Source organism: Leuresthes tenuis, unplaced genomic scaffold (genome assembly GCF_036924035.1).
Source record: "Leuresthes tenuis unplaced genomic scaffold, fLeuTen1.0.hap1 SCAF_18, whole genome shotgun sequence".
Taxonomy (NCBI): domain Eukaryota; kingdom Metazoa; phylum Chordata; class Actinopteri; order Atheriniformes; family Atherinopsidae; genus Leuresthes; species Leuresthes tenuis.
Genome location: NW_027325372.1, coordinates 26,237,203 through 26,381,381, shown reverse-complemented (window position 1 = coordinate 26,381,381; position 144,179 = coordinate 26,237,203). Strand labels below are relative to the sequence as shown.

The window sequence follows — 144,179 nt, the reverse complement described above, 5'->3', positions numbered from 1 at the left end:
TAGAAATGAGTTATTTTACGCGTGATTTTGCTACTGAGAGTGCATCTGCTTGTGCACATGGAAATATTTCAGACCATTTGGTAAAAACATCTGTTGTCACTGAGCAGAATCGTTTCCCTTAACATTAATTTAGTTCAATGAAATCTACACAATAATGAAATAATGAAATCCAAACAAATATGTTGAAAAAGATACACTGGCTTAGGGAATTATCTTCGTTTTGGTCTTAGATTGCCCTGTGGAATGTATTTTGCACATATTTGACCTGCTAGACAAAACTTTATTCATTTATTTATTCTAAAAAAAAAAATTCAATAATAAGTAAAACCATATGCTGTAAAAACCTTGTTCATTATTGCTTCCATCCCTCCTGTTGAGACATGACATGGTCCGTGGCTCAATACTGCAGCATATTTAAACAAATTCTTTGGCAGTATGGTTTTCCTTCCGGTCATTCATACGAGTCTATTGTAGATGGCAATTGAATAACATCTAATAATGCTAAAATATTTGTAGTTTATACATTTAGCTGTGGATGTCAACATACCTGTTTTTCCAATGCTGTGTTAACACATGTACAGTTGAGAAGGCATACTGACTGTCAGTGTAAACGTTAACAACCTTTTTGTTATTTAATTTACAAGCTTCAGTTAAAGCTACCAATTCGACTGCTTGAACAGAGTAATTTTTTGGTAGTGGTTGTTTTAAGAAAACTTCAGTTTCTGTTACTACTGCAAATCCTGTAGCATTTGTGCCATCAGGGTTTTTTGCTTGACCTGTTGAATAAATATAGTTATTTCTGCATTTTCATAACGTATATCAGTTAAGTCTGGCCTGGGTAAAACACTGATGGTTATTTCTGACATGCAATCATGAGGCTTTCCATCTGTGGGGTAGGTAGCAGTGTGGATGGATTAAGTGTAGCACATCTCTCGACAACAAGGTGTGGCTGTGAAAGAAGAACTGTTATGTAGGAGAGATGTCTGGTAAAGATATTTTGTTAAGTAACCATATCACAGCCACTGCATGAGGTACCTTAAGTGTTAATGGGTGAAATAACACCATTATTGTTGATGCCTGCACTGCCAATGGCTTCTGGCCATTGATTCAAAAGTACGATCTCGTCCCTTTTTCCCCCTTTCAGTGGACACTGGCCCCTAATTACCGCAATTCAGCAGGGGGTCTTTCATTAGGAGTACTGGACTCCCCCGTGCACGGTTTCAGCTCCGACCCTGGAAAGCGGAAAAAACGTTGAGATCTGGTTTGAGGACCCAATTGTTGAGAAAAGTCTCTCAATGAGACTCAGAGTTGCTGGAGTCAGTTAATGCAAATGTTTAATCTTGCAGCAAGTTCAAGAATGTGTGTGTGTATGGGTGTATGTGTGCGAACGTGTGTGAGTTTGTGTGTGTGAGAGTTTAAAGAACCTGTTATCCACATGCCGGTCTTAAGTAGTATGGCACAGGTCCAGCCTGTCTCATCTTTTTTGGAAGGTCCAGCGCTCGGCCGTAACCCTTCTGTCTGTTTGGACTCTCACATACATTCGGTTAATCATAGAAAAACGAGAACAAAACTTTTTAGCCCCTTAAATTCATAAAACAGACATGGTGCAGTTATTTCCATTCTAGAAAATAAGAGTAATCACCACCATTCCTATAAATTCTGGATATTCTAACAATCTGAATCTTTTTTAAATGTTCGATGAAGCCCTTTGCTGTTCTGTTTAGAGACTCAGCTGATCATAAACCAAGTTTTGCTCTTGAACCAAGCTTCTAAACTCTTCACCTTTTTCATTTCTCAGTTAGTATTCACTTTAAAACTGATTAAAAGAAAAATTAAATGAATGCCTATCAACAAATATGGGATCTAAACTCTAGTGCTTTCTCTAAAATAATTTCCTTTCTCAATTCAGAAATGTGTGTGTGTAAGTCACAACACCCGTGACACCAAAATGGCTTTCTTTTCTCTTTTCTCTACACTCTGCACTGTGAGCACACACACCAAATCAGAAAGGCTTTTTTCTCTCTTTTCTACATTATGGACTGTGGGGACACAAAACCGCTCTCTCTCTTTTTTTTTTTTGATTGTGTGCCAGGGAGTTGTCTCACGTATTAGATTATGCTTAAGATACGAATGGGTTTATCAGTCACATCAGAATCCATACATACTGATCCTCCCGTAATAAAATGGTCGGATCTTATCAAACACACTTTGTTTCTTGTGACAAGTCAGCGAAACAGCGTATACACGTCAAGACACTGAATCAAGTTTGCCACAAGAACTCATAAGTTTGGCAGTATTGCTCTGCCGTCAGCAATCATACACCCATTTTATTTTCATGAGACATGTGCAGGCACCTGTTCATCTACTGTTCTATCACTATGAATTAGTTTATCTATTATCAATAAGGATACTTCTACAACTACTATCAAAGTATGTCCAGACTTCTTATGTTGTCAGTTCCTATATATGAATAAGTGGGTTGCTACTGAAAAGCATTAAGCATGTCACACAGCCCAAACATATAACATTTCAGGACACACCACACAGTTAACAACCACAGTGAAGCGTGTCAAAGCCCAAACATGTAACATTCAACAGGACACTTACACAACACATTCAAATCAAACAGTCAGACAACATACAAGAACATATACCCCAGCCGGCATTGCTCCCTGCCTATTTTCCTACAACTCACTATGTGTGCGCACACCTTTATTCACAAACTCTTCAACTTATACTCTTTTACCGAAGCTGCTACAGCTCGATTGGCCAAATACCCTTAGATCCTATTTCGGTGAATTTGACATCTGCCTTGTATGTAACAGATTAGCGGTTTAGCAGTTTAAATTTAGTTTGAGTGAAGGAATTCATTTTATAGCAAAATCCGAAATCGTGAAGAACTCATGAAAGTAAGCTTATTCTCGGATTCCTGAAACTTTAGATTTGCTCTTTCTTTTACTGCAAAGTACAACGTTGAGCAGCACTAATGAGTTGTTTCTATTTTTGGCAGGCTTTACCTTTGCGGATGAAGCCCTTTCTGTCTGTGCAAAAGAAATCTTGTTACTGTGCAGAGTGACTTCTCTGAGTAGAGTCGCCTTACTTGTTGCGACTGTGCCGATGTTCGAAGCTGGAGTGCAAAGTTGTTGCTTGAATGGTGCTCGCTGGAGCGTGTGGTAGTGTAAAGTTATACCATTTAAAAGGGCTGAAGAGTGCTCAGTGCAGCGGGTGGGCGGAGGTGCAAAGTGACACTATGGCCATAAAAAGAACACCGCTACAAGTGCGCATTGTGCCAGGAAGGGCCCTCGGACGTGAACCAGTGGACAGTTATCGCTTCTCTGCCTTTTGGCTAAGATCAAGTGTAGTATCTGTTCTTATCAGTTTAATGTCTGATATGTCCTCTATGCGAGACTACATATTAAATGGATTTTTATCAATAGGAGTTGAAAAAGGAGCTTGCTCCGTTCACTCCAAGCATCGACCCGGTACTGCAGTGCCGCTGGGAACGGTGCGCTCTCCTCTGCTCTTGTGAAAAAGCAAACAGCGGTGCAGGATGGAAGTTTCAGGGAGCCTAAGATGAAACTTTCTTTTAATCTGCTGATAAAAGAGAGTGAATGCGAAGAAGACTTTAACACGGCTCTGGGAGCGAGCCGAGTGCGGGCTAACCAGGAGAATTGCTTGAAAGAAACGCGACACCGAATGAGCGGTCAGAACAAAGCCTCAATACGGTGTTCCTGTGGTGTTTTTATAAAATGCGGTGTAAAAAAAGGTGTGAATGCCCCATAGAAAACTAAAAGGTGGAGCGGAAGTGTTCGGCTGCAAGAAGGTGTGAATGTCCGACTATATTTGGTGAAAAGCAGGTGAAGCAAGGTCTGAATGCCCAATCTTACATTATCAAAAGCGAGATCAGAGGTGTTTGGCGGCAAGAAAACGGGTAAGGTGTGAATGACCGACTAAATATCAACCACAGTGGGGGCGGAGGTCTTCGGATGCAAGTAGGTGTGAATATCCCACCATACAAGTATGGTGGAGAGGAAGCTGTGAATGGCCGACCATAGTTTGCAAAAAGCGGGTGAGAAAAGGTGCGAATGTCCAACCATACATGATCAAAACAGGGAGCGGAGGTGTTTGGCTGCGACAAGGTGTGAATGTCCACCCATAATTAATGAAAAGCGGGCAACAAGTAGGTTTGAATGCCCAACCATACATCAACAAAAGCAGGAGTGGATGTGTTTGGCTAGAAGAAGGTTTGAATGTCCGAGCATAGTTTGTAAAAAGCGGGTAAGAAAAGGTGCGAATGCCCGACAAAGTATGATCAAAAGAGGGAGTGGAGGTTTTCGGCTACAAGAAGGTTTGAATGTACGACCATAGTTTGTAAAAAGCGGGTAAGAAAAGGTGCGAATGCCCGAACATACACCATCAAAAGAGGGAGCGGAGGTGTTCCGCTGAAAGACGGTGTGAATGTCCGACCATAGTTGGTAAAAAGCGGGTAAGAAAAAGTTCGAATGCCCGAATATATACCATCAAAAGCGGAAGCGGAGGTGTTCGGCTGTAAGAAGTTGTGAACGTCCGACCAAAGTTTGTAAAAAGCAGTTAAGAAAAGGTTCGAATATCCAACCAAACATAATAAAAAGTGGGAGCAGAGCTGTTCGACTGCAAGTAGGTGTGAATGTCCAGCCATAATTCCCTAAAAATGGGTAAGAAAAGGTGCGAATGCCCAACCATACATCATCAAAAGAAGAAGTGGATGTGTTCTGCTACAAGAAGGTTTGAATGTCCGACCATAGTTTGTAAAAAGTGGGTAAGAAAAAGTTCGAATGCCCGAACATACACCATCAAAAGAGGGAGCGGAGGTGTTCCGCTGTAAGACGGTGTGAATGTCCGACCATAATTGGTAAAAAGCGGGTAAGAAAAGGTTAAAATACCCGACTGTACACAATCAATAGCGGGAGCGGAGTTGTTCAGCTACAAGAAGGTGTGAAAGTCCGACCATGGTTTGTAAAACGCGGGTAAGACAAGGTGCGAATGCCCGACAATGTATGATCAAAAGAGGGAGCGGAGGTGTTCGGCTGCAAGGTCTGAATTTCCAACCGTAATTTGTAAACACCGTTGAAGAAAAGCCTCGAAAGCCCGACTATACACCATCAAAAGCGGGAACAGAGGTGTTCAGCTGCACAAAATCAGGTTTTTGCAAATTATGATCTGACATTCACACATGCTTTTGATGATGTATGGTTGGGCATTCGCACCTTTTCTTACCCGCTTTTTACCAATTATGGTCGGATATTCACACCTTCTTACAGCGGAAAACCTCCGCTCCCTTTTTTGATCATTTATGGTCTGGCAATACTACCTTTTCGTACCCGTTTTTGACTAATTATGGCTGGACATTCACAGCTTCTTGCAGCCGAACACCTCTTCTCCCGCTTTTGATGATGAATGGTCCGGCATTCTTACCTTTTCTAACACATTTTTCAGCAATTATTGTCGGTCATTCACACCTTTCTCATCAGCTTTTTGCAAATTATGATCTGACATTCACACCTACTTGCAGCCGAACAACTCGGCTTCCGCTTTTGATGGTGTATATTTTGGCATTCGAACCTTTTCTTACCCGCTTTTTACCAACTATGGTCGGACATTCACACCTTCTTACAGCGGAACACCTCCGCTCCCTCTTTTGATGGTGTATGTTCTGGCATTCGAACCTTTTCTTACCCACTTTTTACAAACTATGCTCGGACATTCACACCTTCTTACAGCGAAACACCTCCGCTCCCTCTTTTGATTGTGTATGTACGGGCATTCGAACCTTTTCTTACCCGCCTTTTACAAACTATGGTCGGACATTCAAACGTTCTTGTGGCCGAACACATCCACTTCTGCTTTTGATGATGTATAGTTGGGCATTCACACCTTTTCTTACCCATTTTTCAGTAATTATTGGTGGACTTTCACACCTTCTTGTAGCCGAACAACTCCGCTTCCGCTATTGATTGTGTACAGTCGGGTTTTTTAACCTTTTCTTACCCGCTTTTTACCAACTATGGTCGGACATTCGCAGCATCTTACAGCGGAACACCTCCGCTCCCACTTTTGATGGTGTATGTTCGGGCATTCGAACTTTTTCTTACCCACTTTTTACAAACTATGGTCGGACATTCAAACCTTCTTGTAGCAGAACACATCCACTTCTTCTTTTGATGATGTATGGTTGGGCATTCGCACCTTTTCTTACCCATTTTTCAGGAATTATGGGTGGACATTCACACCTACTTGCAGTCGAACAGCTCTGCTCCCACTTTTGATTATGTTTGGTTGGATATTCGAACCTTTTCTTAACTGCTTTTTACAAACTTTGGTCGGACGTTCACAACTTCTTACAGCCGAACACCTCCGCTTCCCCTTTTGATGGTATATATTCGGGCATTCGAACCTTTTCTTACCCGCTTTTTACCAACTATGTTAGGACATTCACACCGTCTTTCAGCGGAACACCTCCGCTCCCTCTTTTGATGGTGTATGTTCAGGCATTCGCACCTTTTCTTACCCGCTTTTTACAAACTATGCTCGGACATTCAAACCTTCTTGTAGCCAAACACATCCACTCTTGCTTTTGTTGATGTATGGTTGGGCATTCGAACCTACTTGTTGCCCGCTTTTCATTAATTATGGGTGGACATTCACACCTTGTCGCAGCCAAACACCTCCGCTCCCTGTTTTGATCATGTATGGTTGGACATTCGCACCTTTTCTCACCCGCTTTTTGCAAACTATGGTCGGCCATTCACAGCTTCCTCTCCACCATACTTGTATGGTGGGATATTCACACCCACTTGCATCCGAAGACCTCCGCCCCCACTTTTGTTGATATTTAGTCGGTCATTCACCCCTTACCCGTTTTCTTGCCGCCAAACACCTCTGATCTCGCTTTTGATTATGTAAGATTGGGCATTCGAACCTTGCTTTTCCTGCTTTTCACCAACTATATATATAACATTCACACCTTCTTGCAGCCGAACACTTCCGCTCCACCTTTTAGGTATCTATCACACCTTTTTTTTTCACCGCATTTTATAGATTATGGTTGGAAATTCTCGACCACTCATCCGAAGACCTCTCCTCCCGCTTTTGTTAATATATTTGAACTTTAGTCAGACATTCACATCTACTTGCAGCCGAACACCACCTCTCTAGCTTTTGATGATGTATGGTCCAGCATTCTTACCGTTTCTAACACATTTTTCAGCAATTATGGTAGGACATTCACACCTTCTTGCAGCTGAACACCTCCTCTCCCACTTATGATCATGTGTGGATTGATTTTCGAAAATTTTCTTTCATGTTTTCTAGCAATTAAAAATGGACATTTAGACCTTCTTGCAGCTGAACACCTCCGCTCCCGATTTTGATCATACATTGTCAGGCATTCGCACCTTGTCTTACCCGCTTTTTACAAAATTTAGTCGAACATTCACACCTTTTTGCAGCCGAACACAGTTTTTTGCAGCCGAATTTGGGCATTCGAACCTTTTCATACCCACTTTTTACCAACTATGGTCGGACATTCACACCGTCTTACAGCGGAACACCTCCGCTCCCTCTTTTGATGGTGTATGTTCGGGCATTCGAACCTTTTCTTACCCGCTTTTTACAAACTATGCTCGGACATTCAAACCTTATTGTAGCCGAACACATCCACTCCTGCTTTTGATGATGTATGGTTGGGCATTCGAACCTACTTGTTGCCCGCTTTTCATTAATTATGGGTGGACATTCACACCTTGTCGCAGCCAAACACCTCCGCTCCCTGTTTTGATCATGTATGGTTGGACATTCGCACCTTTTCTCACCCGCTTTTTGCAAACTATGGTCGGCCATTCACAGCTTCCTCTCCACCATACTTGTATGGTGGGATATTCACACCCACTTGCATCCGAAGACCTCCGCCCCCACTTTTGTTGATATTTAGCCGATCATTCGCACCTTACCCGCTTTTGGCAAACTATGGCCTTCTTGCAGCCAAAAACCTCTGATCTCGCTTTTGATGATGTAAGGTTGGGCATTCAGACCTTGCTTCACCTGCTTTTCACCAAATATAGTCGGACATTCACACCTTCTTGCAGCCGAACACTTCCGCTCCACCTTTTAGTTTTCTATGGGGCATTCACACCTTTTTTTACACCGCATTTTATAAAAACACCACAGGAACACCGTATTGAGGCTTTGTTCTGACCGCTCATTCGGTGTCGCGTTTCTTTCAAGCAATTCTCCTGGTTAGCCCGCACTCGGCTCGCTCCCAGAGCCGTGTTAAAGTCTGCTTCGCATTCACTCTCTTTTCTCAGCAGATTAAAAGAAACTTCCATCCTGCACCGCTGTTTGCTTTTTCACAAGAGCAGAGGAGAGCGCACCGTTCCCAGCGGCACTGCAGTACCGGGTCGATGCTTGGAGTGAACGGAGCAAGCTCCTTTTTCAACTCCTATTGATAAAAATCCATTTAATATGTAGTCCTTGCATAGACATATCACATATTAAACTGATAAGTACAGATACTACACTTGATCTTAGCCAAAAGGCTAGAACCAGAATCATTCTTCAGGAATCCGAAAATAAGCTCTATTTTATGAGTTATGCACGAATTCGGATTCTCCTATAAAACGAATTCCTTAACTCAAACCAAGTTAAGACTGCTTTGTCCTTCATATTTATTCATGTCTAATCAAGTTTCAACGATAAACAACGTTGTACTTTGTAGAATGAGAAAGAACTTCTTCAGCAATAAGCATCTCTCGACATATGACGAAGTACAGATTTTGCTATAAAATGAATTCCTTCTATCAGCCTGACTTAAAACTGTTTGTCCTCCTTATTTATCCACTTCAAATCAAGTTTCAACAAATAAAAAAATGTTGTAGTTTGAGAAAGTACAACTTAATCTTCAGCAATCAGTATAAAAAGAGGTGCAAATGCCAACCATACATACCTAAAAGGTGGTAATCGAGCTGTAGCAGCTTCGGTAAAAGAGTATAAGTTGAAGAGTTTGTGAATAAAGGTGTGCGCACACATAGTGTGCTGTACGAAAATAGGCAGGGAGCAATGCCGGCTGGGGTATATGTTCTTGTATGTTGTCTGACTGTTTGATTTGAATGTGTTGTGTAAGTGTCCTGTTGAATGTTACATGTTTGGGCTTTGACACGCTTCACTGTGGTTGTTAACTGTGTGGTGTGTCCTGAAATGTTATATGTTTGGGCTGTGTGACATGCTTAATGCTTGTCAGTAGCTACCCACTTATTCATATATAGCAACTGACAACATAAGAAGTCCGGACATACTTTGATAGTAGTTGTAGAAGTATCCTTATTGATAATAGATCACTAATTCATAGTGATAGAACAGTAGATGAACCGGTGCTTGCACATGTCTCACGAAAATAAAATGGGTGTATCATTGCTGATGGCAGAGCAATACTGCCAAACTTATGAGTTCTTGTGGCAAACTTGATTCAGTGTCTTGACGTGTATACGCTGTTTCGCTGACTTGATTGTCACAAGAAACAAAGTGTGTTTGATAAGATCCGACCATTTTATTACGGGAGGATCAGTATGTATGGATTCTGATGTGACTGATAAACCCATTCGTATCTTAAGCATAATCTAATACATGAGACAACGCCCTGGCACACGATAAAAAAAAAAAAGAGAGAGAGCGGTTTTGTGTCCCCACAGTCCATAATGTAGAAAAGAGAGAAAAAAGCCTTTCTGATTTGGTGTGTGTGCTCATAGTGCAGAGTGTAGAGAAAAGAAAGCCGTTTTGGTGTCACGGGTGTTGTGACTTACACACACACATTTCTAAATTGAGAAAGGAAATTATTTTAGAGGAAGCACTAGAGTTTAGATCCCACATTTGTTGATAGGCATTCATTTATTTCTTCACTTCTGATGAAGTTTCAACAATAAACAACAAACTTTGTATTATGAGAAAGAACCAGAATCATTCTTCAGGAATCCGAAAATAAGCTCTATTTTATGAGTTATGCACGAATTCGGATTCTCCTATAAAACGAATTCCTTAACTCAAACCAAGTTAAGACTGCTTTGTCCTTCATATTTATTCATGTCTAATCAAGTTTCAACGATAAACAACGTTGTACTTTGTAGAATGAGAAAGAACTTCTTCAGCAATAAGCATCTCTCGACATATGACGAAGTACAGATTTTGCTATAAAATGAATTCCTTCTATCAGCCTGACTTAAAACTGTTTGTCCTCCTTATTTATCCACTTCAAATCAAGTTTCAACAAATAAAAAAATGTTGTAGTTTGAGAAAGTACAACTTAATCTTCAGCAATCAGTATAAAAAGAGGTGCAAATGCCAACCATACATACCTAAAAGGTGGAGCGGAAGTATTCAGCTGCAAGTAGGTGTGAATGTTCGACTATAATTTGTAAAAAGCGGGTAAGAAAAGGTTCGAATGCCCGACTATATATTAACAAAAGCGGGAGGAGAGGTCTTCGGATGAGAGTGGGTGAGAATTTCCAACCATAATCTATAAAATACGGTGAAAAAAAATATGTGAATGCCTCATAGAACACTAAAAGCGGAAGTGTTCGGCTGCAAGAAGGTGTGAATGTCCGACTATATTTGGTGAAAAGCAGGTGAAGCAAGGTCTGAATGCCCAACCTTACATCATCAAAAGCGAGATCAGAGGTGTTTGGCTGCAAGAAGGCCATAGTTTTCCAAAAGCGGGTAAGGTGCGAATGTCCGACTAAATATCAATAAAATTTTGGGCGGAGGTCTTCGGATGCAAGTGGGTGTGAATATTCCACCATACAAGTATGGTGGAGAGGAAGCTGTGAATAGCCGACCATAGTTTGGAAAAAGCGGGTAAGAAAAGGTTTGAATGCCCGAACATACACCATCAAAAGAGGGAGCGGAGGTGTTCCGCTGTACGAAGGTGTGAATGTCCGACCATAGTTGGTAAAAAGCGGGTAAGAAAAGGTTAAAATACCCGACTGTACACAATCAATAGCGGGAGCGGAGTTGTTCGGCTACAAGAAGGTGTGAAAGTCCGACCATGGTTTGTAAAAAGCGGGTAAGAAAAGGTGCGAATGTCCGACAATGTATGATCAAAAGAGAGAGCGGAGGTTTTCGGATACAAGAAGGTTTGAATGTCCCACCATAGTTTGTAAAAAGCGGGTAAGAAAAGGTTCGAATGCCCGACTATACACCATCAAAAGCGGGAGCAGAGGTGTTCCGCTGTAAGACGGTGTGAATGTCCGACCATAGTTGGTAAAAAGTGGGTAAGAAAAGGTTAAAATACCCGACTATACACAATCAATAGCGGGAGCGGAGTTGTTCGGCTACAAGAAGGTGTGAAAGTCCGACCATGGTTTGTAAAAACCGGGAAGAAAAGGCTCGAAAGCCCGACTATACACCATCAAAAAGAAGGTTTGAATGTCCATCAATAATTGCTTTAAAACAAGAAAGTAAATTTTCGAATATCAAACCGCACATGATCATAAGCGGGAGAGGAGGTGTTCGGCTGCAAGAAGGTGTGAATGTCTACCCATAATTCATGAAAAATGGGTAAAACAAAGGTGCGAATGCCTAACAATACATTATCAAAAGCAGGTGTGAATGTCAGATCATAATTTAAAATACATCATATCACGTAGTAAAGTTTTGCATGCTATTTCCGTCCTAGAGCAAAGATATTTCTCTCAGAATATAGGAACTTATGTTCATCAGTAGTGACGTCAGGGGAGTTTGATTGTCCTCCAAAGTTAAGTGGAAACCACGTTTACTGTATGTCTGCATCAGGCCAGGTTGTGAAGGAGAAAATGACAATGCCCATTGCGTGTTGTCACTCCTGATGAGCTCTCCTTCAAACACTCATTTTTGTTATCAGAGTTGTGTCCCATTAACCTGATGGGCTGTGATCTCATGTGTAAATTAGGCATTATTTTAACTTCTACACCAGAGGGTGTTAAGGTTATGTTACAGCCTGACAAAGTTTTCACAGCAGTGCAGTTTGATTCATCGGCACTTACATATGCTTATGAGTGGAAACTTCCCAGCTCTCCTTTTTCACAACAACTAGTGGAAGAAGCAAAAGCGTTAGTTTCACCCCTTTCTGATTTCATGCAACCTACTGATTTGCACTGCACATCACACATTTCTTTGGGGCCTGACAATGACTATGAGAAGAAGTGAAAAAATATGTGCGCCTACTTTATTGGCTGTGTCGCTCACTCCAGAGCACTTCGATTTTTTTAATGTTTGTGGTACTCGCCCTCACATTTCCTTGGCCAAACGTACACACAGGCAGTGACAAGGTGTGGGAGAGTTTGTTGCTACATGTCAGAAAGAAATGGAGTGGACCGTTTCACCTGCTGATCCAAATTTTATGTTTTCTGAACGATTGTCAGCATACAAAAAAACATTTTTGAGTACAATGCATTGTCAAAGAACTGTGGACTTAATTCCTACCACAGAATCACATTTTGAAGCATGTTTTTTATCTGAAACAGATTTGTCTTCGATACCCATGTTGGCTGAAGTGCCCAATGATCTTTGGGCTAAGAGCAAATATGATGTGGGGTTGATAAAAGGCTGTGAACCAGTAATTGTCACCCCTAAATCAGACTTTTGTCCATGTAAAAAACAATACCCTTTTAAGCCTGAAGCAATTAAAGGGATTAAACCTGTTTTTCAATATTTTCAGAAAACAGGCGTTATTGTTCCTTTTGAAAATTCACCTGTGCTTACTCCATTGTTTCCTGTTAAAAAGATTAAAGATGCTGGCCAGCCAGATGAATGGCGTTTTGTACAGGACCTCCAAGCGGTGAATGCTGCAGTTCAGCCACATGCTCCTACTGTGCCCAACCCACACACTATTTTGTCTCAAATTACATCAGATGCACAGTTTTTCTCAGTGGTTGACTTGTCGCCAGTGCACCCTGATAGCCCATTTTGGTTTGCTTTTTAGTTTGAAGGGAGATCTTGGACTTTTACCCGGTTATGCCAGGGGTACTGTGAAAGTCCCACTATTTACAATGCTGCCCTCAAAGCTAGTCTGGATTAACTTCAATCAACCACAGGCTCTGCTCTTTTGCAGTATGTGGATGACATCCTTTTATGTAGTCCATCTAAACAACAGTGTGAAAAAGACAGTGAATCTGTTGAAACATCTTCATTCTTATGGCCATAAAGCCAGCCTTTCTAATTTACAGTTTGTACAGGACGAAGTCACCTTTTTGGGTCATGTGATTTCTAAGGATGGGCGCTCACTTTCTCCTAAACGTGTTGCTGCAGTTCAGATCATTCCTAAACCGGTTACTAAAAAACAGCTTATGTCATTCTTAGGTATAACATCTTACTGCAGGAACTTTATTCCTAACTACTCTTTTCTCGAAGCTCTCTTAGGTGCTCTTATCCATGGTAAAGGCCTCCAGTCAGCTGATCGTGTTCCATGGACTCCTGAGGCTGAATCAGCCTTTAGTCAGCTTAAGCTGGCTCTTCAAACAGCACCAACACTTGGCATTCCAGATCCTCATAAACCTTTCATACAGGCAGTTGATGAGAAGCATGACATCTGTTCTTATGCAGGAACATGGGGCAGGCAAAGGCCAGTGGCTCATTTCTCAGCAAAACTGGACTCTGTGGCTGCAGGCCTGCCTGGTTGTCTTCGTGTTGTTGCAGCTGCAGAGAAAGCTGTCCTGGCCTCCCAAGATATTGTGGGCTACGCTAATTTGACTGTTTTGGTTCCTCATGCTGTTGCCATTATTCTTCTCGAGCAGAAAACTTCACATCTTTCAACTGCTCGTTGGCTCAGATACACCTCTGTGATATGCCAAATGTCACTGTTAAACGTTGTACTGTTCTGAATCCTGCTACTTTGCTTCCGACTCCTGAGGATGGGGAGCCTCATGACTGTGAAGCTGTTTTGGAACAAGTTTGTACACCCCGACCTGTCTTTTAGAGACTCCTCTTCCAAACTCTGACATGATTCTTTTTGTAGATGGATCAGCTTTGCGTGATCCAGCCACAGGTACTAACTGTGTTTGGTTTGCAGTATGTTCTTCACATGACACTTTGTTGTCTGGTTCTCTTCCTAAACATTTCTCTGCTCAAACTACTGAGCTTATTGCACTTACTGAAGCTTGTAAGTTGGCAGCTGGTAAGTCTGTCACTATTTACACAGATTCCAGATATGCTTTTGGTGTTGTTCATGACTTTGGTGCGCTGTGGAAACACAGGCATTTCCTTAAATCAGATGGTAAAACTATTCTGAACTCCAAGCAGGTTTCTGATCTTCTTGATGTGATCCTTTTGCCTACAGCAATCTCGGTCTGTAAGTGTGCGGCTCACACTAACTCAGACGATCCTGTTGCTTGTGGCAATGCCAGAGCTGATGCTGCAGCTAAGCAAGCAGCTAAATCTTTTCCTGTTTTCGCTTCCCTCTCTTTGCAGGCAGAAGACTCCCTCACAGATCTCCATGCTTTGCAAACTTTTGCCTCTGCAGATGAAATTTGGTCCTCTGGACGCATTTGGTCCTCTGTGGGTGCAACTCATATGGATGGTGTTTGGATGGGACCTGATGGTAAACCCTGTCTACCTAAACATTTTTTTCCTCATTTTTCAAAATTGACACATGGGTTGGACCATGTGTCAAAAGGGGGGATGCTGAATGCACTCACTGCTCAGTGGTTCACAAAAGGGTTCAGTTCATATGCGCAAAAATACTGTCAGTCATGTATGGTTTGTGCCACACATAATGTAGGAAAGGCATTACACACATCGCAAGTTGCACACCCTCCACCAGAGAAACCTTTTGAACATTTGATGATGGATTTTGTTGAACTCACACCAGCTGAAGGAAAGAAATATGCACTAGTAATAGTGGACGTGTTTAGTAAATGGGTTGAAGTTTTCCCTGCAAAACATGCAAACAGTAATGCAGTGACTAAAGCACTGCTAAACAGAAATCATTCCTAGATGGGGCATTCCAGAGAAGATCAGCAGTGATAATGGCACACATTTTGTAAACACTGCATTGACTGAGGTTGGTAAATTCCTGGGAATAACCTTGCGCACACACTGTGCTTATCATCCACAGAGTGGAGGTGCTGTGGAAAGAGAAAATGGTACATTAAAGTCCAAGTTAGCCAAATGTTGTGAAGAAACAGGTCTGCCATGGACAAAAGTATTACCTATTGTGCTTACCTACATGAGAATGAGAATCAGAGCTCAAGTGAATCTCAGCCCATTTGAAATTTTATTTGGCAGACCTCCTAACCTGGGATTGGGACCTGTAACCAGACCCCTCCCTTCCACAACTGTTTGTGATGATGCTATGTTGTCTTACTGTCGAAACCTTTCCACTGTTCTATCTCAAGTTTCACAGACAGTAAAAGCAGCCCTTCCAGCCACAGAAAACACACCACTCCAACCAGATGACAGGTGGTGAAGGAACTTCGCAGGAAACATTGGAAGTCCAAACGTTGGCAAGGCCCGTTCCAGGTACTACTGGTCACTCATACAGCTGTTAAAGTTGCAGAGAGAGCAACCTGGATTCATGCCAGTCACTGTAAGAAGGTACCAGAACCAGTAGATGACTTCCACCCTGACATACATCAGCCTAACCAACACGCCCGGAAGGACAAAGATAAGAGTCAGCAGTAAAAGCTGTACTCCACCGGTGTGTTAAGTGCTAGTAACCTCTGACACCGAAGATTGAAACATCCTTACTGAGACCTGCGATGAAGGTGATCATACACATGCTGTGAACCATGGCAGAAACTGTTTGTTGTTTGTACTTTCTTATTTGTAACCAGCATGTGCACATTGTACACATTCGTCCTGTACAAACTGTAACTTAGAAAGGCTGGCTTTATGGCCATAAGAATGAAGATGTTTCAACAGATTCACTGTCTTTTTCACACTGTTGTTTAGATGGACTACATAAAAGGATGTCATCCACATACTGCAAAAGAGCAGAGCCTGTGGTTGATTGAAGTTAATCCAGACTAGCTTTGAGGGCAGCATTGTAAATAGTGGGACTTTCACAGTACCCCTGGCATAACCGGGTAAAAGTCCAAGATCTCCCTTCAAACTAAAAAGCAAACCAAAATGGGCTATCAGGGTGCACTGGCGACAAGTCAACCACTGAGAAAAACTGTGCATCTGATGTAATTTGAGACAAAATAGTGTGTGGGTTGGGCACAGTAGGAGCATGTGGCTGAACTGCAGCATTCACCGCTTGGAGGTCCTGTACAAAACGCCATTCATCTGGCTGGCCAGCATCTTTAATCTTTTTAACAGGAAACAATGGAGTAAGCACAGGTGAATTTTCAAAAGGAACAATAACGCCTGTTTTCTGAAAATATTGAAAAACAGGTTTAATCCCTTTAATTGCTTCAGGCTTAAAAGGGTATTGTTTTTTACATGGACAAAAGTCTGATTTAGGGGTGACAATTACTGGTTCACAGCCTTTTATCAACCCCACATCATATTTGCTCTTAGCCCAAAGATCATTGGGCACTTCAGCCAACATGGGTATCGAAGACAAATCTGTTTCAGATAAAAAACATGCTTCAAAATGTGATTCTGTGGTAGGAATTAAGTCCACAGTTCTTTGACAATGCATTGTACTCAAAAATGTTTATTTGTATGCTGACAATCGTTCAGAAAACATCAAATTTGGATCAGCAGGTGAAACGGTCCACTCCATTTCTTTCTGACATGTAGCAACAAACTCTCCCACACCTTGTCACTGCCAGTGTGTACGTTTGGCCAAGGAAATGTGAGGGCGAGTACCACAAACATTAAAAAATCGAAGTGCTCTGGAGTGAGCGACACAGCCAATAAAGTAGGCGCACATATTTTTTCATTTCTTCTCATAGCCCCAAAGAAATGTGTGATGTGCAGTGCAAATCAGTAGGTTGCATGAAATCAGAAAGGGGTGAAACTAACGCTTTTGCTTCTTCCACTAGTTGTTGTGAAAAAGGAGAGCTGGGAAGTTTCCACTCATAAGCATATGTAAGTGCCGATGAATCAAACTGCACTGCTGTGAAAACTTTGTCAGGCTGTAACATAACCTTAACACCCTCTGGTGTAGAAGTTAAAATAATGCCTAATTTACACATGAGATCACAGCCCATCAGGTTAATGGGACACAACTCTGATAACAAAAATGAGTGTTTGAAGGAGAGCTCATCGGGAGTGACAACACGCAATGGGCATTGTCATTTTCTCCTTCACAACCTGGCCTGATGCAGACATACAGTAAACGTGGTTTCCACTTAACTTTGGAGGACAATCAAACTCCCCTGACGTCACTACTGATGAACATAATTTCCTATATTCTGAGAGAAATATCTTTGCTCTAGGACGGAAATAGCATGCAAAACTTTACTACGTGAATCACAGTCGGCAAGCGTTTCTTCACTACACAGAGCAGGAAAAATGTGTGAGTGTGTTTGTGCTATCACCCATTAGTGGAGGCTCCGCTGCCGCGTGACGTCCAGAACCTGCCTCCCACCCTCAGTCAGCCTTTTGCCCAATTTCATCACTTTTCAGCTGTCCAGTCTGGCCACAGTAAAAACAAATATTCGGATCATAGCTCTGGCGTGGCCCATTTCGACCTCCACTCCCACACGTCCACGTCTTCGACTTCGGCCTCGTCCTCTGTTTACACACACTGCGGAATACATGGTCATGGCTGCCAAATGCAGCTCCTTTTCACACTTGTCCCTTTTGGTTGTCTTACGCGTCTCAACTTGGTTATGAGCATGGCGAGCATATCGGCGAACGTCAGCCAAACGAGGACCCTCACACCATCCCACGTAAATGTTCTTTACTTCAGTGGCGACATCTGGCATGAGGCCTTTAATTATTGCATCGCAAACTGTGGCCTTCTCTCAGCCAAACACCTCTGATCTCGCTTTTCATGATGTAAGTTCCTGCGTATGCTGCCGCTTACCTGGATGACGTCATCATCCATAGCAACAGCTGGGCGGAGCATGTTCAGCAGATGGCGGCAGTGCTGGAGTCACTGCGGCAGGCGGGGCTCACGGCCAACCCAAAGAAGTGTGCAGTTGGATGGAGGGAGGTACGGTATCTGGGGTACCACTTGGGCGGCGGACAGGTGCGTCCACAGGTAGACAAGACAGCAGCGATTGCAGCCTGCCCAAAACCTAAGATCAAGAAAGAGGTGAGGCGGTTTTTGGGGCTGGCCGGATATTACCGGCGATTTATTCCCAACTTCGCGAAAAGGTGCCTCTGATCCGGTCCGGTGGACGAAGCAGTGCCAGGTGTCACTTGAGAGGGTAAAGCAGACCCTCTGTGGGGAGCCTCTTCTCCACACACCTAACTCCTCTCTCCCATTTGTCCTGCAGACTGATGCATCGGGAAGGGGGTCGGGGGCTGTTCTTTCCCAGCAGGTGCGGGGCGTTGACCGCCCAGTGCTTTACATCAGCCAGAAACTATCCGAGAGGGAGACCAGATACACTAACACTAACTTTATGAATAGTGCTGAAAATTAGGTAAATCTAATCCACCACTGTCCTTGGTCTTCTGTAAGGTTTTTAAACTAATACGTGGTGGTTTGTTTTTCCACAGAAATTTGGAGATGCATGAACCTAGTGACTTAAACCAAGTAGCAGATGGTTTTATGGGGATCATTGAGAACAAATAGTTACCTTTTGGTAGTATCATCATTTTAATGGTTGTAACTCTCCCCATAAGTGATATAGGTAAGGACTTCAAACGAGAGAGATCGTCCTCTACTGTCTTTAATAATTGCACATAATTTAGCTTTGTTAGCTCTGAGAGCCTGGAGGAAATGTTTATGCCTAAATATCTAATATTTCCTGACTGTAAAGTGATCGCAGGTATATTCTGGTCCCTATAGTTAATGGGCAGAACTGTGGTCTTAGACCAATTGATAGAGTAGTCAGAAAGTGCTGAGAATTTATTTATGAGTGTGATCGTGTGAGTGAGAGACGTCTGTGAGTTCTGAAGGAAAAGTAATACATCATCAGCATAAAGACTTATTTTATGCTCAATATTTTGGGGTTGGATGCCTTTAATATTTCTATCTTGTCTGATAGCAGCTGCTAAAGGTTCGATGAAAATAGCAAAAAGTGAGGGCGAAAGTGGGCAACCCTGTCTTGTACCTCTCTGCAGACTGAAGCTTGGAGAAGTTTGATCATTTGTCCTGACACTTGCACTTGGGGAGTCAGTTATTTTCTTTTGAGGAGATAAGAGGCTTTAATAATAATATCTTGCAAGAGAGAACAACACAGTACAGAATACAGAGTTGCTCTGACCACTGAAGCAAAAACACACAGTTATATTGCCCACTCATCACGTCATCTGTTTTTGGGTATAGTTGATTGTTCTTCTAACTTTCCTCCCCAACCATTAGTTGAGGTTACCCAGACACACTCGTAAATACCAGCCTAACCCTGTCCCCCCTAAAGTGCAGCTATCTCATAATAACAAGCCCACCATTGTAAAGAGGAATTTAAGAAAACAGGGCAGGGTGGTACCTTGCAGCTCAGTCATTTGCAGGTTATACACAGTAACACTCAATACAATGCATATAAGAATTATTTTCCATTACATTCCTCCCTTTTGATTATAATAATACCATTATATTAATCAACCCAAAAGAAACAAGGAAAATAATAACTTTATCTGTAAAACATCAGCCTGCATTTGCACACAACGTGAGTTTAAAATGCAGGCATCATAGTGATAAAGGGTCCAATGATAAACAATCAAAACATGAACAATTAAATATGATTATCTTCATGCCTATCTAAGTCAACGTCACTAGAGGAAAAATTTTGAAAGCAAAAAAGTTCTTTGAGTCATTTGAATCATTTGGTGAGATACATACAATGAGGCCTTTCACACAGGGAAAAATACAGCAGCCCTGTATTATTGCTTCCTGTGAAATCAAGATACAATGTGCACATGCTGGTTACAAATAAGAAAATACAAACAACAAACAGTTTCTTCCATGGTTCACAGCATGTGTATGATCATCTTCATCGCAGGTCTCAGTAAGGATGTTTCAATCTTCGGTGTCAGAGGTTACTAGCACTTAACACACCGGTGGAGTACAGCTTTTACTGCTGACTCTTATCTTTGTCCTTCCGGGCGTGTTGGTTAGGCTGATGTATGTCAGGGTGGAAGTCATCTACTGGTTCTGGTACCTTCTTACAGTGACTGGCATGAATCCACGTTGCCGAACACAACCTCTCTCGCTTTTGATGATGTATGGACCGGCATTCTTACCTTTTCTAACACATTTTTCAGCAATTATGGTCGGAGATTCACACCTACTCACAGCCGAACAACTCCGCTCCCGCATTTGATGGTGTATAGTCGGGCATTCTCACCCTTTCTCATCAGCATTTTGCAAATTATGATCTGACATTCACACCTACTTGCAGTCGAACAGCTCTGCTCCCTCTTTTGATTATGTTTGGTTGGATATTCGAACCTTTTCTTAACTTCTTTTTACATATTTTGGTTGGACGTTCAAACCTTCTTGTAGCCGAACACTTCCACTCCTGCTTTTGATGATGTATGGTTGGGCATTCACACCTTTTTTTTGCCCATTTTTCAGGAATTATGGGTTGACATTCACACCTTGCAGCTGAACACCTCCTATCCCACTTATGATCATGTGCGGTTTGATTTTCGAAAAGTTTCTTTCATGTTTTCTAGCAATTATTGATGGACATGTAGACCTTCTTGCAGCTGAACACCTCCGCTCCCGCTTTTGATCATACATTGTCAGGCATTCGCACCTTGTCTTACCCACTTTTTACAAACTTTAGTCGAACAGTCACACCTTTTTGCAGCCGAACACCACCTCTCCCGCTTTTGATGATGTATGGTCCAGCATTCTTACCTTTTCTAACACATTCTTCAGCAATTATGGTCGGACATTCACACCTACTCAGAGCCGAACACCTCCGCTCCCGCATTTGATGGTGTATAGTCGGGCATTCTCACCCTTTCTCATCAGCTTTTTACAAATTATGATCTGACATTCACACCTGCTTTTGATAATGTATTGTTAGGCATTCGCACCTTTTTTTTACCCATTTTTCATGAATTATGGGTAGACATTCACACCTTCTTGCAGCCGAACACCTCCTCTCCCGCTTATGATCATGTGCGGTTTGATATTCGAAAATTTACTTTCTTGTTTTAAAGCAATTATTGATGGACATTCAAACCTTCTTTTTGATGGTGTATAGTCGGGCTTTCGAGCCTTTTCTTCCCGGTTTTTACAAACCATGGTCGGACTTTCACACCTTCTTGTAGCCGAACAACTCCGCTCCCGCTATTGATTGTGTACAGTCGGGTATTTTAACCTTTTCTTACCCGCTTTTTACCAACTATGGTTGGACATTCACACCGTCTTACAGCGGAACACCTCTGCTCCCGCTTTTGATGGTGTATAGTCGGGCATTCGAACCTTTTCTTACCCGCTTTTTACAAACTATGGTGGGACATTCAAACCTTCTTGTATCCGAAAACCTCCGCTCTCTCTTTTGATCATACATTGTCGGACATTCGCACCTTTTCTTACCCGCTTTTTACAAACCATGGTCGGACTTTCACACCTTCTTGTAGCCGAACAACTCCGCTCCCGCTATTGATTGTGTACAGTCGGGTATTTTAACCTTTTCTTACCCGCTTTTTACCAACTATGGTCGGACATTCACACCTTCGTACAGCGGAACACCTCCGCTCCCTCTTTTGATGGTGTATGTTCGGGCATTCAAACCTTTTCTTACCCGCTTTTTCCAAACTATGGTCGGCTATTCACAGCTTCCTCTCCACCATACTTGTATGGTGGAATATTCACACCCACTTGCATCCGAAGACCTCCGCCCCAAATTTTGTTGATATTTAGTCGGACATTCGCACCTTACCCGCTTTTGGAAAACTATGGCCTTCTTGCAGCCAAACACCTCTGATCTCGCTTTTGATGATGTAAGGTTGGGCATTCAGACCTTGCTTCACCTGCTTTTCACCAAATATAGTCGGACATTCACACCTTCTTGCAGCCGAACACTTCCGCTTTTAGTGTTCTATGAGGCATTCACATATTTTTTTTCACCGTATTTTATAGATTATGGTTGGAAATTCTCACCCACTCTCATCCGAAGACCTCTCCTCCCGCTTTTGTTAATATATAGTTGGGCATTCGAACCTTTTCTTACCCGCTTTTTACAAATTATAGTCGAACATTCACACCTACTTGCAGCTGAATACTTCCGCTCCACCTTTTAGGTATGTATGGTTGGCATTTGCACCTCTTTTTATACTGATTGCTGAAGATTAAGTTGTACTTTCTCAAACTACAACATTTTTTTATTTGTTGAAACTTGATTTGAAGTGGATAAATAAGGAGGACAAACAGTTTTAAGTCAGGCTGATAGAAGGAATTCATTTTATAGCAAAATCTGTACTTCGTCATATGTCGAGAGATGCTTATTGCTGAAGAAGTTCTTTCTCATTCTACAAAGTACAACGTTGTTTATCGTTGAAACTTGATTAGACATGAATAAATATGAAGGACAAAGCAGTCTTAACTTGGTTTGAGTTAAGGAATTCGTTTTATAGGAGAATCCGAATTCGTGCATAACTCATAAAATAGAGCTTATTTTCGGATTCCTGAAGAATGATTCTGGTTCTTTCTCATAATACAAAGTTTGTTGTTTATTGTTGAAACTTCATCAGAAGTGAAGAAATAAATGAATGCCTATCAACAAATGTGGGATCTAAACTCTAGTGTTTCCTCTAAAATAATTTCCTTTCTCAATTTAGAAATGTGTGTGTGTAAGTCACAACACCCGTGACACCAAAACGGCTTTCTTTTCTCTACACTCTGCACTATGAGCACACACACCAAATCAGAAAGGCTTTTTTCTCTCTTTTCTACATTATGGACTGTGGGGACACAAAACCGCTCTCTCTCTTTTTTTTTTTTATCGTGTGCCAGGGCGTTGTCTCATGTATTAGATTATGCTTAAGATACGAATGGGTTTATCAGTCACATCAGAATCCATACATACTGATCCTCCCGTAATAAAATGGTCGGATCTTATCAAACACACTTTGTTTCTTGTGACAATCAAGTCAGCGAAACAGCGTATACACGTCAAGACACTTAATCAAGTTTGCCACAAGAACTCATAAGTTTGGCAGTATTGCTCTGCCATCAGCAATGATACACCCATTTTATTTTCGTGAGACATGTGCAAGCACCTGTTCATCTACTGTTCTATCACTATGAATTAGTGATCTATTATCAATAAGGATACTTCTACAACTACTATCAAAGTATGTCCGGACTTCTTATGTTGTCAGTTGCTATATATGAATAAGTGGGTAGCTACTGACAAGCATTAAGCATGTCACACATCCCAAACATATAACATTTCAGGACACTTACACAACACATTCAAATCAAACAGTCAGACAACATACAAGAACATATACCCCAGCCGGCATTGCTCCCTGCCTATTTTCGTACAGCACACTATGTGTGCGCACACCTTTATTCACAAACTCTTCAACTTATACTCTTTTACCGAAGCTGCTACAGCTCGATTACCACCTTTTAGGTATGTATGGTTGGCATTTGCACCTCTTTTTATACTGATTGCTGAAGATTAAGTTGTACTTTCTCAAACTACAACATTTTTTTATTTGTTGAAACTTGATTTGAAGTGGATAAATAAGGAGGACAAACAGTTTTAAGTCAGGCTGATAGAAGGAATTCATTTTATAGCAAAATCTGTACTTCGTCATATGTCGAGAGATGCTTATTGCTGAAGAAGTTCTTTCTCATTCTACAAAGTACAACGTTGTTTATCGTTGAAACTTGATTAGACATGAATAAATATGAAGGACAAAGCAGTCTTAACTTGGTTTGAGTTAAGGAATTCGTTTTATAGGAGAATCCGAATTCGTGCATAACTCATAAAATAGAGCTTATTTTCGGATTCCTGAAGAATGATTCTGGTTCTTTCTCATAATACAAAGTTTGTTGTTTATTGTTGAAACTTCATCAGAAGTGAAGAAATAAATGAATGCCTATCAACAAATTGACCTTCTGTTGACCTTCGGGGAGGTGAGTATCTTCACTAGACTCACCTGTCTGCTCTTCCTCCTCATTTAGCGTAGCTCCACCCTCTGCCTGTGAATTCTCACAGACTTCAACACTGAGTGGTGAGGCCTCTACAGGCCCCTCCCCTTTTTGCTCCTCACTTCCAATCCAAGCTTTTGGCGGGAAGTTTGAATTTATTGGGTCAACCTCTTCACTTTGTTCACCAACTGCCACCTTTGGTCCTTCTCTTTGTTGGCTTGACTGTGGCTTTACCGTCTTTAATTTGTTTGCAAAAGATTTAGGGCAATCTCTGAAGAGGTGATTTAATTCTCCACAGAGATTACATTTCCTGCCATTTGGACACTCTCCAAAAGTTTGCCCAATTTCTCTGCTCTTCCCACATAACACCTTGGTACAAGCCTCAACCAGGTGCCCATGCTCACCACACTTGCGGCAGAACTTGGGCTGCCCCTGGTAGTGGATGTAACCTCGGTTTTCAAGGTGGCCAGAGTGTCGCCCACCCGCTGCACTGAGCACTCTTCAGCCCTTTTAAATGGTATAACTTTGCACTCCCGCACGCTCCAGCAAGCACCATTCAAGCAACAACTTTGCACTCCAGCTTCGAACATCGGCACAGTCGCAACAAGTAAGGCGACTCTACTCAGAGAAGTCACTCTGCACAGTAAGAAGATTTCTTTTGCACAGACAGAAAGGGCTTCACCCGCAAAGGTAAAGCCTGCCAAAAATAGAAACAACTCATTAGTGCTGCTCTCCACAGAAATCTTTAGTAAAAGGCGAAAGACTTGTACGTTATGAAGAGAAACCAGAGTACGATTATCCATCACTGCGGGAGCAGGGCAACAGGCTAGTTGGCATAGCCACCTTACCCATGGTGAGCTTTGCTTGGTTGAGACGCTTGCTCCCCCCCCTTGCTCCTCGGCTGACCAAGTAGGAACATAATTTGTAAAAAGTGGGTAAGAAAAGGTTCGAATGCCCGACTAAATATTAACAAAAGCGGGAGGAGAGGTCTTCGGATGAGAGTGGAATTTCCTACCATACAAGTATGGTGGAGAGGAAGCTGTGATTGGCCGACAATAGTAAAAAGCAGGTGAAAAAAGGTGCGAATGTCAAAACATACATGATCAAAACAGGGAGCGGAGGTGTTTGGCTGCGACAAGGTGTGAATGTCCACCCATAATTAATGAAAAACGGGCAACAAGTAGGTTCAAATGCCCAACCATACATCATCAAAAGCAGGAGTGGATGTGTTCGGCTTCAAGAAGGTATGAATGTCCATCAATAATTGCTATAAAACATGAAAGAAAATTTTCGAATGTCAAACCGCACATAATCATAAGCGGGAGAGGAGGTGTTCGCTGACTTGATTGTCACAAGAAACAAAGTGTGTTTGATAAGATCCGACCATTTTATTACGGGAGGATCAGTATGTATGGATTCTGATGTGACTGATAAACCCATTCGTATCTTAAGCATAATCTAATACGTGAGACAACGCCCTGGCACACAATCAAAAAAAAAAAGAGAGAGCGGTTTTGTGTCCCCACAGTCCATAATGTAGAAAAGAGAGAAAAAAGCCTTTCTGATTTGGTGTGTGTGCTCATAGTGCAGAGTGTAGAGAAAAGAGAGAAAAGAAAGCCGTTTTGGTGTCACGGGTGTTGTGACTTACACACACACATTTCTGAATTGAGAAAAGAAATTATTTTAGAGGAAGCAGTAGAGTTTAGATCCCACATTTGTTGATAGGCATTCATTTATTTCTTCACTTCTGATGAAGTTTCAACAATAAACAACAAACTTTGTATTATGAGAAAGAACCAGACTCATTCTTCAGGAATCCGAAAATAAGCACGAATTCGGATTCTCCTATAAAACGAATTAATTAACTCAAACCAAGTTAAGACTGCTTTGTCCTTCATATTTATTCATGTCTAATCAAGTTTCAATGATAAACAACGTTGTACTTTGTAGAATGAGAAAGAACTTCTTCAGCAATAAGCATCTCTCGACATATGACGAAATACAGATTTTGCTATAAAATTAATTTCTTCTATCAGCGTGACTTAAAACTGTTTGTCCTCCTTATTTATCCACTTCAAATCAAGTTTCAACAATTAAAAAAAAATTGTAGTTTGAGAAAGAACAACTTAATCTTCAGCAATCAGTATAAAAAGAGGGTAACAAAAGGTGCAAATGCCAACCATACATCACTAAAAGGTGGAGCGGAAGTATTCAGCTGCAAGTAGGTGTGAATGTTCGACCATAATTTGTAAAAAGTGGGTAAGAAAAGGTTCGAATGCCCGACTAAATATTAACAAAAGCGGGAGGAGAGGTCTTCGGATGAGAGTGGGTGAGAATTTCCTACCATACAAGTATGGTGGAGAGGAAGCTGTGATTGGCCGACAATAGTAAAAAGCAGGTGAGAAAAGGTGCGAATGTCAAAACATACATGATCAAAACAGGGAGCGGAGGTGTTTGGCTGCGACAAGGTGTGAATGTCCACCCATAATTAATGAAAAACGGGCAACAAGTAGGTTCGAATGCCCAACCATACATCATCAAAAGCAGGAGTGGAAGTGTTCGGCTTCAAGAAGGTATGAATGTCCATCAATAATTGCTATAAAACATGAAAGAAAATTTTCGAATCCGCTGCAAGAAGGTGTGAATATCCACCCATAATTACTGAAAAATGGGTAAGAAAAGGTACGAATGCCCAACCATACATCATCAAAAGCAGGAGTGGATGTGTTCGGCTACAAGAAGGTTTGACTGTCCGACCATAGTTTGTAAAAAGCGGGTAAGAACAGGTTTGTATAACCGACTGTACACAATCAAAAGAGGGAGCGGAGTTGTTCAGCTACAAGAAGGTGTGAAAGTCCGACCATGGTTTGTAAAAAGCGGGTAAGAAAAGGTTCGTATGCCCGAATATACACCATCAAATGCGGGAGCGGAGGTGTTCGGCTGTGAGTAGGTGTGAATCTCCAACCATAATTGCTGAAAAATGTGTTAGAAAAGGTAAAAATGCCGGTCCATACATCATCAAAAGCGGGAGAGGTGGTGTTCGGCCGCAAGTAGGTGTGAATGTCCAGCCATAATTACTCACAAACGGGTAAGAAAAGGTAGTATTGCCAGACCATATATGATCAAAACAGGGAGCGGAGGTGGTTAAGCTGCAAGAAGGTGTTAATGTCCGACTAAAGTTTGTAAAAAGCGGGTAAGAAAAGGTGCGAATGCCCGACAATGTATGATCAAAAGAGGGAGCGGAGGTTTTCGGCTGAAAGAAGGTCTGAATGTCCAACCATAATTTGTAAAAACCGGGGAAGAAAAGGCTTGAAAGCCCGACTATACACCATCAAAAGCTGGAGCGGAGGTGTTCAGCTGCAAGAAGGTCTGAATGTCCATCAATAATTGCTAGAAAACATGAAAGAGAATTTTCGAATATCAAACCGCACATGATAATAAGCGGGAGAGGAGGTGTTCATATGCAAGAAGGTGTGAATGTCCACCCATAATTACTGAAAAATGGGTAAGAAAAGGTGCGAATTCCCAACCATACATCATCAAATGCACGAGTGGATGTGTTCGGCTACAAGATGGTTTGAATGTCCGACCATAGTTTGTAAAAAGCGGGTAAGAAAAGGTTTGAATGCCCAAACATACACCATCAAAAGAGGGAGCGGAGGTGTTCCGCTGTAAGAAGGTGTGAATGTCCGACCATAGTTGGTAAAAAGCGGGTAAGAAAAGGTTAAAATACCCGACTGTACACAATCAATAGCGGGAGCGGAGTTGTTCGGCTACTAAAAGGTGTGAAAGTCCGACCCTGGTTTTAAAAAGCGGGTAAGAAAAGGTTCGAATGCCCGAACATACATCATCAAAAGAGGTAGCGGAGGTGTTCCGCTGTAAGACGGTGTGAATGTCCGATCATAGTTGGTAAAAAGCGGGTAAGAAAAGGTTAAAATACCCGACTGTACACAATCAAAAGAGGGAGCGGAGTTGTTCAGCTAAGAGAAGGTGTGAAAGTCCAACCATGGTTTGTAAAAAGCGGGTAAGAAAAGGTTCGTATGCCCGAATATACACTATCAAAACCGGAAGCGTAGGTGTTCGGCTGCAAGAAGGTGTGAACGTCCGACCAAAGTTTGTGAAAAAGCAGTTAAGAAAAGGTTCGAATATCTAACCAAACATAATCAAAAGCGGGAGCAGAGCTGTTCGACTGCAAGTAGGTGTGAATGTCAGAGAATAATTTGCAAAAAGCTGATGAGAAAGGGTGAGAAATCCCGACTATACACCATCAAATGCGGTAGCGGAGTTGTTCGGCTGTGAGTAGGTGTGATTCTCCAACCATAATTGCTGAAAAATGTGTTAGAAAAGGTAAGAATGCCGGTCCATACATCATCAAAAGCGGAAGAGGTGGTGTTCGGCTGCAAGTAGGTGTGAATGTCCATTAATAATTGCTTTAAAACATGAAAGAAAATTTTCGAATATCAAACCTTACATGATCATTAGCGGGAGAGGAGGTGTTCAGCTGCAAGAAGGTGTGAATATCCACCCATAATTACTGAAAAATGGGTAGGAAAAGATGCGATTGTCCAACCATAAATCATCAAAAGCAGGAGTGGAGTTGTTCAGCTACAAGAAGGTATGAAAGTCCAACCATGGTTTGTAAAAAGCGGGTAAGAGAAGGTTCGAATACCCGAATATATACCATCAAAAGCGGAAGCGGAGGTGTTCGGCTGCAAGAAGGTGTGAACGTCCGACCAAAGTTTGTAAAAAGCAGTTAAGAAAAGGTTTGAATATCCAACCGAACATAATCAAAAGCGGGAGCAGAGCTGTTCGACTGCAAGTAGGTGTGAATGTCAGATCATAATTGCTGAAAAATGTGATAGAAAAGACTAGAATGCCGGACAATACATCATCAAAAGCGGGAGAGGTGGTTTTTCGGCTGCAAGTAGGTGTGAATGTCCAGCCATAATTACTCACAAACGGGGGAAGAAAAGGTAGTATTTCCAGACCACACATGATCAAAACAGGGAATGGAGGTGGTTCAGCTGCAAGGTGTGAATGTCTGACTAAAGTTTGTAAAAACCGTGTAAGACAAGGGGCGAATGCCCGATAATGTATGATCAAAAGAGGGAGCGGAGGTTTATGGCTGCAAGGTCTGAATGTCCAACCACAATTTGTAAAAATCGGGGAAGAAAAGGCTCGAAAGCCCGACTATACACCATCAAAAGCGGGAGCAGAGGTGTTCAGGTGCAAGAAGGTCTGAATGTCCGACCAAAAATTACTGAAAAATGGGTAAGAAAAGGTGCGAATGCCAAATCATACATCATCAAAAGCAGGAGCGGGTGTGTTCGGCTACAAGAAGGTTTGAATGTCCAACCATAGTAAGTAATAGGCGGGTAAGAAAAGGCTCGAATGCCCGACTATATACCATCAAAAGCGGAAGCGGAGGTGTTCGGCTGCAAGACGGTGTAAACGTCCGACCAAAGTTTGTAAAAAGCAGTTAAGAAAATGTTCGAATATCCAACCAAACATAATCAAAAGCGGGAGCAGAGCTGTTCGACTGCAAGTAGGTGTGAATATCAGATCATAATTTGCAAAAAGCTGTTGAGAAAGGGTGAGAATGCCCAACTATACACTATCAAATGTGGGAGCGGAGGTGTTCGTCTGTGAGTAGGTGTGAATATCCGACCATAATTGCTGAAAAATGTGTTGGAAAAGGTAAGAATGCCGGACCATATATCATCAAAAGCGGGAGAGGTTGTGTTCGGCTGCAAGTAGGTGTGAATGTCCAGCCATAATTACTCACAAACGGGTAAGAAAAGGTACTATTGCCAGACCATATATGATCAAAACAGGGAGCGGAGGTGGTTCAGCTGCAAGAAGGTTTGAATGTCCGACTAAAGTTTGTAAAAAGCGGGTAAGACAAGGTGTGAATGCCCGACAATGTATGATCAAAAGAGGAGCGGAGGTTTTCGGCTGCAAGAAGGTCTGAATGTCCACCCATAATTACTGAAAAATGGGTAAGAAAAGGTGCGAAAGCCCAACCGCACATGATCATAAGTGGATGAGAAGGTGTTCGACTGCAAGTAGGTGTGAATGTAAGATCATAATTTGTAAAAAGCGGGTAAGAAAAGGTAAGAATGCCCAACCATAAATTATCAAAAGCGGCAGCAGAGTTTCGGCTGGTATTTATCAATGTCTAGATAGATTTCAACAAAAAACAACGTTGTACTTTGCAATAAAAGAAAGAGCAAATCAAAAGGTTTAGGAATCCGAGAATAAGCTTATTTTCATGAGTTCTGCACGATTTCGGATTTTATGTATAAAATGAATTCATTCACTCAAACCAAGTTAAAACTGCTTTTTCCTTCATATTTATCAATGTCTAGATCGACTTCAACAAAGAACAACATTGTATTTTGCAGTAGAAGAAAGAGCAAAACTGAAGGATCAGGAATCCGAGAATAAGCTTCTTTTCATACGTTCTGCATGATTTGGGATTTTATGTATAAAATGAATTCCTTCACTCAAACTAAGTTAACACTGCTTTGTCCTTCATATGTACCCATTTCTACATATATTTCAAGCATAAACTTCCTCATACTACCCTGAATGAGAAATAGCCACACTTGTGATTAAGCCATACGCCCCTTTTGAGGAGTTCTGCATGATTTGGGATTTTATCTATAAAATCAATTCCTTCACTCAAACTATGTTAAAACGGCTTTTACCTTCATATTTATCAATGTCTCGATAGATTTAAACAAAAAAACAACGTTGTACTTTGCAGTAAAAGAAAGAGCCAATCAAAAGTTTTAGGAATCCGAGAATAAGCTTTTTTTCATGAGTTCTGCACGATTTCGGATTTTATGTATAAAATGAATTCATTCACTCAAACCAAGTTAAAACTGCTTTTTCATTCATATTTATCAATGTCTAGATCGACTTCAACAAAGAACAACATTGTATTTTGCAGTAGAAGAAAGAGCAAAACTGAATGATCAGTACAACGTTGTTTTTTTGTTTAAATCTTTCTAGACATGGTTAATATGAAGGACAAATCAGTTTTAACATAGTTTGAGTGAAGTAATGCATTTTATAAGCAAAATCCCAAATCATGCAGAACTCACGAAAAGCTTTTTCTCGCTTTTCACTGCTTTTTACAAACTTTGGTCGGACGTTCACACCTTCTTGCATCCGAACACCTCCGCTTCCGCTTTTGATGATGTATATTCGGGCATTCGAACCTTTTATTACCCGCTTTTTACAAAACATTGTCGGACTTTCACACCTTCTTGCAGCCGAACACCACCTCTACCGCTTTTGATGATGTATGGTTCAGTATTCTTACCTCTTCTAACACATTTCAGCAATTATGGTTGGACATTCACACCTACTCACAGCTGGACACCTCCGCTCCCGCTTTTGATCATACAATGTCGGGACATCGCTCCTTGTCTTACCAGCTTTTTACAAATTTTAGTCGAACATTCACACCTTCTTGCAGCTGAACACCTCCGCTCCCGCTTTTGATGATGTATAGTCGGGCTTTCGAGACTTTTCTTACCCGGTTTTTACAAATTATGGTTGGACATTCAGTTGGACCTACTTGCAGTCGAACAGCTCTGCTCCTGCTTTTGATTATGTTTGGTTGGGCATTCGAACCTTTTCTTAACTGCTTTTTACAAACCATGGTCGGACTTTCACACCTTCTTGTAGCCGAACAACTCCGCTCCCGCTATTGATTGTGTACAGTCGGGTATTTTAACCTTTTCTTACCCGCTTTTTACCAACTATGGTCGGACATTCACACCGTCTTACAGCGGAACACCTCTGCTCCCGCTTTTGATGGTGTATAGTCGGGCATTCGAACCTTTTCTTACCCGCTTTTTACAAACTATGGTGGGACATTCAAACCTTCTTGTATCCGAAAACCTCCGCTCTCTCTTTTGATCATACATTGTCGGACATTCGCACCTTTTCTTACCCGCTTTTTACAAACCATGGTCGGACTTTCACATCTTCTTGTAGCCGAACACATCCGCTCCCGCTATTGATTGTGTACAGTCGGGTATTTTAACCTTTTCTTACCCGCTTTTTACCAAGTATGGTCGGACATTCACACCTTCGTACAGCGGAACACCTCCGCTCCCTCTTTTGATGGTGTATGTTCGGGCATTCAAACCTTTTCTTACCCGCTTTTTCCAAACTATGGTCGACTATTCACAGCTTCCTCTCCACCATACTTGTAAGTCACAACACCCGTGACACCAAAACGGCTTTCTTTTCTCTACACTCTGCACTATGAGCACACACACCAAATCAGAAAGGCTTTTTTCTCTCTTTTCTACATTATGGACTGTGGGGACACAAAACCGCTCTCTCTCTTTTTTTTTTTTATCGTGTGCCAGGGCGTTGTCTCATGTATTAGATTATGCTTAAGATACGAATGGGTTTATCAGTCACATCAGAATCCATACATACTGATCCTCCCGTAATAAAATGGTCGGATCTTATCAAACACACTTTGTTTCTTGTGACAATCAAGTCAGCGAAACAGCGTATACACGTCAAGACACTGAATCAAGTTTGCCACAAGAACTCATAAGTTTGGCAGTATTGCTCTGCCATCAGCAATGATACACCCATTTTATTTTCGTGAGACATGTGCAAGCACCTGTTCATCTACTGTTCTATCACTATGAATTAGTGATCTATTATCAATAAGGATACTTCTACAACTACTATCAAAGTATGTCCGGACTTCTTATGTTGTCAGTTGCTATATATGAATAAGTGGGTAGCTACTGACAAGCATTAAGCATGTCACACAGCCCAAACATATAACATTTCAGGACACACCACACAGTTAACAACCACAGTGAAGCGTGTCAAAGCCCAAACATGTAACATTCAACAGGACACTTACACAACACATTCAAATCAAACAGTCAGACAACATACAAGAACATATACCCCAGCCGGCATTGCTCCCTGCCTATTTTCGTACAGCACACTATGTGTGCGCACACCTTTATTCACAAACTCTTCAACTTATACTCTTTTACCGAAGCTGCTACAGCTCGATTACCACCTTTTAGGTATGTATGGTTGGCATTTGCACCTCTTTTTATACTGATTGCTGAAGATTAAGTTGTACTTTCTCAAACTACAACATTTTTTTATTTGTTGAAACTTGATTTGAAGTGGATAAATAAGGAGGACAAACAGTTTTAAGTCAGGCTGATAGAAGGAATTCATTTTATAGCAAAATCTGTACTTCGTCATATGTCGAGAGATGCTTATTGCTGAAGAAGTTCTTTCTCATTCTACAAAGTACAACGTTGTTTATCGTTGAAACTTGATTAGACATGAATAAATATGAAGGACAAAGCAGTCTTAACTTGGTTTGAGTTAAGGAATTCGTTTTATAGGAGAATCCGAATTCGTGCATAACTCATAAAATAGAGCTTATTTTCGGATTCCTGAAGAATGATTCTGGTTCTTTCTCATAATACAAAGTTTGTTGTTTATTGTTGAAACTTCATCAGAAGTGAAGAAATAAATGAATGCCTATCAACAAATTGACCTTCTGTTGACCTTCGGGGAGGTGAGTATCTTCACTAGACTCACCTGTCTGCTCTTCCTCCTCATTTAGCGTAGCTCCACCCTCTGCCTGTGAATTCTCACAGACTTCAACACTGAGTGGTGAGGCCTCTACAGGCCCCTCCCCTTTTTGCTCCTCACTTCCAATCCAAGCTTTTGGCGGGAAGTTTGAATTTATTGGGTCAACCTCTTCACTTTGTTCACCAACTGCCACCTTTGGTCCTTCTCTTTGTTGGCTTGACTGTGGCTTTACCGTCTTTAATTTGTTTGCAAAAGATTTAGGGCAATCTCTGAAGAGGTGATTTAATTCTCCACAGAGATTACATTTCCTGCCATTTGGACACTCTCCAAAAGTTTGCCCAATTTCTCTGCTCTTCCCACATAACACCTTGGTACAAGCCTCAACCAGGTGCCCATGCTCACCACACTTGCGGCAGAACTTGGGCTGCCCCTGGTAGTGGATGTAACCTCGGTTTTCAAGGTGGCCAGAGTGTCGCCCAACCGCTGCACTGAGCACTCTTCAGCCCTTTTAAATGGTATAACTTTGCACTCCCGCACGCTCCAGCAAGCACCATTCAAGCAACAACTTTGCACTCCAGCTTCGAACATCGGCACAGTCGCAACAAGTAAGGCGACTCTACTCAGAGAAGTCACTCTGCACAGTAAGAAGATTTCTTTTGCACAGACAGAAAGGGCTTCACCCGCAAAGGTAAAGCCTGCCAAAAATAGAAACAACTCATTAGTGCTGCTCTCCACAGAAATCTTTAGTAAAAGGCGAAAGACTTGTACGTTATGAAGAGAAACCAGAGTACGATTATCCATCACTGCGGGAGCAGGGCATCAGGCTAGTTGGCATAGCCACCTTACCCATGGTGAGCTTTGCTTGGTTGAGACGCTTGCTCCCCCCCCTTGCTCCTCGGCTGACCAAGTAGGAACATAATTTGTAAAAAGTGGGTAAGAAAAGGTTCGAATGCCCGACTAAATATTAACAAAAGCGGGAGGAGAGGTCTTCGGATGAGAGTGGAATTTCCTACCATACAAGTATGGTGGAGAGGAAGCTGTGATTGGCCGACAATAGTAAAAAGCAGGTGAGAAAAGGTGCGAATGTCAAAACATACATGATCAAAACAGGGAGCGGAGGTGTTTGGCTGCGACAAGGTGTGAATGTCCACCCATAATTAATGAAAAACGGGCAACAAGTAGGTTCAAATGCCCAACCATACATCATCAAAAGCAGGAGTGGATGTGTTCGGCTTCAAGAAGGTATGAATGTCCATCAATAATTGCTATAAAACATGAAAGAAAATTTTCGAATGTCAAACCGCACATAATCATAAGCGGGAGAGGAGGTGTTCGCTGACTTGATTGTCACAAGAAACAAAGTGTGTTTGATAAGATCCGACCATTTTATTACGGGAGGATCAGTATGTATGGATTCTGATGTGACTGATAAACCCATTCGTATCTTAAGCATAATCTAATACGTGAGACAACGCCCTGGCACACAATCAAAAAAAAAAAGAGAGAGCGGTTTTGTGTCCCCACAGTCCATAATGTAGAAAAGAGAGAAAAAAGCCTTTCTGATTTGGTGTGTGTGCTCATAGTGCAGAGTGTAGAGAAAAGAGAGAAAAGAAAGCCGTTTTGGTGTCACGGGTGTTGTGACTTACACACACACATTTCTGAATTGAGAAAAGAAATTATTTTAGAGGAAGCAGTAGAGTTTAGATCCCACATTTGTTGATAGGCATTCATTTATTTCTTCACTTCTGATGAAGTTTCAACAATAAACAACAAACTTTGTATTATGAGAAAGAACCAGACTCATTCTTCAGGAATCCGAAAATAAGCACGAATTCGGATTCTCCTATAAAACGAATTAATTAACTCAAACCAAGTTAAGACTGCTTTGTCCTTCATATTTATTCATGTCTAATCAAGTTTCAATGATAAACAACGTTGTACTTTGTAGAATGAGAAAGAACTTCTTCAGCAATAAGCATCTCTCGACATATGACGAAATACAGATTTTGCTATAAAATTAATTTCTTCTATCAGCGTGACTTAAAACTGTTTGTCCTCCTTATTTATCCACTTCAAATCAAGTTTCAACAATTAAAAAAAAATTGTAGTTTGAGAAAGAACAACTTAATCTTCAGCAATCAGTATAAAAAGAGGGTAACAAAAGGTGCAAATGCCAACCATACATCACTAAAAGGTGGAGCGGAAGTATTCAGCTGCAAGTAGGTGTGAATGTTCGACCATAATTTGTAAAAAGTGGGTAAGAAAAGGTTCGAATGCCCGACTAAATATTAACAAAAGCGGGAGGAGAGGTCTTCGGATGAGAGTGGGTGAGAATTTCCTACCATACAAGTATGGTGGAGAGGAAGCTGTGATTGGCCGACAATAGTAAAAAGCAGGTGAGAAAAGGTGCGAATGTCAAAACATACATGATCAAAACAGGGAGCGGAGGTGTTTGGCTGCGACAAGGTGTGAATGTCCACCCATAATTAATGAAAAACGGGCAACAAGTAGGTTCGAATGCCCAACCATACATCATCAAAAGCAGGAGTGGAAGTGTTCGGCTTCAAGAAGGTATGAATGTCCATCAATAATTGCTATAAAACATGAAAGAAAATTTTCGAATCCGCTGCAAGAAGGTGTGAATATCCACCCATAATTACTGAAAAATGGGTAAGAAAAGGTGCGAATGCCCAACCATACATCATCAAAAGCAGGAGTGGATGTGTTCGGCTACAAGAAGGTTTGACTGTCCGACCATAGTTTGTAAAAAGCGGGTAAGAACAGGTTTGTATAACCGACTGTACACAATCAAAAGAGGGAGCGGAGTTGTTCAGCTACAAGAAGGTGTGAAAGTCCGACCATGGTTTGTAAAAAGCGGGTAAGAAAAGGTTCGTATGCCCGAATATACACCATCAAATGCGGGAGCGGAGGTGTTCGGCTGTGAGTAGGTGTGAATCTCCAACCATAATTGCTGAAAAATGTGTTAGAAAAGGTAAAAATGCCGGTCCATACATCATCAAAAGCGGGAGAGGTGGTGTTCGGCCGCAAGTAGGTGTGAATGTCCAGCCATAATTACTCACAAACGGGTAAGAAAAGGTAGTATTGCCAGACCATATATGATCAAAACAGGGAGCGGAGGTGGTTAAGCTGCAAGAAGGTGTTAATGTCCGACTAAAGTTTGTAAAAAGCGGGTAAGAAAAGGTGCGAATGCCCGACAATGTATGATCAAAAGAGGGAGCGGAGGTTTTCGGCTGAAAGAAGGTCTGAATGTCCAACCATAATTTGTAAAAACCGGGGAAGAAAAGGCTCGAAAGCCCGACTATACACCATCAAAAGCTGGAGCGGAGGTGTTCAGCTGCAAGAAGGTCTGAATGTCCATCAATAATTGCTAGAAAACATGAAAGAGAATTTTCGAATATCAAACCGCACATGATAATAAGCGGGAGAGGAGGTGTTCATATGCAAGAAGGTGTGAATGTCCACCCATAATTACTGAAAAATGGGTAAGAAAAGGTGCGAATTCCCAACCATACATCATCAAATGCACGAGTGGATGTGTTCGGCTACAAGATGGTTTGAATGTCCGACCATAGTTTGTAAAAAGCGGGTAAGAAAAGGTTTGAATGCCCAAACATACACCATCAAAAGAGGGAGCGGAGGTGTTCCGCTGTAAGAAGGTGTGAATGTCCGACCATAGTTGGTAAAAAGCGGGTAAGAAAAGGTTAAAATACCCGACTGTACACAATCAATAGCGGGAGCGGAGTTGTTCGGCTACTAAAAGGTGTGAAAGTCCGACCCTGGTTTTAAAAAGCGGGTAAGAAAAGGTTCGAATGCCCGAACATACATCATCAAAAGAGGTAGCGGAGGTGTTCCGCTGTAAGACGGTGTGAATGTCCGATCATAGTTGGTAAAAAGCGGGTAAGAAAAGGTTAAAATACCCGACTGTACACAATCAAAAGAGGGAGCGGAGTTGTTCAGCTAAGAGAAGGTGTGAAAGTCCAACCATGGTTTGTAAAAAGCGGGTAAGAAAAGGTTCGTATGCCCGAATATACACTATCAAAACCGGAAGCGTAGGTGTTCGGCTGCAAGAAGGTGTGAACGTCCGACCAAAGTTTGTGAAAAAGCAGTTAAGAAAAGGTTCGAATATCTAACCAAACATAATCAAAAGCGGGAGCAGAGCTGTTCGACTGCAAGTAGGTGTGAATGTCAGAGAATAATTTGCAAAAAGCTGATGAGAAAGGGTGAGAAATCCCGACTATACACCATCAAATGCGGTAGCGGAGTTGTTCGGCTGTGAGTAGGTGTGATTCTCCAACCATAATTGCTGAAAAATGTGTTAGAAAAGGTAAGAATGCCGGTCCATACATCATCAAAAGCGGGAGAGGTGGTGTTCGGCTGCAAGTAGGTGTGAATGTCCATTAATAATTGCTTTAAAACATGAAAGAAAATTTTCGAATATCAAACCTTACATGATCATTAGCGGGAGAGGAGGTGTTCAGCTGCAAGAAGGTGTGAATATCCACCCATAATTACTGAAAAATGGGTAGGAAAAGATGCGATTGTCCAACCATAAATCATCAAAAGCAGGAGTGGAGTTGTTCAGCTACAAGGAGGTATGAAAGTCCAACCATGGTTTGTAAAAAGCGGGTAAGAGAAGGTTCGAATACCCGAATATATACCATCAAAAGCGGAAGCGGAGGTGTTCGGCTGCAAGAAGGTGTGAACGTCCGACCAAAGTTTGTAAAAAGCAGTTAAGAAAAGGTTTGAATATCCAACCGAACATAATCAAAAGCGGGAGCAGAGCTGTTCGACTGCAAGTAGGTGTGAATGTCAGATCATAATTGCTGAAAAATGTGATAGAAAAGACTAGAATGCCGGACAATACATCATCAAAAGCGGGAGAGGTGGTTTTTCGGCTGCAAGTAGGTGTGAATGTCCAGCCATAATTACTCACAAACGGGGGAAGAAAAGGTAGTATTTCCAGACCACACATGATCAAAACAGGGAATGGAGGTGGTTCAGCTGCAAGGTGTGAATGTCTGACTAAAGTTTGTAAAAACCGTGTAAGACAAGGGGCGAATGCCCGACAATGTATGATCAAAAGAGGGAGCGGAGGTTTATGGCTGCAAGGTCTGAATGTCCAACCACAATTTGTAAAAATCGGGGAAAAAAAGGCTCGAAAGCCCGACTATACACCATCAAAAGCGGGAGCAGAGGTGTTCAGGTGCAAGAAGGTCTGAATGTCCGACCAAAAATTACTGAAAAATGGGTAAGAAAAGGTGCGAATGCCAAATCATACATCATCAAAAGCAGGAGCGGGTGTGTTCGGCTACAAGAAGGTTTGAATGTCCAACCATAGTAAGTAATAGGCGGGTAAGAAAAGGCTCGAATGCCCGACTATATACCATCAAAAGCGGAAGCGGAGGTGTTCGGCTGCAAGACGGTGTGAACGTCCGACCAAAGTTTGTAAAAAGCAGTTAAGAAAATGTTCGAATATCCAACCAAACATAATCAAAAGCGGGAGCAGAGCTGTTCGACTGCAAGTAGGTGTGAATATCAGATCATAATTTGCAAAAAGCTGTTGAGAAAGGGTGAGAATGCCCAACTATACACTATCAAATGTGGGAGCGGAGGTGTTCGTCTGTGAGTAGGTGTGAATATCCGACCATAATTGCTGAAAAATGTGTTGGAAAAGGTAAGAATGCCGGACCATATATCATCAAAAGCGGGAGAGGTTGTGTTCGGCTGCAAGTAGGTGTGAATGTCCAGCCATAATTACTCACAAACGTGTAAGAAAAGGTACTATTGCCAGATCATATATGATCAAAACAGGGAGCGGAGGTGGTTCAGCTGCAAGAAGGTTTGAATGTCCGACTAAAGTTTGTAAAAAGCGGGTAAGACAAGGTGTGAATGCCCGACAATGTATGATCAAAAGAGGAGCGGAGGTTTTCGGCTGCAAGAAGGTCTGAATGTCCACCCATAATTACTGAAAAATGGGTAAGAAAAGGTGCGAAAGCCCAACCGCACATGATCATAAGTGGATGAGAAGGTGTTCGACTGCAAGTAGGTGTGAATGTAAGATCATAATTTGTAAAAAGCGGGTAAGAAAAGGTAAGAATGCCCAACCATAAATTATCAAAAGCGGCAGCAGAGTTTCGGCTGGTATTTATCAATGTCTAGATAGATTTCAACAAAAAACAACGTTGTACTTTGCAATAAAAGAAAGAGCAAATCAAAAGGTTTAGGAATCCGAGAATAAGCTTATTTTCATGAGTTCTGCACGATTTCGGATTTTATGTATAAAATGAATTCATTCACTCAAACCAAGTTAAAACTGCTTTTTCCTTCATATTTATCAATGTCTAGATCGACTTCAACAAAGAACAACATTGTATTTTGCAGTAGAAGAAAGAGCAAAACTGAAGGATCAGGAATCCGAGAATAAGCTTCTTTTCATACGTTCTGCATGATTTGGGATTTTATGTATAAAATGAATTCCTTCACTCAAACTAAGTTAACACTGCTTTGTCCTTCATATGTACCCATTTCTACATATATTTCAAGCATAAACTTCCTCATACTACCCTGAATGAGAAATAGCCACACTTGTGATTAAGCCATACGCCCCTTTTGAGGAGTTCTGCATGATTTGGGATTTTATCTATAAAATCAATTCCTTCACTCAAACTATGTTAAAACGGCTTTTACCTTCATATTTATCAATGTCTCGATAGATTTAAACAAAAAAACAACGTTGTACTTTGCAGTAAAAGAAAGAGCCAATCAAAAGTTTTAGGAATCCGAGAATAAGCTTTTTTTCATGAGTTCTGCACGATTTCGGATTTTATGTATAAAATGAATTCATTCACTCAAACCAAGTTAAAACTGCTTTTTCATTCATATTTATCAATGTCTAGATCGACTTCAACAAAGAACAACATTGTATTTTGCAGTAGAAGAAAGAGCAAAACTGAAGGATCAGGAATCCGAGAATAAGCTTATTTTCTTATGGGCAAGTGGGAACTGCTTTGTCCTTCATATTTATCAATGTGTAGATGGATTTCAACTTCTTCTACTGCAAAGTCCAATGTTTTTCTTTGTTGAAGTCGATCTAGACATTGATGAATATGGAAGGACAAAGCAGTTTTAACTTGGTTTGAGCAAAGCAATTAATTTTATAGCAAAATCCGAAATCGTGCAGAACTCATGAAAGCAGGCTTATACTCGGATTCCTGAAACTTTAGATTTGCTCTTTCTTTTACTGCAAAGTACAACGTTGTTTTTTTGTTTAAATCTTTCTAGACATGGTTAATATGAAGGACAAATCAGTTTTAACATAGTTTGAGTGAAGTAATGCATTTTATAAGCAAAATCCCAAATCATGCAGAACTCACGAAAAGCTTTTTCTCGCTTTTCACTGCTTTTTACAAACTTTGGTCGGACGTTCACACCTTCTTGCATCCGAACACCTCCGCTTCCGCTTTTGATGATGTATATTCGGGCATTCGAACCTTTTATTACCCGCTTTTTACAAAACATTGTCGGACTTTCACACCTTCTTGCAGCCGAACACCACCTCTACCGCTTTTGATGATGTATGGTTCAGTATTCTTACCTCTTCTAACACATTTCAGCAATTATGGTCGGACATTCACACCTTCTTGCAGCTGAACACCTCCGCTCCCGCTTTTGATGATGTATAGTCGGGCTTTCGAGACTTTTCTTACCCGGTTTTTACAAATTATGGTTGGACATTCAGTTGGACCTACTTGCAGTCGAACAGCTCTGCTCCTGCTTTTGATTATGTTTGGTTGGGCATTCGAACCTTTTCTTAACTGCTTTTTACAAACCATGGTCGGACTTTCACACCTTCTTGTAGCCGAACACCTCTGCTCCCGCTTTTGATGGTGTATAGTCGGGCATTCGAACCTTTTCTTACCCGCTTTTTACAAACTATGGTGGGACATTCAAACCTTCTTGTATCCGAAAACCTCCGCTCTCTCTTTTGATCATACATTGTCGGACATTCGCACCTTTTCTTACCCGCTTTTTACAAACCATGGTCGGACTTTCACATCTTCTTGTAGCCGAACACATCCGCTCCCGCTATTGATTGTGTACAGTCGGGTATTTTAACCTTTTCTTACCCGCTTTTTACCAAGTATGGTCGGACATTCACACCTTCGTACAGCGGAACACCTCCGCTCCCTCTTTTGATGGTGTATGTTCGGGCATTCAAACCTTTTCTTACCCGCTTTTTCCAAACTATGGTCGACTATTCACAGCTTCCTCTCCACCATACTTGTATGGTGGGATATTCACACCCCCTTGCATCCGAAGACCTCCGCCCCAAATTTTGTTGATATTTAGTCGGACATTCGCACCTTACCCGCTTTTGGCAAACTATGGCCTTCTTGCAGCCAAACACCTCTGATCTCGCTTTTGATGATGTAAGGTTGGGCATTCAGACCTTGCTTCACCTGCTTTTCACCAAATATAGTCGGACATTCACACCTTCTTGCAGCCGAACACTTCCGCTCCACCTTTTAGTGTTCTATCAAACCTTTTTTTCACCGCATTTTATACATTATGGTCGGAAATTTTCAACCACTCTCATCCGAAGACCTCTCCTCCCGCTTTTGTTAATATATTTGAACTTTAGTTTGACATTCAAACCTTCTTGCAGCTGAACCACCTCCGCTCCCTGTTTTGATCATATATGGTCTGGCTACTACCTTTTCTTACACGTTTGTGAGTAATTATGGCTGGACATTCACACCTACTTGCAGTCGAACACAACCTCTCTCGCTTTTGATGATGTATGGACCGGCATTTTTACCTTTTCTAACACATTTTTCAGCAATTATGGTCGGAGATTCACACCTACTCACAGCCGAACAACTCCGCTCCCGCATTTGATGATGTATAGTCGGGCATTCTCACCCTTTCTCATCAGCTTTTTGCAAATTATGATCTGACATTCACACCTACTTGCAGTCGAACAGCTCTGCTCCCGCTTTTGATTATGTTTGGTTGGATATTCGAACCTTTTCTTAACTTCTTTTTACATATTTTGGTTGGACGTTCACACCTTCTTGTAGCCGAACACTTCCACTCCTGCTTTTGATGATGTATGGTTGGGCATTCACACCTTTTTTTTGCCCATTTTTCAGGAATTATGGGTGGACATTCACACCTTGCAGCTGAACACCTCCTATCCCACTTATGATCATGTGCGGTTTGATTTTCGAAAAGTTTCTTTCATGTTTTCTAGCAATTATTGATGGACATGTAGACCTTCTTGCAGCTGAACACCTCCGCTCCCGCTTTTGATCATACATTGTCAGGCATTCGCACCTTGTCTTACCCACTTTTTACAAACTTTAGTCGAACAGTCACACCTTTTTGCAGCCGAACACCACCTCTCCCGCTTTTGATGATGTATGGTCCAGCATTCTTACCTTTTCTAACACATTCTTCAGCAATTATGGTCGGACATTCACACCTACTCAGAGCCGAACACCTCCGCTCCCGCATTTGATGGTGTATAGTCGGGCATTCTCACCCTTTCTCATCAGCTTTTTACAAATTATGATCTGACATTCACACCTGCTTTTGATAATGTATTGTTAGGCATTCGCACCTTTTTTTTTTACCCATTTTTCATGAATTATGGGTGGACATTCACACCTTCTTGCAGCCGATCATGTGCGGTTTGATATTCGAAAATTTACTTTCTTGTTTTAAAGCAATTATTGATGGACATTCAAACCTTCTTTTTGATGGTGTATAGTCGGGCTTTCGAGCCTTTTCTTCCCGGTTTTTACAAACCATGGTCGGACTTTCACACCTTCTTGTAGCCGAACAACTCCGCTCCCGCTATTGATTGTGTACAGTCGGGTATTTTAACCTTTTCTTACCCGCTTTTTACCAACTATGGTCGGACATTCACACCGTCTTACAGCGGAACACCTCTGCTCCCGCTTTTGATGGTGTATAGTCGGGCATTCGAACCTTTTCTTACCCGCTTTTTACAAACTATGGTGGGACATTCAAACCTTCTTGTATCCGAAAACCTCCGCTCTCTCTTTTGATCATACATTGTCGGACATTCGCACCTTTTCTTACCCGCTTTTTACAAACCATGGTCGGACTTTCACATCTTCTTGTAGCCGAACACATCCGCTCCCGCTATTGATTGTGTACAGTCGGGTATTTTAACCTTTTCTTACCCGCTTTTTACCAAGTATGGTCGGACATTCACACCTTCGTACAGCGGAACACCTCCGCTCCCTCTTTTGATGGTGTATGTTCGGGCATTCAAACCTTTTCTTACCCGCTTTTTCCAAACTATGGTCGACTATTCACAGCTTCCTCTCCACCATACTTGTATGGTGGGATATTCACACCCACTTGCATCCGAAGACCTCCGCCCCAAATTTTGTTGATATTTAGTCGGACATTCGCACCTTACCCGCTTTTGGCAAACTATGGCCTTCTTGCAGCCAAACACCTCTGATCTCGCTTTTGATGATGTAAGGTTGGGCATTCAGACCTTGCTTCACCTGCTTTTCACCAAATATAGTCGGACATTCACACCTTCTTGCAGCCGAACACTTCCGCTCCACCTTTTAGTGTTCTATCACACCTTTTTTTCACCGCATTTTATACATTATGGTCGGAAATTTTCAACCACTCTCATCCGAAGACCTCTCCTCCCGCTTTTGTTAATATATTTGAACTTTAGTTTGACATTCAAACCTTCTTGCAGCTGAACCACCTCCGCTCCCTGTTTTGATCATATATGGTCTGGCTACTACCTTTTCTTACACGTTTGTGAGTAATTATGGCTGGACATTCACACCTACTTGCAGTCGAACACAACCTCTCTCGCTTTTGATGATGTATGGACCGGCATTTTTACCTTTTCTAACACATTTTTCAGCAATTATGGTCGGAGATTCACACCTACTCACAGCCGAACAACTCCGCTCCCGCATTTGATGATGTATAGTCGGGCATTCTCACCCTTTCTCATCAGCTTTTTGCAAATTATGATCTGACATTCACACCTACTTGCAGTCGAACAGCTCTGCTCCCGCTTTTGATTATGTTTGGTTGGATATTCGAACCTTTTCTTAACTTCTTTTTACATATTTTGGTTGGACGTTCACACCTTCTTGTAGCCGAACACTTCCACTCCTGCTTTTGATGATGTATGGTTGGGCATTCACACCTTTTTTTTGCCCATTTTTCAGGAATTATGGGTGGACATTCACACCTTGCAGCTGAACACCTCCTATCCCACTTATGATCATGTGCGGTTTGATTTTCGAAAAGTTTCTTTCATGTTTTCTAGCAATTATTGATGGACATGTAGACCTTCTTGCAGCTGAACACCTCCGCTCCCGCTTTTGATCATACATTGTCAGGCATTCGCACCTTGTCTTACCCACTTTTTACAAACTTTAGTCGAACAGTCACACCTTTTTGCAGCCGAACACCACCTCTCCCGCTTTTGATGATGTATGGTCCAGCATTCTTACCTTTTCTAACACATTCTTCAGCAATTATGGTCGGACATTCACACCTACTCAGAGCCGAACACCTCCGCTCCCGCATTTGATGGTGTATAGTCGGGCATTCTCACCCTTTCTCATCAGCTTTTTACAAATTATGATCTGACATTCACACCTGCTTTTGATAATGTATTGTTAGGCATTCGCACCTTTTTTTTTTACCCATTTTTCATGAATTATGGGTGGACATTCACACCTTCTTGCAGCCGAACACCTCCTCTCCCGCTTATGATCATGTACGGTTTGATATTCGAAAATTTACTTTCTTGTTTTAAAGCAATTATTGATGGACATTCAAACCTTCTTTTTGATGGTGTATAGTCGGGCTTTCGAGCCTTTTCTTCCCGGTTTTTACAAACCATGGTCGGACTTTCACACCTTCTTGTAGCCGAACAACTCCGCTCCCGCTATTGATTGTGTACAGTCGGGTATTTTAACCTTTTCTTACCCGCTTTTTACCAACTATGGTCGGACATTCACACCGTCTTACAGCGGAACACCTCTGCTCCCGCTTTTGATGGTGTATAGTCGGGCATTCGAACCTTGTCTTACCCGCTTTTTACAAACTATGGTGGGACATTCAAACCTTCTTGTATCCGAAAACCTCCGCTCTCTCTTTTGATCATACATTGTCGGACATTCGCACCTTTTCTTACCCGCTTTTTACAAACCATGGTCGGACTTTCACATCTTCTTGTAGCCGAACACATCCGCTCCCGCTATTGATTGTGTACAGTCGGGTATTTTAACCTTTTCTTACCCGCTTTTTACCAAGTATGGTCGGACATTCACACCTTCGTACAGCGGAACACCTCCGCTCCCTCTTTTGATGGTGTATGTTCGGGCAGTCAAACCTTTTCTTACCCGCTTTTTCCAAACTATGGTCGGCTATTCACAGCTTCCTCTCCACCATACTTGTATGGTGGGATATTCACACCCACTTGCATCCGAAGACCTCCGCCCCAAATTTTGTTGATATTTAGTCGGACATTCGCACCTTACCCGCTTTTGGCAAACTATGGCCTTCTTGCAGCCAAACACCTCTGATCTCGCTTTTGATGATGTAAGGTTGGGCATTCAGACCTTGCTTCACCTGCTTTTCACCAAATATAGTCGGACATTCACACCTTCTTGCAGCCGAACACTTCCACTCCACCTTTTAGTGTTCTATCACACCTTTTTTTCACCGCATTTTATACATTATGGTCGGAAATTTTCAACCACTCTCATCCGAAGACCTCTCCTCCCGCTTTTGTTAATATATTTGAACTTTAGTTTGACATTCAAACCTTCTTGCAGCTGAACCACCTCCGCTCCCTGTTTTGATCATATATGGTCTGGCTACTACCTTTTCTTACACGTTTGTGAGTAATTATGGCTGGACATTCACACCTACTTGCAGTCGAACACAACCTCTCTCGCTTTTGATGATGTATGGACCGGCATTTTTACCTTTTCTAACACATTTTTCAGCAATTATGGTCGGAGATTCACACCTACTCACAGCCGAACAACTCCGCTCCCGCATTTGATGATGTATAGTCGGGCATTCTCACCCTTTCTCATCAGCTTTTTGCAAATTATGATCTGACATTCACACCTACTTGCAGTCGAACAGCTCTGCTCCCGCTTTTGATTATGTTTGGTTGGATATTCGAACCTTTTCTTAACTTCTTTTTACATATTTTGGTTGGACGTTCACACCTTCTTGTAGCCGAACACTTCCACTCCTGCTTTTGATGATGTATGGTTGGGCATTCACACCTTTTTTTTGCCCATTTTTCAGGAATTATGGGTGGACATTCACACCTTGCAGCTGAACACCTCCTATCCCACTTATGATCATGTGCGGTTTGATTTTCGAAAAGTTTCTTTCATGTTTTCTAGCAATTATTGATGGACATGTAGACCTTCTTGCAGCTGAACACCTCCGCTCCCGCTTTTGATCATACATTGTCAGGCATTCGCACCTTGTCTTACCCACTTTTTACAAACTTTAGTCGAACAGTCACACCTTTTTGCAGCCGAACACCACCTCTCCCGCTTTTGATGATGTATGGTCCAGCATTCTTACCTTTTCTAACACATTCTTCAGCAATTATGGTCGGACATTCACACCTACTCAGAGCCGAACACCTCCGCTCCCGCATTTGATGGTGTATAGTCGGGCATTCTCACCCTTTCTCATCAGCTTTTTACAAATTATGATCTGACATTCACACCTGCTTTTGATAATGTATTGTTAGGCATTCGCACCTTTTTTTTTTACCCATTTTTCATGAATTATGGGTGGACATTCACACCTTCTTGCAGCCGAACACCTCCTCTCCCGCTTATGATCATGTACGGTTTGATATTCGAAAATTTACTTTCTTGTTTTAAAGCAATTATTGATGGACATTCAAACCTTCTTTTTGATGGTGTATAGTCGGGCTTTCGAGCCTTTTCTTCCCGGTTTTTACAAACCATGGTCGGACTTTCACACCTTCTTGTAGCCGAACAACTCCGCTCCCGCTATTGATTGTGTACAGTCGGGTATTTTAACCTTTTCTTACCCGCTTTTTACCAACTATGGTCGGACATTCACACCGTCTTACAGCGGAACACCTCTGCTCCCGCTTTTGATGGTGTATAGTCGGGCATTCGAACCTTTTCTTACCCGCTTTTTACAAACTATGGTGGGACATTCAAACCTTCTTGTATCCGAAAACCTCCGCTCTCTCTTTTGATCATACATTGTCGGACATTCGCACCTTTTCTTACCCGCTTTTTACAAACCATGGTCGGACTTTCACATCTTCTTGTAGCCGAACACATCCGCTCCCGCTATTGATTGTGTACAGTCGGGTATTTTAACCTTTTCTTACCCGCTTTTTACCAAGTATGGTCGGACATTCACACCTTCGTACAGCGGAACACCTCCGCTCCCTCTTTTGATGGTGTATGTTCGGGCAGTCAAACCTTTTCTTACCCGCTTTTTCCAAACTATGGTCGGCTATTCACAGCTTCCTCTCCACCATACTTGTATGGTGGGATATTCACACCCACTTGCATCCGAAGACCTCCGCCCCAAATTTTGTTGATATTTAGTCGGACATTCGCACCTTACCCGCTTTTGGCAAACTATGGCCTTCTTGCAGCCAAACACCTCTGATCTCGCTTTTGATGATGTAAGGTTGGGCATTCAGACCTTGCTTCACCTGCTTTTCACCAAATATAGTCGGACATTCACACCTTCTTGCAGCCGAACACTTCCGCTCCACCTTTTAGTGTTCTATCACACCTTTTTTTCACCGCATTTTATACATTATGGTCGGAAATTTTCAACCACTCTCATCCGAAGACCTCTCCTCCCGCTTTTGTTAATATATTTGAACTTTAGTTTGACATTCAAACCTTCTTGTAGCCGAACAACTCCGCTCCCGCTATTGATTGTGTACAGTCGGGTATTTTAACCTTTTCTTACCCGCTTTTTACCAACTATGGTCGGACATTCACACCGTCTTACAGCGGAACACCTCTGCTCCCGCTTTTGATGGTGTATAGTCGGGCATTCGAACCTTTTCTTACCCGCTTTTTACAAACTATGGTGGGACATTCAAACCTTCTTGTATCCGAAAATCTCCGCTCTCTCTTTTGATCATACATTGTCGGACATTCGCACCTTTTCTTACCCGCTTTTTACAAACCATGGTCGGACTTTCACATCTTCTTGTAGCCGAACACATCCGCTCCCGCTATTGATTGTGTACAGTCGGGTATTTTAACCTTTTCTTACCCGCTTTTTACCAAGTATGGTCGGACATTCACACCTTCGTACAGCGGAACACCTCCGCTCCCTCTTTTGATGGTGTATGTTCGGGCATTCAAACCTTTTCTTACCCGCTTTTTCCAAACTATGGTCGACTATTCACAGCTTCCTCTCCACCATACTTGTATGGTGGGATATTCACACCCACTTGCATCCGAAGACCTCCGCCCCAAATTTTGTTGATATTTAGTCCGACATTCGCACCTTACCCGCTTTTGGCAAACTATGGCCTTCTTGCAGCCAAACACCTCTGATCTCGCTTTTGATGATGTAAGGTTGGGCATTCAGACCTTGCTTCACCTGCTTTTCACCAAATATAGTCGGACATTCACACCTTCTTGCAGCCGAACACTTCCGCTCCACCTTTTAGTGTTCTATCACACCTTTTTTTCACCGCATTTTATACATTATGGTCGGAAATTTTCAACCACTCTCATCCGAAGACCTCTCCTCCCGCTTTTGTTAATATATTTGAACTTTAGTTTGACATTCAAACCTTCTTGCAGCTGAACCACCTCCGCTCCCTGTTTTGATCATATATGGTCTGGCTACTACCTTTTCTTACACGTTTGTGAGTAATTATGGCTGGACATTCACACCTACTTGCAGTCAAACACAACCTCTCTCGCTTTTGATGATGTATGGACCGGCATTTTTACCTTTTCTAACACATTTTTCAGCAATTATGGTCGGAGATTCACACCTACTCACAGCCGAACAACTCCGCTCCCGCATTTGATGATATATAGTCGGGCATTCTCACCCTTTCTCATCAGCTTTTTGCAAATTATGATCTGACATTCACACCTACTTGCAGTCGAACAGCTCTGCTCCCGCTTTTGATTATGTTTGGTTGGATATTCGAACCTTTTCTTAACTTCTTTTTACATATTTTGGTTGGACGTTCACACCTTCTTGTAGCCGAACACTTCCACTCCTGCTTTTGATGATGTATGGTTGGGCATTCACACCTTTTTTTTGCCCATTTTTCAGGAATTATGGGTGGACATTCACACCTTGCAGCTGAACACCTCCTATCCCACTTATGATCATGTGCGGTTTGATTTTCGAAAAGTTTCTTTCATGTTTTCTAGCAATTATTGATGGACATGTAGACCTTCTTGCAGCTGAACACCTCCGCTCCCGCTTTTGATCATACATTGTCAGGCATTCGCACCTTGTCTTACCCACTTTTTACAAACTTTAGTCGAACAGTCACACCTTTTTGCAGCCGAACACCACCTCTCCCGCTTTTGATGATGTATGGTCCAGCATTCTTACCTTTTCTAACACATTCTTCAGCAATTATGGTCGGACATTCACACCTACTCAGAGCCGAACACCTCCGCTCCCGCATTTGATGGTGTATAGTCGGGCATTCTCACCCTTTCTCATCAGCTTTTTACAAATTATGATCTGACATTCACACCTGCTTTTTATAATGTATTGTTAGGCATTCGCACCTTTTTTTTTTACCCATTTTTCATGAATTATGGGTGGACATTCACACCTTCTTGCAGCCGAACACCTCCTCTCCCGCTTATGATCATGTGCGGTTTGATATTCGAAAATTTACTTTCTTGTTTTAAAGCAATTATTGATGGACATTCAAACCTTCTTTTTGATGGTGTATAGTCGGGCTTTCGAGCCTTTTCTTCCCGGTTTTTACAAACCATGGTCGGACTTTCACACCTTCTTGTAGCCGAACAACTCCGCTCCCGCTATTGATTGTGTACAGTCGGGTATTTTAACCTTTTCTTACCCGCTTTTTACCAACTATGGTCGGACATTCACACCGTCTTACAGCGGAACACCTCTGCTCCCGCTTTTGATGGTGTATAGTCGGGCATTCGAACCTTTTCTTACCCGCTTTTTACAAACTATGGTGGGACATTCAAACCTTCTTGTATCCGAAAACCTCCGCTCTCTCTTTTGATCATACATTGTCGGACATTCGCACCTTTTCTTACCCGCTCTTTACAAACCATGGTCGGACTTTCACATCTTCTTGTAGCCGAACACATCCGCTCCCGCTATTGATTGTGTACAGTCGGGTATTTTAACCTTTTCTTACCCGCTTTTTACCAAGTATGGTCGGACATTCACACCTTCGTACAGCGGAACACCTCCGCTCCCTCTTTTGATGGTGTATGTTCGGGCAGTCAAACCTTTTCTTACCCGCTTTTTCCAAACTATGGTCGGCTATTCACAGCTTCCTCTCCACCATACTTGTATGGTGGGATATTCACACCCACTTGCATCCGAAGACCTCCGCCCCAAATTTTGTTGATATTTAGTCGGACATTCGCACCTTACCCGCTTTTGGCAAACTATAGCCTTCTTGCAGCCAAACACCTCTGATCTCGCTTTTGATGATGTAAGGTTGGGCATTCAGACCTTGCTTCACCTGCTTTTCACCAAATATAGTCGGACATTCACACCTTCTTGCAGCCGAACACTTCCGCTCCACCTTTTAGTGTTCTATCACACCTTTTTTTCACCGCATTTTATACATTATGGTCGGAAATTTTCAACCACTCTCATCCGAAGACCTCTCCTCCCGCTTTTGTTAATATATTTGAACTTTAGTTTGACATTCAAACCTTCTTGTAGCCGAACAACTCCGCTCCCGCTATTGATTGTGTACAGTCGGGTATTTTAACCTTTTCTTACCCGCTTTTTACCAACTATGGTCGGACATTCACACCGTCTTACAGCGGAACACCTCTGCTCCCGCTTTTGATGGTGTATAGTCGGGCATTCGAACCTTTTCTTACCCGCTTTTTACAAACTATGGTGGGACATTCAAACCTTCTTGTATCCGAAAACCTCCGCTCTCTCTTTTGATCATACATTGTCGGACATTCGCACCTTTTCTTACCCGCTTTTTACAAACCATGGTCGGACTTTCACATCTTCTTGTAGCCGAACACATCCGCTCCCGCTATTGATTGTGTACAGTCGGGTATTTTAACCTTTTCTTACCCGCTTTTTACCAAGTATGGTTGGACATTCACACCTTCGTACAGCGGAACACCTCCGCTCCCTCTTTTGATGGTGTATGTTCGGGCATTCAAACCTTTTCTTACCCGCTTTTTCCAAACTATGGTCGACTATTCACAGCTTCCTCTCCACCATACTTGTATGGTGGGATATTCACACCCACTTGCATCCGAAGACCTCCGCCCCAAATTTTGTTGATATTTAGTCGGACATTCGCACCTTACCCGCTTTTGGCAAACTATGGCCTTCTTGCAGCCAAACACCTCTGATCTCGCTTTTGATGATGTAAGGTTGGGCATTCAGACCTTGCTTCACCTGCTTTTCACCAAATATAGTCGGACATTCACACCTTCTTGCAGCCGAACACTTCCGCTCCACCTTTTAGTGTTCTATCACACCTTTTTTTCACCGCATTTTATACATTATGGTCGGAAATTTTCAACCACTCTCATCCGAAGACCTCTCCTCCCGCTTTTGTTAATATATTTGAACTTTAGTTTGACATTCAAACCTTCTTGCAGCTGAACCACCTCCGCTCCCTGTTTTGATCATATATGGTCTGGCAACTACCTTTTCTTACACGTTTGTGAGTAATTATGGCTGGACATTCACACCTACTTGCAGTCGAACACAACCTCTCTCGCTTTTGATGATGTATGGACCGGCATTTTTACCTTTTCTAACACATTTTTCAGCAATTATGGTCGGAGATTCACACCTACTCACAGCCGAACAACTCCGCTCCCGCATTTGATGATGTATAGTCGGGCATTCTCACCCTTTCTCATCAGCTTTTTGCAAATTATGATCTGACATTCACACCTACTTGCAGTCGAACAGCTCTGCTCCCGCTTTTGATTATGTTTGGTTGGATATTCGAACCTTTTCTTAACTTCTTTTTACATATTTTGGTTGGACGTTCACACCTTCTTGTAGCCGAACACTTCCACTCCTGCTTTTGATGATGTATGGTTGGGCATTCACACCTTTTTTTTGCCCATTTTTCAGGAATTATGGGTGGACATTCACACCTTGCAGCTGAACACCTCCTATCCCACTTATGATCATATGCGGTTTGATTTTCGAAAAGTTTCTTTCATGTTTTCTAGCAATTATTGATGGACATGTAGACCTTCTTGCAGCTGAACACCTCCGCTCCTGCTTTTGATCATACATTGTCAGGCATTCGCACCTTGTCTTACCCACTTTTTACAAACTTTAGTCGAACAGTCACACCTTTTTGCAGCCGAACACCACCTCTCCCGCTTTTGATGATGTATGGTCCAGCATTCTTACCTTTTCTAACACATTCTTCAGCAATTATGGTCGGACATTCACACCTACTCAGAGCCGAACACCTCCGCTCCCGCATTTGATGGTGTATAGTCGGGCATTCTCACCCTTTCTCATCAGCTTTTTACAAATTATGATCTGACATTCACACCTGCTTTTGATAATGTATTGTTAGGCATTCGCACCTTTTTTTTTTACCCATTTTTCATGAATTATGGGTGGACATTCACACCTTCTTGCAGCCGAACACCTCCTCTCCCGCTTATGATCATGTGCGGTTTGATATTCGAAAATTTACTTTCTTGTTTTAAAGCAATTATTGATGGACATTCAAACCTTCTTTTTGATGGTGTATAGTCGGGCTTTCGAGCCTTTTCTTCCCGGTTTTTACAAACCATGGTCGGACTTTCACACCTTCTTGTAGCCGAACAACTCCGCTCCCGCTATTGATTGTGTACAGTCGGGTATTTTAACCTTTTCTTACCCGCTTTTTACCAACTATGGTCGGACATTCACACCGTCTTACAGCGGAACACCTCTGCTCCCGCTTTTGATGGTGTATAGTCGGGCATTCGAACCTTTTCTTACCCGCTTTTTACAAACTATGGTGGGACATTCAAACCTTCTTGTATCCGAAAACCTCCGCTCTCTCTTTTGATCATACATTGTCGGACATTCGCACCTTTTCTTACCCGCTTTTTACAAACCATGGTCGGACTTTCACATCTTCTTGTAGCCGAACACATCCGCTCCCGCTATTGATTGTGTACAGTCGGGTATTTTAACCTTTTCTTACCCGCGTTTTACCAAGTATGGTCGGACATTCACACCTTCGTACAGCGGAACACCTCCGCTCCCTCTTTTGATGGTGTATGTTCGGGCAGTCAAACCTTTTCTTACCCGCTTTTTCCAAACTATGGTCGGCTATTCACAGCTTCCTCTCCACCATACTTGTATGGTGGGATATTCACACCCACTTGCATCCGAAGACCTCCGCCCCAAATTTTGTTGATATTTAGTCGGACATTCGCACCTTACCCGCTTTTGGCAAACTATGGCCTTCTTGCAGCCAAACACCTCTGATCTCGCTTTTGATGATGTAAGGTTGGGCATTCAGACCTTGCTTCACCTGCTTTTCACCAAATATAGTCGGACATTCACACCTTCTTGCAGCCGAACACTTCCGCTTTTAGTGTTCTATGAGGCATTCACATATTTTTTTTCACCGTATTTTATAGATTATGGTTGGAAATTCTCACCCACTCTCATCCGAAGACCTCTCCTCCCGCTTTTGTTAATATATAGTCGGGCATTCGAACTTTTTCTTACCTGCTTTTTACAAATTATGGTCGAACATTCACACCTACTTGCAGCTGAATACTTCCGCTCCACCTTTTAGGTATGTTTGGTTGGCATTTGCACCTCTTTTTATACTGATTGCTGAAGATTAAGTTGTTCTTTCTCAAACTACAAATTTTTTTTAATTGTTGAAACTTGATTTGAAGTGGATAAATAAGGAGGACAAACAGTTTTAAGCCAGGCTGATAGAAGGAATTAATTTTATAGCAAAATCTGTATTTTGTCATATGTCGAGAGATGCTTATTGCTGAAGAAGTTCTTTCTCATTCTACAAAGTACAACGTTGTTTATCGTTGAAACTTGATTAGACATGAATAAATATGAAGGACAAAGCAGTCTTAACTTGGTTTGAGTTAATGAATTCGTTTTATAGGAGAATCCGAATTCGTGCATAACTCATAAAATAGAGCTTATTTTCGGATTCCTGAAGAATGAGTCTGGTTCTTTCTCATAATACAAAGTTTGTTGTTTATTGTTGAAACTTCATCAGAAGTGAAGAAATAAATGAATGCCTATCAACAAATGTGGGATCTAAACTCTAGTGCTTCCTCTAAAATAATTTCCTTTCTCAATTTAGAAATGTGTGTGTGTAAGTCACAACACCCGTGACACCAAAACGGCTTTCTTTTCTCTACACTCTGCACTATGAGCACACACACCAAATCAGAAAGGCTTTTTTCTCTCTTTTCTACATTATGGACTGTGGGGACACAAAACCGCTCTCTCTCTTTTTTTTTTTTTATCGTGTGCCAGGGCGTTGTCTCACGTATTAGATTATGCTTAAGATACGACTGGGTTTATCAGTCACATCAGAATCCATACATACTGATCCTCCCGTAATAAAATGGTCGGATCTTATCAAACACACTTTGTTTCTTGTGACAATCAAGTCAGCGAAACAGCGTATACACGTCAAGACACTGAATCAAGTTTGCCACAAGAACTCATAAGTTTGGCAGTATTGCTCTGCCGTCAGCAATCATACACCCATTTTATTTTCGTGAGACATGTGCAAGCACCTGTTCATCTACTGTTCTATCAATATGAATTAGTGATCTATTATCAATAAGGATACTTCTACAACTACTATCAAAGTATGTCCGGACTTCTTATGTTGTCAGTTGCTATATATGAATAAGTGGGTAGCTACTGACAAGCATTAAACATGTCACACAGCCCAAACATATAACATTTCAGGACACACCACACAGTTAACAACCACAGTGAAGCGTGTCAAAGCCCAAACATATAACATTCAACAGGACACTTACACAACACATTCAAATCAAACAGTCAGACAACATACAAGAACATATACCCCAGCCGGCATTGCTCCCTGCCTATTTTCGTACAGCACACTATGTGTGCGCACACCTTTATTCACAAACTCTTCAACTTATACTCTTTTACCGAAGCTGCTACAGCTCGATTGGCCGAATACCCTTTGATCCTATTTCGGTGAATTTGACATCTGCCTTACATATAACAGATTAGCGGTTTAGCAGTTTTAATTTAGTATGAGTGAAGGAATTCATTTTATAGCAAAATCCGAAATCGTGAAGAACTCATGAAAGTAAGCTTATTCTCGGATTCCTGAAACTTTAGATTTGCTCTTTCTTTTACTGCAAAGTACAACGTTGTTTTTTTTGTTTAAATCTTTCTAGACATGGTAAATATTAAGGACAAAGCAGTTTTCACATAGTTTGAGTGAAGGAATTAATTTTATGGATAAAATCCCAAGAGTCTGCTGAGAAAAGAGAGTGAATGCGAAGTAGACTTTAACACGGCTATGGGAGCGAGCCGAGTGTGGGCTAACCGGGAGAATTGCTTGAAAGAAACGCGACACCGAATGAGCGATCAGAACAAAGCCTCAATACGGGATTCTCGTGGTGTTTTTGTTGCTGCCTTGTCTTTTGCACAGAGTAAAAGACAAGGCAGCCATCGAATAGGGCCCGATTGTTCCTAGTTGGTCAGCCGAGGAGCAAGGGGGGGGGGGCAAGCGTCTCAACCAAGCAAAGCTCACCATGGGGAAGGTGGCTATGCCAACAAGCCTGATGCCCTGCTCCCGCAGTGACGGATAATCGTACTCTGGTTTCTCTTCATAACGTACAAGTCTTTCGCCTTTTACTAAAGATTTCTGTGGAGAGCAGCACTAATGAGTTGTTTCTATTTTTGGCAGGCTTTACCTTTGCGGGTGAAGCCCTTTCTGTCTGTGCAAAAGAAATCTTCTTACTGTGCAGAGTGACTTCTCTGAGTAGAGTCGCCTTACTTGTTGCGACTGTGCCGATGTTCGAAGCTGGAGTGCAAAGTTGTTGCTTGAATGGTGCTTGCTGGAGCGTGCGGGAGTGCAAAGTTATACCATTTAAAAGGGCTGAAGAGTGCTCAGTGCAGCGGGTGGGCGACACTCTGGCCACCTTGAAAACCGAGGTTACATCCACTACCAGGGGCAGCCCAAGTTCTGCCGCAAGTGTGGTGAGCATGGGCACCTGGTTGAGGCTTGTACCAAGGTGTTATGTGGGAAGAGCAGAGAAATTGGGCAAACTTTTGGAGAGTGTCCAAATGGCAGGAAATGTAATCTCTGTGGAGAATTAAATCACCTCTTCAGAGATTGCCCTAAATCTTTTGCCAACAAATTAAAGACGGTAAAGCCACAGTCAAGCCAACAAAGAGAAGGACCAAAGGTGGCAGTTGGTGAACAAAGTGAAGAGGTTGACCCAATAAATTCAAACTTCCCGCCAAAAGCTTGGATTGGAAGTGAGGAGCAAAAAGGGGAGGGGCCTGTAGAGGCCTCACCACTCAGTGTTGAAGTCTGTGAGAATTCACAGGCAGAGGGTGGAGCTACGCTAAATGAGGAGGAAGAGCAGACAGGTGAGTCTAGTGAAGATACTCACCTCTCCGAAGGTCAACAGCCGAAGAGGACGGCATCTGAGCCTCTGATTCCCCAGTGGTATCAGAGAAGAGGGGAAGGGTTAGGTCCCTTTCAGACAGTTCTTCAGTGGAAGAACCTAGAGTCTTCCCCTCCGACTCACCAAATGAGGTCTCCTTTTTAACTTCAGCTCTGCAATCAACCCCCAGGGACTCAAAGTTAAATGCAACATTGCGTCAGAGGCCAACACCGAGAGTCCGAAAAGGAAATATAGATCACCCTACTCACTTTTCACCTAAAGAAATGAAGGAAGAGCTAGTTTCCCAAGAAATAACCTGTGTGTAATTTGTTTTGATAACTTAGAAAAACGAAAATGACATACCTACTTTCCTTTATGCTTTTAATGGTTCTCACCTTCTCAACACTAAATGTGAGAAGTGTGAAATCAAAGACAAGAGCCCAGAGTATTTTATCCTTCTTAGACTCCATTAAATCAGATGTGTTTTTAATACAAGAATGTGGACTACCTTTTTTAAAAAACCATAGACAATGGGAGGAAATGTGGCCCCATTTATCGATATGGAGTGGCTCAAATCAAAATAAAAATGATGGTGTGGACATTCTAATTAAAAATCCGCATGTTCTGGTGAAAGGTAGCACAGTGGTGAGAGACGGACGGGCACTTTTAGCACACTTGAATTTTATGGGGCAAAAATATTTATGGTTTCAATGGAAAAAATGAAAGGTATGACCTTTTAGAAGATATACAGCTTTACATGCTAGGGCAAGTACCTTTAGTTGTAGGAGGGGATTTTAACTGTATCTTGAGCAGGAAAGATAGAAAAAGAGCAGGGGTAGATTTTAAAGTGGATAAGACTTCGATTTTACTTCAGGGCATATGCAGGGATTTTAAGCTTACTGACTGTTTTAAAACCATGCATCCCAGAGAGGAGGGCTTCACCTGGTTTAGTCATGATGGCACCAGAGCCTCTCGCATTGATTATTTCTTTACTAGAGATTGCCCACCCACTGATGTTAGATTAACCCCTGTTTTCTTTTCAGACCACCTTATGCTCTCCTGCACCCTTTCACCCCCTTCTGGTGTGACGGTAGGAAGTGGTCTGTGGAAACTCAACTGTTCCCTGTTGGAGGATGAAATCATAGTCAGTCAGTACAGGGAATGTTATAAAGAGTGGCAGACCCTTCAAGACCTCTACGAAACACATGCACAATGGTGGGAAATGGTGAAGGAAACGACCCAGACTTTTTTTAAACAGCAAGGTAAACGTAAAAAAAGGAAAGAGAATAGATGTATGATGGGACTACATAAACGCTTACAGCGCTACTTTAAACTAAATCAGTGTGGCATAGACTTTAAAGAAGAAATCAAAGATGTCAAAAAGGAAATGTCAGTTTTAGCAGAAATAAAGAGTAAAGGAATTTTTGTAAGAAGCAGGGAGCAGGAAATTGAGGAAGGTGAAAAAGAAAGAAAGTTATAAATAAAAAGGAGTGTATTCAAAATCTAAAAAGAGAAGATGGGTTTTTAACAAAATCCACACAAGAGATGATTGAAACTGTACATACCTTTTATAGTAACATGTACAAAGAGAAACCAGTGCACTTGGAAACATCGGCAGAAATCTTAAAATTCGTTGACAAAACCGTAAAAGAGAATGCACACTTGACACAGAATTTTACTGCTTTAGAGTTAAAAAAAATGCCTAACAGGTTTTAAGAGAAGTCGAGCTCCGGGTTTAGACGGGCTTCCTGCAGAATTCTATCTGACCTATTGGGACCTTTTATCATCAGACATTTTAGATGTTTTTAAAGATTTTGAAAAACTCGACCGACTGCCTGACAGTTTTAGAGTGGGAATAGTGACTCTACTTTATAAAAAAAAATGATAAGACTGACCTAAAGAATTGGAGGCCCATCACACTTTTAAACTTTGACTGTAAACTTTTTAGCAAGGTTTTAGCGACACGGATGTCCTCTGTTTTAGAGGAGGTAATTCACCCAGACCAAGCTTGTGCCATCTCAGGGAGACAACTCACCGACAGCCTCGTACTGATTCGAGACATCATTGATTACGCTAGAGACAGAAACACCCGGCTTGTCATCTTAAATTTAGACTTTGAAAAAGCATTTGATCGGGTCTCGCATCAATATCTCTTTCAGGTGTTGCAGCCATCGAAAAGGGCCCGATTGTTCCTACTTGCTGAGCTTTGCTTGGTTGAGACGCTTGCCCCCCTACCCCCCCCCCCCCCCCCCTGCTCCTCGGCTGACCAAGTAGAAACAATCTATTCGATGGCTGCCTTGTCTTTTACTCTGTGCAAAAGACAAGGCAGCCACAAACACCACGGGAACACCGTATTGAGGCTTTGTTCTGACCACTCATTCGGTGTCGCGTTTCTTTCAAGCAATTCTCCCGGTTAGCCCGCACTCGGCTCGCTCCCAGAGCCGTGTTAAAGTCCACTTCGCATTCACTCTCTTTTCTCAGCAGATTAAAAGAAAGTTTCATCTTGGGCTCCCTGAAACTTCCATCCTGCACCGCTGTTTGCTTTTTCACAAGAGCAGAGGAGAGCGCACCGTTCCCAGCGGCACTGCAGTACCGGGTCGAGGCTTGGAGTGAACGGAGCAAGCTTCTTTTTCAACTCCTATTCTTAAAAATCCATTTAATATGTTGTCCTCGTATAGAGGACATATTAAACTGATAAGAACGGATACTACACTTGATCTTAGCCAAAAGGCCGAGAAGCGATAACTGTCCACTGTTTCAGGTCCGAGGGCCCTTGCTGGCACAATGCGCACTTGTAGCAGTGTTCTTTTTATGGCCATAGGTGGCCAGAGTGTCACGTTGCACCTCCGCCCACCCGCTGCACTGAGCACTCTTCAGCCCTTTTAAATGGTATAACTTTGCACTCCCGCATGCTCCAGCAAGCACCATTCAAGCAACAACTTTGCACTCCAGCTTCGAACATCGGCACAGTCGCAACAAGTAAGGCGACTCTACTCAGAGAAGTCACTCTGCAAAGTAGCAAGATTTCTTTTGCACAGACAGAAAGGGCTTCACCCGCAAAGGTAAAGCCTGCCAATAATAGAAACAACTCATTAGTTCTGCTCTCCACGGAAGTCTTTAGTAAAAGGCGAAAGACTTGTATGTTATGAAGAGAAACCAGAGTACGATTATCCGTCACTGCGGGAGCAGGGCATCAGGCTAGTTGGTATAGCCACCTTCCCCATGGTGAGCTTTGCTTGGTTGAGACGCTTGCCCCCCCCCCCCTTGCTCCTCGGCTGACCAAGTAGGAACAATCGGGCCCTATTCGATGGCTGCCTTGTCTTTTACTCTATGCAAAAGACAAGGCAGCAACAAAAACACCACGAGAATCCCGTATTGAGGCTTTGTTCTGACCTCTCATTCGGTGTCGCGTTTCTTTCAAGCAATTCTCCCGGTTAGCCGACACTCGGCTCGCTCCCATAGCCGTGTTAAAGTCTACTTCGCATTCACTCTCTTTTCTCTGCAGACTCTTGGGATTTTATCTATAAAATTAATTCCTTCACTCAAACTATGTGAAAACTGCTTTGTCGTTCATATTTACCATGTCTAGAAAGATTTAAACAAAAAAAACAACTTTGTACTTTGCAGTAAAAGAAAGAGCAAATCTAAAGTTTCAGGAATCCGAGAATAAGCTTACTTTCATGAGTGCTTCACGATTTCGGATTTTGCTATAAAATGAATTCCTTCACTCAAACTAAATTAAAACTGCTAAACCGCTAATCTGTTACATGTAAGGCAGATGTCAAATTCACCGAAATAGGATCTAAGGGTATTCGGCCAATCGAGCTGTAGCAGCTTCGGTAAAAGAGTATAAGTTGAAGAGTTTGTGAATAAAGGTGTGCGCACACATAGTGAGCTGTACGAAAATAGGCAGGGAGCAATGCCGGCTGGGGTATATGTTCTTGTATGTTGTCTGACTGTTTGATTTGAATGTGTTGTGTAAGTGTCCTGTTGAATGTTACATGTTTGGGCTTTGACACGCTTCACTGTGGTTGTTAACTGTGTGGTGTGTCCTGAAATGTTATATGTTTGGGCTGTGTGACATGCTTAATGCTTGTCAGTAGCTACCCACTTATTCATATATAGCAACTGACAACATAAGAAGTCTGGACATACTTTGATAGTAGTTGTAGAAGTATCCTTATTGATAATAGATAAACTAATTCATAGTGATAGAACAGTAGATGAACAGGTGCCTGCACGTCTCACGAAAATAAAATGGGTGTATGATTGCTGACGGCAGAGCAATACTGCCAAACTTATGAGTTCTTGTGGCAAACTTGATTCAGTGTCTTGACATGTATACGCTGTTTCGCTGACTTGATTGTCACAAGAAACAAAGTGTGTTTGATAAGATCCGACCATTTTATTACGGGAGGATCAGTATGTATGGATTCTGATGTGACTGATAAACCCATTCGTATCTTAAGCATAATCTAATACGTGAGACAACGCCCTGGCACACAATCAAAAAAAAAAAGAGAGAGCGGTTTTGTGTCCCCACAGTCCATAATGTAGAAAAGAGAGAAAAAAGCCTTTCTGATTTGGTGTGTGTGCTCATAGTGCAGAGTGTAGAGAAAAGAGAGAAAAGAAAGCCGTTTTGGTGTCACGGGTGTTGTGACTTACACACACACATTTCTGAATTGAGAAAAGAAATTATTTTAGAGGAAACAGTAGAGTTTAGATCCCACATTTGTTGATAGGCATTCATTTATTTCTTCACTTCTGATGAAGTTTCAACAATAAACAACAAACTTTGTATTATGAGAAAGAACCAGACTCATTCTTCAGGAATCCGAAAATAAGCACGAATTCGGATTCTCCTATAAAACGAATTAATTAACTCAAACCAAGTTAAGACTGCTTTGTCCTTCATATTTATTCATGTCTAATCAAGTTTCAACGATAAACAACGTTGTACTTTGTAGAATGAGAAAGAACTTCTTCAGCAATAAGCATCTCTCGACATATGACGAAATACAGATTTTGCTATAAAATTAATTTCTTCTATCAGCGTGACTTAAAACTGTTTGTCCTCCTTATTTATCCACTTCAAATCAAGTTTCAACAATTAAAAAAAAATTGTAGTTTGAGAAAGAACAACTTAATCTTCAGCAATCAGTATAAAAAGAGGGTAACAAAAGGTGCAAATGCCAACCATACATCACTAAAAGGTGGAGCGGAAGTATTCAGAAAACTAAGTTAACACTGCTTTGTCCTTCATATGTACCCATTTCTACATATATTTCAAGCATAAACTTCCTCATACTACCCTGAATGAGAAAGAGCCACACTTGTGATTAAGCCATAAGCCCCTTTTGAGGAGTTCTGCATGATTTGGGATTTTATCTATAAAATCAATTCCTTCACTCAAACTATGTTAAAACGGCTTTTACCTTCATATTTATCAATGTCTCGATAGATTTAAACAAAAAAACAACATTGTATTTTGCAGTAGAAGAAAGAGCAAAACTGAAGGATCAGGAATCCGAGAATAAGCTTATTTTCTTATGGGAACTGCTTTGTCCTTCATATTTATCAATGTGTAGATTGATTTCAACTTCTTCTACTGCAAAGTCCAATGTTTTTCTTTGTTGAAGTCGATCTAGACATTGATGAATATGGAAGGACAAAGCAGTTTTAACTTGGTTTGAGCAAAGCAATTCATTTTATAGCAAAATCCGAAATCGCGCAGAACTCATGAAAGCAGGCTTATACTCGGATTCCTGAAACTTTAGAGTTGCTCTTTCTTTTACTGCAAAGTACAACGTTGTTTTTTTGTTTAAATCTTTCTAGACATGGTAAATATGAAGGACAAATCAGTTTTAACATAGTTTGAGTGAAGTAATGCATTTTATAAGCAAAATCCCAAATCATGCAGAACTCACGAAAAGCTTTTTCTCGCTTTTCACTGCTTTTTACAAACTTTGGTCGGACGTTCACACCTTCTTGCATCCGAACACCTCCGCTTCCGTTTTTGATTATGTAATTTCGGGAATTCGAACCTTTTATTACCCGCTTTTTACAAACCATTGTCGGACTTTCACACCTTCTTGCAGCCGAACACCACCTCTCCCGCTTTTGATGATGTATGGTCCAGTATTCTTACCTTTTCTAACACATTTTTCAGCAATTATGGTCGGACATTCACATCTACTCACAGCTGGACACCTCCGCTCCCGCTTTTGATCATACAATGTCGGGACATCGCTCCTTGTCTTACCAGCTTTTTACAAACTTTAGTCGAACATTCAAACCTTCTTGCAGCTGAACACCTCCGCTCCCGCTTTTGATGATGTATAGTCGGGCTTTCGAGCCTTTTCTTACCTGGTTTTTACAAATTATGGTTGGACATTCAGACCTTGCAGCCGAACACCTCCGCTCTCTCTTTTGATCATACATTGTTGGGCATTCGCACCTTGTCTTACCCGCTTTTTACAAACTATAGTCAGACATTAACACCTTGCAGCTGAACCTCCGCTCCCTGTTTTGATCATGTATGGTCTGGCAATACTACCTTTTCTTCCCCCGTTTGTGAGTAATTATGGCTGGACATTCACACCTACTTGCAGTCGAACAGCTCTGCTCCCGCTTTTGATTATGTTTGGTTGGATATTCGAACCTTTTCTTACCCGCTTTTTACCAACTATGGTCGGACATTCACACCGTCTTACAGCGGAACACCTCCGCTCCCGCTTTTTATGGTGTATAGTCGGGCATTCGAACCTTTTCTTACCCGCTATTTACAAACTATGGTAGGACATTCAAACCTTCGTGTATCCGAAAACCTCCGCTCTCTCTTTTGATCATACATTGTCGGAGATTCGCACCTTTTCTTACCCGCTTTTTACAAAACATGGTCGGACTGTCACACCTTCTTGTAGCCGAACACATCCGCTCCCGCTATTGATTGTGTACAGTCGGGTATTTTAACCTTTTCTTACCCGCTTTTTACCAAGTATGGTCGGACATTCACACCTTCGTACAGCGGAACACCTCCGCTCCCTCTTTTGATGGTGTATGTTCGGGCATTCAAACCTTTTCTTACCCGCTTTTTCCAAACTATGGTCAGCTATTCACAGCTTCCTCTCCACCATACTTGTATGGTGGGATATTCACACCCACTTGCATCCGAAAACCTCCGCCCCAAATTTTGTTGATATTCAGTCGGACATTCGCACCTTACCCGCTTTTGGCAAACTATGGCCTTCTTGCAGCCTAACAACTCTGATCTTGCTTTTGATGATGTAAGGTTGGGCATTCAGACCTTGCTTCACCTGCTTTTCACCAAATATAGTCGGACATTCACACCTTCTTGCAGCCGAACACTTCCGCTCCACCTTTTAGTGTTCTATCACACCTTTTTTTTCACCGCATTTTATACATTATGGTTGGAAATTTTCAACCCCTTTCATCCGAAGACCTCTCCTCCCGCTTTTGTTAATATATTTGAACTTTAGTTTGACATTCAAACCTTCTTGCAGCTGAACCACCTCCGCTCCCTGTTTTGATCATATATGGTCTGGCAATACTACCTTTTCTTACCCGTTTGTGAGTAATTATGGCTGGACATTCACACCTACTTGCAGCCGAACACAACCTCTCTCGCTTTTGATGATGTATGGACCGGCATTTTTACCTTTTCTAACACATTTTTCAGCAATTATGGTCGGAGATTCACACCTACTCACAGCCGAACAACTCCGCTCCCGCATTTGATGATGTATAGTCGGGCATTCTCACCCTTTCTCATCAGCTTTTTGCAAATTATGATCTGACATTCACACCTACTTGCAGTCGAACAGCTCTGCTCCCGCTTTTGATTATGTTTGGTTGGATATTCGAACCTTTTCTTAACTTCTTTTTACATATTTTGGTTGGACGTTCACACCTTCTTGTAGCCAAACACTTCCACTCCTGCTTTTGATGATGTATGGTTGGGCATTCACACCTTTTTTGTGCCCATTTTTCAGGAATTATGGGTGGACATTCACACCTTGCAGCTGAACACCTCCTATCCCACTTATGATCATTTGCGGTTTGATTTTCGAAAAGTTTCTTTCATGTTTTCTAGCAATTATTAATGGACATGTAGACCTTCTTGCAGCTGAACACCTCCGCTCCCGCTTTTGATCATACATTGTCAGGCATTCGCACCTTGTCTTACCCACTTTTTACAAACTTTAGTCGAACAGTCACACCTTTTTGCAGCCGAACACCACCTCTACCGCTTTTGATGATGTATGGTCCAGCATTCTTACCTTTTCCAACACATTCTTCAGCAATTATGGTCGGATATTCACACCTACTCAGAGCCGAACACCTCCGCTCCCGCAGTTGATGGTCTATAGTCGGGCATTCTACAGCGGAAAAGACTCATTCTTATGTTTGGTTAGATATTCAAACCTTTTCTTAACTGCTTTTTACAAACTTTGGTCGGACGTTCACAGTATCTTGCAGCCGAACACCTCCGCTTCCGCTTTTGATGGTGTATATTCGGGTAATTTAACCTTTTCTTACCCGCTTTTTACCATCTATGGTCGGACATTCACACCGTCTTACAGCGGAACAACTCCGCTCCCTCTTTTGATGATGTATGGTTAGGCATTCGCACCTTTTCTTACCCATTTTTCAGTAATTATGGGTAGACATTCACACCTTCTTGCAGCTGAAATCCTCCTCTCCTGCTTATGATCATGTGCAGTTTGATATTTGAAAATTTTCTTTCATGTTTTCTAGCAATTATTGATGGACATTCAGACCGTCTTGAAGCTGAACACCTCCGCTCCCACTTTTGATGGTGTATAGTCGGGCTTTCGAGCCTTTTCTTCCCCGGTTTTTACAAATTATGGTTGGACATTCAGACCTTCTTGCAGCCGAAAACCTCCACTCCCTCTTTTGATCATACATTGTCGGGCATTCGCACCTTTTCTTACCCGCTTTTTACAAACCATGGTCGGACTTTCACACCTTCTTGTAGCCGAACAACTCTGCTCCCGCTATTGATTGTGTACAGTCGGGTATTTTAACCTTTTCTTACCCGCTTTTTACCAACTATTGTTGGACATTCACACCGTCTTACAGCGGAACACCTCCGCTCCCTCTTTTGATGGTGTATGTTCGGGCACTCGAACCTTTTCTTACCCGCTTTTTACAAACTATGGTCAGACATTCAAACCTTCTTGTAGCCGAACACATCCACTCCTGCTTTTGATCACGGGTATTCAAACCTACTTGTTGCCCGATTTTCATTAATTATGGGTGGACATACACACCTTGTCGCAGCCAAACACCTCCGCTCCCTGTTTTGATCATGTATGATTGGACATTCGCACCTTTTCTCACCCGCTTTTTACTATGGTCGGCCATTCACAGCTTCCTCTCCACCATACTTGTATGGTGGGATATTCACACCCACTTGCATCCGAAGACATCCGCCCCCACTTTTGTTGATATTTAGTCGGTCATTCGCAGCTTACCCGCTTTTGGCAAACTATGGCCTTCTTGCAGCCAAACACCTCTGATCTCGTTTTTGATGATGTAAGGTTGGGCATTCAGACCTTGCTTCACCTGCTTTTCACCAAATATAGTCGAACAGTCACACCTTCTTGCAGCCGAACACTTCTGCTCCACCTTTTAGTGTTCTATGGGGTATTCACACCTTTTTTTTCACCGCATTTTATTGATTATGGTTGGAAATTCTCACCCACTCTTATCCGAAGACCTCTCCTCCTGCTTTTGTTAATATATAGTCGAGCATTCAAACGTTTTCTTACCCGCTTTTTACAAATTATGGTCGAACATTCACACCTACTTGCAGCCGAACACCTCCGCTCCCGCTTTTGATGGTGTATAGTCGGGCTTTCGAGCCTTTTCTTCCCCGGTTTTTACAAATTATGGTTGTACATTCAGACCTTGCAGCCGAAAACCTCCGCTCCCTCATTTGATCATACATTGTCAGGCATTCGCACCTTGTCATACCCGCTTTTTATAAACTTTAGTCAGACATTCACACCTTGCAGCTGAACCACCTCCGCTCCCTGTTTTGATAATGTATGGTCTGGCAATACTACCTTTTCTCACCGGTTTGTGAGTAATTATGGCTGGACATTCACACCTACTTGCAGCGGAACACCACTTTTACCGCTTTTGATGATGTATGGTCCGGCATTCTTGTCTTTTCTAACACATTTTTCAGCAATTATGGTTTGACATTCACACCTACTCACAGCCGAACACTTCCGCTCCCGCATTTGATGGTGTATAGTCGGGCATTCTCACCCTTTCTCATCAGCTTTTTGCAAATTATGATCTGACATTCACACCTACTTGCAGTCGAACAGCTCTGCTCCCGCTTTTGATTATGTTTGGTTGGATATTCGAAACTTTTCTTCACTGCTTTTTACAAACTTTGGTCGGACGTTCACACCTTCTCTCAGCCGAACACCTCCGCTTCCGCTTTTGATGGTATATATTCGGGCATTCAAACCTTTTCTTACCCGCTTTTTACAAACCATGGTCGGACTTTCACACCTTCTTGTAGCCGAACAACTCCGCTCCCGCTATTGATTGTGTAGAGTCGGGTATTTTAACCTTTTCTTACCCGCTTTTTACCAACTATTGTTGGACATTCACACCGTCTTACAGCGGAACACCTCCGCTCCCTCTTTTGATGGTGTATGTTCGGGAATTCGAACCTTTTCTTACCGGCATTTTACGAACTATGGTCGGACATTCAAACCTTCTTTTAGCCGAACACATCCACTCCTGCTTTTGATGATGTATGGTTGAGCATTCGCACCTTTTCTTACCCATTTTTTACAAACTATGGTCGGACATTCACACCTTCTTGCAGCTGAACACCTCCTCTCCCGCTTATGATGATGTGTGGTTTGATATTCGAAAATTTTCTTTCATGTTTTCTAGCAATTATTGATGGACATTCAGACCTTCTTGCAGCTGAACACCTCCGCTCCCGCTTTTGATGATGTATAGTCGGGCTTTCGAGCCTTTTCTTCCCCGGTTTTTACAAAATTATTGTTGGACATTCAGACCTTCTTGCAGCCGAAAACCTCCGCTCCCTCTTTTGATCATACATTGTCGGGCATTCGCACCTTCTCTTACCCGCTTTTTACAAACCAGGGTCGGACTTTCACACCTTTTAGTAGCCGAACAACTCCGCTCCCGCTATTTATTGTGTACAGTCGGGTATTTTCACCTTTTCTTACCCGCTTTTTACCAACTATGGTCAGACATTCACACCTTCTTACAGTGGAACACCTCCGCTTCCTCTTTTGATGGTGTATGTTCGGGCATTCGAACCTTTTCTTACCCGCTTTTTACAAACTATGGTCGGACATTAAAACCTTCTTGTAGCCGAACACATCCACTCCTGCTTTTGATGATGTATGGTTGGGCATTCGTACCTTTTCTTACCCATTTTGCAGTAATTATGGGTGGACATTCACACCTTTTTGCATTTTAACACCTCCTCTCCCGCTTATGATCATGTGCGGTTTGATATTCGAAAATTCTCTTCCATGTTTTCTAGCAATTATTGATGGACATTCAGACCTTCTTGCAGCTGAACACCTCCGCTCTAGCTGTTGATGGTGTATAGTCGGGCTTTCGAGCCTTTTCTTCCCCGATTTTTACAAATTATGGATGGACATTCAGACCTTCTTTCAGCCGAAAACCTCCACTCCCTCTTTTGATCATACATTGTCGGGCATTCGCACCTTTTCTTACCCGCTTTTTACAATTCATGGTCGGACTTTCACACCTTTTAGTAGCGGAACAACTCTGCTCCCGCTATTGATTGTGTACAATAGGGTATTTTAACCTTTTCTTACCTGCTTTTTGCCAATTATGGTTGGACATTCACACCTTCTTACAGCGGAACACCTCCACTCCCTCCTTTGATGGTGTATGTTCGGGCATTCAAACCTTTTCTTACCCGCTTTTTACAAACTATGGTCAGACATTCAAACCTTCTTGTAGCCGAACACATCCACTCCTGCTTTTGATGATGGGTATTCAAACCTACTTGTTGCCCGCTTTTCATTAATTATGGGTGGACATACACACCTTGTTGCAGCCAAACACCTCCGCTCCCTGTTAGGATCATGTATGGTTGGGCATTCGTACCTTTTCTTACCCATTTTGCAGTAATTATGGGTGGACATTCACACCTTCTTGCATTTGAACACCTCCTCTCCCGCTTATGATCATGTGCGGTTTGATATTCGAAAATTCTCTTCCATGTTTTCTAGCAATTATTGATGGACATTCAGACCTTCTTGCAGCTGAACACCTCCGCTCCAGCTGTTGATGGTGTATAGTCGGGCTTTCGAGCCTTTTCTTCCCAGATTTTTACAAAATATGGATGGACATTCAGACCTTGTTTCAGCCGAAAACCTCCGCTCCCTCTTTTGATCATACATTGTCGGGCATTCGCACCTTTTCTTACCCGCTTTTTACAAACCATGGTCGGACTTTCACACCTTTTAGTAGCGGAACAACTCTGCTCCCGCTATTGATTGTGTACAATCGGGTATTTTAACCTTTTCTTACCTGCTTTTTGCCAACTATGGTCGGACATTCACACCTGCTTACAGCGGAACACCTCCGCTCCCTCCTTTGATGGTGCATGTTCGGGCATTCGAACCTTTTCTTACCCGCTTTTTACAAACTATGGTCAGACATTCAAACCTTCTTGTAGCCGAACACATCCACTCCTGCTTTTGATGATGGGTATTCAAACCTACTTGTTGCCCGCTTTTCATTAATTATGGGTGGACATACACACCTTGTCGCAGCCAAACACCTCCGCTCCCTGTTTTGATCATGTATGATTGGACATTCGCACCTTTTCTCACCCGCTTTTTACTATGGTCGGCCATTCACAGCTTCCTCTCCACCATACTTGTATGGTGGGATATTCACACCCACTTGCACCCGAAGACATCCGCCCCCACTTTTGTTGATATTTAGTCGGTCATTCGCAGCTTACCCGCTTTTGGCAAACTATGGCCTTCTTGCAGCCAAACACCTCTGATCTCGTTTTTGATGATGTAAGGTTGGGCATTCAGACCTTGCTTCACCTGCTTTTCACCAAATATAGTCGAACAGTCACACCTTCTTGCAGCCGAACACTTCTGCTCCACCTTTTAGTTTTCTATGGGGTATTCACACCTTTTTTTTCACCGCATTTTATTGATTATGGTTGGAAATTCTCACCCACTCTTATCCGAAGACCTCTCCTCCTGCTTTTGTTAATATATAGTCGAGCATTCAAACCTTTTCTTACCCGCTTTTTACAAATTATGGTCGAACATTCACACCTACTTGCAGCCGAACACCTCCGCTCCCGCTTTTGATGGTGTATAGTCGGGCTTTCGAGCCTTTTCTTCCCCGGTTTTTACAAATTATGGTTGTACATTCAGACCTTGCAGCCGAAAACCTCCGCTCCCTCATTTGATCATACATTGTCAGGCATTCGCACCTTGTCTTACCCGCTTTTTATAAACTTTAGTCAGACATTCACACCTTGCAGCTGAACCACCTCCGCTCCCTGTTTTGATAATGTATGGTCTGGCAATACTACCTTTTCTTACCGGTTTGTGAGTAATTATGGCTGGACATTCACACCTACTTGCAGCCGAACACCACTTTTGCCGCTTTTGATGATGTATGGTCCGGCATTCTTGTCTTTTCTAACACATTTTTCAGCAATTATGGTTTGACATTCACACCTACTCACAGCTGAACACTTCCGCTCCCGCATTTGATGGTGTATAGTCGGGCATTCTCACCCTTTCTCATCAGCTTTTTGCAAATTATGATCTGACATTCACACCTACTTGCAGTCGAACAGCTCTGCTCCCGCTTTTGATTATGTTTGGTTGGATATTCGAAACTTTTCTTCACTGCTTTTTACAAACTTTGGTCGGACGTTCACACCTTCTCTCAGCCGAACACCTCCGCTTCCGCTATTGATTGTGTACAGTCGGGTATTTTAACCTTTTCTTACCCGCTTTTTACCAACTATTGTTGGACATTCACACCGTCTTACAGCGGAACACCTCCGCTCCCTCTTTTGATGGTGTATGTTCGGGCATTCGAACCTTTTCTTACCGGCATTTTACGAACTATGGTCGGACATTCAAACCTTCTTTTAGCCGAACACATCCACTCCTGCTTTTGATGATGTATGGTTGAGCATTCGCACCTTTTCTTACCCATTTTTTACAAACTATGGTCGGACATTCACACCTTCTTGCAGCTGAACACCTCCTCTCCCGCTTATGATGATGTGTGGTTTGATATTCGAAAATTTTCTTTCATGTTTTCTAGCAATTATTGATGGACATTCAGACCTTCTTGCAGCTGAACACCTCCGCTCCCGCTTTTGATGATGTATAGTCGGGCTTTCGAGCCTTTTCTTCCCCGGTTTTTACAAAATTATTGTTGGACATTCAGACCTTCTTGCAGCGGAACACCTCCGCTCCCTCCTTTGATGGTGTATGTTCGGGCATTCAAACCTTTTCTTACCCGCTTTTTACAAACTATGGTCAGACATTCACACCTTCTTGCAGCCGAACACTTCCGCTCTACCTTTTAGTGTTCTATGGGGTATTCACACCTTTTTTTTCACCGCATTTTATAGATTATGGTTGTAAATTCTCACCCACTCTTATCCGAAGACCTCTCCTCCTGCTTTGGTTAATATATAGTCGGGCATTCGAACCTTTTCTTACCCGCTTTTTACAAATTATGGTCGAACATTCACACCTACTTGCAGCCGAACACCTCCGCTCCCGCTTTTGATGGTGTATAGTCGGGCTTTCGAGCCTTTTCTTCCCCGGTTTTTACAAATTATGGTTGGACATTCAGACCTTGCAGTCGAAAACCTCCGCTCCCTCTTTTGATCATACATTGTCAGGCATTCGCACCTACTTGCAGCCGAATACTTCCGCTCCACCTTTTAGTGATGTATGGTTGGCATTTGCACCTTTTCTTACCCTTTCTTACCCTACTGATTGCTTAAGATTAAGTTGTTTTTTCTCAAACTACAACATTTTTTTAATTGTTGAAACTTGATTTGAAGTGGATAGATAAGGAGGAAAAACAGTTTTAAGTCAGGCTGATAGAAGGAATTCATTTTATAGCAAAATCTGTATTTCGTCATATGTCGAGAGATGCTTATTGCTGAAGAAGTACAAAGTACAACGTTGTTTATCGTTGAAACTTGATTACACATGAATAAATATGAAGGACAAAGCAGTCTTAACTTGGTTAGAGTTAAGGAATTCGTTTTATAGGAGAATCCGAATTCGTGCATAACTCGTAAAATAGAGCTTATTTTCGGATTCCTGAAGAATGAGTCTGGTTCTTTCTCATAATACAAAGTTTGTTGTTTATTGTTGAAACTTCATCAGAAGTGAAGAAATAAATGAATGCCTATCAACAAATGTGGGATCTAAACTCTAGTGCTTCCTCTAAAATAATTTCCTTTCTCAATTCAGAAATGTGTGTGTGTAAGTCACAACACCCGTGACACCAAAACGGCTTTCTTTTCTCTACACTCTGCACTATGAGCACACACACCAAATCAGAAAGGCTTTTTTCTCTCTTTTCTACATTATGGACTGTGGGGACACAAAACCGCTCTCTCTTTTTTTTTTTGATTGTGTGCCAGGGCGTTGTCTCACGTATTAGATTATGCTTACGATACGAATGGGTTTATCAGTCACATCAGAATCCATACATACTGATCCTCCCGTAATAAAATGGTCGGATCTTATCAAACACACTTTGTTTCTTGTGACAATCAAGTCAGCGAAACAGCGTATACACGTCAAGACACTGAATCAAGTTTGCCACAAGAACTCATAAGTTTGGCAGTATTGCTCTGCCGTCAGCAATCATACACCCATTTTATTTTCGTGAGACATGTGCAGGCACCTGTTCATCTACTGTTCTATCACTATGAATTAGTTTATCTATTATTAATAAGGATACTTCTACAACTACTATCAAAGTATGTCCAGACTTCTTATGTTGTCAGTTGCTATATATGAATAAGTGGGTAGCTACTGACAAGCATTAAGCATGTCACACAGCCCAAACATATAACATTTCAGGACACACCACACAGTTAACAACCACAGTGAAGTGTCAAAGCCCAAACATGTAACATTCAACAGTACACTTACACAACACATTCAAATCAAACAGTCAGACAACATACAAGAACATATACCCCAGCCGGCATTGCTCCCTGCCTATTTTCCTACAGCTCACTATGTGTGCGCACACCTTTATTCACAAACTCTTCAACTTATACTCTTTTACCAAAGCTGCTACAGCTCGATTGGCCGAATACCCTTAGATCCTATTTCGGTGAATTTGACATCTGCCTTACATGTAACAGATTAGCGGTTTAGCAGTTTTAATTTAGTTTGAGTGAAGGAATTCATTTTATAGCAAAATCCGAAATCGTGAAGAACTCATGAAAGTAAGCTTATTCTCGGATTCCTGAAACTTTAGATTTGCTCTTTCTTTTACTGCAAAGTACAACGTTGTTTTTTTTTTTGTTTAAATCTTTCTAGACATGGTAAATATGAAGGACAAAGCAGTTTTAACATAGTTTGAGTGAAGGAATTCATTTTATAGATAAAATCCCAAGAGTCTGCTGAGAAAAGAGAGTGAATGCGAAGTAGACTTTAACACGGCTCTGGGAGCGAGCCGAGTGTGGGCTGACCGGGAGAATTGCTTGAAAGAAACGCGACACCGAATGAGCGGTCAGAACAAAGCCTCAATACGGTGTTCCCGTGGTGTTTTTGTTGCTGCCTTGTCGATTGCACAGGGGCAAGCGTTTCAACCAAGCAACGCTCACCATGGGGAAGGTGGCTATGGCAACTAGCCTGATGCCCTGCTCCCGCAGTGACGGATAATCGTACTCTGGTTTCTCTTCATAACATACAAGTCTTTCGCCTTTCACTAAAGACTTTCGTGGAGAGCAGCACTAATGAGTTGTTTCTATTTTTGGCAGGCTTTACCTTTGCGGGTGAAGCCCTTTCTGTCTGTGCAAAAGAAATCTTGTTACTGTGCAGAGTAGAGTAGAGTCGCCTTACTTGTTGCGATTGTGCCGATGTTCGAAGCTGGAGTGCAAAGTTGTTGCTTGAATGGTGCTTGCTGGAGCATGCGGGAGTGCAAAGTTATACCATTTAAAAGGGCTGAAGAGTGCTCAGTGCAGCGGGTGGGCGGAGGTGCAACGTGACACTCTGGCCACCTATGGCCATAAAAAGAACACTGCTACAAGTGCGCATTGTGCCAGCAAGGGCCCTCGGACCTGAAACAGTGGACAGTTATCGCTTCTCGGCCTTTTGGCTAAGATCAAGTGTAGTATCTGTTCTTATCAGTTTAATATGTCCTCTATACGAGGACTACATATTAAATGGATTTTTAAGAATAGGAGTTGAAAAAGAAGCTTGCTCCGTTCACTCCAAGCATCGACCCGGTACTGCAGTGCCGCTGGGAACGGTGCGCTCTTCTCTGCTCTTGTGAAAAAGCAAACAGCGGTGCAGGATGGAAGTTTCAGGGAGCCCAAGATGAAACTTTCTTTTAATCTGCTGAGAAAAGAGAGTGAATGCGAAGTAGACTTTAACACAGCTCTGGGAGCGAGCCGAGTGTGGGCTAACCGGGAGAATTGCTTGAAAGAAACGCGACACCGAATGAGTGGTCAGAACAAAGCCTCAATACGGTGTTCCCGTGGTGTTTGTGGCTGCCTTGTCTTTTGCACAGAGTAAAAGACAAGGCAGCCATCGAATAGGGCCCGATTGTTCCTACTTGGTCAGCCGAGGAGCAAGGGGGGGGAGCAAGCGTCTCAACCAAGCAAATCTCACCAAGTAGGAACAATCGGGCCCTATTCGATGGCTGCAACACCTGAAAGAGATATTGATGCGAGACCCGATCAAAAGCTTTTTCAAAGTCTAAATTTAAGATGACAAGCCGGGTGTTTCTGTCTCTAGCGTAATCAATGATGTCTCGAATCAGTACGAGGCTGTCGGTGAGTTGTCTCTCTGAGATGGCACAAGCCTGGTCTGGGTGAATTACCTCCTCTAAAACAGAGGACATCCGTGTCGTTAAAACCTTGCTAAAAAGTTTACAGTCAAAGTTTAAAAGTGTGATGGGCCTCCAATTCTTTAGGTCAGTCTTATCATTTTTATCAGAAGTGAAGAAATAAATGAATGCCTATCAACAAATGTGGGATCTAAACTCTAGTGCTTCCTCTAAAATAATTTCCTTTCACAATTTAGAAATGTGACAACACCCGTGACACCAAAACGGCTTTCTTTTCTCTACACTCTGCACTATGAGCACACACACCAAATCAGAAAGGCTTTTTTCTCTCTTTTCTACATTATGGACTGTGGGGACACAAAACCGCTCTCTCTTTTTTTTTTTGATTGTGTGCCAGGGCGTTGTCTCACGTATTAGATTATGCTTACGATACGAATGGGTTTATCAGTCACTTCAGAATCCAGACATACTGATCCTCCCGTAATAAAATGGTCGGATCTTATCAAACACACTTTGTTTCTTGTGACAATCAAGTCAGCGAAACAGCGTATACACGTCAAGACACTGAATCAAGTTTGCCACAAGAACTCATAAGTTTGGCAGTATTGCTCTGCCGTCAGCAATCATACACCCATTTTATTTTCGTGAGACATGTGCAGGCACCTGTTCATCTACTGTTCTATCACTATGAATTAGTTTATCTATTATTAATAAGGATACTTCTACAACTACTATCAAAGTATGTCCAGACTTCTTATGTTGTCAGTTGCTATATATGAATAAGTGGGTAGCTACTGACAAGCATTAAGCATGTCACACAGCCCAAACATATAACATTTCAGGACACACCACACAGTTAACAACCACAGTGAAGTGTCAAAGCCCAAACATGTAACATTCAACAGGACACTTACACAACACATTCAAATCAAACAGTCAGACAACATACAAGAACATATACCCCAGCCGGCATTGCTCCCTGCCTATTTTCCTACAGCTCACTATGTGTGCGCACACCTTTATTCACAAACTCTTCAACTTATACTCTTTTACCAAAGCTGCTACAGCTCGATTGGCCGAATACCCTTAGATCCTATTTCGGTGAATTTGACATCTGCCTTACATGTAACAGATTAGCGGTTTAGCAGTTTTAATTTAGTTTGAGTGAAGGAATTCATTTTATAGCAAAATCCGAAATCGTGAAGAACTCATGAAAGTAAGCTTATTCTCGGATTCCTGAAACTTTAGATTTGCTCTTTCTTTTACTGCCAAGTACAACGTTGTTTTTTTTTTGTTTAAATCTTTCTAGACATGGTAAATATGAAGGACAAAGCAGTTTTAACATAGTTTGAGTGAAGGAATTCATTTTATAGATAAAATCCCAAGAGTCTGCTGAGAAAAGAGAGTGAATGCGAAGTAGACTTTAACACGGCTCTGGGAGCGAGCCGAGTGTGGGCTAACCAGGAGAATTGCTTGAAAGAAACGCGACACCGAATGAGCGGTCAGAACAAAGCCTCAATACGGTGTTCCCGTGGTGTTTTTGTTGCTGCCTTGTCGATTGCACAGGGGCAAGCGTTTCAACCAAGCAACGCTCACCATGAGGAAGGTGGCTATGGCAACTAGCCTGATGCCCTGCTCCCGCAGTGACGGATAATCGTACTCTGGTTTCTCTTCATAACATACAAGTCTTTCGCCTTTTACTAAAGACTTTCGTGGAGAGCAGCACTAATGAGTTGTTTCTATTTTTGGCAGGCTTTACCTTTGCGGGTGAAGCCCTTTCTGTCTGTGCAAAAGAAATCTTGTTACTGTGCAGAGTGACTTCTCTGAGTAGAGTCGCCTTACTTGTTGCGATTGTGCCGATGTTCGAAGCTGGAGTGCAAAGTTGTTGCTTGAATGGTGCTTGCTGGAGCATGCGGGAGTGCAAAGTTATACCATTTAAAAGGGCTGAAGAGTGCTCAGTGCAGCGGGTGGGCGGAGGTGCAACGTGACACTCTGGCCACCTATGGCCATAAAAAGAACACTGCTACAAGTGCGCATTGTGCCAGCAAGGGCCCTCGGACCTGAAACAGTGGACAGTTATCGCTTCTCGGCCTTTTGGCTAAGATCAAGTGTAGTATCTGTTCTTATCAGTTTAATATGTCCTCTATACGAGGACTACATATTAAATGGATTTTTAAGAATAGGAGTTGAAAAAGAAGCTTGCTCCGTTCACTCCAAGCATCGACCCGGTACTGCAGTGCCGCTGGGAACGGTGCGCTCTTCTCTGCTCTTGTGAAAAAGCAAACAGCGGTGCAGGATGGAAGTTTCAGGGAGCCCAAGATGAAACTTTCTTTTAATCTGCTGAGAAAAGAGAGTGAATGCGAAGTAGACTTTAACACAGCTCTGGGAGCGAGCCGAGTGTGGGCTAACCGGGAGAATTGCTTGAAAGAAACGCGACACCGAATGAGTGGTCAGAACAAAGCCTCAATACGGTGTTCCCGTGGTGTTTGTGGCTGCCTTGTCTTTTGCACAGAGTAAAAGACAAGGCAGCCATCGAATAGGGCCCGATTGTTCCTACTTGGTCAGCCGAGGAGCAAGGGGGGGGAGCAAGCGTCTCAACCAAGCAAATCTCACCAAGTAGGAACAATCGGGCCCTATTCGATGGCTGCAACACCTGAAAGAGATATTGATGCGAGACCCGATCAAAAGCTTTTTCAAAGTCTAAATTTAAGATGACAAGCCTGGTGTTTCTGTCTCTAGCGTAATCAATGATGTCTCGAATCAGTACGAGGCTGTCGGTGAGTTGTCTCTCTGAGATGGCACAAGCCTGGTCTGGGTGAATTACCTCCTCTAAAACAGAGGACATCCGTGTCGTTAAAACCTTGCTAAAAAGTTTACAGTCAAAGTTTAAAAGTGTGATGGGCCTCCAATTCTTTAGGTCAGTCTTATCATTTTTATCAGAAGTGAAGAAATAAATGAATGCCTATCAACAAATGTGGGATCTAAACTCTAGTGCTTCCTCTAAAATAATTTCCTTTCACAATTTAGAAATGTGTGTGTGTAAGTCACAACACCCGTGACACCAAAACGGCTTTCTTTTCTCTACACTCTGCACTATGAGCACACACACCAAATCAGAAAGGCTTTTTTCTCTCTTTTCTACATTATGGACTGTGGGGACACAAAACCGCTCTCTCTTTTTTTTTTTGATTGTGTGCCAGGGCGTTGTCTCACGTATTAGATTATGCTTACGATACGAATGGGTTTATCAGTCACATCAGAATCCATACATACTGATCCTCCCGTAATAAAATGGTCGGATCTTATCAAACACACTTTGTTTCTTGTGACAATCAAGTCAGCGAAACAGCGTATACACGTCAAGACACTGAATCAAGTTTGCCACAAGAACTCATAGGTTTGGCAGTATTGCTCTGCTGTCAGCAATCATACACCCATTTTATTTTCGTGAGACATGTGCAGGCACCTGTTCATCTACTGTTCTATCACTATGAATTAGTTTATCTATTATTAATAAGGATACTTCTACAACTACTATCAAAGTATGTCCAGACTTCTTATGTTGTCAGTTGCTATATATGAATAAGTGGGTAGCTACTGACAAGCATTAAGCATGTCACACAGCCCAAACATATAACATTTCAGGACACACCACACAGTTAACAACCACAGTGAAGTGTCAAAGCCCAAACATGTAACATTCAACAGGACACTTACACAACACATTCAAATCAAACAGTCAGACAACATACAAGAACATATACCCCAGCCGGCATTGCTCCCTGCCTATTTTCCTACAGCTCACTATGTGTGCGCACACCTTTATTCACAAACTCTTCAACTTATACTCTTTTACCAAAGCTGCTACAGCTCGATTGGCCGAATACCCTTAGATCCTATTTCGGTGAATTTGACATCTGCCTTACATGTAACAGATTAGCGGTTTAGCAGTTTTAATTTAGTTTGAGTGAAGGAATTCATTTTATAGCAAAATCCGAAATCGTGAAGAACTCATGAAAGTAAGCTTATTCTCGGATTCCTGAAACTTTAGATTTGCTCTTTCTTTTACTGCCAAGTACAACGTTGTTTTTTTTTTGTTTAAATCTTTCTAGACATGGTAAATATGAAGGACAAAGCAGTTTTAACATAGTTTGAGTGAAGGAATTCATTTTATGGATAAAATCCCAAGAGTCTGCTGAGAAAAGAGAGTGAATGCGAAGTAGACTTTAACACGGCTCTGGGAGCGAGCCGAGTGTGGGCTAACCAGGAGAATTGCTTGAAAGAAACGCGACACCGAATGAGCGGTCAGAACAAAGCCTCAATACGGTGTTCCCGTGGTGTTTTTGTTGCTGCCTTGTCGATTGCACAGGGGCAAGCGTTTCAACCAAGCAACGCTCACCATGGGGAAGGTGGCTATGGCAACTAGCCTGATGCCCTGCTCCCGCAGTGACGGATAATCGTACTCTGGTTTCTCTTCATAACATACAAGTCTTTCGCCTTTTACTAAAGACTTTCGTGGAGAGCAGCACTAATGAGTTGTTTCTATTTTTGGCAGGCTTTACCTTTGCGGGTGAAGCCCTTTCTGTCTGTGCAAAAGAAATCTTGTTACTGTGCAGAGTGACTTCTCTGAGTAGAGTCGCCTTACTTGTTGCGATTGTGCCGATGTTCGAAGCTGGAGTGCAAAGTTGTTGCTTGAATGGTGCTTGCTGGAGCATGCGGGAGTGCAAAGTTATACCATTTAAAAGGGCTGAAGAGTGCTCAGTGCAGCGGGTGGGCGGAGGTGCAACGTGACACTCTGGCCACCTATGGCCATAAAAAGAACACTGCTACAAGTGCGCATTGTGCCAGCAAGGGCCCTCGGACCTGAAACAGTGGACAGTTATCGCTTCTCGGCCTTTTGGCTAAGATCAAGTGTAGTATCTGTTCTTATCAGTTTAATATGTCCTCTATACGAGGACTACATATTAAATGGATTTTTAAGAATAGGAGTTGAAAAAGAAGCTTGCTCCGTTCACTCCAAGCATCGACCCGGTAGTGCAGTGCCGCTGGGAACGGTGCGCTCTTCTCTGCTCTTGTGAAAAAGCAAACAGCGGTGCAGGATGGAAGTTTCAGGGAGCCCAAGATGAAACTTTCTTTTAATCTGCTGAGAAAAGAGAGTGAATGCGAAGTAGACTTTAACACAGCTCTGGGAGCGAGCCGAGTGTGGGCTAACCGGGAGAATTGCTTGAAAGAAACGCGACACCGAATGAGTGGTCAGAACAAAGCCTCAATACGGTGTTCCCGTGGTGTTTGTGGCTGCCTTGTCTTTTGCACAGAGTAAAAGACAAGGCAGCCATCGAATAGGGCCCGATTGTTCCTACTTGGTCAGCCGAGGAGCAAGGGGGGGGAGCAAGCGTCTCAACCAAGCAAATCTCACCAAGTAGGAACAATCGGGCCCTATTCGATGGCTGCAACACCTGAAAGAGATATTGATGCGAGACCCGATCAAAAGCTTTTTCAAAGTCTAAATTTAAGATGACAAGCCGGGTGTTTCTGTCTCTAGCGTAATCAATGATGTCTCGAATCAGTACGAGGCTGTCGGTGAGTTGTCTCTCTGAGATGGCACAAGCCTGGTCTGGGTGAATTACCTCCTCTAAAACAGAGGACATCCGTGTCGTTAAAACCTTGCTAAAAAGTTTACAGTCAAAGTTTAAAAGTGTGATGGGCCTCCAATTCTTTAGGTCAGTCTTATCATTTTTATCAGAAGTGAAGAAATAAATGAATGCCTATCAACAAATGTGGGATCTAAACTCTAGTGCTTCCTCTAAAATAATTTCCTTTCACAATTTAGAAATGTGTGTGTGTAAGTCACAACACCCGTGACACCAAAACGGCTTTCTTTTCTCTACACTCTGCACTATGAGCACACACACCAAATCAGAAAGGCTTTTTTCTCTCTTTTCTACATTATGGACTGTGGGGACACAAAACCGCTCTCTCTTTTTTTTTTGATTGTGTGCCAGGGCGTTGTCTCACGTATTAGATTATGCTTACGATACGAATGGGTTTATCAGTCACATCAGAATCCATACATACTGATCCTCCCGTAATAAAATGGTCGGATCTTATCAAACACACTTTGTTTCTTGTGACAATCAAGTCAGCGAAACAGCGTATACACGTCAAGACACTGAATCAAGTTTGCCACAAGAACTCATAGGTTTGGCAGTATTGCTCTGCTGTCAGCAATCATACACCCATTTTATTTTCGTGAGACATGTGCAGGCACCTGTTCATCTACTGTTCTATCACTATGAATTAGTTTATCTATTATTAATAAGGATACTTCTACAACTACTATCAAAGTATGTCCAGACTTCTTATGTTGTCAGTTGCTATATATGAATAAGTGGGTAGCTACTGACAAGCATTAAGCATGTCACACAGCCCAAACATATAACATTTCAGGACACACCACACAGTTAACAACCACAGTGAAGTGTCAAAGCCCAAACATGTAACATTCAACAGGACACTTACACAACACATTCAAATCAAACAGTCAGACAACATACAAGAACATATACCCCAGCCGGCATTGCTCCCTGCCTATTTTCCTACAGCTCACTATGTGTGCGCACACCTTTATTCACAAACTCTTCAACTTATACTCTTTTACCAAAGCTGCTACAGCTCGATTGGCCGAATACCCTTAGATCCTATTTCGGTGAATTTGACATCTGCCTTACATGTAACAGATTAGCGGTTTAGCAGTTTTAATTTAGTTTGAGTGAAGGAATTCATTTTATAGCAAAATCCGAAATCGTGAAGAACTCATGAAAGTAAGCTTATTCTCGGATTCCTGAAACTTTAGATTTGCTCTTTCTTTTACTGCCAAGTACAACGTTGTTTTTTTTTTGTTTAAATCTTTCTAGACATGGTAAATATGAACGACAAAGCAGTTTTAACATAGTTTGAGTGAAGGAATTAATTTTATAGATAAAATCCCAAGAGTCTGCTGAGAAAAGAGAGTGAATGCGAAGTAGACTTTAACACGGCTCTGGGAGCGAGCCGAGTGTGGGCTAACCAGGAGAATTGCTTGAAAGAAACGCGACACCGAATGAGCGGTCAGAACAAAGCCTCAATACGGTGTTCCCGTGGTGTTTTTGTTGCTGCCTTGTCGATTGCACAGGGGCAAGCGTTTCAACCAAGCAACGCTCACCATGGGGAAGGTGGCTATGGCAACTAGCCTGATGCCCTGCTCCCGCAGTGACGGATAATCGTACTCTGGTTTCTCTTCATAACATACAAGTCTTTCGCCTTTTACTAAAGACTTTCGTGGAGAGCAGCACTAATGAGTTGTTTCTATTTTTGGCAGGCTTTACCTTTGTGGGTGAAGCCCTTTCTGTCTGTGCAAAAGAAATCTTGTTACTGTGCAGAGTGACTTCTCTGAGTAGAGTCGCCTTACTTGTTGCGATTGTGCCGATGTTCGAAGCTGGAGTGCAAAGTTGTTGCTGTGATGGTAATTTTTATGTCTCAGGACTGACAGACCCTCCAATCCACATTAACCATTTGTATCACCCAGACACGCTAATTGTTTTAAACTATTTACTTCTTAATTAACACTCAGACAAGATAATTGTTTTAACCTCCTGTTTATCATCAAGACTGCATCCTGCCCCCCTCTGGAGATGTTGTTACACATCTAAAGGTATAAATACTCTGGATTCCTTTTGTTTGTATCTTTTCATACCATTGCTGCTGAATGGTGTGGACTGATCTTTTTCCTTGCAACGAAGAATAAAAACTTAGCCGGCCGGCAGAAAAAGTAAGTCTCTCTATTTCATTGCTCATCAGAAGTATTAGGAAGGAAGCGATTGAAAACTTCCATAACAGTTTGGCGTTGTATGACAGGACCCCGTGAGCAGCCGTTCAGGACGAGGCACGGAAAGCGACAGGCCATCCTGGAGAAATAGATTATTTCCAGCCTCCAAACCTCAATTAATTTGTGAGACGGGAGGGCTAACCGGTAACACGTCCTGAGTCGCTGCCACCGGGGTTCCAAGAACAGAGTTCAGCGAAGCTCGTCTGGTGAGTTTTGAAATATTGACTTAATACATTGTCTTTCAAATTTGGGTTTTAATTAGGCACATTTGAGTTTTTTCATGGTCTCCACAGTTGGCCAGCTTTTTGCCACTTGTAGCGTTGAGACGAAGTGGCCATGCTTTTTGTTACTTGTAGCAGTTTAAATAAGACGAAGTAATGTTACGGTGCTTGGATAAACAAGTAACGGGGCTTCTTTTTATTTTCTTTATTTCTATTCTTTCTCTTTTAAAACGAACACGTAATAATTCCGTTTGTTGCTTGTATCCTTTGGACAAAGAAAAAGAAGAAAAGAAAACACAAAAGGAAGGGGTTTTTTGCTGTTTGTGGCCAAAATACGAAACAGTTAGCATTTGTGACTTGGCATTTGAAAAAAGCACCCAGTACAGAGACGTCTGGACTGGATTTGTCGTACGGCCTCCCCATCCCCATTCGGCATGGGGAGATTTTCCGTTGAGGTGGTTGAGCCTCCGGAGGGGCCCATCGTGGAAATCATGAAAAAGAGATTTGGGGATAAAAGCTTAAAATATTAAAATTTATGGACAAATGAGCTCAGATTCCCAATAGGGGGGTCCCTTAGTTTAAAAGAAAAAAAAAAAAACTAAGAAAAACGGAAAAACTAGAAGAGAAACTGATTTTTAAAAAAAATAATAAAAATGTTGCTTTCTAAAATCTGTCCCAGTAACCTGACAGGCAGGAACTGGATGTGTAAATGATAATCCCAACCCCAGTTGTCTTCCACACCTCGAACATGACATATGCATCTGCAACCACTAACAACCTTCCCTGAGTTTGTTTCAGCAAAAAACATCATTTTAACAGACTTCATGACCAAAGAGGACCTGCAGTGTACCTCCCATCTGTCACCAGAATCTGACGAATCGTACGAGGAAAGCTGGTTAAGGGAGAGGTTTGACAAACTAACACTGACACACATTTCTTTGGACAGAACATAAATGCACTGTGTCAGTCTCTCTCACACCAGCTCAACGTAACATGTACACCATGGACTACTCAGTCCCACACATCCCACTAGAAAAGCACACATCGGATAGCTGGGAAGATTTGAGCCCAGTTATGAAATTGTGTAAGCCTACAGCCGAAAGGCAACAAACATCTGATAGATCTATTATTTTTTCACCTTCACTGACATCTTTTGTGCACACACAAAGAACAGTCAACAGTAAGTATGATGTTAACCTTGTCAAAAATTGTGAAAATGTTGTCATCATTCTAAAATCAGACTTTAAACCTTGCAAGGCTCAATACTCACTTAAACAAAAAGCCATTGTTAATATACCACCATTCTTTGAGTCTCTTAAGGCAGCAGGAGTAATTGTTCCACGTAACGATTCTCCAATACGCACGCCTTTGTTTCCTGTCATAAAATCAGAGGCAAAGATCAACCAACAGACTGGCGCTATATTCAGGATCTGCAAGCAGGTGATGCAACCAACTAATGCAAAATTCTTTTCAGTGGTCAACCTTTCAGACACCTCCAGTGTTCCAGGTCACCCAGGAAGCTAATTCTGGTTTGCTTTCAAATTCAATAGGAGGGACTACACATTCACACGTCTGTGCCAAGGATACTGTGAAAGTCCCACCATTTGCATTGAAGCTCTCAGACAGTCTTGAACCCTTTGTTCTCTCCCCAGGCACTGCTTTGATGACCTCATGATCTGCAGTCTGACCAATGAGCAGTGTGAAGCCAACACAGTCAAATCCTTGAAACATCTGGCTAAAACTGGTCACAAAGCCAGCTTGTCTAAACTTCAATTTGTCTTCTTAGGTCATGTCATCACTTCTGAAAGGAAGACTCTTTCACCAAAAAGAGTTGATGCAATTCAGAACCTTCCAAAACCCATCACAATTTTCTTGCTATGTGCTCTTACTGTAGACAGTTAATTTCTAACTATGCCATTCTTGAAGCTCCACTCACCTCCCTCATTCATGGCAAAGGCCTGCAAGCAAAACATAAGATCAAATGGACTCCTGAAGCAGAACAATCTTTCACAGAACTAAAACTTGCCTTACAAAGCACTCAAACATTGGGCCTGCCTGACCCTACCAGACCGTTCACTCAATCAGTAGATGGAAAAGATGGATGTATGACTTCTGTTTTGTTGCAGGATCATGGAAATAAGCTGCGGCCTGTAGCTTATTTTTCTTCAAAACTGGACCCCGTGGTTGCAGATCCCAAGATATATTCAGATATGTGGCGGCAGCTGAAAAGGCAGTTATGGCCTCCAGAGACATTGTGGGCTATTCTGATGTGTCCATGATTTTACTTGAACAAAAGACTTCTTACCTCTCCACAGCACGATGGCAACGATACAACAAAACACTTTTAGAAATGTCTAACATCACTGTCAAACACCCTGTGTTAAAACCTGCCACTCTCCTCCCCACACCAGATGACAGAACACAACATAACTGTTGCTGTCCCCCAACCGGTTTGCTTGCCAAGAAACAACATTAACAAACCCTCATTTGGTTCTCTTTGCAGATGGATCAGCTTCACGTGACCCACAAACGGGTCACAACAGAGTTGGTTTTACTGTTGTCACTAATCATGAAATTCTTCTCCCCAGCTCACTCCCTCCTCACCATTCTACACAGGTGGCAGAACTGATAGCTTTGACAGAGGCATGCAGACTAGCTAACAACAAAGCAGTAACCATCTAATCTGATTTCAGACACATGTTTGGGTTGTCCAAGATTTTGACACTCTGTGGAAACACAGACAATTCCTAAAATCTAACGGCAAACCCATTCTCCATCATGACAAAGTCACAGCTCTTCTTGATGCCATTTTATTCCAAAAAGTCAATCTCTGTTTGTAAACGCTTTGCTCACACTAACAACACAGGTCCTGTCTCTCAAGGAAATGCAAGAGTGGATGCTGCTGAAAAAGAAGCTACACTCCTACCCACTAAAAATTGATCCCTGTCACCATTTCCACCTCTTTCACAACGGTGCAATCTTTTGCCACACCACAGGAAGATGTGTGGCGAGGAACCGATAATAAGCCTTGTCTACCTAAACATTTTTTCCCTCATTTCGCGAAATTGACACATGGATTGGACCATGTGTCAAAAGGGGGGATGATGGATGCCATAACCCAGCACTGGTTCACCAAAGAATTTTCAGTTCATACAGCAGAAGATCAGTCAACCGCGTATGGTTTGTGCAACGCATAAAAGGTAAAACCAAAGCAGTCACACACATCGCTCACCCATCACCAGACAGACCATTCGAACACTTAATGATGGATTTCATAGAACTGTCACCAGCAGAAGGAAAGAAACGCTGCTTAGTAATAGTTGACGTGGTCAAAATAGATTGAAGTATTTCCAGCAAAACACCAGAGTAGCCAAGTGGTAGCAAAGGCTCTGCTAACAGAGATTACTCCCCATCTGGGAACTACAACTACACCAAAACTGAGCAGCGATAATGGCTCTCACTTTGTCAATTCTGCAATAACCCAAATTAGTGAATTTCTTATCATTAACCTCAGACAACATTGTGTATAACACCCTGCCAGTAGAGACGTTGTCAAACGAGAAAATGGCACTCTGAAATCAAAATTTCAATTTTGGCAGACCTCCATCTCTGGGAGTAAAACCTGTAACCAGGCCACTCCCCTCCACTGGCCTATGTGAGAATATATGCTAAAATATTGCAAAAACTTATTCTCTCCCTCTCTCTCTCTGCAGACTTCCAACCTGGGTGGTGAGAAACGACTTCAGAAAGGAGCACTGGAATTCCAAACGGTGACGAGATCCATTCTGACAACGCATACCATTGCGAAGATAGTCGAGAGGGCAACGTGGGTTCACGCCATCCACTGCAGGAAGATCCCCGAGCCAACGGAGGAGCCCAGCTGCCAACGTGATCGACGCGAGGACGGACGGTGACGGACGACACGAGGACGCACAGAGGACGGACGGTGACGGACGACACGAGGACGAGCAGAGGCCAAAGACGACGGACGGTGCAAGGACGCACAGACGCCAAAGAGGACGACCCGTGGAATTGGCCCTGTGGATTCAACAAACACCAACCAGACGTGTTCCACCAAACTCCACCATGCATCACCTGATTCTGATGCTGTCATGTTTGGCACAGCTGATGGAGGCTTACACCTACAAACCTGCCAGGACTGTCACTTTGACAGAAGGTCAAAGTGCAACATTCACCTGCCTCGTTTACCCTGAAATTTGGCGATCAGGACGGGTTCAGGCATATTATGCCAAGTATGACAAATACCTATGCAGAGACCCCTGCGGCCCACACGATTGGCACTTGATCGTTGCCACCACTGACAAAACCATTGCTCCAAACAGAAATCCCCGCTTCACAATAACAAAACTTCCAAATTCCAACGGAGCCCAGATTACCATCTCTGATGTCAAACCCACTGATGCAGGCACGTATTGGTGTGGAATTGAATATCCAAGCTCGGATATGTACAGACAACTCACAGTCATAGTCAATGGGCCACCAGACCCACATGACGCCCTACTTAACATGCTGTCAGATGTGAACACGGTCATGTTGACCTCTGGAATTGAAGACAACCACTCCGACGAATATGAGAACATTACCAACATTATCAAACACATGAAAGATGCCATTCAACTCCCTCCTGTAATAAATGACTCATGGTTCCCTTGGCTGAAATCTTTGGGCCAAGGATGGCCAGCATGGTTTTTAACAATAATCCCATATGTAATGATTTTCCTTTTGCTCGGCACCTTAATTCCATGTGTATTGAAAAGGCTGTCTAACGTGCTCATGAAAGAGATGACTCATTCCTCCACATATGTTCAGGTGAACGCCAATAATGCTGATCAAAATCCAACCTCTCCTCATATTCCTGACCCCGATATTTTACCCCAGCTAAGACTCTAACTTTGATAACAGTCTGTAAAATTTTATTTCATTTTGTTTTTTTGGGTTGTTTTTTTGTTTGCTTTGTTTTGTTAGTCTTTTCTCTGCTCTAATCAACTACCACAATGATACATTTTCAAATAGCGTACCGGATACTTAAGTATTCTCTTGCATTTAGTTTTCATCCATTTTATTTTTCTTAAGTTTGTTTTCTGTTAGTGATTAATTAATAATCAAAAGGGAGAATTGTGATGGTAATTTTTATGTCTCAGGACTGACAGACCCTCCAATCCACATTAACCATTTGTATCACCCAGACACGCTAATTGTTTTAAACTATTTACTTCTTAATTAACACTCAGACAAGATAATTGTTTTAACCTCCTGTTTATCATCAAGACTGCATCCTGCCCCCCTCTGGAGATGTTGTTACACATCTAAAGGTATAAATACTCTGGATTCCTTTTGTTTGTATCTTTTCATACCATTGCTGCTGAATGGTGTGGACTGATCTTTTTCCTTGCAACGAAGAATAAAAACTTAGCCGGCCGGCAGAAAAAGTAAGTCTCTCTATTTCATTGCTCATCAGAAGTATTAGGAAGGAAGCGATTGAAAACTTCCATAACATTGCTTGAATGGTGCTTGCTGGAGCATGCGGGAGTGCAAAGTTATACCATTTAAAAGGGCTGAAGAGTGCTCAGTGCAGCGGGTGGGCGGAGGTGCAACGTGACACTCTGGCCACCTATGGCCATAAAAAGAACACTGCTACAAGTGCGCATTGTGCCAGCAAGGGCCCTCGGACCTGAAACAGTGGACAGTTATCGCTTCTCGGCCTTTTGGCTAAGATCAAGTGTAGTATCTGTTCTTATCAGTTTAATATGTCCTCTATACGAGGACTACATATTAAATGGATTTTTAAGAATAGGAGTTGAAAAAGAAGCTTGCTCCGTTCACTCCAAGCATCGACCCGGTACTGCAGTGCCGCTGGGAACGGTGCGCTCTTCTCTGCTCTTGTGAAAAAGCAAACAGCGGTGCAGGATGGAAGTTTCAGGGAGCCCAAGATGAAACTTTCTTTTAATCTGCTGAGAAAAGAGAGTGAATGCGAAGTAGACTTTAACACAGCTCTGGGAGCGAGCCGAGTGTGGGCTAACCGGGAGAATTGCTTGAAAGAAACGCGACACCGAATGAGTGGTCAGAACAAAGCCTCAATACGGTGTTCCCGTGGTGTTTGTGGCTGCCTTGTCTTTTGCACAGAGTAAAAGACAAGGCAGCCATCGAATAGGGCCCGATTGTTCCTACTTGGTCAGCCGAGGAGCAAGGGGGGGGAGCAAGCGTCTCAACCAAGCAAATCTCACCAAGTAGGAACAATCGGGCCCTATTCGATGGCTGCAACACCTGAAAGAGATATTGATGCGAGACCCGATCAAAAGCTTTTTCAAAGTCTAAATTTAAGATGACAAGCCGGGTGTTTCTGTCTCTAGCGTAATCAATGATGTCTCGAATCAGTACGAGGCTGTCGGTGAGTTGTCTCTCTGAGATGGCACAAGCCTGGTCTGGGTGAATTACCTCCTCTAAAACAGAGGACATCCGTGTCGTTAAAACCTTGCTAAAAAGTTTACAGTCAAAGTTTAAAAGTGTGATGGGCCTCCAATTCTTTAGGTCAGTCTTATCATTTTTATCAGAAGTGAAGAAATAAATGAATGCCTATCAACAAATGTGGGATCTAAACTCTAGTGCTTCCTCTAAAATAATTTCCTTTCACAATTTAGAAATGTGTGTGTGTAAGTCACAACACCCGTGACACCAAAACGGCTTTCTTTTCTCTACACTCTGCACTATGAGCACACACACCAAATCAGAAAGGCTTTTTTCTTTCTTTTCTACATTATGGACTGTGGGGACACAAAACCGCTCTCTCTTTTTTTTTTTATCGTGTGCCAGGGCGTTGTCTCACGTATTAGATTGTGCTTAAGATACGAATGGGTTTATCAGTCACATCAGAATCCATACATACTGATCCTCCCGTAATAAAATGGTCGGATCTTATCAAACACACTTTGTTTCTTGTGACAATCAAGTCAGCGAAACAGCATATACACGTCAAGACACTGAATCAAGTTTGCCACAAGAACTCATAAGTTTGGCAGTATTGCTCTGCCATCAGCAATGATACACCCATTTTATTTTCGTGAGACATGTGCAGGCACCTGTTCATCTACTGTTCTATCACTATGAATTAGTTTATCTATTATCAATAAGGATACTTCTACAACTACTCTATCAAAGTATGTCCGGACTTCTTACGTTGTCAGTTGCTATATATGAATAAGTGGGTAGCTACTGACAAGCATTAAGCATGTCACACAGCCCAAACATATAACATTTCAGGACACACCACACAGTTAACAACCACAGTGAAGCGTGTCTAAGCCCAAACATGTAACATTCAACAGGACACTTACACAACACATTCAAATCAAACAGTCAGACAACATACAAGAACATATACGCCAGCCGGCATTGCTCCCTGCCTATTTTCCTACAGCTCACTATGTGTGCGCACACCTTTATTCACAAACTCTTCAACTTATACTCTTTTACCGAAGCTGCTATAGCTCGATTGGCCGAATACCGAATAATCCTAATTCGGTGAATTTGACATCTGCCTTACATGTAACAGATTAGCGGTTTAGCAGTTTTAATTTAGTTTGAGTGAAGGAATTCATTTTATAGCAAAATCCGAAATCGTGAAGAACTCATGAAAGTAAGCTTATTCTCGGATTCCTGAAACTTTAGATTTGCTATTTCTTTTACTGCAAAGTACAACGTTGGTTTTTTTGTTTAAATCTTTCAAGACATGGTAAATATGAAGGACAAAGCAGTTTTAACATAGTTTGAGTGAATTTATTCATTTTATTGATAAAATCCCAAGAGTCTGCTGAGAAAAGAGAGTGAATGCGAAGTAGACTTTAACACGGCTCTGGGAGCGAGCCGAGTGCGGGCTAACCGGGAGAATTGCTTGAAAGAAACGCGACACCGAATGAGCGGTCAGAACAAAGCCTCAATACGGGATTCTCGTGGTGTTTTTGTTGCTGCCTTGTCTTTTGCACAGAGTAAAAGACAAGGCAGCCATCGAATAGGGCCCGATTGTTCCTACTTGGTCAGCCGAGGAGCAAGGGGGGGAGCAAGCGTCTCAACCAAGCAAAGCTCACCATGGGGAAGGTGGCTATGGCAACTAGCCTGATGCCCTGCTCCCGCAGTGACGGATAATCGTACTCTGGTTTCTCTTCATAACATACAAGTCTTTCGCCTTTTACTAAAGACTTCCGTGGAGAGCAGCACTAATGAGTTGTTTCTATTATTGGCAGGCTTTACCTTTGCGGGTGAAGCCCTTTCTGTCTGTGCAAAAGAAATCTTGCTACTTTGCAGAGTGACTTCTCTGAGTAGAGTCGCCTTACTTGTTGCGACTGTGCCGATGTTCGAAGCTGGAGTGCAAAGTTGTTGCTTGAATGGTGCTTGCTGGAGCATGCGGGAGTGCAAAGTTATACCATTTAAAAGGGCTGAAGAGTGCTCAGTGCAGCGGGTGGGCGGAGGTGCAACGTGACACTCTGGCCACCTATGGCCATAAAAAGAACACTGCTACAAGTGCGCATTGTGCCAGCAAGGGCCCTCGGACCTGAAACAGTGGACAGTTATCGCTTCTCGGCCTTTTGGCTAATATCAAGTGTAGTATCTGTTCTTATCAGTTTAATATGTCCTCTATACGAGGACAACATATTAAATGGATTTTTAAGAATAGGAGTTGAAAAAGAAGCTTGCTCCGTTCACTCCAAGCCTCGACCCGGTACTGCAGTGCCGCTGGGAACGGTGCGCTCTCCTCTGCTCTTGTGAAAAAGCAAACAGCGGTGCAGGATGGAAGTTTCAGGGAGCCCAAGATGAAACTTTCTTTTAATCTGCTGAGAAAAGAGAGTGAATGCGAAGTGGACTTTAACACGGCTCTGGGAGCGAGCCGAGTGCGGGCTAACCGGGAGAATTGCTTGAAAGAAACGCGACACCGAATGAGTGGTCAGAACAAAGCCTCAATACGGTGTTCCCGTGGTGTTTGTGGCTGCCTTGTCTTTTTCACAGAGTAAAAGACAAGGCAGCCATCGAATAGATTGTTTCTACTTGGTCAGCCGAGGAGCAGGGGGGGGGGGGGGGGGGGCAAGCGTCTCAACCAAGCAAAGCTCACCAAGTAGGAACAATCGGGCCCTTTTCGATGGCTGCAACACCTGAAAGAGATATTGATGCGAGACCCAATCAAATGCTTTTTCAAAGTCTAAATTTAAGATGACAAGCCGGGTGTTTCTGTCTCTAGCGTAATCAATGATGTCTCGAATCAGTACGAGGCTGTCGGTGAGTTGTCTCCCTGAGATGGCACAAGCTTGGTCTGGGTGAATTACCTCCTCTAAAACAGAGGACATCCGTGTCGCTAAAACCTTGCTAAAAAGTTTACAGTCAAAGTTTAAAAGTGTGATTGGCCTCCAATTCTTTAGGTCAGTCTTATAATTTTTTTTATAAAGTAGAGTCACTATTCCCACTCTAAAACTGTCAGGCAGTCGGTCGAGTTTTTCAAAATCTTTAAAAACATCTAAAATGTCTGATGATAAAAGGTCCCAATAGGTCAGATAGAATTCTGCAGGAAGCCCGTCTAAACCCGGAGCTCGACTTCTCTTAAAACCTGTTAGGCATTTTTTTAACTCTAAAGCAGTAAAATTCTGTGTCAAGTGTGCATTCTCTTTTACGGTTTTGTCAACGAATTTTAAGATTTCTGCCGATGTTTCCAAGTGCACTGGTTTCTCTTTGTACATGTTACTATAAAAGGTATGTACAGTTTCAATCATCTCTTGTGTGGATTTTGTTAAAAACCCATCTTCTCTTTTTAGATTTTGATTACACTCCTTTTTATTTATAACTTTCTTTCTTTTTCACCTTCCTCAATTTCCTGCTCCCTGCTTCTTACAAAAATTCCTTTACTCTTTATTTCTGCTAAAACTGACATTTCCTTTTTGACATCTTTGATTTCTTCTTTAAAGTCTATGCCACACTGATTTAGTTTAAAGTAGCGCTGTAAGCGTTTATGTAGTCCCATCATACATCTATTCTCTTTCCTTTTTTTACGTTTACCTTGCTGTTTAAAAAAAGTCTGGGTCGTTTCCTTCACCATTTCCCACCATTGTGCATGTGTTTCGTAGAGGTCTTGAAGGGTCTGCCACTCTTTATAACATTCCCTGTACTGACTGACTATGATTTCATCCTCCAACAGGGAACAGTTGAGTTTCCACAGACCACTTCCTACCGTCACACCAGAAGGGGGTGAAAGGGTGCAGGAGAGCATAAGGTGGTCTGAAAAGAAAACAGGGGTTAATCTAACATCAGTGGGTGGGCAATCTCTAGTAAAGAAATAATCAATGCGAGAGGCTCTGGTGCCATCATGACTAAACCAGGTGAAGCCCTCCTCTCTGGGATGCATGGTTTTAAAACAGTCAGTAAGCTTAAAATCCCTGCATATGCCCTGAAGTAAAATCGAAGTCTTATCCACTTTAAAATCTACCCCTGCTCTTTTTCTATCTTTCCTGCTCAAGATACAGTTAAAATCCCCTCCTACAACTAAAGGTACTTGCCCTAGCATGTAAAGCTGTATATCTTCTAAAAGGTCATACCTTTCATTTTTTCCATTGAAACCATAAATATTTAAGAGGTTAAAGTCTTGCCCCATAAAATTCAAGTGTGCTAAAAGTGCCCGTCCGTCTCTCACCACTGTGCTACCTTTCACCAGAACATGCGGATTTTTAATTAGAATGGCCACACCATCATTTTTATTTTGATTTGAGCCACTCCATATCGATAAATGGGGCCACATTTCCTCCCATTGTCTATGGTTTTTTAAAAAAGGTAGTCCACATTCTTGTATTAAAAACACATCTGATTTAATGGAGTCTAAGAAGGATAAAATACTCTGGGCTCTTGTCTTTGATTTCACACTTCTCACATTTAGTGTTGAGAAGGTGAGAACCATTAAAAGCATAAAGGAAAGTAGGTATGTCATTTTCGTTTTTCTAAGTTATCAAAACAAATTACACACAGGTTATTTCTTGGGAAACTAGCTCTTCCTTCATTTCTTTAGGTGAAAAGTGAGTAGGGTGATCTATATTTCCTTTTCGGACTCTCGGTGTTGGCCTCTGACGCAATGTTGCATTTAACTTTGAGTCCCTGGGGGTTGATTGCAGAGCTGAAGTTAAAAAGGAGACCTCATTTCGTGAGTCGGAGGGGAAGACTCTAGGTTCTTCCACTGAAGAACTGTCTGAAAGGGACCTAACCCTTCCCCTCTTCTCTGATACCACTGGGGAATCAGAGGCTCAGATGCCGTCCTCTTCGGCTGTTGACCTTCGGGGAGGTGAGTATCTTCACTAGACTCACCTGTCTGCTCTTCCTCCTCATTTAGCGTAGCTCCACCCTCTGCCTGTGAATTCTCACAGACTTCAACACTGAGTGGTGAGGCCTCTACAGGCCCCTCCCCTTTTTGCTCCTCACTTCCAATCCAAGCTTTTGGCGGGAAGTTTGAATTTATTGGGTCAACCTCTTCACTTTGTTCACCAACTGCCACCTTTGGTCCTTCTCTTTGTTGGCTTGACTGTGGCTTTACCGTCTTTAATTTGTTGGCAAAAGATTTAGGGCAATCTCTGAAGAGGTGATTTAATTCTCCACAGAGATTACATTTCCTGCCATTTGGACACTCTCCAAAAGTTTGCCCAATTTCTCTGCTCTTCCCACATAACACCTTGGCACAAGCCTCAACCAGGTGCCCATGCTCACCACACTTGCGGCAGTACTTGGGCTGCCCCTGGTAGTGGATGTAACCTCGGTTTTCAAGGTGGCCAGAGTGTCGCCCACCCGCTGCACTGAGCACTCTTCAGCCCTTTTAAATGGTATAACTTTGCACTCCCGCACGCTCCAGCAAGCACCATTCAAGCAACAACTTTGCACTCCAGCTTCGAACATCGGCACAGTCGCAACAAGTAAGGCGATTCTACTCAGAGAAGTCACTCTGCACAGTAAGAATATTTCTTTTGCACAGACAGAAAGGGCTTCACCCGCAAAGGTAAAGCCTGCCAAAAATAGAAACAACTCATTAGTGCTGCTCTCCACAGAAATCTTTAGTAAAAGGCGAAAGACTTGTACGTTATGAAGAGAAACCAGAGTACGATTATCCGTCACTGCGGGAGCAGGGCATCAGGCTAGTTGGCATAGCCACCTTCCCCATGGTGAGCTTTGCTTGGTTGAGACGCTTGCCCCCCCCCCTCTTGCTCCTCGGCTGACCAAGTAGGAACAATCGGGCCCTATTCGATGGCTGCCTTGTCTTTTACTCTGTGCAAAAGACAAGGCAGCAACAAAAACACCACGAGAATCCCGTATTGAGGCTTTATTCTGATCGCTCATTCGGTGTCGCGTTTCTTTCAAGCAATTCTCCCGGTTAGCCCACACTCGGCTCGCTCCCATAGCCGTGTTAAAGTCTACTTTGCATTCACTCTCTTTTCTCAGCAGACTCTTGGGATTTTATCTATAAAATGAATTCCTTCACTCAAACTATGTGAAAACTGCTTTGTCCTTAATATTTACCATGTCTAGAAAGATTTAAACAAAAAAAACAACTCAAACTAAATTAAAACTGCTAAACCGCTAATCTGTTATATGTAAGGCAGATGTCAAATTCACCGAAATAGGATCAAAGGGTATTTGGCCAATCGAGCTGTAGCAGCTTCGGTAAAAGAGTATAAGTTGAAGAGTTTGTGAATAAAGGTGTGCGCACACATAGTGTGCTGTACGAAAATAGGCAGGGAGCAATGCCGGCTGGGGTATATGTTCTTGTATGTTGTCTGACTGTTTGATTTGAATGTGTTGTGTAAGTGTCCTGTTGAATGTTACATGTTTGGGCTTTGACACGCTTCACTGTGGTTGTTAACTGTGTGGTGTGTCCTGAAATGTTATATGTTTGGGCTGTGTGACATGCTTAATGCTTGTCAGTAGCTACCCACTTATTCATATATAGCAACTGACAACATAAGAAGTCCGGACATACTTTGATAGTAGTTGTAGAAGTATCCTTATTGATAATAGATCACTAATTCATAGTGATAGAACAGTAGATGAACAGGTGCTTGCACATGTCTCACGAAAATAAAATGGGTGTATGATTGCTGACGGCAGAGCAATACTGCCAAACTTATGAGTTCTTGTGGCAAACTTGATTCAGTGTCTTGACGTGTATACGCTGTTTCGCTGACTTGATTGTCACAAGAAACAAAGTGTGTTTGATAAGATCCGACCATTTTATTACGGGAGGATCAGTATGTATGGATTCTGATGTGACTGATAAACCCATTCATATCTTAAGCATAATCTAATATGTGAGACAACGCCCTGGCACACGATAAAAAAAAAAAAAGAGAGAGAGCGGTTTTGTGTCCCCACAGTCCATAATGTAGAAAAGAGAGAAAAAAGCCTTTCTGATTTGGTGTGTGTGCTCATAGTGCAGAGTGTAGAGAAAAGAAAGCCGTTTTGGTGTCACGGGTGTTGTGACTTACACACACACATTTCTAAATTGAGAAAGGAAATTATTTTAGAGGAAGCACTAGAGTTTAGATCCCACATTTGTTGATAGGCATTCATTTATTTCTTCACTTCTGATGAAGTTTCAACAATAAACAACAAACTTTGTATTATGAGAAAGAACCAGAATCATTCTTCAGGAATCCGAAAATAAGCTCTATTTTATGGGTTATGCACGAATTCGGATTCTCCTATAAAACAAATTCATTAACTCAAACCAAGTTAAGACTGCTTTGTCCTTCATATTTATTCATGTCTAATCAAGTTTCAACGATAAACAACGTTGTACTTTGTAGAATGAGAAAGAACTTCTTCAGCAATAAGCATCTCTAGACATATGACGAAATACAGATTTTGCTATAAAATTAATTCCTTCTATCAGCCTGACTTAAAACTTTTTGTCCTCCTTATTTATCCACTTCAAATCAAGTTTCAACAATTAAAAAAAATTTGTAGTTTGAGAAAGAACAACTTAATCTTCAGCAATCAGTATTAAAAAGAGGTGCAAATGCCAACCATACATACCTAAAAGGTGGAGCGGAAGTATTCAGCTGCAAGTAGGTGTGAATGTTCGACCATAATTTGTAAAAAGCGGGTAAGAAAAGGTTCGAATGCCCGACTATATATTAACAAAAGCGGGAGGAGAGGTCTTCGGATGAGAGTGGGTGAGAATTTCCAACCATAATCTATAAAATACGGTGAAAAAAAATATGTGAATGCCTCATAGAACACTAAAAGCGGAAGTGTTCGGCTGCAAGAAGGTGTGAATGTCCGACTATATTTGGTGAAAAGCAGGTGAAGCAAGGTCTGAATGCCCAACCTTACATTATCAAAAGCGAGATCAGAGTTGTTTGGCTGCAAGAAGGCCATAGTTTGCCAAAAGCGGGTAAGGTGCGAATGTCCGACTAAATATCAACAAAAGTGGGGGCGGAGGTTTTCGGATGCAAGTGGGTGTGAATGTCCGACTATATTTGGTGAAAAGCAGGTGAAGCAAGGTCTGAATGCCCAACCTTAAATCATCAAAAGCGAGATCAGAGGTGTTGGGCTGCAAGAAGGCCATAGTTTGCCAAAAGCGGGTAAGGTGCGAATGACCAACTAAATATCAACAAAAGTGGGGGCGGAGGTCTTCGGATGCAGGTGGGTGTGAATATCCCACCATACAAGTATGGTGGAGAGGAAGCTGTGAATGGCCGACCATAGTAAAAGGCGGGTGAGAGAAGGTGCGAATGTCAAACCATACATAATCAAAACAGGGAGCGGAGGTGTTCTGCTGTAAGAAGGTGTGAATGTCCAACCATAGTTGGTAAAAAGCGGGTAAGAAAAGGTTAAAATACCCGACTGTACACAATCAATAGCGGGAGCGGAGTTGTTCGGCTACTAAAAGGTGTGAAAGTCCGACCATGGTTTGTAAAAAGCGGGTAAGAAAAGGTGCGAATGCCCGACAATGTATGATCAAAAGAGGGAGTGGAGGTTTTCGGCTGCAAGAAGGTCTGAATGTCCAACCATAATTTGTAAAAACCGGGGAAGAAAAGGCTCGAAAGCCCGACTATACACCATCAAAAGTGGGAGCGGAGGTGTTCAGCTGCAAGACGGTCTGAATGTCCATCAATAATTAATAGAAAACATGAAAGAAAATTTTCGAATATCAAACTGCACATGATCATAAGCGGGAGAGGAGGTGTTCAGCTGCAAGAAGGTGTGAATGTCTACCCATAATTACTGAAAAATGGGTAAGAAAAGGTGCGAATGCCTAACCATACATCATCAAAAGAGGGAGCGGAGGTGTTCCGTTGTAAGACGGTGTGAATGTCCGACCATAGATGGTAAAAAGCGGGTAAGAAAAGGTTAAATTACCCGACTGTACACAATCAAAAGAGGGAGCGGAGTTGTTCAGCTAAGAGAAGGTGTGAAAGTCCGACCTTGGTTTGTAAAAAGCGGGTAAGAAAAGGTTCGTATGCCCGAATATACACCATCAAAAGCGGAAGCGGAGGTGTTCGGCTGCAAGATATTGTGAACGTCCGACCAAAGTTTGTAAAAAGCAGTTAAGAAAAGGTTCGAATATCTAACCAAACATAATCAAAAGCGGGAGCAGAGCTTTTCGACTGGAAGTAGGTGTGAATGTCAGATCATAATTTGCAAAAAGCTGATGAGAAAGGGTGAGAATGCCCGACTATACACCATCAAATGCGGTAGCGGAGTTGTTCGGCTGTGAGTAGGTGTGAATCTCCAACCATAATTGCTGAAAAATGTGTTAGAAAAGGTAAAAATGCCGGTCCATACATCATCAAAAGCGAGAGAGGTTGTGTTCGGCTGCAAGTAGGTGTGAATGTCCAGCCATAATTACTCACAAACGGGTAAGAAAAGGTAGTATTGCCAGACCATATATGATCAAAACAGGGAGCGGAGGTGGTTCAGCTGCAAGAAGGTTTGAATGTCCGACTAAAGTTCAAATATATTAACAAAAGCAGGAGGAGAGGTCTTCGGATGAGAGTGGTTGAAAATTTCCGACCATAATGTATAAAATGCGGTGAAAAAAAGGTGTGATAGAAGACTAAAAGGTGGAGCGGAAGTGTTCGGCTGCAAGAAGGTGTGAATGTCCGACTATATTTGGTGAAAAGCAGGTGAAGCAAGGTCTGAATGCCCAACCTTACATCATCAAAAGCGAGATCAGAGGTGTTTGGCTGCAAGAAGGCCATAGTTTGCCAAAAGCAGGTAAGGTGCGAATGTCCGACTAAATATCAACAAAATTTGGGGCGGAGGTCTTCGGATGCAAGTGGGTGTGAATATCCCACCATACAAGTATGGTGGAGAGGAAGCTGTGAATAGCCGACCATGGTTTGGAAAAAGCGGGTAAGAAAAGGTTTGAATGCCCGAACATACACCATCAAAAGAGGGAGCGGAGGTGTTCCGCTGTACGAAGGTGTGAATGTCCGACCATACTTGGTAAAAAGCGGGTAAGAAAAGGTTAAAATACCCGACTGTACACAATCAATAGCGGGAGCGGATGTGTTCGGCTACAAGAAGATGTGAAAGTCCGACCATGGTTTGTAAAAAGCGGGTAAGAAAAGGTGCGAATGTCAGACAATGTATGATCAAAAGAGAGAGCGGAGGTTTTCGGATACAAGAAGGTTTGAATGTCCCACCATAGTTGGTAAAAAGCGGGTAAGAAAAGCTTCGAATGCCCGACTATACACCATCAAAAGCGGGAGCAGAGGTGTTCCGCTGTAAGACGGTGTGAATATCCGACCATAGTTGGTAAAAAGCGGGTAAGAAAAGGTTAAAATACCCGACTGTACACAATCAAAAGCGGGAGCGGAGTTGTTCGGCTACAAGAAGGTGTGAAAGTCCGACCATGGTTTGTAAAAACCGGGAAGAAAAGGCTCCCAAAGCCCGACTATACACCATCAAAAAGAAGGTTTGAATGTCCATCAATAATTGCTTTAAAACAAGAAAGTAAATTTTCGAATATCAAACCGCACATGATCATAAGCGGGAGAGGAGGTGTTCGGCTGCAAGAAGTTGTGAATGTCAACCCATAATTCATGAAAAATGGGTAAAAAAAAAGGTGCGAATGCCTAACAATACATTATCAAAAGCAGGTGTGAATGTCAGATCATAATTTGTAAAAAGCTGATGAGAAAGGGTGAGAATGCCCGACTATACACCATCAAATGCGGGAGCGGAGGTGTTCGGCTCTGAGTAGGTGTGAATGTCCGACCATAATTGCTGAAGAATGTGTTAGAAAAGATAAGAATGCTGGACCATACATCATCAAAAGCGGGAGAGGTGGTGTTCGGCTGCAAAAAGGTGTGACTGTTCGACTAAAGTTTGTAAAAAGTGGGTATAACAAGGTGCGAATGCCTGACAATGTATGATCAAAAGCGGGAGCGGAGGTGTTCAGCTGCAAGAAGGTCTACATGTCCATCAATAATTGCTAGAAAACATGAAAGAAACTTTTCGAAAATCAAACCGCACATGATCATAAGTGGGATAGGAGGTGTTCAGCTACAAGGTGTGAATGTCCACCCATAATTCCTGAAAAATGGGCAAAAAAAAGGTGTGAATGCCCAACCATACATCATCAAAAGCAGGAGTGGAAGTGTTCGGCTACAAGAAGGTGTGAACGTCCAACCAAAATATGTAAAAAGAAGTTAAGAAAAGGTTCGAATATCCAACCAAACATAATCAAAAGCGGGAGCAGAGGTGTTCGACTGCAAGTAGGTGTGAATGTCAGATCATAATTTGCAAAAAGCTGATGAGAAAGGGTGAGAATGCCCGACTATACATCATCAAATGCGGGAGCGGAGTTGTTCGGCTGTGAGTAAGTGTGAATCTCCGACCATAATTGCTGAAAAATGTGTTAGAAAAGGTAAAAATGCCGGTCCATACATCATCAAAAGCGAGAGAGGTTGTGTTCGACTGTAAGTAGGTGTGAATGTCCAGCCATAATTACTCACAAACGGGTAAGAAAAGGTAGTAGCCAGACCATATATGATCAAAACAGGGAGCGGAGGTGGTTCAGCTGCAAGAAGGTTTGAATGTCAAACTAAAGTTCAAATATATTAACAAAAGCGGGAGAAGAGGTCTTCGGATGAGAGTGGTTGAAAATTTTCAACCATAATGTATAAAATGTTGTGAAAAAAAAGGTGTGATAGAACACTAAAAGGTGGAGCGGAAGTGTTCGGCTGCAAGAAGGTGTGAATAACCGACTATATTTGGTGAAAAGCAGGTGAAGCAAGGTCTGAATGCCCAACCTTACATCATCAAAAGCAAGATCAGAGTTGTTTGGCTGCAAGAAGGCCATAGTTTGCCAAAAGCGGGTAAGGTTCGAATGTCCGACTAAATATCAACAAAATTTGGGGCGGAGGTCTTCGGATGCAAGTGGGTGTGAATATCCCACCATACAAGTATGGTGGAGAGGAAGCTGTGAATAGCCGACCATAGTTTGGAAAAAGCGGGTAAGAAAAGGTTTGAATGCCCGAACATACACCATCAAAAGAGGGAGCGGAGGTGTTCCGCTGTACGAAGGTGTGAATGTCCGACCATACTTGGTAAAAAGCGGGTAAGAAAAGGTTAAAATACCCGACTGTACACAATCAATAGCGGGAGCGGATGTGTTCGGCTACAAGAAGATGTGAAAGTCCGACCATGGTTTGTAAAAAGCGGGTAAGAAAAGGTGCGAATGTCCGACAATGTATGATCAAAAGAGAGAGCGGAAGTTTTCGGATACAAGAAGGTTTGAATGTCCCACCATAGTTTGTAAAAAGCGGGTAAGAAAAGCTTCGAATGCCCGACTATACACCATCAAAAGCGGGAGCAGAGGTGTTCCGCTGTAAGACGGTGTGAATGTCCGACCATAGTTGGTAAAAAGCGGGTAAGAAAAGGTTAAAATACCCGACTGTACACAATCAATAGCGGGAACGGAGTTGTTCGGCTACAAGAAGGTGTGAAAGTCCGACCATGGTTTGTAAAAACCAGGAAGAAAAGGCTCGAAAGCCCGACTATACACCATCAAAAAGAAGGTTTGAATGTCCATCAATAATTGCTTTAAAACAAGAAAGTAAATTTTCGAATATCAAACCGCACATGATCATAAGCGGGAGAGGAGGTGTTCGGCTGCAAGAAGTTGTGAATGTCCACCCATAATTCATGAAAAATGGGTAAAAAAAAAGGTGCGAATGCCTAACAATACATTATCAAAAGCAGGTGTGAATGTCAGATCATAATTTGTAAAAAGCTGATGAGAAAGGGTGAGAATGCCCGACTATACACCATCAAATGCGGGAGCGGAGGTGTTCGGCTCTGAGTAGGTGTGAATGTCCGACCATAATTGCTGAAGAATGTGTTAGAAAAGGTAAGAATGCTGGACCATACGTCATCAAAAGCGGGAGAGGTGGTGTTCGGCTGCAAAAAGGTGTAACTGTTCGACTAAAGTTTGTAAAAAGTGGGTAAGACAAGGTGCGAATGCCTGACAATGTATGATCAAAAGCGGGAGCGGAGGTGTTCAGCTGCAAGAAGGTCTACATGTCCATCAATAATTGCTAGAAAACATGAAAGAAACTTTTCGAAAATCAAACCGCACATGATCATAAGTGGGATAGGAGGTGTTCAGCTGCAAGGTGTGAATGTCCACCCATAATTCCTGAAAAATGGGCAAAAAAAAGGTGTGAATGCCCAACCATACATCATCAAAAGCAGGAGTGGAAGTGTTCGGCTACAAGAAGGTGTGAACGTCCAACCAAAATATGTAAAAAGAAGTTAAGAAAAGGTTCGAATATCCAACCAAACATAATCAAAAGCGGGAGCAGAGCTGTTCGACTGCAAGTAGGTGTGAATGTCAGATCATAATTTGTAAAAAGCTGATGAGAAAGGGTGAGAATGCCCGACTATACATCATCAAATGCGGGAGCGGAGTTGTTCGGCTGTGAGTAGGTGTGAATCTCCGACCATAATTGCTGAAAAATGTGTTAGAAAAGGTAAAAATGCCGGTCCATACATCATCAAAAGCGAGAGAGGTTGTGTTCGACTGCAAGTAGGTGTGAATGTCCAGCCATAATTACTCACAAACGGGTAAGAAAAGGTAGTAGCCAGACCATATATGATCAAAACAGGGAGCGGAGGTGGTTCAGCTGCAAGAAGATTTGAATGTCCTACTAAAGTTTGTAAAAAGCGGGTAAGACAAGGAGCGATGTCCCGACATTGTATGATCAAAAGCGGGAGCGGAGGTGTCCAGCTGTGAGTAGGTGTGAATGTCCGACCATAATTGCTGAAAAATGTGTTAGAAAAGGTAAGAATACTGAACCATACATCATCAAAAGCGGTAGAGGTGGTGTTCGGCTGCAAGAAGGTGTGAAAGTCCGACAATGGTTTGTAAAAAGCGGGTAATAAAAGGTTCGAATGCCCGAATATACATCATCAAAAGCGGAAGCGGAGGTGTTCGGATGCAAGAAGGTGTGAACGTCCGACCAAAGTTTGTAAAAAGCAGTGAAAAGCGAGAAAAAGCTTTTCGTGAGTTCTGCATGATTTGGGATTTTGCTTATAAAATGCATTACTTCACTCAAACTATGTTAAAACTGATTTGTCCTTCATATTTACCATGTCTAGAAAGATTTAAACAAAAAAACAACGTTGTACTTTGCAGTAAAAGAAAGAGCAAATCTAAAGTTTCAGGAATCCGAGTATAAGCCTGCTTTCATGAGTTCTGCACGATTTCGGATTTTGCTATAAAATGAAATGCTTTGCTCAAACCAAGTTAAAACTGCTTTGTCCTTCCATATTCATCAATGTCTAGATCGACTTCAACAAAGAAAAACATTGGACTTTGCAGTAGAAGAAGTTGAAATCCATCTACACATTGATAAATATGGACAAAGCAGTTCCCACTTGCCCATAAGAAAATAAGCTTATTCTCGGATTCCTGATCAGTTCAGGAAACTTCAGTTTTGCTCTTTCTTCTACTGCAAAATACAATGTTTTTCTTTGTTGAAGTCGATCTAGACATTGATAAATATGAATGAAAAAGCAGTTTTAACTTGGCTTGAGTGAATGAATTCATTTTATACATAAAATCCGAAATCGTGCAGAACTCATGAAAATAAGCTTATTCTCGGATTCCTAAAACTTTTGATTGGCTCTTTCTTTTACTGCAAAGTACAACGTTGTTTTTTTGTTTAAATCTATCGAGACATTGATAAATATGAAGGTAAAAGCCGTTTTAACATAGGTTGAGTGAAGGAATTGATTTTATAGATAAAATCCCAAATCATGCAGAACTCCTCAAAAGGGGCGTATGGCTTAATCACAAGTGTGGCTCTTTCTCATTCAGGGTAGTATGAGGAAGTTTATGCTTGAAATATATGTAGAAATGGGTACATATGAAGGACAAAGCAGTGTTAACTTAGTTTGAGTGAAGGAATTCATTTTATACATAAAATCCCAAATCATGCAGAACGTATGAAAAGAAGCTTATGCTCGGATTCCTGATCCTTCAGTTTTGCTCTTTCTTCTACTGCAAAATACAATGTTGTTCTTTGTTGAAGTCGATCTAGACATTGATAAATATGAAGGAAAAAGCAGTTTTAACTTGGTTTGAGTGAATGAATTCATTTTATACATAAAATCCAAAATCGTGCAGAACTCATGAAAATAAGCTTGTTCTCGGATTCCTAAAACTTTTGATTTGCTCTTTCTTTTATTGCAAAGTACAACGTTGTTTTTTTGTTTAAATCTATCGAGACATTGATAAATATGAAGGTAAAAGCTGTTTTAACATAGTTTGAGTGAAGGAATTAATTTTATAGATAAAATCCCAAACCATGCAGAACTCCTCAAAAGGGGCGTATGGCTTAATCACAAGTTTGGCTCTTTCTCATTCAGGGTAGTATGAGGAAGTTTATGCTTGAAATATATGTAAAAATGGGTACATATGAAGGACAAAGCAGTGTTAACTTAGTTTGCGTGAAGAAATTCATTTTATACATAAAATCCGAAATCGTGCAGAACTCATGAAAATAAGCTTATTCTCGGATTCCTAAAACTTTTGATTTGCACTTTCTTTTACTGCAAAGTACAACGTTGTTTTTTGTTGAAGTCGATCTAGACATTGATAAATACCAGCCGAAACTCTGCTGCCGCTTTTGATAATTTATGGTTGGGCATTCTTACCTTTTCTTACCCGCTTTTTACAAATTATGATCTTACATTCACACCTACTTGCAGTCGAACAACTTCTCATCCACTTATGATCATGTGCGGTTGGGCTTTCGCACCTTTTCTTACCCATTTTTCAGTAATTATGGGTGGACATTCAGACCTTCTTGCAGCCGAAAACCTCCGCTCCTCTTTTGATCATACATTGTCGGGCATTCACACCTTGTCTTACCCGCTTTTTACAAACTTTAGTCGGACATTCAAACCTTCTTGCAGCAGAACCACCTCCGCTCCCTGTTTTGATCATATATGGTCTGGCAATAGTGACTTTTCTTACCCGTTTGTGAGTAATTATGGCTGGACATTCACACCTACTTGCAGCCGAACACAACCTCTCCCGCTTTTGATGATATATGGTCCGGCATTCTTACCTTTTCTAACACATTTTTCAGCAATTATGGTCGGACATTCACACCTACTCACAGACGAACACCTCCGCTCCCACATTTGATAGTGTATAGTCGGGCATTCTCACCCTTTCTCAACAGCTTTTTGCAAATTATGATCTGATATTCACACCTAATTGCAGTCGAACAGCTCTGCTCCCGCTTTTGATTATGTTTGGTTGGATATTCGAACATTTTCTTAACTGCTTTTTACAAACTTTGGTCGGACGTTCACACCGTCTTGCAGCCGAACACCTCCGCTTCCGCTTTTGATGGTATATAGTCGGGCATTCGAGCCTTTTCTTACCCGCCTATTACTTACTATGGTTGGACATTCAAACCTTCTTGTAGCCGAACACATCCGCTCCTGCTTTTGATGATGTATGATTTGGCATTCGCATCTTTTCTTACCCATTTTTCAGTAATTTTTGGTCGGACATTCAGACCTTCTTGCACCTGAACACCTCTGCTCCCGCTTTTGATGGTGTATAGTCGGGCTTTCGAGCCTTTTCTTACACGGTTTTTACAAACTTTAGTCAGACATTCACACCTTGCAGCTGAACCACCTCCATTCCCTGTTTTGATCATGTGTGGTCTGGAAATACTACCTTTTCTTCCCCCGTTTGTGAGTAATTATGGCTTAACATTCACACCTACTTGCAGCCAAAAAACCACCTCTCCCGCTTTTGATGATGTATTGTCCGGCATTCTAGTCTTTTCTATCACATTTTTCAGCAATTATGATCTGACATTCACACCTACTTGCAGTCGAACAGCTCTGCTCCCGCTTTTGATTATGTTCGGTTGGATATTCAAACCTTTTCTTAACTGCTTTTTACAAACATTGGTCGGACGTTCACACCTTCTTGCAGCCAAACACCTCCGCTTCCGCTTTTGATGGTATATATTCGGGTATTCGAACCTTCTCTTACCCGCTTTCTACAAACCATGGTTGGACTTTCATACCTTCTTGTAGCTGAACAACTCCACTCCTGCTTTTGATGATTTATGGTTGGACATTCGCATCTTTTCCTACGCATTTTTCAGTAATTATGGGTGGATATTCACACCTTCTTGCAGCTGAACACCTCCTCTCCCGCTAATGATCATGTAAGGTTTGATATTCGAAAATTTTCTTTCATGTTTTAAAGCAATTATTAATGGACATTCACACCTACTTGCAGCCGAACACCACCTCTCCCGCTTTTGATGATGTATGGACCGGCATTCTTACCTTTTCTAACACATTTTTCAGCAATTATGGTTGGAGAATCACACCTACTCACAGCCGAACAACTCCGCTACCGCATTTGATGGTGTATAGTCGGGATTTCTCACCCTTTCTCATCAGCTTTTTGCAAATTATTCTCTGACATTCACACCTACTTGCAGTCGAACAGCTCTGCTCCCGCTTTTGATTATGTTTGGTTAGATATTCGAACCTTTTCTTAACTGCTTTTTCACAAACTTTGGTCGGACGTTCACACCTTCTTGCAGCCGAACACCTACGCTTCCGGTTTTGATAGTGTATATTCGGGCATACGAACCTTTTCTTACCCGCTTTTTACAAACCATGGTCGGACTTTCACACCTTCTCTTAGCTGAACAACTCCGCTCCCTCTGTTGATTGTGTACAGTCGGGTATTTTAACCTTTTCTTACCCGCTCTTTACCAACTAAGATCGGACATTCACACCGTCTTACAGCGGAACACCTCCGCTACCTCTTTTGATGGTGTATGTTCGGGCATTCGAACCTTTTCTTACCCGCTTTTTAAAACCAGGGTCGGACTTTCACACCCTTTAGTAGCCGAACAACTCCGCTCCCGCTATTGATTGTGTACAGTCGGGTATTTTAACCTTTTCTTACCCGCTTTTTACCAACTATGGTCGGACATTCACACCTTCTTACAGCGGAACACCTCCGCTCCCTCTTTTGATGGTGTATGTTTGGGCATTCGAACCTTTTCTTACCCGCTTTTTACAAACTATGGTCGGACATTCAAACCTTCTTGTAGCCGAACACATCCACTCGTGCATTTGATGATGTATGGTTGGGAATTCGCACCTTTTCTTACCCATTTTTCAGTAATTATGGGTGGACATTCACACCTTCTTGCAGCTGAACACCTCCTCTCCCGCTTATTATCATGTGCGGTTTGATATTCGAAAATTCTCTTTCATGTTTTCTAGCAATTATTGATGGACATTCAGACCTTCTTGCAGCTGAACACCTCCGCTCCAGCTTTTGATGGTGTATAGTCGGGCTTTCGAGCCTTTTCTTCCCCGGTTTTTACAAATTATGGTTGGACATTCAGACCTTCTTTCAGCCGAAAACCTCCGCTCCCTCTTTTGATCATACATTGTCGGGCATTCGCACCTTTTCTTACCCGCTTTTTACAAACCTTAGTCGGACATTAACACCTTCTTACAGCTTAACCACCTCCGCTCCCGCATTTGATGGTGTATATTCGGGCATACGAACCTGTTCTTACCCGCTTTTTACAAACCATGGTCGGACTTTCACACCTTCTTGTAGCTGAACAACTCCGCTCCCTCTTTTGATTGTGTACAGTCGGGCATACAAACCTGTTCTTACCCGCTTTTTACAAACTATGGTCGGACATTCAAACCTTCTTGCAGCCGAACATCTCCGCTCCCGCTCAACCAAACATAATCAAAAGCGGGAGCAGAGCTGTTCGACTGCAAGTAGGTGTGAATGTCCAGCCATAATTACTCACAAACGGGGGAAGAAAAGGTAGTATTGCCAGACCATACATGATCAAAACAGGGAGCGGAGGTTCAGCTGCAAGGTGTGAATGTCTGACTATAGTTTGTAAAAAGCGGGTAAGACAAGGTGCGAATGCCCGACAATGTATGATCAAAAGAGAGAGCGGAGGTGTTCGGCTGCAAGGTCTGAATGTCCAACCATAATTTGTAAAAACCGGTTAAGAAAAGGCTTGAAAGCCCGACTATACATCATCAAAAGCGGGAGCGGAGGTGTTCAGCTGCAAGAAGGTGTGAATGTTCGACTGACGTTTGTAAAAAGCTGGTAAGACAAGGAGCGATGTCCCGACATTGTATGATCAAAAGCGGGAGCGGAGGTGTCCAGCTGTGAGTAGGTGTGAATGTCCGACCATAATTGCTGAAAAATGTGTTAGAAAAGGTAAGAATACTGAACCATACATCATCAAAAGCGGTAGAGGTGGTGTTCGGCTGCAAGAAGGTGTGAAAGTCCGACAATGGTTTGTAAAAAGCGGGTAATAAAAGGTTCGAATGCCCGAATATACATCATCAAAAGCGGAAGCGGAGGTGTTCGGATGCAAGAAGGTGTGAACGTCCGACCAAAGTTTGTAAAAAGCAGTGAAAAGCGAGAAAAAGCTTTTCGTGAGTTCTGCATGATTTGGGATTTTGCTTATAAAATGCATTACTTCACTCAAACTATGTTAAAACTGATTTGTCCTTCATATTTACCATGTCTAGAAAGATTTAAACAAAAAAACAACGTTGTACTTTGCAGTAAAAGAAAGAGCAAATCTAAAGTTTCAGGAATCCGAGTATAAGCCTGCTTTCATAAGTTCTGCACGATTTCGGATTTTGCTATAAAATGAATTGCTTTGCTCAAACCAAGTTAAAACTGCTTTGACCTTCCATATTCATCAATGTCTAGATCAACTTCAACAAAGAAAAACATTGGACTTTGCAGTAGAAGAAGTTGAAATCCATCTACACATTGATAAATATGGACAAAGCAGTTCCCACTTGCCCATAAGAAAATAAGCTTATTCTCGGATTCCTGATCAGTTCAGGAAACTTCAGTTTTGCTCTTTCTTCTACTGCAAAATACAATGTTTTTCTTTGTTGAAGTCGATCTAGACATTGATAAATATGAATGAAAAAGCCGTTTTAACATAGGTTGAGTGAAGGAATTGATTTTATAGATAAAATCCCAAATCATGCAGAACTCCTCAAAAGGGGCGTATGGCTTAATCACAAGTGTGGCTCTTTCTCATTCAGGGTAGTATGAGGAAGTTTATGCTTGAAATATATGTAGAAATGGGTACATATGAAGGACAAAGCAGTGTTAACTTAGTTTGAGTGAAGGAATTCATTTTATACATAAAATCCCAAATCATGCAGAACGTATGAAAAGAAGCATGCTCGGATTCCTGATCCTTCAGTTTTGCTCTTTCTTCTACTGCAAAATACAATGTTGTTCTTTGTTGAAGTCGATCTAGACATTGATAAATATGAAGGAAAAAGCAGTTTTAACTTGGTTTGAGTGAATGAATTCATTTTATACATAAAATCCGAAATCGTGCAGAACTCATGAAAATAAGCTTATTCTCGGATTCCTAAAACTTTTGATTTGCTCTTTCTTTTATTGCAAAGTACAACGTTGTTTTTTTGTTTAAACCTATCGAGACATTGATAAATATGAAGGTAAAAGCTGTTTTAACATAGTTTGAGTGAAGGAATTAATTTTATAGATAAAATCCCAAACCATGGAGAACTCCTCAAAAGGGGCGTATGGCTTAATCACAAGTTTGGCTCTTTCTCATTCAGGGTAGTATGAGGAAGTTTATGCTTGAAATATATGTAAAAATGGGTACATATGAAGGACAAAGCAGTGTTAACTTAGTTTGCGTGAAGAAATTCATTTTATACATAAAATCCGAAATCGTGCAGAACTCATGAAAATAAGCTTATTCTCGGATTCCTAAAACTTTTGATTTGCACTTTCTTTTACTGCAAAGTACAACGTTGTTTTTTGTTGAAATCTATCTAGACATTGATAAATACCAGCCGAAACTCTGCTGCCGCTTTTGATAATTTATGGTTGGGCATTCTTACCTTTTCTTACCCGCTTTTTACAAATTATGATCTTACATTCACACCTACTTGCAGTCGAACAACTTCTCATCCACTTATGATCATGTGCGGTTGGGCTTTCGCACCTTTTCTTACCCATTTTTCAGTAATTATGGGTGGACATTCAGACCTTCTTGCAGCCGAAAACCTCCGCTCCTCTTTTGATCATACATTGTCGGGCATTCACACCTTGTCTTACCCGCTTTTTACAAACTTTAGTCGGACATTCAAACCTTCTTGCAGCAGAACCACCTCCGCTCCCTGTTTTGATCATATATGGTCTGGCAATAGTGACTTTTCTTACCCGTTTGTGAGTAATTATGGCTGGACATTCACACCTACTTGCAGCCGAACACAACCTCTCCCGCTTTTGATGATATATGGTCCGGCATTCTTACCTTTTCTAACACATTTTTCAGCAATTATGGTCGGACATTCACACCTACTCACAGACGAACACCTCCGCTCCCACATTTGATAGTGTATAGTCGGGCATTCTCACCCTTTCTCAACAGCTTTTTGCAAATTATGATCTGATATTCACACCTAATTGCAGTCGAACAGCTCTGCTCCCGCTTTTGATTATGTTTGGTTGGATATTCGAACATTTTCTTAACTGCTTTTTACAAACTTTGGTCGGACGTTCACACCGTCTTGCAGCCGAACACCTCCGCTTCCGCTTTTGATGGTATATAGTCGGGCATTCGAGCCTTTTCTTACCCGCCTATTACTTACTATGGTTGGACATTCAAACCTTCTTGTAGCCGAACACATCCGCTCCTGCTTTTGATGATGTATGATTTGGCATTCGCATCTTTTCTTACCCATTTTTCAGTAATTTTTGGTCGGACATTCAGACCTTCTTGCACCTGAACACCTCTGCTCCCGCTTTTGATGGTGTATAGTCGGGCTTTCGAGCCTTTTCTTACACGGTTTTTACAAACTTTAGTCAGACATTCACACCTTGCAGCTGAACCACCTCCATTCCCTGTTTTGATCATGTGTGGTCTGGAAATACTACCTTTTCTTCCCCCGTTTGTGAGTAATTATGGCTGGACATTCACACCTACTTGCAGCCGAAAAACCACCTCTCCCGCTTTTGATGATGTATTGTCCGGCATTCTAGTCTTTTCTATCACATTTTTCAGCAATTATGATCTGACATTCACACCTACTTGCAGTCGAACAGCTCTGCTCCCGCTTTTGATTATGTTCGGTTGGATATTCAAACCTTTTCTTAACTGCTTTTTACAAACATTGGTCGGACGTTCACACCTTCTTGCAGCCAAACACCTCCGCTTCCGCTTTTGATGGTATATATTCGGGTATTCGAACCTTCTCTTACCCGCTTTCTACAAACCATGGTTGGACTTTCATACCTTCTTGTAGCTGAACAACTCCACTCCTGCTTTTGATGATTTATGGTTGGACATTCGCATCTTTTCCTACGCATTTTTCAGTAATTATGGGTGGATATTCACACCTTCTTGCAGCTGAACACCTCCTCTCCCGCTAATGATCATGTAAGGTTTGATATTCGAAAATTTTCTTTCATGTTTTAAAGCAATTATTAATGGACATTCACACCTACTTGCAGCCGAACACCACCTCTCCCGCTTTTGATGATGTATGGACCGGCATTCTTACCTTTTCTAACACATTTTTCAGCAATTATGGTTGGAGAATCACACCTACTCACAGCCGAACAACTCCGCTACCGCATTTGATGGTGTATAGTCGGGATTTCTCACCCTTTCTCATCAGCTTTTTGCAAATTATTCTCTGACATTCACACCTACTTGCAGTCGAACAGCTCTGCTCCCGCTTTTGATTATGTTTGGTTAGATATTCGAACCTTTTCTTAACTGCTTTTTCACAAACTTTGGTCGGACGTTCACACCTTCTTGCAGCCGAACACCTACGCTTCCGGTTTTGATAGTGTATATTCGGGCATACGAACCTTTTCTTACCCGCTTTTTACAAACCATGGTCGGACTTTCACACCTTCTCTTAGCTGAACAACTCCGCTCCCTCTGTTGATTGTGTACAGTCGGGTATTTTAACCTTTTCTTACCCGCTCTTTACCAACTAAGATCGGACATTCACACCGTCTTACAGCGGAACACCTCCGCTACCTCTTTTGATGGTGTATGTTCGGGCATTCGAACCTTTTCTTACCCGCTTTTTAAAACCAGGGTCGGACTTTCACACCCTTTAGTAGCCGAACAACTCCGCTCCCGCTATTGATTGTGTACAGTCGGGTATTTTAACCTTTTCTTACCCGCTTTTTACCAACTATGGTCGGACATTCACACCTTCTTACAGCGGAACACCTCCGCTCCCTCTTTTGATGGTGTATGTTTGGGCATTCGAACCTTTTCTTACCCGCTTTTTACAAACTATGGTCGGACATTCAAACCTTCTTGTAGCCGAACACATCCACTCGTGCATTTGATGATGTATGGTTGGGAATTCGCACCTTTTCTTACCCATTTTTCAGTAATTATGGGTGGACATTCACACCTTCTTGCAGCTGAACACCTCCTCTCCCGCTTATTATCATGTGCGGTTTGATATTCGAAAATTCTCTTTCATGTTTTCTAGCAATTATTGATGGACATTCAGACCTTCTTGCAGCTGAACACCTCCGCTCCAGCTTTTGATGGTGTATAGTCGGGCTTTCGAGCCTTTTCTTCCCCGGTTTTTACAAATTATGGTTGGACATTCAGACCTTCTTTCAGCCGAAAACCTCCGCTCCCTCTTTTGATCATGTATGTTTTGACATTCGCACCTTTTCTCACCTGCTTTTTACTATTGTCGGCCAATCACAGCTTCCTCTCCACCATACTTGTATGGTAGGAAATTCTCACCCACTCTCATCCGAAGACCTCTCCTCCCGCTTTTGTTAATATTTAGTCGGGCATTCGAACCTTTTCTTACCCACTTTTTACAAATTATGGTCGAACATTCACACCTACTTGCAGCTGAATACTTCCGCTCCACCTTTTAGTGATGTATGGTTGGCATTTGCACCTTTTGTTACCCTCTTTTTATACTTATTGCTGAAGATTAAGTTGTTCTTTCTCAAACTACAATTTTTTTTTAATTGTTGAAACTTGATTTGAAGTGGATAAATAAGGAGGACAAACAGTTTTAAGTCACGCTGATAGAAGAAATTAATTTTATAGCAAAATCTGTATTTCGTCATATGTCGAGAGATGCTTATTGCTGAAGAAGTTCTTTCTCATTCTATAAAGTACAACGTTGTTTATCGTTGAAACTTGATTAGACATGAATAAATATGAAGGACAAAGCAGTCTTAACTTGGTTAGAGTTAAGGAATTCGTTTTATAGGAGAATCCGAATTCGTGCATAACTCGTAAAATAGAGATTATTTTCGGATTCCTGAAGAATGAGTCTGGTTCTTTCTCATAATACAAAGTTTGTTGTTTATTGTTGAAACTTCATCAGAAGTGAAGAAATAAATGAATGCCTATCAACAAATGTGGGATCTAAACTCTAGTGCTTCCTCTAAAATAATTTCCTTTCTCAATTCAGAAATGTGTGTGTGTAAGTCACAACACCCGTGACACCAAAACGGCTTTCTTTTCTCTCTTTTCTCTACACTCTGCACTGTGAGCACACACACCAAATCAGAAAGGCTTTTTTCTCTCTTTTCTACATTATGGACTGTGGGGACACAAAACCGCTCTCTCTTTTTTTTTTTTGATTGTGTGCCAGGGCGTTGTCTCACGTATTAGATTATGCTTACGATACGAATGGGTTTATCAGTCACATCAGAATCCATACATACTGATCCTCCCGTAATAAAATGGTCGGATCTTATCAAACACACTTTGTTTCTTGTGACAATCAAGTCAGCGAAACAGCGTATACACGTCAAGACACTGAATCAAGTTTGCCACAAGAACTCATAAGTTTGGCAGTATTGCTCTGCCGTCAGCAATCATACACCCATTTTATTTTCGTGAGACATGTGCAGGCACCTGTTCATCTACTGTTCTATCACTATGAATTAGTTTATCTATTATCAATAAGGATACTTCTACAACTACTATCAAAGTATGTCCGGACTTCTTATGTTGTCAGTTGCTATATATGAATAAGTGGGTAGCTACTGACAAGCATTAAGCATGTCACACAGCCCAAACATATAACATTTCAGGACACACCACACAGTTAACAACCACAGTGAAGCGTGTCAAAGCCCAAACATGTAACATTCAACAGGACACTTACACAACACATTCAAATCAAACAGTCAGACAACATACAAGAACATATAGCCCAGCCGGCATTGCTCCCTGCCTATTTTCGTACAGCACACTATGTGTGCGCACACCTTTATTCACAAACTCTTCAACTTATACTCTTTTACCAAAGCTGCTACAGCTCGATTGGCCGAATACCCTTAGATCCTATTTCGGTGAATTTGACATCTGCCTTACATGTAACAGATTAGCGGTTTAGCAGTTTTAATTTAGTTTGAGTGAAGGAATTCATTTTATAGCAAAATCCGAAATCGTGAAGCACTCATGAAAGTAAGCTTATTCTCGGATTCCTGAAACTTTAGATTTGCTCTTTCTTTTACTGCAAAGTACAACGTTGTTTTTTTTTTGTTTAAATCTTTCTAGACATGGTAAATATGAAGGACAAAGCAGTTTTAACATAGTTTGAGTGAAGGAATTCATTTTATAGATAAAATCCCAAGAGTCTGCTGAGAAAAGAGAGTGAATGCGAAGTGGACTTTAACACGGCTCTGGGAGCGAGCCGAGTGTGGGCTAACCGGGAGAATTGCTTGAAAGAAACGCGACACCGAATGAGCGGATAGAACAAAGCCTCAATACGGTGTTCCCGTGGTGTTTTTGTTGCTGCCTTGTCGATTGCACAGGGGCAAGCGTTTCAACCAAGCAACGCTCACCATGGGGAAGGTGGCTATGGCAACTAGCCTGATGCCCTGCTCCCGCAGTGACGGATAATCGTACTCTGGTTTCTCTTCATAACATACAAGTCTTTCGCCTTTTACTAAAGACTTTCGTGGAGAGCAGCACTAATGAGTTGTTTCTATTTTTGGCAGGCTTTACCTTTGCGGGTGAAGCCCTTTCTGTCTGTGCAAAAGAAATCTTGTTACTGTGTAGAGTGACTTCTCTGAGTAGAGTCGCCTTACTTGTTCCGATTGTGCCGATGTTCGAAGCTGGAGTGCAAAGTTGTTGCTTGAATGGTGCTTGCTGGAGCATGCGGGAGTGCAAAGTTATACCATTTAAAAGGGCTGAAGAGTGCTCAGTGCAGCGGGTGGGCGGAGGTGCAACGTGACACTCTGGCCACCTATGGCCATAAAAAGAACACTGCTACAAGTGCGCATTGTGCCAGCAAGGGCCCTCGGACCTGAAACAGTGGACAGTTATCGCTTCTCTGCCTTTTGGCTAAGATCAAGTGTAGTATCTGTTCTTATCAGTTTAATATGTCCTCTATACGAGGACAACATATTAAATGGATTTTTAAGAATAGGAGTTGAAAAAGAAGCTTGCTCCGTTCACTCCAAGCATCGACCCAGTACTGCAGTGCCGCTGGGAACGGTGCGCTCTTCTCTGCTCTTGTGAAAAAGCAAACAGCGGTGCAGGATGGAAGTTTCAGGAAGCCCAAGATTAAACTTTCTTTTAATCTGCTGAGAAAAGAGAGTGAATGCGAAGTAGACTTTAACACAGCTCTGGGAGCGAGCCGAGTGTGGGCTAACCGGGAGAATTGCTTGAAAGAAACGCGACACCAAATGAGTGGTCAGAACAAAGCCTCAATACGGTGTTCCCGAGGTGTTTGTGGCTGCCTTGTCTTTTGCACAGAGTAAAAGACAAGGCAGCCATCGAATAGGGCCCGATTGTTCCTACTTGGTCAGCCGAGGAGCAAGGGGGGGGAGCAAGCGTCTCAACCAAGCAAATCTCACCAAGTAGGAACAATCGGGCCCTATTCGATGGCTGCAACACCTGAAAGAGATATTGATGCGAGACCCGATCAAAAGCTTTTTCAAAGTCTAAATTTAAGATGACAAGCCGGGTTTTTCTGTCTCTAGCGTAATCAATGATGTCTCGAATCAGTACGAGGCTGTCGGTGAGTTGTCTCTCTGAGTTGTCTCTCTGAGACACCCCTGGTCTGGGTGAATTACCTCCTCTAAAACAGAGGACATCAGTGTCGTTAAAACCTTGCTAAAAAGTTTACAGTCAAAGTTTAAAAGTGTGATGGGCCTCCAATTCTTTAGGTCAGTCTTATCATTTTTATCAGAAGTGAAGAAATAAATGAATGCCTATCAACAAATGTGGGATCTAAACTCTAGTGCTTCCTCTAAAATAATTTCCCAATTTTCCAATTTCCCCTTTCTCAATTTAGAAATGTGTTAGAAAAGGTAAAAATGCCGGTCCATACATAATCAAAATCGGGAGAGGTGGTGTTCAGCTGCAAGAAGGTCTAAATGTCCATCAATAATTGCTAGAAAACATGAAAGAAAATTTTCGAAAATCAAACCACACATGATCATAAGTGGGAGAGGAGGTGTTCAGCTGCAAGAAGGTGTGAATGTCCACCCATAATACCTGAAAAATGGGTAAAAAAAAGGTGCGAATGCCCAACCATACATCATTAAAAGCAGGAGTGCATGTGTTCGGCTACAAGAAGGTGTGAACGTCCAACCAAAGTTTGTAAAAAGCAGTTAAGAAAAGGTTCGAATATCCAACCATACATAATCAAAAGCGGGAGCAGAGCTGTTCGACTGCAAGTAGGTGTGAATGTCAGATCATAATTTGCAAAAAGCTGATGAGAAAGGGTGAGAATGCCCGACTATACACCATCAAATGCGGTAGCGGAGTTGTTCGGCTGTGAGTAGGTGTGAATCTCCAACCATAATTGCTGAAAAATGTGTTAGAAAAGGTAAAAATGCCGGTCCATACATCATCAAAAGCGAGAGAGGTTGTGTTCGGCTGCAAGTAGGTGTGAATGTCCAGCCATAATTACTCACAAACGGGTAAGAAAAGGTACTATTGCCAGACCATATATGATCAAAACAGGGAGCGGAGGTGGTTCAGCTGCAAGAAGGTTTGAATGTCCGACTAAAGTTCAAATATATTAACAAAAGCGGGAGGAGAGGTCTTCGGATGAGAGTGGTTGAAAATTTCCAACCATAATGTATAAAATGCGGTGAAAAAAAGGTGTGATAGAACACTAAAAGGTGGAGCGGAAGTGTTCGGCTGCAAGAAGGTGTGAATGTCCGACTATATTTGGTGAAAAGCAGGTGAAGCAAGGTCTGAATGCCCAACCTTACATCATCAAAAGCGAGATCAGAGGTGTTTGGCTGCAAGAAGGCCATAGTTTGCCAAAAGCGGGTAAGGTGCGAATGTCCGACTAAATATCAACAAAATTTGGGGCGGAGGTCTTCGGATGCAAGTGGGTGTGAATGTCCGACTAAATATCAACAAAATTTGGGGCGGAGGTCTTCGGATGCAAGTGGGTGTGAATGTCCGACTATATTTGGTGAAAAGCAGGTGAAGCAAGGTCTGAATGCCCAACCTTACATCATCAAAAGCGAGATCAGAGGTGTTTGGCTGCAAGAAGGCCATAGTTTGCCAAAAGCGGGTAAGGTGCGAATGACCGACTAAATATCAACAAAAGTGGGGGCGGAGGTCTTCGGATGCAAGTTGGTGTGAATATCCCACCATACAAGTATGGTGGACTGGAAGCTGTGAATGGCCGACCATAGTAAAAGGCGGGTGAGAGAAGGTGCGAATGTCCAACCATACATAATCAAAACAGGGAGCGGAGGTGTTCTTCTGTAAGAAGGTGTGAATGTCCAACCATAGTTGGTAAAAAGCGGGTAAGAAAAGGTTAAAATACCCGACTGTACACAATCAATAGCGGGAGCGGAGTTGTTCGGCTACTAAAAGGTGTGAAAGTCCGACCCTGGTTTGTAAAAAGCGGGTAAGAAAAGTATCGAATGCCCGAACATACACCATCAAAAGAGGGAGCGGAGGTGTTCCGCTGTAAGACGGTGTGAATGTCCGATCATAGTTGGTAAAAAGCGGGTAAGAAAAGGTTAAAATACCCGACTGTACACAATCAAAACCGGAAGCGTAGGTGTTCGGCTGCAAGAAGGTGTGAACGTCCGACCAAAGTTTGTAAAAAAGCAGTTAAGAAAAGGTTCGAATATCTAACCAAACATAATCAAAAGCGGGAGCAGAGCTTTTCGACTGCAAGTAGGTGTGAATGTCAGAGAATAATTTGCAAAAAGCTGATGAGAAAGGGTGAGAAATCCCGACTATACACCATCAAATGCGGTAGCGGAGTTGTTCGGCTGTGAGTAGGTGTGATTCTCCAACCATAATTGCTGAATAATGTGTTAGAAAAGGTAAGAATGCCGGTCCATACATCATCAAAAGCGGGAGAGGTGGTGTTCGGCTGCAAGTAGGTGTGAATGTCCATTAATAATTGCTTTAAAACATGAAAGAACATTTTCAAATATCAAACCTTACATGATCATTAGCGGGAGAGGAGGTGTTCAGCTGCAAGAAGATGTGAATATCCACCCATAATTACTGAAAAATGGGTAGGAAAAGATGCGAATGTCCAACCATAAATCATCAAAAGCAGGAGTGGAGTTGTTCAGCTACAAGAAGGTATGAAAGTCCAACCATGGTTTGTAAAAAGCGGGTAAGAGAAGGTTCGAATACCCGAATATATACCATCAAAAGCGGAAGCGGGGGTGTTCGGCTGCAAGAAGGTGTGAACGTCCGACCAAAGTTTGTAAAAAGCAGTTAAGAAAAGGTTTGAATATCCAACCGAACATAATCAAAAGCGGGAGCAGAGCTGTTCGACTGCAAGTAGGTGTGAATGTCAGATCATAATTGCTGAAAAATGTGATAGAAAAGACTAGAATGCCGGACAATACATCATCAAAAGCGGGAGAGGTGGTTTTTCGGCTGCAAGTAGGTGTGAATATCCAGCCATAATTACTCACAAACGGGGGAAGAAAAGGTAGTATTTCCAGACCACACATGATCAAAACAGGGAATGGAGGTGGTTCAGCTGCAAGGTGTGAATGTCTGACTAAAGTTTGTAAAAACCGTGTAAGACAAGGGGCGAATGCCCGACAATGTATGATCAAAAGAGGGAGCGGAGGTTTTCGGCTGCAAGGTCTGAATGTCCAACGATAATTTGTAAAAATCGGGGAAGAGAAGGCTCGAAAGCCCGACTATACACCATCAAAAGCGGGAGCAGAGGTGTTCAGGTGCAAGGAGGTGTGAATGTCCGACCAAAAATTACTGAAAAATGGGTAAGAAAAGGTGCGAATGCCAAATCATACATCATCAAAAGCAGGAGCGGATGTGTTCGGCTACAAGAAGGTTTGAATGTCCAACCATAGTAAGTAATAGGTGGGTAAGAAAAGGCTCGAATGCCCGACTATATACCATCAAAAGCTGCAAGACGGTGTGAACGTCCGACCAAAGTTTGTAAAAAGCAGTTAAGAAAAGGTTCGAATATCCAACCATACATAATAAAGAGCGGGAGCAGAGCTGTTCGACTGCAAGTAGGTGTGAATGTCAGATCATAATTTGCAAAAAGCTGATGAGAAAGGGTGAGAAATCCCGACTATACACCATCAAATGCGGTAGCGGAGTTGTTCGGCTGTGAGTAGGTGTGATTCTCCAACCATAATTGCTGAATAATGTGTTAGAAAAGGTAAGAATGCCGGTCCATACATCATCAAAAGCGGGAGAGGTGGTGTTCGGCTGCAAGTAGGTGTGAATGTCCATTAATAATTGCTTTAAAACATGAAAGAACATTTTCAAATATCAAACCTTACATGATCATTAGCGGGAGAGGAGGTGTTCAGCTGCAAGAAGATGTGAATATCCACCCATAATTACTGAAAAATGGGTAGGAAAAGATGCGAATGTCCAACCATAAATCATCAAAAGCAGGAGTGGAGTTGTTCAGCTACAAGAAGGTATGAAAGTCCAACCATGGTTTGTAAAAAGCGGGTAAGAGAAGGTTCGAATACCCGAATATATACCATCAAAAGCGGAAGCGGGGGTGTTCGGCTGCAAGAAGGTGTGAACGTCCGACCAAAGTTTGTAAAAAGCAGTTAAGAAAAGGTTTGAATATCCAACCGAACATAATCAAAAGCGGGAGCAGAGCTGTTCGACTGCAAGTAGGTGTGAATGTCAGATCATAATTGCTGAAAAATGTGATAGAAAAGACTAGAATGCCGGACAATACATCATCAAAAGCGGGAGAGGTGGTTTTTCGGCTGCAAGTAGGTGTGAATGTCCAGCCATAATTACTCACAAACGGGGGAAGAAAAGGTAGTATTTCCAGACCACACATGATCAAAACAGGGAATGGAGGTGGTTCAGCTGCAAGGTGTGAATGTCTGACTAAAGTTTGTAAAAACCGTGTAAGACAAGGGGCGAATGCCCGACAATGTATGATCAAAAGAGGGAGCGGAGGTTTTCGGCTGCAAGGTCTGAATGTCCAACGATAATTTGTAAAAATCGGGGAAGAGAAGGCTCGAAAGCCCGACTATACACCATCAAAAGCGGGAGCAGAGGTGTTCAGGTGCAAGAAGGTGTGAATGTCCGACCAAAATTTACTGAAAAATGGGTAAGAAAAGGTGCGAATGCCAAATCATACATCATCAAAAGCAGGAGCGGATGTGTTCGGCTACAAGAAGGTTTGAATGTCCAACCATAGTAAGTAATAGGTGGGTAAGAAAAGGCTCGAATGCCCGACTATATACCATCAAAAGCTGCAAGACGGTGTGAACGTCCGACCAAAGTTTGTAAAAAGCAGTTAAGAAAATGTTCGAATATCCAACCAAACATAATCAAAAGCGGGAGCAGAGCTGTTCGACTGCAAGTAGGTGTGAATATCAGATCATAATTTGCAAAAAGCTGTTGAGAAAGGGTGAGAATGCCCGACTATACACTATCAAATGTGGGAGCGGAGGTGTTCGTCTGTGAGTAGGTGTGAATGTCCGACCATAATTGCTGAAAAATGTGTTAGAAAAGGTAAGAATGCCGGACCATATATCATCAAAAGCGGGAGAGGTTGTGTTCGGCTGCAAGTAGGTGTGAATGTCCAGCCATAATTACTCACAAACGGGTAAGAAAAGGTACTATTGCCAGACCATATATGATCAAAACAGGGAGCGGAGGTGGTTCAGCTGCAAGAAGGTTTGAATGTCCGACTAAAGTTTGTAAAAAGCGGGTAAGACAAGGTGTGAATGCCCGACAATGTATGATCCAAAGAGGAGCGGAGGTTTTCGGCTGCAAGAAGGTCTGAATGTCCACCCATAATTACTGAAAAATGGGTAAGAAAAGGTGCGAAAGCCCAACCGCACATGATCATAAGTGGATGAGAAGGTGTTCGACTGCAAGTAGGTGTGAATGTAAGATCATAATTTGTAAAAAGCGGGTAAGAAAAGGTAAGAATGCCCAACCATAAATTATCAAAAGCGGCAGCAGAGTTTCGGCTGGTATTTATCAATGTCTAGATAGATTTCAACAAAAAACAACGTTGTACTTTGCAGTAAAAGAAAGTGCAAATCAAAAGTTTTAGGAATCCGAGAATAAGCTTATTTTCATACGTTCTGCATGATTTGGGATTTTATGTATAAAATGAATTCCTTCACTCAAACTAAGTTAACACTGCTTTGTCCTTCATATGTACCCATTTCTACATATATTTCAAGCATAAACTTCCTCATACTACCCTGAATGAGAAAGAGCCACACTTGTGATTAAGCCATACGCCCCTTTTGAGGAGTTCTGCATGATTTGGGATTTTATCTATAAAATCAATTCCTTCACTCAAACTATGTTAAAACGGCTTTTACCTTCATATTTATCAATGTCTCGATAGATTTAAACAAAAAAACAACGTTGTACTTTGCAGTAAAAGAAAGAGCCAATCAAAAGTTTTAGGAATCCGAGAATAAGCTTATTTTCATGAGTTCTGCACGATTTCGGATTTTATGTATAAAATTAATTCATTCACTCAAACCAAGTTAAAACTGCTTTTTCATTCATATTTATCAATGTCTAGATCGACTTCAACAAAGAACAACATTGTATTTTGCAGTAGAAGAAAGAGCAAAACTGAAGGATCAGGAATCCGAGAATAAGCTTATTTTCTTATGGGAACTGCTTTGTCCTTCATATTTATCAATGTGTAGATGGATTTCAACTTCTTCTACTGCAAAGTCCAATGTTTTTCTTTGTTGAAGTCGATCTAGACATTGATGAATATGGAAGGACAAAGCAGTTTTAACTTGGTTTGAGCAAAGCAATTCATTTTATAGCAAAATCCGAAATCGTGCAGAACTCATGAAAGCAGGCTTATACTCGGATTCCTGAAACTTTAGATTTGCTCTTTCTTTTACTGCAAAGTACAACGTTGTTTTTTTGTTTAAATCTTTCTAGACATGGTAAATATGAAGGACAAATCAGTTTTAACATAGTTTGAGTGAAGTAATGCATTTTATAAGCAAAATCCCAAATCATGCAGAACTCACGAAAAGCTTTTTCTCGCTTTTCACTGCTTTTTACAAACTTTGGTCGGACGTTCACACCTTCTTGCATCCGAACACCTCCGCTTCCGTTTTTGATTATGTAATTTCGGGAATTCGAACCTTTTATTACCCGCTTTTTACAAACCATTGTCGGACTTTCACACCTTCTTGCAGCCGAACACCACCTCTCCCGCTTTTGATGATGTATGGTCCAGTATTCTTACCTTTTCTAACACATTTTTCAGCAATTATGGTCGGACATTCACACCTACTCACAGCTGGACACCTCCGCTCCCGCTTTTGATCATACAATGTCGGGACATCGCTCCTTGTCTTACCAGCTTTTTACAAACTTCAGTCGAACATTCACACCTTCTTGCAGCTGAACACCTCCGCTCCCACTTTTGATGATGTATATTCGGGCTTTCGAGGCTTTTCTTACCCGGTTTTTACAAATTATGGTTGGACATTCAGACCTTGCAGCCGAACACCTCCGCTCTCTCTTTTGATCATACATTGTCGGGCATTCGCACCTTGTCTTACCCGCTTTTTACAAACTATAGTCAGACATTCACACCTTGCAGCTGAACCTCCGCTCCCTGTTTTGATCATGTATGGTCTGGCAATACTACCTTTTCTTCCCCCGTTTGTGAGTAATTATGGCTGGACATTCACACCTACTTGCAGTCGAACAGCTCTGCTCCCGCTTTTGATTATGTTTGGTTGAGCGGGAGCGGAGGTGTTCGGCTGCAAGTAGGTTTGAATGTTCGACCATAATTTGTAAAAAGCGGGTAAGAAAAGGTTTGAATGCCCGACTATATATTAACAAAAGCAGGAGGAGAGGTCTTCGGATAAAAGTGGGTGAGAATTTCCAACCATAATCAATAAAATGCGGTGAAAAAAAGGTGTGAATACCCCATGGTGATTGTACTGTACCATTCATGGTCGGACTTTCACACCTTTTAGTAGCGGAACAACTCTGCTCCCGCTATTGATTGTGTACAATAGGGTATTTTAACCTTTTCTTACCTGCTTTTTGCCAATTATGGTTGGACATTCACACCTTCTTACAGCGGAACACCTCCGCTCCCTCCTTTGATGGTGTATGTTCGGGCATTCGAACCTTTTCTTACCCGCTTTTTACAAACTATGGTCAGACATTCAAACCTTCTTGTAGCCGAACACATCCACTTTTGCTTTTGATGATGGGTATTCAAACCTACTTGTTGCCCGCTTTTCATTAATTATGGGTGGACATACACACCTTGTCGCAGCCAAACACCTCCGCTCCCTGTTAGGATCATGTATGGTTGGGCATTCGTACCTTTTCTTACCCATTTTGCAGTAATTATGGGATCATGTGCGGTTTGATATTCGAAAATTCTCTTCCATGTTTTCTAGCAATTATTGATGGACATTCAGACCTTCTTGCAGCTGAACACCTCCGCTCCAGCTGTTGATGGTGTATAGTCAGGCTTTCGAGCCTTTTCTTCCCAGATTTTTACAAAATATGGATGGACATTCAGACCTTGTTTCAGCCGAAAACCTCCGCTCCCTCTTTTGATCATACATTGTCGGGCATTCGCACCTTTTCTTACCCGCTTTTTACAAACCATGGTCGGACTTTCACACCTTTTAGTAGCGGAACAACTCTAATCCCGCTATTGATTGTGTACAATCGGGTATTTTAACCTTTTCTTACCTGCTTTTTGCCAACTATGGTCGGACATTCACACCTTCTTACAGCGGAACAACTCCGCTCCCTCCTTTGATGGTGTATAGTCGGGCTTTCGAGCCTTTTCATCCCCGGTTTTTACAAATTATGGTTGGACATTCAGACCTTGCAGCCGAAAACCTCCGCTCCCTCTTTTGATCATACATTGTCAGGCATTCGCACCTACTTGCAGCCGAATACTTCCGCTCCACCTTTTAGTGATGTATGGTTGGCATTTGCACCTTTTCTTACCCTTTCTTACCCTACTGATTGCTTAAGATTAAGTTGTTTTTTCTCAAACTACAACATTTTTTTAATTGTTGAAACTTGATTTGAAGTGGATAAATAAGGAGGACAAACAGTTTTAAGTCAGGCTGATAGAAGGAATTAATTTTATAGCAAAATCTGTATTTCGTCATATGTCGAGAGATGCTTATTGTTGAAGAAGTTCTTTCTCATTCTACAAAGTACAACGTTGTTTATCGTTGAAACTTGATTAGACATGAATAAATATGAAGGACAAAGCAGTCTTAACTTGGTTAGAGTTAAGGAATTCGTTTTATAGGAGAATCCGAATTCGTGCATACCTACTTGCAGCCGAACACCACCTCTCCCGCTTTTGATGATGTATGGACCGGCATTCTTACCTTTTCTAACACATTTTTCAGCAATTATGGTTGGAGATTCACACCTACTCACAGCCGAACAACTCCGCTACCGCATTTGATGGTGTATAGTCGGGCATTCTCACCCTTTCTCATCAGCTTTTTGCAAATTATGATCTGACATTCACACCTACTTGCAGTCGAACAGCTCTGCTCCCGCTTTTGATTATGTATGGTTGGATATTCGAACCTTTTCTTAACTGCTTTTTACAAACTTTGGTTGGACGTTCACACCTTCTTGTAGCCGAACACATGCACTCCTGCTTTTGATGATGTATGGTTGGGCATTCGCACCTTTTTTTACCCATTTTTCAGGTATTATGGGTGGACATTCACACCTTCTTGCAGCTGAACACCTCCTCTCCCACTTATGATCATGTGTGGTTTGATTTTCGAAAATTTTCTTTCATGTTTTCTAGCAATTATTGATGGACATTTAGACCTTCTTGCAGCTGAACACCACCTCTCCCGATTTTGATGATGTATGGACCGGCATTTTTACCTTTTCTAACACATTTTTCAGCAATTATGGTTGGAGATTCACACCTACTCACAGCCGAATAACTCCGCTACCGCATTTGATGGTGTATAGTCGGGCATTCTCACCCTTTCTCATCAGCTTTTTGCAAATTATGATCTGACATTCACACCTACTTGCAGTCGAACAGCTCTGCTCCCGCTTTTGATTATGTTTGGTTAGATATTCGAACCTTTTCTTAACTGCTTTTTACAAACTTTGGTCGGACGTTCACAATATCTTGCAGCCGAACACCTCCGCTTCCGCTTTTGATGGTGTATATTCGGGCATACGAACCTTTTCTTACCCGCTTTTTACAAACCAAGGTCGGACTTTCACACCTTCTCTCAGCTGAACACCTCCTCTCCCGCTTATGATCATGTGCAGTTTGATATTCGAAAATTTTCTTTCATGTTTTCTAGCAATTATTGATGGACATTCAGACCGTCTTGCAGCTGAACACCTCCGCTCCCACTTTTGATGGTGTATAGTCGGGCTTTCGAGCCTTTTCTTCCCCGGTTTTTACAAATTATGGTTGGACATTCAGACCTTCTTGCAGCCGAAAACCTCCACTCCCTCTTTTGATCATACATTGTCGGGCATTCGCACCTTTTCTTACCCGCTTTTTACAAACCATGGTCGGACTTTCACACCTTTTAGTAGCCGAACAACTCCGCTCCCGCTATTGATTGTGTACAGTCGGGTATTTTAACCTTTTCTTACCCGCTTTTTACCAACTATGGTTGGACATTCACACCTTCTTACAGCAGAACACCTCCGCTCCCTGTTTTGATTATGTATGGTTTGACATTCGCACCTTCTCTCACCCGCCTTTTACTATGGTCGGCCATTCACAGCTTCCTCTCCACCATACTTGTATGGTGGGATATTCACACCCACTTGCATCCGAAGACCTCCGCCCCCACTTTTGGCAAACTATGGCCTTCTTGCAGCCAAACACCTCTGATCTCGCTTTTGATGATGTAAGGTTGGGCATTCAGACCTTGCTTCACCTGCTTTTCACCAAATATAGTCGGACATTCACACCCACTTGCATCCGAAGACCTCCGCCCCAAATTTTGTTGATATTTAGTCGGACATTCGCACCTTACCCGCTTTTGGCAAACTATGGCCTTCTTGCAGCCAAACACCTCTGATCTCGCTTTTGATGATGTAAGGTTGGGAATTCAGACCTTGCTTCACCTGCTTTTCACCAAATATAGTCGGACATTCACACCTTCTTGCAGCCGAACACTTCCGCTCCACCTTTTAGTGTTCTATCACACCTTTTTTTCACCGCATTTTATACATTATGGTTGGAAATTTTCAACCACTCTCATCCGAAGACCTCTCCTCCCGCTTTTGTTAATATATTTGAACTTTAGTCGGACATTCAAACCTTCTTGCAGCTGAACACCTCCGCTCCCTGTTTTGATCATATATGGTCTGGCAATACTACCTTTTCTTACCCGTTTGTGAGTAATTATGGCTGGACATTCACACCTACTTGCAGCCAAACACAACCTCTCTCGCTTTTGATGATGTATGGACCGGCATTCTTACCTTTTCTAACACATTTTTCAGCAATTATGGTCGGAGATTCACACCTAGTCACAGCCGAACAACTCCGCTCCCGCATTTGATGGTGTATAGTCGGGCATTCTCACCCTTTCTCATCAGCTTTTTGCAAATTATGATCTGACATTCACACCTACTTGCAGTCGAACAGCTCTGCTCCCGCTTTTGATTATGTATGGTTAGATATTCGAACCTTTTCTTAACTGCTTTTTACAAACTTTGATTGGACGTTCACACCTTCTTGTAGCCGAACACATGCACTCCTGCTTTTGATGATGTATGGTTGGGCATTCGCACCTTTTTTTTACCCATTTTTCTGGTATTATGGGTGGACATTCACACCTTCTTGCAGCTGAACACCTCCTCTCCCACTTATGATCATGTGTGGTTTGATTTTCAGAAATTTTCTTTCATGTTTTCTAGCAATTATTGATGGACATTTAGACCTTCTTGCAGTTGAACACCACCTCTCCCGATTTTGATTATGTATGGACCGGCATTTTTACCTTTTCTAACACATTTTTCAGCAATTATGGTTGGAGATTCACACCTACTCACAGCCGAACAACTCCGCTACCGCATTTGATGGTGTATAGTCGGGCATTCTCACCCTTTCTCATCAGCTTTTTGCAAATTATGATCTGACATTCACACCTACTTGCAGTCGAACAGCTCTGCTCCCGCTTTTGATTATGTATGGTTGGATATTCGAACCTTTTCTTAACTGCTTTTTACAAACTTTGGTTGGACGTTCACACCTTCTTGTAGCCGAACACATGCACTCCTGCTTTTGATGATGTATGGTTGGGCATTCGCACCTTTTTTTTACCCATTTTTCAGGTATTATGGGTGGACATTCACACCTTCTTGCAGCTGAACACCTCCTCTCCCACTTATGATCATGTGTGGTTTGATTTTCGAAAATTTTCTTTCATGTTTTCTAGCAATTATTGATGGACATTTAGACCTTCTTGCAGCTGAACACCACCTCTCCCGATTTTGATGATGTATGGACCGGCATTTTTACCTTTTCTAACACATTTTTCAGCAATTATGGTTGGAGATTCACACCTACTCACAGCCGAACAACTCCGCTACCGCATCTGATGGTGTATAGTCGGGCATTCTCACCCTTTCTCATCAGCTTTTTGCAAATTATGATCTGACATTCACACCTACTTCCAGTCGAACAGCTCTGCTCCCGCTTTTGATTATGTTTGGTTAGATATTCGAACCTTTTCTTAACTGCTTTTTACAAACTTTGGTCGGACGTTCACAATATCTTGCAGCCGAACACCTCCGCTTCCGCTTTTGATGGTGTATATTCGGGCATACGAACCTTTTCTTACCCGCTTTTTACAAACCAAGGTCGGACTTTCACACCTTCTCTTAGCTGAACAACTCCGCTCCCTCTTTTGATTGTGTACAGTCGGGTAATTTAACCTTTTCTTACCCGCTTTTTACCATCTATGGTCGGACATTCACACCGTCTTACAGCGGAACACCTCCGCTCCCTCTTTTGATGATGTATGGTTAGGCATTCGCACCTTTTCTTACCCATTTTTCAGTAATTATGGGTAGACATTCACACCTTCTTGCAGCTGAACACCTCCTCTCCCGCTTATGATCATGTGCAGTTTGATATTCGAAAATTTTCTTTCATGTTTTCTAGCAATTTTTGATGGACATTCAGACCGTCTTGCAGCTGAACACCTCCGCTCCCACTTTTGATGGTGTATAGTCGGGCATTCGAGCCTTTTCTTCCCCGGTTTTTACCAATTATGGTTGGACATTCAGACCTTCTTGCAGCCGAAAACCTCCACTCCCTCTTTTGATCATACATTGTCGGGCATTCGCAACTTTTCTTACCCGCTTTTTACAAACCATGGTCGGACTTTCACACCTTTTAGTAGCCGAACAACTCCGCTCCCGCTATTGATTGTGTACAGTCGGGTATTTTAACCTTTTCTTACCCGCTTTTTACCAACTATGGTTGGACATTCACACCTTCTTACAGCAGAACACCTCCGCTCCCTGTTTTGATTATGTATGGTTTGACATTCGCACCTTCTCTCACCCGCCTTTTACTATGGTCGGCCATTCACAGCTTCCTCTCCACCATACTTGTATGGTTGGATATTCACACCCACTTGCATCCGAAGACCTCCGCCCCCACTTTTGTTGATATTTAGTCGGTCATTCGCACCTTACCCGCTTTTGGCAAACTATGGCCTTCTTGCAGCCAAACACCTCTGATCTCGCTTTTGATGATGTAAGGTTGGGCATTCAGACCTTGCTTCACCTGCTTTTCACCAAATATAGTCGGGCATTCACACCTTCTTGCAGCCGAACACTTCCGCTTTTAGTGTTCTATGAGGCATTCACATATTTTTTTTCACCGTATTTTATAGATTATGGTTGGAAATTCTCACCCACTCTCATCCGAAGACCTCTCCTCCCGCTTTTGTTAATATATAGTCGGGCATTCGAACCTTTTCTTACCCGCTTTTTACAAATTATGGTCGAACATTCACACCTACTTGCAGCTGAATACTTCCGCTCCACCTTTTAGGTATGTATGGTTGGCATTTGCACCTCTTTTTATACTGATTGCTGAAGATTAAGTTGTTCTTTCTCAAACTACAAATTTTTTTTAATTGTTGTTAATTGAAGTGGATAAATAAGGAGGACAAACAGTTTTAAGTCAGGCTGATAGAAGGAATTCATTTTATAGCAAAATCTGTATTTCGTCATATGTCGAGAGATGCTTATTGCTGAAGAAGTTCTTTCTCATTCTACAAAGTACAACGTTGTTTATCGTTGAAACTTGATTAGACATGAATAAATATGAAGGACAAAGCAGTCTTAACTTGGTTTGAGTTAATGAATTCGTTTTATAGGAGAATCCGAATTCGTGCATAACTCATAAAATAGACCTTATTTTCGGATCCCTGAAGAATGAGTCTGGTTCTTTCTCATAATACAAAGTTTGTTGTTTATTGTTGAAACTTCATCAGAAGTGAAGAAATAAATGAATGCCTATCAACAAATGTGGGATCTAAACTCTAGTGCTTCCTCTAAAATAATTTCCTTTCTCAATTTAGAAATGTGTGTGTGTAAGTCACAACACCCGTGACACCAAAACGGCTTTCTTTTCTCTACACTCTGCACTATGAGCACACACACCAAATCAGAAAGGCTTTTTTCTCTCTTTTCTACATTATGGACTGTGGGGACACAAAACCGCTCTCTCTCTTTTTTTTTTTTTATCGTGTGCCAGGGCGTTGTCTCACGTATTAGATTATGCTTAAGATACGAATGGGTTTATCAGTCACATCAGAATCCATACATACTGATCCTCCCGTAATAAAATGGTCGGATCTTATCAAACACACTTTGTTTCTTGTGACAATCAAGTCAGCGAAACAGCGTATACACGTCAAGACACTGAATCAAGTTTGCCACAAGAACTCATAAGTTTGGCAGTATTGCTCTGCCGTCAGCAATCATACACCCATTTTATTTTCGTGAGACATGTGCAAGCACCTGTTCATCTACTGTTCTATCACTATGAATTAGTGATCTATTATCAATAAGGATACTTCTACAACTACTATCAAAGTATGTCCGGACTTCTTATGTTGTCAGTTGCTATATATGAATAAGTGGGTAGCTACTGACAAGCATTAAGCATGTCACACAGCCCAAACATATAACATTTCAGGACACACCACACAGTTAACAACCACAGTGAAGCGTGTCAAAGCCCAAACATGTAACATTCAACAGGACACTTACACAACACATTCAAATCAAACAGTCAGACAACATACAAGAACATATACCCCAGCCGGCATTGCTCCCTGCCTATTTTCGTACAGCACACTATGTGTGCGCACACCTTTATTCACAAACTCTTCAACTTATACTCTTTTACCGAAGCTGCTACAGCTCGATTGGCCGAATACCCTTTGATCCTATTTCGGTGAATTTGACATCTGCCTTACATATAACAGATTAGCGGTTTAGCAGTTTTAATTTAGTTTGAGTGAAGGAATTCATTTTATAGCAAAATCCGAAATCGTGAAGCACTCATGAAAGTAAGCTTATTCTCGGATTCCTGAAACTTTAGATTTGCTCTTTCTTTTACTGCAAAGTACAACGTTGTTTTTTTTGTTTAAATCTTTCTAGACATGGTAAATATTAAGGACAAAGCAGTTTTCACATAGTTTGAGTGAAGGAATTCATTTTATAGATAAAATCCCAAGAGTCTGCTGAGAAAAGAGAGTGAATGCGAAGTAGACTTTAACACGGCTATGGGAGCGAGCCGAGTGTGGGCTAACCGGGAGAATTGCTTGAAAGAAACGCGACACCGAATGAGCGATCAGAACAAAGCCTCAATACGGGATTCTCGTGGTGTTTTTGTTGCTGCCTTGTCTTTTGCACAGAGTAAAAGACAAGGCAGCCATCGAATAGGGCCCGATTGTTCCTAGTTGGTCAGCCGAGGAGCAGGGGGGGGGGGCAAGCGTCTCAACCAAGCAAAGCTCACCATGGGGAAGGTGGCTATGCCAACTAGCCTGATGCCCTGCTCCCGCAGTGACGGATAATCGTACTCTGGTTTCTCTTCATAACGTACAAGTCTTTCGCCTTTTACTAAAGATTTCTGTGGAGAGCAGCACTAATGAGTTGTTTCTATTTTTGGCAGGCTTTACCTTTGCAGGTGAAGCCCTTTCTGTCTGTGCAAAAGAAATCTTCTTACTGTGCAGAGTGACTTCTCTGAGTAGAGTCGCCTTACTTGTTGCGACTGTGCCGATGTTCGAAGCTGGAGTGCAAAGTTGTTGCTTGAATGGTGCTTGCTGGAGCGTGCGGGAGTGCAAAGTTATACCATTTAAAAGGGCTGAAGAGTGCTCAGTGCAGCGGGTGGGCGACACTCTGGCCACCTTGAAAACCGAGGTTACATCCACTACCAGGGGCAGCCCAAGTTCTGCCGCAAGTGTGGTGAGCATGGGCACCTGGTTGAGGCTTGTACCAAGGTGTTATGTGGGAAGAGCAGAGAAATTGGGCAAACTTTTGGAGAGTGTCCAAATGGCAAGAAATGTAATCTCTGTGGAGAATTAAATCACCTCTTCAGAGATTGCCCTAAATCTTTTGCCAACAAATTAAAGACGGTAAAGCCACAGTCAAGCCAACAAAGAGAAGGACCAAAGGTGGCAGTTGGTGAACAAAGTGAAGAGGTTGACCCAATAAATTCAAACTTCCCGCCAAAAGCTTGGATTGGAAGTGAGGAGCAAAAAGGGGAGGGGCCTGTAGAGGCCTCACCACTCAGTGTTGAAGTCTGTGAGAATTCACAGGCAGAGGGTGGAGCTACGCTAAATGAGGAGGAAGAGCAGACAGGTGAGTCTAGTAAAGATACTCACCTCCCCGAAGGTCAACAGCCGAAGAGGACGGCATCTGAGCCTCTGATTCCCCAGTGGTATCAGAGAAGAGGGGAAGGGTTAGGTCCCTTTCAGACAGTTCTTCAGTGGAAGAACCTAGAGTCTTCCCCTCCGACTCACCAAATGAGGTCTCCTTTTTAACTTCAGCTCTGCAATCAACCCCCAGGGACTCAAAGTTAAATGCAACATTGCGTCAGAGGCCAACACCGAGAGTCCGAAAAGGAAATATAGATCACCCTACTCACTTTTCACCTAAAGAAATGAAGGAAGAGCTAGTTTCCCAAGAAATAACCTGTGTGTAATTTGTTTTGATAACTTAGAAAAACGAAAATGACATACCTACTTTCCTTTATGCTTTTAATGGTTCTCACCTTCTCAACACTAAATGTGAGAAGTGTGAAATCAAAGACAAGAGCCCAGAGTATTTTATCCTTCTTAGACTCCATAAAATCAGATGTGTTTTTAATACAAGAATGTGGACTACCTTTTTTAAAAAACCATAGACAATGGGAGGAAACGTAGCCCCATTTATCGATATGGAGTGGCTCAAATCAAAATAAAAATGATGGTGTGGTCATTCTAATTAAAAATCTGCATGTTCTGGTGAAAGGTAGCACAGTGGTGAGAGACGGACGGGCACTTTTAGTACACTTGAATTTTATGGGGCAAGACTTTAACCTCTTAAATATTTATGGTTTCAATGGAAAAAATGAAAGGTATGACCTTTTAGAAGATATACAGCTTTACATGCTAGGGCAAGTACCTTTAGTTGTAGGAGGGGATTGTAACTGTATCTTGAGCAGGAAAGATAGAAAAAGAGCAGGGGTAGATTTTAAAGTGGATAAGACTTCGATTTTACTTCAGGGCATATGCAGGGATTTTAAGCTTACTGACTGTTTTAAAACCATGCATCCCAGAGAGGAGGGCTTCACCTAGTTTAGTCATGATGGCACCAGAGCCTCTCGCATTGATTATTTCTTTACTAGAGATTGCCCACCCACTGATGTTAGAATAACCCCTGTTTTCATTTCAGACCACCTTATGCTCTCCTGCACCCTTTCACCCCCTTCTGGTGTGACGGTAGGAAGTGGTCTGTGGAAACTCAACTGTTCCCTGTTGGAGGATGAAATCATAGTCAGTCAGTACAGGGAATGTTATAAAGAGTGGCAGACCCTTCAAGACCTCTACGAAACACATGCACAATGGTGGGAAATGGTGAAGGAAACGACCCAGACTTTTTTTAAACAGCAAGGTAAACGTAAAAAAAGGAAAGAGAATAGATGTATGATGGGACTACATAAACGCTTACAGAGCTACTTTAAACTAAATCAGTGTGGCATAGACTTTAAAGAAGAAATCAAAGATGTCAAAAAGGAAATGTCAGTTTTAGCAGAAATAAAGAGTAAAGGAATTTTTGTAAGAAGCAGGGAGCAGGAAAAAGAAAGAAAGTTATAAATAAAAAGGAGTGTATTCAAAATCTAAAAAGAGAAGATGGGTTTTTAACAAAATCCACACAAGAGATGATTGAAACTGTACATACCTTTTATAGTAACATGTACAAAGAGAAACCAGTGCACTTGGAAACATCGGCAGAAATCTTAAAATTCGTTGACAAAACCGTAAAAGAGAATGCACACTTGACACAGAATTTTACTGCTTTAGAGTTAAAAAAATGCCTAACAGGTTTTAAGAGAAGTCGAGCTCCGGGTTTAGACGGGCTTCCTGCAGAATTCTATCTGACCTATTGGGACCTTTTATCATCAGACATTTTAGATGTTTTTAAAGATTTTGAAAAACTCGACCGACTGCCTGACAGTTTTAGAGTGGGAATAGTGACTCTACTTTATAAAAAAAATTATAAGACTGACCTAAATAATTGGAGGCCCATCGCACTTTTAAACTTTGACTGTAAACTTTTTAGCAAGGTTTTAGCGACACGGATGTCCTCTGTTTTAGAGGAGGTAATTCACCCAGACCAAGCTTGTGCCATCTCAGGGAGACAACTCACCGACAGCCTCGTACTGATTCGAGACATCATTGATTACGCTAGAGACAGAAACACCCGGCTTGTCATCTTAAATTTAGACTTTGAAAAAGCATTTGATCGGGTCTCGCATCAATATCTCTTTCAGGTGTTGCAGCCATCGAAAAGGGCCCGATTGTTCCTATTTGGTGAGCTTTGCTTGGTTGAGACGCTTGCCCCCCCCCCCCTGCTCCTCGGCTGACCAAGTAGAAACAATCTATTCGATGGCTGCCTTGTCTTTTACTCTGTGCAAAAGACAAGGCAGCCACAAACACCACGGGAACACCGTCTTGAGGCTTTGTTCTGACCACTCATTCGGTGTCGCGTTTCTTTCAAGCAATTCTCCCGGTTAGCCCGCACTCGGCTCGCTCCCAGAGCCGTGTTAAAGTCCACTTCGCATTCACTCTCTTTTCTCAGCAGATTAAAAGAAAGTTTCATCTTGGGCTCCCTGAAACTTCCATCCTGCACCGCTGTTTGCTTTTTCACAAGAGCAGAGGAGAGCGCACCGTTCCCAGCGGCACTGCAGTACCGGGTCGAGGCTTGGAGTGAACGGAGCAAGCTTCTTTTTCAACTCCTATTCTTAAAAATCCATTTTATATGTTGTCCTCGTATAGAGGACATATTAAACTGATAAGAACAGATACTACACTTGATCTTAGCCAAAAGGCCGAGAAGCGATAACTGTCCACTGTTTCAGGTCCGAGGGCCCTTGCTGGCACAATGCGCACTTGTAGCAGTGTTCTTTTTATGGCCATAGGTGGCCAGAGTGTCACGTTGCACCTCCGCCCACCCGCTGCACTGAGCACTCACTCTTCAGCCCTTTTAAATGGTATAACTTTGCACTCCCGCATGCTCCAGCAAGCACCATTCAAGCAACAACTTTGCACTCCAGCTTCGAACATCGGCACAGTCGCAACAAGTAAGGCGACTCTACTCAGAGAAGTCACTCTGCAAAGTAGCAAGATTTCTTTTGCACAGACAGAAAGGGCTTCACCCGCAAAGGTAAAGCCTGACAATAATAGAAACAACTCATTAGTGCTGCTCTCCACGGAAGTCTTTAGTAAAAGGCGAAAGACTTGTATGTTATGAAGAGAAACCAGAGTACGATTATCCGTCACTGCGGGAGCAGGGCATCAGGCTAGTTGGTATAGCCACCTTCCCCATGGTGAGCTTTGCTTGGTTGAGACGCTTGCCCCCCCCCCCCCTTGCTCCTCGGCTGACCAAGTAGGAACAATCGGGCCCTATTCGATGGCTGCCTTGTCTTTTACTCTATGCAAAAGACAAGGCAGCAACAAAAACACCACGAGAATCCCGTATTGAGGCTTTGTTCTGACCGCTCATTCTGTGTCGCGTTTCTTTCAAGCAATTCTCCCGGTTAGCCGACACTCGGCTCGCTCCCATAGCCGTGTTAAAGTCTACTTCGCATTCACTCTCTTTTCTCTGCAGACTCTTGGGATTTTATCTATAAAATTAATTCCTTCACTCAAACTATGTTAAAACTGCTTTGTCGTTCATATTTACCATGTCTAGAAAGATTTAAACAAAAAAAACAACGTTGTACTTTGCAGTAAAAGAAAGAGCAAATCTAAAGTTTCAGGAATCCGAGAATAAGCTTACTTTCATGAGTGCTTCACGATTTCGGATTTTGCTATAAAATGAATTCCTTCACTCAAACTAAATTAAAACTGCTAAACCGCTAATCTGTTACATGTAAGGCAGATGTCAAATTCACCGAAATAGGATCTAAGGGTATTCGGCCAATCGAGCTGTAGCAGCTTCGGTAAAAGAGTATAAGTTGAAGAGTTTGTGAATAAAGGTGTGCGCACACATAGTGAGCTGTAGGAAAATAGGCAGGGAGCAATGCCGGCTGGGGTATATGTTCTTGTATGTTGTCTGACTGTTTGATTTGAATGTGTTGTGTAAGTGTCCTGTTGAATGTTTGGGCTTTGACACTTCACTGTGGTTGTTAACTGTGTGGTGTGTCCTGAAATGTTATATGTTTGGGCTGTGTGACATGCTTAATGCTTGTCAGTAGCTACCCACTTATTCATATATAGCAACTGACAACATAAGAAGTCCGGACATACTTTGATAGTAGTTGTAGAAGTATCCTTATTGATAATAGATCACTAATTCATAGTGATAGAACAGTAGATGAACAGGTGCTTGCACATGTCTCACGAAAATAAAATGGGTGTATGATTGCTGACGGCAGAGCAATACTGCCAAACTTATGAGTTCTTGTGGCAAACTTGATTCAGTGTCTTGACGTGTATACGCTGTTTCGCTGACTTGATTGTCACAAGAAACAAAGTGTGTTTGATAAGATCCGACCATTTTATTACGGGAGGACCAGTATGTATGGATTCTGATGTGATTGATAAACCCATTCGTATCTTAAGCATAATCTAATACGTGAGACAACGCCCTGGCACACAATCAAAAAAAAAAAGAGAGAGCGGTTTTGTGTCCCCACAGTCCATAATGTAGAAAAGAGAGAAAAAAGCCTTTCTGATTTGGTGTGTGTGCTCATAGTGCAGAGTGTAGAGAAAAGAGAAAAAAGAAAGCCGTTTTGGTGTCACGGGTGTTGTGACTTACACACACACATTTCTGAATTGAGAAAATAAATTATTTTAGAGGAAGCAGTAGAGTTTAGATCCCACATTTGTTGATAGGCATTCATTTATTTCTTCACTTCTGATGAAGTTTCAACAATAAACAACAAACTTTGTATTATGAGAAAGAACCAGACTCATTCTTCAGGAATCCGAAAATAAGCACGAATTCGGATTCTCCTATAAAACGAATTAATTAACTCAAACCAAGTTAAGACTGCTTTGTCCTTCATATTTATTCATGTCTAATCAAGTTTCAACGATAAACAACGTTGTACTTTGTAGAATGAGAAAGAACTTCTTCAGCAATAAGCATCTCTCGACATATGACGAAATACAGATTTTGCTATAAAATTAATTTCTTCTATCAGCGTGACTTAAAACTGTTTGTCCTCCTTATTTATCCACTTCAAATCAAGTTTCAACAATTAAAAAAAAATTGTAGTTTGAGAAAGAACAACTTAATCTTCAGCAATCAGTATAAAAAGAGGGTAACAAAAGGTGCAAATGCCAACCATACATCACTAAAAGGTGGAGCGGAAGTATTCAGCTGCAAGTAGGTGGGAATGTTCGACCATAATTTGTAAAAAGTGGGTAAGAAAAGGTTCGAATGCCCGACTAAATATTAACAAAAGCGGGAGGAGAGGTCTTCGGATGAGAGTGGGTGAGAATTTCCTACCATACAAGTATGGTGGAGAGGAAGCTGTGATTGGCCGACAATAGTAAAAAGCAGGTGAGAAAAGGTGCGAATGTCAAAACATACATGATCAAAACAGGGAGCGGAGGTGTTTGGCTGCGACAAGGTGTGAATGTCCACCCATAATTAATGAAAAACGGGCAACAAGTAGGTTCGAATGCCCAACCATACATCATCAAAAGCAGGAGTGGATGTGTTCGGCTTCAAGAAGGTATGAATGTCCATCAATAATTGCTATAAAACATGAAAGAAAATTTTCGAATATCAAACCGCACATAATCATAAGCGGGAGAGGAGGTGTTCCGCTGCAAGAAGGTGTGAATATCCACCCATAATTACTGAAAAATGGGTAAGAAAAGGTGCGAATGCCCAACCATACATCATCAAAAGCAGGAGTGGATGTGTTCGGCTACAAGAAGGTTTGAATGTCCGACCATAGTTTGTAAAAAGCGGGTAAGAACAGATTTGTATGCCCGACTGTACACAATCAAAAGAGGGAGCGGAGTTGTTCAGCTACAAGAAGGTGTGAAAGTCCGACCATGGTTTGTAAAAAGCGGGTAAGAACAGGTTCGTATGCCCGAATATACACCATCAAATGCGGGAGCGGAGGTGTTCGGCTGTGAGTAGGTGTGAATCTCCAACCATAATTGCTGAAAAATGTGTTAGAAAAGGTAAGAATGCCGGTCCATACATCATCAAAAACGGGAGAGGTGGTGTTCGGGTGCAAGTAGGTGTGAATGTCCAGCCATAATTACTCACAAATGGGTAAGAAAAGGTAGTATTGCCAGACCATACATGATCAAAACAGGGAGCGGAGGTGGTTAAGCTGCAAGAAGGTGTTAATGTCCGGCTAAAGTTAATAAAAAGCGGGTAAGAAAAGGTGCGAATGCCCGACAATGTATGATCAAAACAGGGAGCGGAGGTGTTTGGCTGCGACAAGGTGTGAATGTCCACCCATAATTAATGAAAAACGGGCAACAAGTAGGTTCGAATGCCCAACCATACATCATCAAAAGCAGGAGTGGATGTGTTCGGCTTCAAGAAGGTATGAATGTCCATCAATAATTGCTATAAAACATGAAAGAAAATTTTCGAATATCAAACCGCACATAATCATAAGCGGGAGAGGAGGTGTTCCGCTGCAAGAAGGTGTGAATATCCACCCATAATTACTGAAAAATAGGTAAGAAAAGGTGCGAATGCCCAACCATACATCATCAAAAGCAGGAGTGGATGTGTTCGGCTACAAGAAGGTTTGAATGTCCGACCATAGTTTGTAAAAAGCGGGTAAGAACAGATTTGTATGCCCGACTGTACACAATCAAAAGAGGGAGCGGAGTTGTTCAGCTACAAGAAAGTGTGAAAGTCCGACCATGGTTTGTAAAAAGCGGGTAAGAACAGGTTCATATGCCCGAATATACACCATCAAATGCGGGAGCGGAGGTGTTCGGCTGTGAGTAGGTGTGAATCTCCAACCATAATTGCTGAATAATGTGTTAGAAAAGGTAAGAATGCCGGTCCATACATCATCAAAAGTGGGAGAGGTGGTGTTCGGCTGCAAGTAGGTGTGAATGTCCAGCCATAATTACTCACAAATGGGTAAGAAAAGGTAGTATTGCCAGACCATACACGATCAAAACAGGGAGCGGAGGTGGTTAAGCTGCAAGAAGGTGTTAATGTCCGACTAAAGTTAGTAAAAAGCGGGTAAGAAAAGGTGCGAATGCCCGACAATGTATGATCAAAAGAGGGAGCGGAGGTTTTCGGCTGAAAGAAGGTCTGAATGTCCAACCATAATTTGTAAAAACCGGGGAAGAAAAGGCTCGAAAGCCCGACTATACAGCATCAAAAGCTGGAGCGGAGGTGTTCAGCTGCAAGAAGGTCTGAATGTCCATCAATAATTGCTAGAAAACATGAAAGAGAATTTTCGAATATCAAACCGCACATGATAATAAGCGGGAGAGGAGGTGTTCAGCTGCAAGAAGGTGTGAATGTCCACCCATAATTACTGAAAAATGGGTAAGAAAAGGTGCGAATTCCCAACCATACATCATCAAATGCACGAGTGGATGTGTTCGGCTACAACAAGGTTTGAATGTCCGACCATAGTTTGTAAAAAGCGGGTAGGAAAAGGTTCGAATGCCCAAACATACACCATCAAAAGAGGGAGCGGAGGTGTTCCGCTGTAAGAAGGTGTGAATGTCCGACCATAGTTGGTAAAAAGCGGGTAAGAAAAGGTTAAAATACCCGACTGTACACAATCAATAGCGGGAGCGGAGTTGTTCGGCTACTAAAAGGTGTGAAAGTCCGACCCTGGTTTTAAAAAGCGGGTAAGAAAAGGTTCGAATGCCCGAACATACACCATCAAAAGAGGGAGCGGAGGTGTTCCGCTGTACGAAGGTGTGAATGTCCGACCATACTTGGTAAAAAGCGGGTAAGAAAAGGTTAAAATACCCGACTGTACACAATCAATAGCGGGAGCGGATGTGTTCGGCTACAAGAAGATGTGAAAGTCCGACCATGGTTTGTAAAAAGCGGGTAAGAAAAGGTGCGAATGTCCGACAATGTATGATCAAAAGAGAGAGTGGAGGTTTTCGGATACAAGAAGGTTTGAATGTCCCACCATAGTTTGTAAAAAGCGGGTAAGAAAAGGTTCGAATGCCCGACTATACACCATCAAAAGCGGGAGCAGAGGTGTTCCGCTGTAAGACGGTGTGAATGTCCGACCATAGTTGGTAAAAAGCGGGTAAGAAAAGGTTAAAATACCCGACTGTACACAATCAAAAGAGGGAGCGGAGTTGTTCAGCTAAGAGAAGGTGTGAAAGTCCGACCATGGTTTGTAAAAAGCGGGTAAGAAAAGGTTCGTATGCCCGAATATACACTATCAAAACCGGAAGCGTAGGTGTTCGGCTGCAAGAAGGTGTGAACGTCCGACCAAAGTTTGTGAAAAAGCAGTTAAGAAAAGGTTCGAATATCTAACCACACATAATCAAAAGCGGGAGCAGAGCTGTTCGACTGCAAGTAGGTGTGAATGTCAGAGAATAATTAGCAAAAAGCTGATGAGAAAGGGTGAGAAATCCCGACTATACACCATCAAATGCGGTAGCGGAGTTGTTCGGCTGTGAGTAGGTGTGATTCTCCAACCATAATTGCTGAAAAATGTGTTAGAAAAGGTAAGAATGCCGGTCCATACATCATCAAAAGCGGGAGAGGTGGTGTTCGGCTGCAAGTAGGTGTGAATGTCCATTAATAATTGCTTTAAAATATGAAAGAAAATTTTCGAATATCAAACCTTACATGATCATTAGCGGGAGAGGAGGTGTTCAGCTGCAAGAAGGTGTGAATATCCACCCATAATTACTGAAAAATGGGTAGGAAAAGATGCGAATGTCCAACCATAAATCATCAAAAGCAGGAGTGGAGTTGTTCAGCTACAAGAAGGTATGAAAGTCCAACCATGGTTTGTAAAAAGCGGGTAAGAGAAGGTTCGAATACCCGAATATATACCATCAAAAGCGGAAGCGGAGGTCTTTGGCTGCAAGAAGGTGTGAACGTCCGACCAAAGTTTGTAAAAAGCAGTTAAGAAAAGGTTTGAATATCCAACCGAACATAATCAAAAGCGGGAGCAGAGCTGTTCGACTGCAAGTAGGTGTGAATTTCAGATCATAATTGCTGAAAAATGTGATAGAAAAGACTAGAATGCCGGACAATACATCATCAAAAGCGGGAGAGGTGGTTTTTCGGCTGCAAGTAGGTGTGAATGTCCAGCCATTATTACTCACAAACGGGGGAAGAAAAGGTAGCATTTCCAGACAACACATGATCAAAACAGGGAATGGAGGTGGTTCAGCTGCAAGGTGTGAATGTCTGACTAAAGTTTGTAAAAACCGTGTAAGACAAGGGGCGAATGCCCGACAATGTATGATCAAAAGAGGGAGCGGAGGTTTTCGGCTGCAAGGTCTGAATGTCCAACCACAATTTGTAAAAATCGGGGAAGAAAAGGCTCGAAAGCCCGACTATACACCATCAAAAGCGGGAGCAGAGGTGTTCAGGTGCAAGAAGGTCTGAATGTCCGACCAAAAATTACTGAAAAATGGGTAAGAAAAGGTGCGAATGCCAAATCATACATCATCAAAAGCAGGAGCGGATGTGTTCGGCTACAAGAAGGTTTGAATGTCCAACCATAGTAAGTAATAGGCGGGTAAGAAAAGGCTCGAATGCCCGACTAAATACCATCAAAAGCGGAAGCGGAGGTGTTCGGCTGCAAGACGGTGTGAACGTCCGACCAAAGTTTGTAAAAAGCAGTTAAGAAAATGTTCGAATATCCAACCAAACATAATCAAAAGCGGGAGCAGAGCTGTTCGACTGCAAGTAGGTGTGAATATCAGATCATAATTTGCAAAAAGCTGTTGAGAAAGGGTGAGAATGCCCGACTATACACCATCAAATGCGATAGCGGAGTTGTTCGGCTGTGAGTAGGTATGAATCTCCAACCATAATTGCTGAAAAATGTGTTAGAAAAGGTAAAAATGCCAGTCCATACATCATCAAAATCGGGAGAGGTGGTGTTCAGCTGCAAGAAGCTCTAAATGTCCATCAATAATTGCTAGAAAACATGAAAGAAAATTTTCGAAAATCAAACCACACATGATCATAAGTGGGAGAGGAGGTGTTCAGCTGCAAGAAGGTGTGAATGTCCGACTAAAGTTCAGATATATTAACAAAAGCGGGAGGAGAGGTCTTCGGATGAGAGTGGTGGAAATTTCCAACCATAATGTATAAAATGCGGTGAAAAAAAGGTGTGATAGAACACTAAAAGGTGGAGCGGAAGTGTTCGGCTGCAAGAAGGTGTGAATGTCCGACTATATTTGGTGAAAAGTAGGTGAAGCAAGGTCTGAATGCCCAACCTTACATCATCAAAAGCGAGATCAGAGG

At 42.1% G+C, this 144,179-nt stretch overlaps 23 non-coding genes across 23 annotated transcripts; 15 read left to right on the top strand and 8 right to left on the bottom strand.

Moving 5' to 3' along the window:
• The first annotated feature begins 3,326 nt into the window (after nt 1-3,326).
• On the top strand, nt 3,327-3,516 carry LOC140275938 (U2 spliceosomal RNA). The gene has a single exon (XR_011908638.1). It is a non-coding gene; the product is annotated as a U2 spliceosomal RNA (small nuclear RNA).
• Nucleotides 3,517-8,397: 4,881 nt separating this feature from the next.
• On the bottom strand, nt 8,398-8,584 carry LOC140276146 (U2 spliceosomal RNA). Its single transcript, XR_011908828.1, has one exon. It is a non-coding gene; the product is annotated as a U2 spliceosomal RNA (small nuclear RNA).
• Nucleotides 8,585-24,860: 16,276 nt separating this feature from the next.
• On the bottom strand, nt 24,861-24,974 carry LOC140276356 (U5 spliceosomal RNA). Its single transcript, XR_011908956.1, has one exon. It is a non-coding gene; the product is annotated as a U5 spliceosomal RNA (small nuclear RNA).
• Nucleotides 24,975-34,464: 9,490 nt separating this feature from the next.
• Nucleotides 34,465-34,578, bottom strand: LOC140276355 (U5 spliceosomal RNA). The gene has a single exon (XR_011908955.1). It is a non-coding gene; the product is annotated as a U5 spliceosomal RNA (small nuclear RNA).
• A 22,337-nt stretch (nt 34,579-56,915) lies between these two features.
• Nucleotides 56,916-57,029, top strand: LOC140276354 (U5 spliceosomal RNA). The gene has a single exon (XR_011908954.1). It is a non-coding gene; the product is annotated as a U5 spliceosomal RNA (small nuclear RNA).
• A 3,247-nt stretch (nt 57,030-60,276) lies between these two features.
• On the bottom strand, nt 60,277-60,460 carry LOC140276127 (U2 spliceosomal RNA). The gene has a single exon (XR_011908811.1). It is a non-coding gene; the product is annotated as a U2 spliceosomal RNA (small nuclear RNA).
• A 308-nt stretch (nt 60,461-60,768) lies between these two features.
• Nucleotides 60,769-60,882, bottom strand: LOC140275784 (U5 spliceosomal RNA). Its single transcript, XR_011908500.1, has one exon. It is a non-coding gene; the product is annotated as a U5 spliceosomal RNA (small nuclear RNA).
• Nucleotides 60,883-74,716: 13,834 nt separating this feature from the next.
• Nucleotides 74,717-74,830, top strand: LOC140275861 (U5 spliceosomal RNA). The gene has a single exon (XR_011908570.1). It is a non-coding gene; the product is annotated as a U5 spliceosomal RNA (small nuclear RNA).
• A 300-nt stretch (nt 74,831-75,130) lies between these two features.
• Nucleotides 75,131-75,314, top strand: LOC140276022 (U2 spliceosomal RNA). Its single transcript, XR_011908714.1, has one exon. It is a non-coding gene; the product is annotated as a U2 spliceosomal RNA (small nuclear RNA).
• A 2,185-nt stretch (nt 75,315-77,499) lies between these two features.
• LOC140276437 (U5 spliceosomal RNA) lies at nt 77,500-77,613 on the top strand. The gene has a single exon (XR_011909031.1). It is a non-coding gene; the product is annotated as a U5 spliceosomal RNA (small nuclear RNA).
• A 308-nt stretch (nt 77,614-77,921) lies between these two features.
• LOC140276021 (U2 spliceosomal RNA) lies at nt 77,922-78,105 on the top strand. The gene has a single exon (XR_011908713.1). It is a non-coding gene; the product is annotated as a U2 spliceosomal RNA (small nuclear RNA).
• A 2,197-nt stretch (nt 78,106-80,302) lies between these two features.
• LOC140276436 (U5 spliceosomal RNA) lies at nt 80,303-80,416 on the top strand. The gene has a single exon (XR_011909029.1). It is a non-coding gene; the product is annotated as a U5 spliceosomal RNA (small nuclear RNA).
• A 308-nt stretch (nt 80,417-80,724) lies between these two features.
• Nucleotides 80,725-80,908, top strand: LOC140276059 (U2 spliceosomal RNA). The gene has a single exon (XR_011908748.1). It is a non-coding gene; the product is annotated as a U2 spliceosomal RNA (small nuclear RNA).
• Nucleotides 80,909-83,104: 2,196 nt separating this feature from the next.
• LOC140276328 (U5 spliceosomal RNA) lies at nt 83,105-83,218 on the top strand. The gene has a single exon (XR_011908931.1). It is a non-coding gene; the product is annotated as a U5 spliceosomal RNA (small nuclear RNA).
• Nucleotides 83,219-89,638: 6,420 nt separating this feature from the next.
• LOC140276019 (U2 spliceosomal RNA) lies at nt 89,639-89,822 on the top strand. The gene has a single exon (XR_011908712.1). It is a non-coding gene; the product is annotated as a U2 spliceosomal RNA (small nuclear RNA).
• A 2,268-nt stretch (nt 89,823-92,090) lies between these two features.
• Nucleotides 92,091-92,204, top strand: LOC140276335 (U5 spliceosomal RNA). Its single transcript, XR_011908937.1, has one exon. It is a non-coding gene; the product is annotated as a U5 spliceosomal RNA (small nuclear RNA).
• Nucleotides 92,205-92,512: 308 nt separating this feature from the next.
• LOC140276168 (U2 spliceosomal RNA) lies at nt 92,513-92,696 on the top strand. The gene has a single exon (XR_011908847.1). It is a non-coding gene; the product is annotated as a U2 spliceosomal RNA (small nuclear RNA).
• Nucleotides 92,697-95,948: 3,252 nt separating this feature from the next.
• Nucleotides 95,949-96,062, bottom strand: LOC140276353 (U5 spliceosomal RNA). The gene has a single exon (XR_011908953.1). It is a non-coding gene; the product is annotated as a U5 spliceosomal RNA (small nuclear RNA).
• A 20,372-nt stretch (nt 96,063-116,434) lies between these two features.
• On the top strand, nt 116,435-116,548 carry LOC140276435 (U5 spliceosomal RNA). The gene has a single exon (XR_011909028.1). It is a non-coding gene; the product is annotated as a U5 spliceosomal RNA (small nuclear RNA).
• A 308-nt stretch (nt 116,549-116,856) lies between these two features.
• LOC140276005 (U2 spliceosomal RNA) lies at nt 116,857-117,040 on the top strand. The gene has a single exon (XR_011908699.1). It is a non-coding gene; the product is annotated as a U2 spliceosomal RNA (small nuclear RNA).
• Nucleotides 117,041-133,086: 16,046 nt separating this feature from the next.
• LOC140276313 (U5 spliceosomal RNA) lies at nt 133,087-133,200 on the top strand. The gene has a single exon (XR_011908918.1). It is a non-coding gene; the product is annotated as a U5 spliceosomal RNA (small nuclear RNA).
• A 3,230-nt stretch (nt 133,201-136,430) lies between these two features.
• LOC140276087 (U2 spliceosomal RNA) lies at nt 136,431-136,614 on the bottom strand. The gene has a single exon (XR_011908773.1). It is a non-coding gene; the product is annotated as a U2 spliceosomal RNA (small nuclear RNA).
• Nucleotides 136,615-136,926: 312 nt separating this feature from the next.
• On the bottom strand, nt 136,927-137,040 carry LOC140276417 (U5 spliceosomal RNA). Its single transcript, XR_011909013.1, has one exon. It is a non-coding gene; the product is annotated as a U5 spliceosomal RNA (small nuclear RNA).
• Between the last annotated feature and the right edge of the window lie 7,139 nt (nt 137,041-144,179).